Source organism: Scomber japonicus, chromosome 16 (genome assembly GCF_027409825.1).
Source record: "Scomber japonicus isolate fScoJap1 chromosome 16, fScoJap1.pri, whole genome shotgun sequence".
Lineage (NCBI taxonomy): Eukaryota > Metazoa > Chordata > Actinopteri > Scombriformes > Scombridae > Scomber > Scomber japonicus.
In genome coordinates, this window is record NC_070593.1 from 9068310 (window position 1) to 9192004 (window position 123695).

Consider the following 123695-nt stretch of genomic DNA (forward strand, 5'->3'; position numbering starts at 1 on the left):
GACCTTAATGTAAATTCTTTTCCTTCTGAAGGTGCATAACTGAAGTCTTGATAATATGGTGTTTCTGCTGCAGACCCTTCTTCATCATCTTCCCCCTTCTCCTCCTCGTCCTCCTCTCCTCTTCTTCCACTTACTGCAATATTGGAAGTACTGCTCAGTATACAAAGTTTAGGACAGAATTAAGGACAGTGTTTAGCAATCAACATGACATAGCTCTAGTTGACACCATTTACATTAGCAAACAACGTAGTAGGACTATTTGGAATAAAATAACCACACTTGGAGACGCCACAGCACTACAATATTTTGGTGATGTTAATTTGAGGGAGTTCTTGGTGCTATAAATAAGGAGATAGCAGGGAGTGGCTGCAGATGGAGCAGCATTAGTAGCCTCCCTTTGTTATCAGCACTACAGCAGGTGCTGAGTAAAAAGTAAAAACCCTGTGAGAGGAGATTGTGTAGTATCTTTATAGCCATTTTTTTTGCCATTTAAGAAAGAAGTAACCACAGTATTTTAAATATTGCCAAAATTTTTCTGCATTTAAATAAGTGGAAATAAGAGGATATACAGTGTAAAATATTAGGAACCATTGCTATAAGGGCAAAAATAAATCTACATCAGCAGAGTTTTTGTAGGAACACCAGGATGATTTTTTTTAATTTACATTTTTATGGCATTTTCAATGAATTTGTCTTCTCACTAAATTGACCATTTCAGAACAGAAATATTGTTCTTATTTATTGAATTCCTCCCCTTTACTTTGTTTTCCACATGTTAAGTGGGTCAGAGTTGTGTAAAAGCACTTTTTTTCCTTTTTTGTTTTGGGTGGTCTGTGTTCAACCTCGCTTACATGTTTGCCCCCTCAATCGGGTATTGATCAGACAAATGGACGAACGATGCCTGACATTGTGTCCACCGTTAGAGTTATTGAGGAGATCTACGCTGTTACGTCCAGATGAATTTAACTGACATTGATTTGAGGGAAATATTGAATCCCATTAGCTTTGCTTTTGATTTAACACAAACGTATTCTGCACAATCGTGCTTCCAAATATGATTTTTAGTAGCTTCACGTGGATGATTTAATGTTAAAACTACAGAAAAATGACTTGAAGCTTTGTTATTTTCTGCATTCATTTTGAGTAACACTCACTGCCAATACCCATACTTCATTTCTTCCTATTGCTCCTACAAAAAAAATGAGGACATCAAGTTGACATTGCCAGTTGTAATTCCAATTTCTCTCTTGGTTGTATCAGAGATGGTGCATGTAAATAAAGCTTAAAGAACCACTGAATATCTGGGTTTTTTTGATATACCTTTTTGATTTGTGTCCCTAGAGGAATTGCACAGCTGCAGACTTGACTCTGCAGGCACCGCCGAGGTGATTTGCTATTGGATAATCACATCATGAGCTAAGAACCAATCACACACTGTATCCAAGAAGAATGGACCCACTGAGATTAAGTCAAGGTTTGTGAATGCAGGATGCATGACTGTTGAGGTACGTGCAGCTCAAGGACTGATGCGCTGTGCATAATTTATCACTCACAAACTGTATATTACAATTGATAGTCTTTGTGGTAAGTATCTAAAAAGCCCAGCAGCGTTGACATCATATAATCCTGACGAAAGGAAGACTCCAGTGAAACGTTAGAGCCCTCTACAGATCAGACACGGACATTGTCTCCCTGTCCTCATGAGGGAGAGGAAATGGGCAGAGGAAGCCAGGCTGCTGGGTGTTCATCTCCATGGATACAACACAACAAGTCAGTAAGAGAGCAGAGATTTTGCAGGACTGAAGGAGTATTTTTTTTTTAATGTTTGAAATGTTGGAGACCTAACTTGAAGTGTTTTGGATTTCAGTTTATTGTTTTTTTTGTTTATCCTGAATGAAGAGAAGGTGTGCAATATGTGTGCTGCCTACAGAGTTTCCTCTTCTGTTAAAGTGGAGCAGATGGAGGCAGAGTTGCTGCGTCAGCTCTCATCACTCAGGGCGGAAATTGAGGAGAATGGATTTCCCCGGAGAGCAGTGCCCTCCAAATCTTACAGGTGTGGAAGCTTGGCTCATGGTACTCATTGTTTTATGTGCACTCTTGGGTCAGAACATAGCTGTGAATAATGTCAAGGTGTCTAGATTGCAAGGAAGGTGGAAGTTAAAGTGCTAATCCACTCAAAAATGTGACATTTGAGCTTCACTGTGCAGAGTTTGACACTAGAGGACTTTTTCACATTCATCTGCTGGAGGAAGAATGTTTATCTGAGTCTAAATAAAGTCTAATAGCATAATTTATGACATCACAACTACTATGGAAACTAATCCTAATCCAATATGAAACTTGCACATGTGAAAATTTGAAGCCTCCTGTGTGCACTGGGAATGAAGTAGGAGGAGGAAGTAGGATCTTGTCTTCAACAGCTAAACTTTTGAAATGTTCCCATATATATTGATGATTGATTTTTCAATTAAGAAATAGATGTACCATAATTTAAAGAGGAAATGGAAAAAAAGAGGAACAACTGTATCATATACTAATTATTATTCCAAACAGAGTGCAGGTCTGAAGGGAATTTTAATGTTAATGTGTAGATTGCCAGATAGATGGGACTTAAATCAGGCAAGTGATTCATTCCCAATAAAAATATGATGATGAAATATTTTTTGCTCCAGTTAGTCTTATCTGGCACCGATATGTCTGCAGATGTTTGTTTTTTTTACTTACTTATATGGATGTTAGCCCACCTCTTATTTCAGTCCAGACTTGAAAATATCTCAACAATGGATTGAAATGTGATTTTTGTGGATATGATCTCCTGACTGTTTATCTAGCACCACAATGAGGTTCTCCAAACTTCACTGATTGATTGACATTTGTAGTTTTGAGTGAAATATCTTTACAACATTAGATAAATTTACTGCAGATATTCAAGGTCCCTTTAAAGGATAAATGCCAATGATTTTGGTATCTTTAAAACTGTCTTTGTCAACCTGAGACCTCTAGCATTGTGAGAATGTTAACAGACTGATGTTAGCATTTAGCTTAAAGCATGTCAACAAACTTTATGAGCTTATGTCACTTTTTATTGCTTTTTAACGGTAACAATTTGACCAACATGAACATGAACATGAACAATGGCTAGACAGAAACAACAACAGAATTCCTGACGTAAAATATATAAATAAGAAAAAAAAAATACTACTTTCACAAGGTTAACATTTTCAGAATCTCTCTCTCGTCTCGGTCACTCTCACAGTTAGCACCTCACATCCTTATGTTATCAGACATTTGTCATATTTCAACAAACTTAAGCATTTCTTATGTCATATGTTTAGTTTTAATTTTTTAAGGAACAAATAACTAACTCTTTTCCTTAAAAATGAATTCATTTGCAATAAAATAACCCTTTATTGCTACATTCATTCACACCCTTTGTTACAGCTTTACTTGATAGTAGCTTTTGGCGGTTAACATTAGTTAATATCAGCAAACTATCGCTATACTTTGCTTTATAACTGACATTACTGAGTATGCTAACTCTTCTACTTGCAACTGTACACTATGATTTAGCATTTACTATTATTTGATGAATTGAATTTGTGGCCACATTAGGAGGTCATGTTTAAATACTGTTTTGGCCATATAAGTCTTTATTATTTATTATTATTTCAGTTCTGTTCCACTTCCAAAAGACATTTCTTTCTTCCGTTTGGAGAGGGAGCAGACTCTAAGAAGAGGACTTCAGGTGAGACTGAAATTATTATTATTTTTTATATCAAGGACAGTCTGGGGGCTATGGAAAATTAATTTGCCCGATTTCTAGGTCATGAAAACCTTTAGAGTCCACTCAGGATAACATGTAATGGTGATTTAAAACAGAACTCTGGACTTGATACCCTTCCCTGTGTTGCAGGTGGCTGAAACTTTACCTGTTCAGTCTCAGTCTGACGTCATGCACAGAGAGATGGACAGCTGCTTGAGTTCGGAGTACACACCTGATAGTCTGCCTCCTCTGCTGCACCAGGTGAGGACAGCACAAAGGCTCAGTCCAACAGAAGATAATAAAAAAGATTTCATATGTCGTAAAACAGAGCGGAAATGAAAGACTAAGGAGCGTGATTGAAACCAATTTTCCTCCCTGTATTTTTTTTTTCTGCAGTTCTACACAGACAGATCATATCATTTGGCTCAAATGAAATATCTGCTCATGCTGAGATGGAGGAGATTTTGCCACCACACCAGCATAATCGAGAAGCTTTATCCTCATTACAAGGTGACAACGTCTACATGAAAAGACGACCGAAGCCTAATTATAACAATACATCAAAAATGACGCATCAAAGCCCATTTAGACAGCAGGTTTTCACTTTCACCCTGAAGCTCATATTCTGCTACTGCAGGGGGGGGGTCAGATTTTCTGTGGAGACAGATGAAGGAAGAAAATATGACAAAGGCAGTGAGGAAACCTTAATGAAAATTGGTGAATTAGAAATAGAAAAAAAGAAGGTGCTTCTATGATAAATCTATGATGTGATAAGATTAAATATATGCATTTATTCTGCTTGAAGACAAGACAAAGAAACTGGCATAGCTTGACTTAAGACACACACAAATATACATAAACAGTAGCATAGCATTACATATGTTAAAACAATACCTTAATAATCCTAACACTGGAAAAAAAACACTTATTCTTAATTCTCTATGGATATGAAACTTCCTGTAATAAAAATAGGATTAACTGCAAGATATTAGCCTCCATATATGCTATTGATGTCAAGGAAACTGAACAAAACCTGTTAAAACAAAAGAAATCACCTCAACATGCTGTATTAAGCTTTCTTATCTCATCTGCAAATATGTTAATATATTAAAAACCCATGAAGAAACAAATCTTATGAAAGGGTTCCTTCTTTTGCAAATAATGAATGAAAAATGAATTGAAGTTATCATCTTTTTATTGTCCTCTCACATGTGATTTTCCAGCTGTCTCATCTTCACCTGATCATATTAGCGATTGTTTTCCTCAGGATCAGATGTCACGTTTGACGAGCGAGTACGAGGATGCTGTTCAGAGAGCTCGCAGGCTGTCGGCGAGCAGAGAGAAGATCCTGACCGGCAGAGGAAACCCCGACAGGCTGCTGATTCAGCATGATGCGGTCATTTACGTGCGGTGGCTCGTCTGCCATCTGCACTCTGTTCAAAACATTCACAACTTTCTGAGGGTAAAGGATTCATACTTGAGCTGTGCTGTAATGCATTAGGTTTTAATGTTTTAAATGTATGTTGTCATTATTGCATGTTTAAGTTGTTTTTAACAGGTGCTGCACTATATACCAACTTGTGAAAGGAAAAGCAAAGATTCCCAGCCAACCATCACAAAGGAGACTTTACATCAGACTCAACATGCTGACGGTAATAGAAAATAAAAAACATATGGTATGAAGATTGTTATAAAGGATTATTTCACCATTCTGTCCTTCTTTCCTTATTTCTTCTTTCCTTCTTGATGTCTTTAGTATCACGGTCAAAGGATGACAACAGTCTGGTGCTCATATGATCAGTGAAAGAGGTTTTCCTCTCTGTAATCATTCCTCCTGTTCATACTGACTATTAAAAGATCCCCTTAAAATGTGCTTTGAGTGTAAATGATGGGGGGCAAAATCCACAGCATGTCCACACAGTCTTTTAAAAGTAGATGTGAAGCAGTCTGAGTTAGTCATATCAAGTGGATATCTAACACATTTAAAGTCTTTTTAGTATCAAATTCTCTCTTTGTGTTTCCCTGTTGAGCTGTGGTGGAAGTATTGAAACAAAAAGAGGAACTTTGGCACTAAAAAAAACTGTAATGTTAAAGATATCTACTTGATTTGACTCATTTGGACGACTGAAGCTTTATATTGGCTTCAAATAAACTTTTAAATACATTTTTGCACAGAAGGACTGGATTATGATCTTCTAATGGTCAGTATGAACAGGAGGAATGATTACAGCAAGAAGAAAGCAAGAAGAACATGTTTCAAAAATGTGAATTTGTGCTCTTGACTGTTGTTTTAGGACAGAGTTGAGAAACTGTGAACCCGTACTTTAAGGTCACGATGTCGTCAAATCGAATAGAGTTTATTCCAATTGAAGCATGAATGTTCTCTGCAGATATCTTGGCAATCTGTTCATTATGTAATCAGATGATGGAATAATGACATTTTGGCCTGGAGGCTTCACAAAGTTGCTGAAAGGAAACAGTTTCAGTCGGTCTCTGGTGACCATGAATCTTCCATTTAGATTTTGATATTTCTTGTGTGCAAGGGGAAGTTTTGGCCTGATGTTTGTGCTAAAGGAAAGATCAGGACGTCACCAAACAAAAACCCCCTTGAGTCATCCCTCTGAATGAATATTCACAAATCATTTCTGGAAAGTCTTTTCATCTTTTTAAGAGAGCTTGTCTTGAAGCAAAAAAGACTGTCAAGCCAACATTTTTGCCTGACAGTGGTGAAAGATAAAAGGTCAGAGTAAAATAATTTGAAATGATCCTCCTACGTCCTACAAAAGTATTGGAAGGACACACTGAACAACTCTGAGCCCTGCTGCTGTTGGCAGAGCAAAAAGTAAAGAAAGAACTTGATGTGTCTACAAAAGCAGCCTGTTATGTAAAATATGAATATGTAAAAATGGGGGGAGTGTGGGGGGGCAAGACATGTTTCAACATAAGTAGAATACAGTGCACAGCTTTAAGAGCAGATAAACAGTCTATCATTGATTATATTTAACTGCAGGAGTGTCAGTGCCAGCTAAAGATGTCCCTCTGCACACTGTTCACCTGGAGGACTTTCTACCTGAACTTCAGTCCTTGATCACCTACTTCAACCTGTCATACGACGCCGGAAAAATCAGGACCACTGCAGATGAGATGGAGTTATTCAGCATTGTAATGTATTTATGCTTGTGATATTAAGGGTCAAGATATACACTTAGTTTTTAGCTCAAGGTTTGACTGAATCGTTGCTGCTGTCTGTGCAGGTGTGGAAGGAGTTCAGAACGATCTTCAGACAACAAGAGCAGATGAAAACCTTTCCTCAGTACGATGGCACGGATGTCAAAGAGAGCCAGTGGGGGAGGAAGAGTGCGAGTATGGCTCTGAAGAAAGAGGCCAGCTGGATTCCCTTTATTCAGGTTTGAGTTAATAAATTAAAAAAAAAAAAAAAACTGGGTCAAAAAGTCTCTCCACAAACTTTGTTTTATCATTTGTTTTATCAGTTTCCTCAAGGCCAGATGGTTCAGGTTTTAAGAGAGTAACTAAGTGCATCAGTGGCTCTTTATAATATAATCAGTGCTGCTCTGATGCTGCAAATCCCAATTATGTTTTCCTCCCTGGATGATAAACAAATTCTGTTCAAATTCTTCCCTCAAGTGCTTTTTAATTCTGGTCAAAGAACTTTTGAATCCATCCCATTTTTAAAGTGCTTTCTCAATCACTGTTTCTCATCTATTTCAAGTTGTATAAGCATGTCTTTGTAATATATGTGTGCAGCTTTTTTTTTTTAATGCATTCAAGGAATTTTTGGGCTGAGTGGGAAGATGGTGACTATTGATTGTTTGGATTCTGTCCTGTAGGTGAAGCCCAGACTGGATCCTTGTCAGCAGAAGCTCGTCACAAAACTGAAGGAAAAGAAAAGTGTAGATGAGTTGCTGAAAATGCACAGCAGGTTTCTTCAGGTAACAATGATTTAGCTCTGAATTTGAAATGTATCCTTTAGATTGTGAGTCAGACGGTTGTTTTTTTATTTCTGTTAGGAGTTTTAAAGTTTCCATGATATTGTACATTAATGTAAGTCAGAGAGTGTTGAAAACTAATTGCTTTAATGTGCTTCATTTATCAGATTAATGGAGCTAAATAGACAAAGCTGCATCAGTGAAATGATTACTGAAGACGTAATTTACATCATAATTTGTGTCTCACCAGGTTCCTGATTTGCTCCATGTGGCTGCGACTCTAAAAGAACATGCTGCTTATATCACCTACTTTCAATCTGCACCTTCATCATCGGTCTCACACGGCAGCGAAACAAAACAGCAAAAGATCTCAGACATCTGGAAGAGGATTTACAATGCTGACAGTCTCACTCAGGCACGTATCATCTTGTTTTGTGCTTAAAGAGGTGGGAAAAACTCACAGTGTTGCTTGTGTTGGAAGATATAACATTTAACATGACATTTTTGTGGTTAGGAAACCTACAATTATTCATCCAGAGACAGAGACAGAGACAGAAGAGGACAAGACAAAAAGAGTTTGAAGGGTCAAATCTCAGGCACGACAAATAAAAGGTGTGTAAGCAAAAAGAAAATATGATCATTTAGTAATCAACAACTGGATGGATGGCTAAAACATTTTACACTGATATTTACACTCCCTGAAGGATGAATCCGACAGACTTTGGTGATTTCCAGACTTTTCCTTGTGACCATGAAGTTGAAATTTGTGGTTCAGAATAAAATATCTCTACAACCATTTGAAGGATCACCGTGAAATGAACTACAGATGTGCAACTTTCCATTAGAATAAATTATAATAACTTTGTTGACCCCCTTACCTTTTCTTTAGTGCCAACAGCAGGTCAAAATGTCAACTTCTAGATGGATTACTTTGACATTTTGTACAGATATTCATAGTTAAGTTACAATATGTGCATTTTAAATCAAAAGGTAAATGAGCAGTTTTGCTTTTGGAGTCAGTCCTCAGATTTGGTGTTTGCTGAACTCTTGATTAAATTGTGAAAAAACTGACATCCGCCATTTTTCACTCACCTTTGATACTCACACTTACACACGTACACTGAGGTATCTCATAATGTTGCAGATGCCTCTGCTCCCTTTATGAAACACAGCTACTCTTTGGAGGACAGCCTGCAGCTCCTCGGTCTGAATGATGGTCCAGAGGAAGGAACGTCAGATCCCATCATAACCAGAGGAGCTTACCTGTCCCTGATTTACCTGCGTCATCTTAAGCTTAGACAGCTACAGGTGAGCTAAACAATGACATATTCTGATCTGGCTACCTCAATCAAAAAACCATCAGTAGAGAAAATGATTAATATGACTGCTGATCAGTGGTTAGGAATGTTCTCATCCTCTAAATATTTATCTTAATTTTTCCTCTCCACAGCGTTCCTCTCTTGGGATGCTAAACTACTTGCGCTCCGTGGAGAGGACTTTGACCTTTGACCTGGCTGGTCTGCAGCTGGAGGATCGAGAGCTGGGCAGCACAGCAGAGGAAACAGGCTGGATGAATGCAGCTAGAGGAGGAAGAGGGGAAACAGGAAGTCTCGGCTCTCTGCAATACAGCCACAACACTCCTGTTGACTACAAGGTACGGACAAGTCAAGCTGTATGGCAGCTAATTTATTTTATTTCATCCTCTTTGAATGTGCAAAAGCTTTTTAAAAACTTAAGAACATAAGGCTGTTTATGATCTTTCCTGTATGTATGTACTCTATCTATGACTTTTTAAATGTCCAGGTCCGTTGCTCAGAGTTCATGGAGTTTGCTGAGGTGGAAAATCTTCATGATTTCTACAGAACAGAGGAGCATTTCATCCACACTCAGGACCAGATAGGGTTTTACATCATGTATGACGCTGCACTGAGGGACCTGGAGGAGCTGGAGAACGAGCTTCTTCTAGTGGGCTCACATTTCATCCAGAGAAACAAGATAAAGCAAATGGGAATCGCTAAGAGAGACTCCACCTCGACACCTGATATCGATCGTGTTGCAATGCTTCTCGACTTATGGACATGTGAGACTGAATTTTTGGAGAGCAAAGTACAGGTACAGTGACAAAAATGAAGATTATAGATGTGATCATTTGCTTACTTACATTTCTTTACTTGCATTTGCCAGATAAAATGTTCAATACACACATAGATTGTGGTTTTATTGAATTTTAATATACCAAATCTGAGATAAATTCATTTTTCTTTTTTATTTATTCCTCCTTTTTACATTTCAAAGCCAGAAATCTCCATCCATCAATCTTTGCATTTTCTTGTTGTCCAGCTCTTGAACTGTTACTATGAGGCCTACCAGCATGCAGCAGGGGCTGAGGAGAGGTTTACGTTGGCTCGAGTTATCACTGACATCATGCACAGGCGGCCACATCTGGACCTGAACCAGGATTATTTTGTTCAGGCCTACAGAGCCGAGATTGGCTGTCTGCAAAGCCACCAACAGCTGATCAAAGACGTTCTAGACAATCAGGTAAAACATCTTAATAACTGCTGTTTTAGATTTTGATGTGTTGATCATTCTCTCAGTGTGGTGATACATGCTGTTGTTTGTCTCATTAGATTGAAAAACAGCGTCAGTACCTTCAACGCATCTGGAGAACCAACAGCAAAGACCCCGTTCATGACTATGGCCTTCCACCAAACTACGTTCCCAAACATCTGGTCTCACTTGGTGGCAGCAGGTAAGTAAATACATTTTGTGTGTAGCATCATTTTCTGTCCTTGAAATGTCTAATTTCTCCATATTTCCTTCCTTGTGTCCCATTTCTGTGTAGCCCTGCACTGATGAATGTATTCCTTCTGGAGGTTCATCCATCCCTCTGCCTGGTTTCTGCAGTCTATCACGGTTTAGTCCGGGCTCACAATGAGCTCTGTGAGCTGCACCGAGCCACCGGCGTCACTGACAAACTCATCCTGCGACAGAAGCTCCTGCAGCTGGCTCTGCAGAGCTGGAACAGCCTGGCTTCACCTGGAGACTCCTACAGCTCTCAAATACAGAAAGATGTAGGTTTGTTCTTTCTCATGCATACATATGAATTAATTTACCTAAAGAAAACTGAATTCTGGTTTCTTTTTTCTCCATTTTAAGCTGTTCTCAGATGTTTTCTTTGATGACCCGATTTTGGTCCAGAAGGTGGGCTTGTCATTAGTAAGATCTTCTGAAGAGAAGGACATGAAGCAGGGAAAAGAGAAACAATCGTACGCTGTGGAAACTTTTTCCAAGCTGCTGGAGCTCATAACCATCCGCCACCGTCTGCTGGAGTCAGCCTCGGAGACTGCACATCTAGCACTGTAAAGATAACACTCACATCAGAAGAATATTCAGCAAAGTGATTTTTTAATTAATCTTTATTTAACCAGAAAAATCTTGATGTTAAAAATCCCCTTTTACAAGAGTGACTTAGCCATGATACAGTCAAACACACGTAAAATAAATTAGACAAAATATGTCACAAATTAGACAGGAATGTAATTATGAAATCCATTCTGAATATGTATTACAATCAAATGAGGGATTTGACTCCTGATATAGTACCTTAAAACAACCCAAGAGCTGTAAGTGCTGATTTGTCAGCTCCAACTAACAACTTAGAATGAGCAGTAGCTTAAAATTGAATATGCTATCTGATCATTTTATTTCAATATGTTTAAATGATGAATAAATGTAGCAAAGTTTTAATAGGCTGGCAAATCCATTTTTAAAGAGACTTCTAAATCTTATTGTTGTTATTATATTTCCTAATGTCCATTCCTATTATATTCAGTTTCACCTTTGTCTACTGTCCCATGATTACAGTTTCCATTTTGTCCACAACTTAATTTAAAGACACGTGTTGCACTAAATGAGATCTAATGAGATCTAACCAACAGTGCGGTAACATGAACTCTCCCAGGCTGGCCGTCTCTTTCATTGCTGCGAGCTGAGATAATAAAAACCTGTCTAACCTCTCTCCACGTATTCACTGTAACTTTGAACCAAAAAATACTGAAACCACACAGCATCATCAGGAGAAGTGGATCTTTTGTTTATAATTGACTTCAGAAAAAAGTATCCAGGTGTCACAAACCTCACAAATTAATTTCAGATTGTCTCCCCATGTTGGTCTGGTAACATTACTGTACATTTGTTGAAATTCAAGATCAGCGTCATGTAACATGTAACATGTATCAATCACTCTTTGCAGGTTGTACAGAAATGTGGCTTCAGAGCTCGGCTTTGATGAGTTCCACCTTTACATGCGGCCGGTGCCGTTTGAGGTCGCTGAGCAGAAAGAGCGAGCAGAGCAGAGGCCTGTTTTTATCACAGCGCTACTGGAGGATGACAGCTCTGTAGACAGGTGAGTAACCGCAGCATATTTCTATTATTAAGCCCCAAAAAGTCCCTCAGTGTTACTGATGCTTGAAGAGGAAAGTTATTTTATCTTGTGAAGTTAAGCATCTTGCTACATAGTGATGACAACATTATTTGTAATATGATTAGGTGTTTCCCCCAATGATACAAGATAATAACAATTAATTAATATTGCAATTTATTAAAGTAAATCAATAACAATATTTACAGCATAGATTTAAATTATTAGGCTACAGTATACTGTGGTCATTTTAAATTAATAGAAAATAAATAAATGAATTTATCATTTTGTTGTATGCCATAGATCCATACCCTTTTTGATGTTTCCACCTTGCTCAAGAGCAGCAAGCATCAAAGCATTTCAAAATAAAATACAATAAAAGAATGAGAAGGAAGAAAAGGGCCTTATTCAACCACTTGGACCATCTTCACCACATTTTTTTAAACCGCACTGAGGCTGACCATCAAACAGTCATATCTGCAACACAATCTTCACTAATATAAAACAAATGTCAGGGTTTGTCTTACAGGCAAACATGTGCATGTGCCTTAACCATGTGTACTGTTTTATTCCTGCTTTTCTACAAGAGCATTGAAGTATGTTTGAGAGGGAATTAAAGTGCACTGTCTGCTGCAGGTTCACCCCGTCTCACCTGCCTCTGAGCATCCAGGAACTGGACGAGAACCAGATCGGGAGGTTTAGCTTCAGCTCAGAGGAGGCCGTTGTTCACGTATGTTATTTGACGATGAACAAATGAACAAATGAACTTGTAAATCACCCTACTTTTCACTGATTTTATTCCCTTTCTTATCCCTTTGTAGCTTCTAAGCAAACAGAGTATCGAGAACCTCCAGGTGGCTCTGGCCTGTCAGGTTACACAGAAGAATGCATTGATAAGTGCTGTGAAACTGGCTTGTCTTTGCTATTGGGCAGAAGAGGTGTGTACCATTACATGAGTGAACTGCTGGTCTAATATTGCAGTATGGTTATCTCATATTGTTTCTCATTCTCAGGGTGAAGAAAACTTTCATTTTGATGAACATATAAGAACAGGATTGGACTCCAAACCCAAAAGCGACGCTGAAAACCTGCAGGACAAATCTAACTCTTCACTCTCGAAAAGCTCCAAGAGGTAATTTTTCCGACTAAAGGACAAATTACACTGCCGATGATTAATAGTGCTTTTGTGCTGGCTCTTTAATAAACAGAGCCTTGTTTGTTACTGCAGGCTGATGGAAGCCTTTGTGTCCATCCAGCTGGAAAAAGTGGGTCTGCGTGACGAGATGCTGAATTCATTTATGAAGAAGAAACAGGCCGTGGGGGGTCTTATAAAAACCCCAGTGAGTTGCACACATTGGTAGGCTGAGCAGGATGATAAATGTGATTGGCTGCCCGTGAAGTCAAATTAATTTCTCTCTCACACTGCAGGATGAAGCAGCAAAGATCAAAAGGAGGCTCATAATCGACTTTCTCGAGAAGTATGATCCTAAAAAAACAACTGCATTCCTTTTGTTACAAGACAAGACAAACTGTTCTCCTCCAGTTTCAGTCGCTTTGTGGCCTTTAATATTCAAGGAAAAGACTGTTTCTGCCTATTTTTCCACAGATTCAGCACACAGATATCTCAGCATTGTGTGAGAGCGCAGATTGTCGCATATAACTACAGTCTAAACTCCCTTTTGGAAGACATACCATCCATTCGTCAATCCCACTTTATGAGAGGTCAAGTCAGCGATCCGAAAGGTATTCTGGATTCAGGAGCTGATCTTCGTCCAGACCCGAGGTAGAAACCGAGGTCTAATTTAATGGGTTATCATGCAGCATCAGGTTTAGGATATATTTTAGATAAAACATGGGCCAGAATCTTTAGAAAATAATTGAAATACTGTAGGATACAAAAGTCTGAGTGAATAGAAAGGGATGAACTTTGGACCGCACTGTATGTACTGTACTGTGTATTGCATGTGGATGTGATGTTATTTTACAGCTTTGGCAATATTTTTAAATTAAAGAAACTGAAGATTTAAGTAGAAGTCAAATGAAGGATAATACAGGGCAAGGAGAACCAAAAGTTTTTTTCCCCCGCTCTATGTAAAGTATCCTTGGCTTGCAGGAAAGGAGCTTAAAATTAAATGAAGTATTATTATTTTTTAAAAAAGTATTTGCATCCTTTACTGCACTGCATAGCTTTACCACATTGTAAATACTCCATTATGAGTTAAAGTCATGCATTCAATGCTATAAGGTTATTCTGTTCAGTCTATCTCATACTTTATTGAAGTCCTTACATCCTCTTCTCAGTCCTTTTCTCAGTGTGTATACATTTTTAATAAACTGGATAAATCTCAAGGCAGATGGAAACTTCATAAAGAAAAATGGACATGTTGCAAACTAAGTGACGTTGTACCAAAATTATTGTTATATGGACTGATGAGGTTAAAATAATATATAGAAGTTAAAGAAGGCCCCTGTGAATATCATGCCGTGATATATTATGGGTTTATTACTAGTGATGCATTCATGTGTAAGTTCATTTTACTGTTGTAGTGCATTGTCGGGTGATTTAATTTTATAAGCTTATTCTTTCTGTATTTCTGTAAAATCTTAATTCTTATATCGTGTTTTTCAACCAAGAGGCTAATCGAGCATTTCTCCCAAACAGGACCTTTCAACGTCGGCCGTGTCAGTTGTTGTCAGCAGACGGCAAAACTCTCCTCAACCTGTGGTACATCCCTCACTTCACTGAAGTGCTTCATATGTTCAAAACATTGGAGGTTTCGGTGAGAGACTTGAACACATCACTAAGACTATTGATACTGCAGTACAGCAGGGGTTAGACCATGAATAATGATAAAAGCAGTGGTTTAATGATGGTGGGGAAACTAGTTGGATTTATTGTCTATGATCTGTTGTAATGGTGTTTAGTGTCAATATGTTTAGTCTAGTTTTGTTATTCTGATTTCAGGCCTGTGCTGCAGCTCTCCATCAGACTCTGCGGATAGTCTCAGCCCTTCATGACATCATTTATTACCTGGTCAGTTTCTCAAGACTGGGAAACGCAGATCACACCAATAGCTGGAGGAGGAGAGGACAGGAAGCTGCAGGTTCACATCTCGCAGCTGACTGGGGAGGCACTGAAGGCATCGGTAGGCTGATCTTAACAAACGAAGCATCAAACCTGCTCATATGGAGATACTCGTCATGTTGGTGTGATGGAGAATAAATTAGATTTTTAAAATTCTAAATTTAACACAACCACTGACCTATGATTAAATCCTTGTCAAGACCCCAAAGTTTAGAAAGACACCAAATATGTCCAGCAGTATCACAGGAAATGATACACACAACAAAAGTTAAAGATGATTTGACTGATTGCATTTTTTCTTTTTAAACTTTTGCACAATTATCGCAATAATATCTTTATCATCAATTCTTCTGGCTTCAATAATTGTGTAGTAAAAATCTGATATTGTGACAGCTCTAGTTTGAACACTGATTCTACAGTTTGGAAAAGTATATACAAATAAAAATATGAAATACAGAGAAAACATGTTTGAACATTGAGCTCAGTTTGTTTTTCTGGCAGCTTTCATGGTGAGTAGAGATCTTGTGTTAAATCAAAGTTTGACAACACTCACCAGGAAATACTCACTATCTAATAAAACACTGATATAAACCGTATTTGGACAAATCAGTCACATTAATCTCACTACATGTGTGTCCTGTCCTCTCTGGTTGCTGAGCAGAAGCAGAGCTGCTGGAGATCCAGCGCCAGGTCGACCGCCTGTCGGATCCCAGCAGCCCAGAGTCTGTCGGTCGTCTTCTGCAGCTGCGTCGGCAGGTCGTCTTCCTGCAGTTTGATGCTGCTGTGAGGCACCTGATCAGGTGAGAGCTGGACAGCGTATCTGAGGAGAGGTAATACCAGTGCTGTTGCTTATCTGTCTCCTGGCTCCCTTTTGATGTGACTTTTTTCCACTTATCCTTCAAAAAGAGACATTTTTCTGAGCGCTAGTGCACAAAAAACAGTCTTAGTTAAAAAAAATGTAAAAGAAAGAGATTCATATGGGTCCAAAGTTAGTGATAATTTCATGTTGTCCCTTTTCCTTCTTGCTTAAAGAAACTTACCATCCTTTCCTTGACCTTTATACAAGGGAAAACAAAGTGGAGAGATCAACACTGGTTTGTTATATTTTAGTATAAGTTGTTAGGTTGTTAGTTTGGACAAATGAAAAACAGCTTAAACATTTGATATTGCATAAAATATTTAAAAAACGATCATATTTTCTTTTGCTCAGGGAGGCGTTCCTCTCCTCTGGTGACATCGCTTCTTACCAGACTGTGAGTGACAACATGGTCGCTGCCCTCCCTCTGCTGAGCGACAGCATCCAGACTGACGTGTTCAGTCTCACGCTGCCTGTTCCTCCACCTCTGGAGACTAAAGGCTGTCAGGTTGGTTTTGGTCCCATCCTGTCAGAAATGATCCTATCAGCGTTAAATGTGAGAAAGCGTCTGTCAACATGAGGGCAAATCACATCTCATCACATTTAATTTGGTCTCATGTTGTTTTTTCTCAGCAGGCACAGACGTTGTATCCATGGAGAAGTTTTATTATGTGTCACGGTTTGCTCCCGCTGCATATCTGGGACGTCCCACCCATCGAGCACTGCATGCAGGTTCACTGTCTATCTAATATGTTATTTAAAATGTTTGGTCAGTCTTCTTAAAATAATGGCAGCACCAAAGAGTGGTGATGCAACTCGGCCTTTTTGTTCCAAGACAGGAGATCTCTGCTGGCTCCACTAGTGTTAAATTTGCTTGTATACCAGAAGATGATTGTAAATTAATTTTTTGGGGCTCCGTAAACTAAAATCGCTGCTCGTATGCTACAAGTATCCCATAATGAGCATGTTGATTGTAATGAAATAAATACAAAATCATGCTCCCCAGAAGTTAGACCCTTTCTGTGTCTGATATTAGCACCACACTCAGGACAAATTGTCAACTTTGCACAAAAGATAAGTCATTACCTAAGAGAAAGATCCTGTGAAACTTGCTGAGCTTTTTCATCTTCTCAAGAGGATAATCTTTTTTTATTTTGAGTGCTCAATAACCTTTCTTTTTAGTGCTAACTCAAGGACCAACATTGCATTTTAAGCCTTGCTACTGACAAAGCTGAAACAACAGCAAAATCATCTGTATGTTTCATATTTTTTCATTATAGTCTTGTTTTATCACATTACTTCTTATTCTCAAACTGATTTCACACGTTCAGCTTCAAATTTAGTGTTACCTAAAACATGGACTTCATGTATTGGAAGTAGAGAGAAGAACACCTCGTACTAATCTTGTATAAAACTAGGATTTTTTGTTTAATGGAGACCATAAACAGATAATCGAGCAGAGTTGTGTGTGTTTTCTGCAGCTGTGTCTGAGCGGACTGAGTGATCGCAGCAGACTGCAGGCCAACGCAGCAATGCTCGGCGTTTCCCTGCTCATGGAGGACGTCCTGAACACTGGAAGAGAGGCAGAGCCTGTCCGTCTCCATGGCAACAGAGATGACCTTCCACATGATGGAAAACCTAATGAAGTAAAAAAAAAAAAAAAGAAAAGAAAAAAGGCTGTTTATACGTTGCAATGAATGCTTAAGTAGACAAACTAGACCACTAGTATCATCTGTAATACGTTATGTTAACCTCTGTATGTTTGTGTTTATTTCAGGGGCCTAAAAGCTGCTTAGAAGCTGAAGAAGAAGAAGAAGAAGAGAAGAAGAGGACTTCTGTTTCAGACTTCACAGACTCCTCTGCTCCTCTTCAGGATCCAATCAGAGTCCAGTCGGTGCTGAGAGGTTTCCTCCTGCTGACGAAGCAGCTTCAGGTCTTCAAGGAGAGCTGGGCTCGAAGACGTCTGGGTGTTGAGACGTTCAGTACGACCGGTCTGTACCAACAGTTTGTGAAACTCTACAGGTACTGTAAGCGGGTCGAAGACAGCCAGGATTTTATTACACTTGTTATTTGGCTTTTGTTGATAAATATTAAGTATATATAAAATATTAAATATAAGCCACTCAGTATTCTCCACAATCAGTTTAATTTACTTTATGTAGAAAACATACAGAGTAACTTTATTTACTTTTTTTTTTTTTTTGTCTCTGCTAAAGAATAAAATTGCTTAGGAAACATTGAATCAGTGACATTTTTTTGATGGAAAATAGTCACATTTTAAATGCAGTACACTACACTGCAATGATAAGTTGATTTGCTAATTGACAGAAAATGAATTGCCAACTATTTTGATAATCAGTTCATCATGTTGAGACACTTTTTAAGAAAAATTACCTATCTAAAAAATATTATCTTGTTCCAGCTCCTTAATGTAAATACTTCCTGATGTTCAGTGGTAGTAAATGAAATAAAATAAGACTTGGGGAAACAGTGATTGACATTTTTCCACATTCTTTAACATTTCATAGAGCGAACATCTAATCAATTAATGGAGAAAATAATCATCAGATTGATTGATAATGAAAATAATTGTTAGTTGCGTTCCTAGTACACTACCAGATAACACAATCTCACCACAAGGTCCATTAAGCAGCTGCTCTGGAGCTTTCAATCATACTATGTGATCTTCAGCAGCAGATGTAGCTTCTGGTTGTCATGGACTTTCTTTAATTTATTTTTTGTCTGAGCACTTTAAGGCCAAAAAAGGAAATCTACAATTCTACAATTTATGTTAATGATGTTTTCTCTTTTTTTATGAAAACACTTTCAAGTGCTTAGAAATAAATTCACACATTTTCTAGTTCATTACAACTGGACAAACTCTCAAAACCTGTTAATGAAGACCATATGATAGGACTTTTTGATTGACTATTTTCATCAAAAATGTGATTAATTAACATTTAATTTAGAAAAAAACACTGATTAAAATAAAATTGGTAAAGGAAAGGACCTTATGATGAGATTTATTTTTTCAAGAATTAACTCATCAGCACTGCTTTTATTTATAATTTGTTTTTTTTTTATTTGACAGAGCTGAAATCTTCTACCCGAGTATGAGAGCTCTGGCTTTAAAACTGGGTAAAGAGCGTGACTATGAGGTCTTAATTTCTGGGAGCCAGTCTCTCCTGCCCCCTCCTGGAGCTTCAGAGGTTGAAGTGAAAGCCTGGCAGGTACAGCGCACGCACTAACTGCACAAAATATTATCTTTTGTCATCATAAGAAGACTTTATTACCTTGAAAAGTACTTTATCTTTGTCTCAGCTTCACAGACTGCTGGAGAGCACCGAGTGTGACATGATCAGAGCGGTGCAGAGGAGGATCAGCAGAGAGATGACCCTGGTTGTTTCAGAGCGAACAAGACAAGACACAGGCCTCCCCACAGGTACACCAAATAAGAGTCTACCTTTAAACACTGGTTTAAAAAAGAAACTCACAATTTAAAAAATGATCCCTTCTGTGTTCAGAGCTGTGGAAAAAATCTCCAGTGAAGTTCAGTGTGTCTCCTGAGCGACCGCTGATTGTAGAGTCGTTTATTCAGCAGCTGATGGAAGGAGCTGAAGAAGCTGAGGGACAGGTGAGGAACAGACCTGAACCTGATCTATCTACAAATAACTCCCAGTAACATGAAACAAAAGGTTTCTGATTACAGATATTTGTAGAAAATTATAGAATTCATTCTGGAAAATTCTGGAAATACTTCAAATACTTCGATGGAGACAGATTATTTTTCCTTATTTTTTCACCCTTTCTTATCTTAATACCTCAAATATATATAAATGTAGAAAACACTGCTGTTGAAAGGATTAGACATGGACTACCTTTATGGTGAGGTAACTAATAACTGTAATAAAATGCATTTTTAAGGAAATCTGAGCATGCCTGTACACTTGCATTTTCTCCTGTTCTAGTTTAGCTCTGCTCAGTGTGACGGCCTCAGAGCGTGGTGCTTTTGGTCCTGTGGTGAAGGTTCGACCCTGTTTACACCTGACATTTAACTGAGACACATTGCCGTTCACAGCTATCTCTTTTAAACGTCTCCAGCTGATCACTTGTGTCCAGATTTCATTGCATTTCAGTTATAACATTTTATACATGTTTTTAGAGCTGAGAAATGTTACTAATGACTGAACTACGAGTTATTCCAGCAAGATGACTCCAGCTGTGTACATTTGTGCTCCTTTTTTCAACCATAGTGGTGTTTTTACCGACGCAACCGCATGGTCCTGCCTTGATGACATATTTTCTAGTTACCTCCTTTACATGTATTACAAAAATACATGGACCTGCTCTATGTTAAAAGTGCCTTGAGATGTCTTTTGTTGTGATTTGGAGCTATATAATTGAAGATTGATTGATTGATTGATTGATTGATTGATTGATCGATTGATTGATTGATTGATTCAACAAGTACCAGAACCCCTTGGAAAGTGTTTTGAGTAATAAAATCACAAAGCATCTTGGTGGTCATTCACACTTGTATTTAGCACTGTCCACTTGTGATTGGATCACTCGAGGACCTTTGGGTGCTGCAGGTCCTTGGACGGGTGGAGCTCAGGCTGATTCCACTTCTCTGATCTCTACCGAGCCTTGTTTGTTTTTTGTGTTACTCTTTTAGATTTTGTCTAACACTTTAAACCTCAAAACACACTTTCAAACATCACTGATACTAACTTTAACACCACACTGCACTCATTATTATTTACTTTAATAGACCTCAGTGACACTGAGGTCTATTAAAGTAAATAATAATGAGTGCAGTGTGTTACACCATCGCTGATATCAGGAAGGGAAAAAGAGCATCACTGTGTTTATATACACATGATTCAGATGTTTCCACACTGTGTTTGGTCTTTCAGCTGAGGGTCTCTGTGGATCATCTGCAGCAGTGTCTGACTCACCTCGGCTGTTCTGTGACGGAGCGAGAGCGTCGCAGCTTCCTGCTTTACTCACAGTTTTATGAACAGATCCTCCAGCAGCAGACTCAGCTTCTCTACCAGAGAGAACAGGTACACTTTCAGATTATCACAACATCACACAGTACAGAATGTTTTATTGGTCATTCATGGAGAGTTTATTTAAATGCTTTGGCAAAGTTTTTAAGCAAGTGTTCAACTACATTGCTTAATGTAGTCCAGGATGAGTCACCGGGTGTTTTTAGCAGCACATCTGAGTATTATAATAGATGTTTGGTTTCCAGCTGAATGATGACTTTACTCTTATTCAGTGTGTTGAATGATTTAATGTTCATCATCTGTTTTATTTTAATTTCAGGATTTAAAGAATTGTAACGACTCTCAGGCAAGCAACTCTCACAAAGAGGTAAATACTCATTTCAGCTTTATCACGCACTTTTTACACACCTTTTTTTGTTGGCCAGAGAGCAGCTCAACAGGAGTTCATGGCTCTAATGATGATAATGTCAGAGGGAGGTACAGGTATCTCATCAACTCTTGGATGGATAATCATCAAAGTCCCTAGAGCATGTATCATAATGAATATTATAACCTCCTGACTTTTCATTTCTTTACACCAACAAATCATTTTCCAACAGTTAAATCCATCGCCTCCCTATAAAATGTATCACTGTGCTGTGTGTCTGCTCCTCAGGTGGCTGTTTTATGTCGTGAGATGATTTTGGAGATCTCAGCGCTGCAGGCTCGAGTCGCTCAGCTGGAAGAAGAGAAGAGATCTCTAGAACAGAAACTCAGTCTCAAATTCAAAGAACGCTACGACTCTTTGGTCCGACAGCTCTTCTCCACCTGCATCCAGCTCAAGGTGCAAAATGTTACTTCATTTCTTATTTTAGTGACACTTTATTTTACAGGTCGCTCAATTTTAAACTTAAAATTTACTGTCAAGGAATTTTCTGATATTTAATCGTTAATTTTTAACACATTTTACAGAAAAGTGTGAAATTGGTTTAGTAGTTAAGTACCCACACATTGAAACTGAGTTCATATGTAGTTATTAATTAGCAAAAAATCTTAATAAATTAGGCTCTTAACAATTCTTTAATTGACAGGAAATATATGTACAGTATATGCAGTTTGACACACACACAACCACACACTGAAAATTATGAATTTTATGTAAGTTAAAAAAAAATGATTAAAAGCCTAATTTATTAAGCCTTTTTTCAAATTAGCATCCACATATGTACTCAAATAAATCTGCACGTACCAACAAACACTTAACTGTTTAAATACCTTCAAATTAATTAAATTAAATAGTTTTTCTTGCTTCAACATGTGAGTTCATACATTAAATAGCTGCAATGGTTAAATTTCTAGATGTATTTCCATTTTGAATGTGGAGCTAGTTCAAATTTTGATTTATGTTTGTATCTCAGGCCAAGCTTGACGAGCAGCACCGGCAGATGGAGCATGATGTGAGTGTGATGGTGAACAGCGTAAGAAGAGAAGGAGTGGACAGAATCATCAGGCTGAGGAAGAAGAACGGCTGCAACAAACACAACGATGAACTTGAACTCACACAGTTAAAGGTACAGAAAGAGATAATCTGGGTTAAGAAAGAAGACTGGCATCTGAGTTTGGCTTCAAAAGGAAATAATGCATTATTTATCTGCATTTGGGTATATTTAAGACTTACCATGTTCATACCTGTTTGTTAGACAGAAGAAGTCCACGAGTTGAACCTGGAGAACATCCGACTGACCGCTCTGCTCTGTAAACTGAAGGCTCTGAGCCGCTGGAGGCAGACGGTCGATGAGGGGAAACTTCACCGACAGCTGTGTCAAACTCAGCAGGTCAGCAGGAGAAGGAAGAAACGGTCAATGTTCAGAAATCAAATTGATCCCCTGCAGGAGGGCAGCGAGGGGAAAAGCAAATATGTTGAGTGACAGGAACCAGAAACTCATGTTTGGTCTCATGTTTAGTTTTAACCAATTTTATTTTGCTTTATCTGTGCTGTGAAGATCCAAATATCACTTATAGGTCAAATCTGATACACAAATGTAAAAGTGTTGCAGTTAAATATGTTGTATGTCAAAATATTCATCTTACACTCTGATTTATGTTTTTAAAGGATCTTTTTAACATTTTGACTCCTTTTCTTATTTTCTCTTTCCTACAGCACTTTAAATAATTTATGTAATTCACAGTTTATCTTACAACATTTTCTTTTTTCCTTGTTGCTTATATAATGATGAAAAGATGATTTTTGTTTTTAGCCTGCCTGTAAAAAAAAATATCCATTTTTTAATCAAATGAGTGGATGAAAAACAATATGTCAAGCATTGTTTTTGTCATTTCTATTGTCCTAATTATATAATATTGTAATTTAACTTGCTATTAATACATATTTCTGTTTTCAGTTGTACTTTTCACTCTATATTGTAGACATTATTTAGACACCATTTATCTTTTATGTCTAGAGGGAGATCTGCAGTCGCACTGAGGCCCTCAGAGTGAAGATGATGTCAGAGGAAGAAGTGCTTCACCTGCAGGAGGAGCTGGACGCCGCCCAGCAGGTGTTGACCTGCTGTCAGACCGAGTACAGCAACACCAAGAAGATGCTCAGTAGAAAGGTACATTCATTCATGTATGTATTGTAGAGCATGTATTTATTCACTGTACTCAAACTGACTGTGGAGAAATGTTTTTCTTGACTTTAAAGGTATAATCAGTTTATTGTATCTCAACTGTGAACTGTGTTACATTTTCAAACCTCTTAAAACAGCTGAAAGTAAAAAGTTGGATGGACAATTTAGAAAATATCTTATTAGATGCACCTGGTATTTTTTAAATACAGTTTTTATGCTATCTAATCATGCAGGCACAAACCTCTTTGTGTCCCTGCTGTTCAAAGCTATCAGTTTTAAATAATCCCTTATTCATGACCTTTTAAAAGCCCAGATTAAATGACTGATAAAGAAGATGCAAATCTACATTTTGGGGTACACTAATTTAAGGAGAGCCATTATTTCATGTTTACAGTCAGGAAAAAAAAGAGGCACTAAGAGACAAACTTGATCCTGAAAATCAGGTAAAATATTTTCCCTTAGCTACTCTGCTCAACATAACAGAAGCCACTTCATCACCTCTGATCACCAAAAGCAGAGGACAGAAGCGTCCTTAAGGCTGGACATGCAAGGAGACTGTATGAACACTTGCCAGCAGAGAAATTATCATTGAATTATAATTTTCCACTAAAAGGTGATGTCAGGAGAAACCATGATAGAAGAACTTGAATAGAGGTGAAGAAAAGCCTCCATGAAAATCTTCATACCTCTAGTTTACCTCACCCATGCTCCTTATACACTTCAAACATAACCTGAGGGTGTCAAAAGTGCAAAAATAAATGATGTACTTGAATAAATAATATGTTATGATCTTAAAATTAACATATTCAGTATTTTGGTGCAGTAATCACAGCTCAGCCAGAGTTGTAAACATGACTGTGTGCAATTGTCACATTAGTTTGGATTTTTTTTGGGGGCCTACTGAAGTCACAATGACATTTTAAATGGTCATAATGACAAAAACTGGAAGGTTTTAAATAATGATTAACCTGCCAAACACAGCCTGAGCATCTTCACCAAACACCCACTGACGTTTGCTCATAGACGGAGGAGCTCCAGGTGGTCCGGCATCAGTCTGCGCAGGCGGCCCACAGCAGGCAGGAGCTGGACAGCTATCGAGTGCAGAGCCTGGAACAAATGAGGGCCGACGTGGAGGACAGAGAGAGACAGCTCAAAGCGCTCAGCGGGCAGATGGACAGAGGCAGCAAGATGAACCAGTTACAGAGACAACGCAGCGCCAAAGAGATCCGACAGGTCTGTGGATGATCCTCAGTAGATTCATGTGCTACTGAACAACAGTTAGAGATCAATGTTCAGTACCAGTTCAAAGTTTGGACACACTTTCCCCTTCACTTCAATGAAAGAGTGTATCCATATTATTGACTGGTACTGTATCATACTTATCATCACTGCTGTATCTTAAAACTCAAATACCCTTTAATCAGAGCATCCTAGTGGTCTAACACTTAACCACAAGAGTCCTGGGTTTGATTCCACTTGGAGATCTTTGCTCTCTCCCCACATATTGTCTGTATCTTTACTCCAAATTGTCTAATAAAGGCAAAAATGAAACACTTAACCGTTTAATGAATTCAGCTTAGAGATGCACAGACTTTATGATCCTTGTCACATTCTTCATTCTGAAAATGTCCTTTCGGGTTTAGTCTTCCAAACTGTAGACTGAACAGTTATAAAAACTAATTTGTCCCATCAGCCATTAAGTTTTTAAACAGCAGAAGTTTAACACTATACAGCAATATTCTGATACAATGTGCAATATTATAATGTGTTTTTATATGGCTAGAAGGTGAGCCCAAGAAAAATGTCCCAATAAAGTATATTTTATCTTGTCTTAAATCACCAAAACTGAAGATCCTTAATTTTCCAAACTATGAATTTGAATCAAAAAACGTAAAACAAAAAATAGATTTTTTTTCTGTGTGGAATTACAAGGATGCTCATTAGTTTGGGTTTCTGCTCCCAAGACGGCCTTCAGCCAATGATAATAAAAGTTGATTTGTTTTTTTAATGACTTATTTAATAAGAACCTGTGGGGTTTCTACCATGTTCTCACTTTCATTAGGACACCAGACCACTTCAACTACAAAAAAGGGTCTTTGGAGCTTTAATTTAGAAAGCAAACTTTCTTTAAGGCCAAGTAATAAAAAGATAATCAGAACTTACTTGTACTGTTTGGATCCAGGTGAGGGGACAGCTGCAGCAGGAGCGTAGCCTCAAGCAGGAGGCCTTTCAGCAGGTGGATAAGCTGCAGAACCAGGTGAGCGACATGGGGGCAGCTTTCTCCAGGTGCACCTCTACGGCAGGTGAGAGTCTCGCACACACATCAACAGAAATGTGACAGAGCGTGCTCGTGCCTGTCTGGATACTTGAACCATCCACTGTGTCCCATCTGAGTTTCTCCATTTGCTTCAAATAACTGGACTTAACATTTCACTCCGAGGTCTATTTCTCTCTGTCTCTCTTTGTGTTTGATTACAGCGCAAAGCCGGACTTATTACACGCTGTCAGTCAGCAGATTGAGCACTAGGAGTCTCTCAGCAGGTACCGCAACCAACCACAGCGTCTCAGTCTTACCTTCATCTCAGAGCAGTGAAGTGATAATCTGAACAGAAATCACACACTTTGATTCATAGCTGCTCATGCGTTTCAGATGTTAAATCAAAGCTTCATCAGATTATCCAGATACTCCCAACTTTTCATGCTGACATTTTTTACATTCTACAGTTATAGATTGTATTCTCTATCCTCTACCCCCTCCACCTCCCCACCCTGGAGGTGCGGAGCAGTTAAATCTCTCTGTTCTATTTCTGTCTCAGGTCTACAAAGAGCCAGTCAGCAGCAGTCCGCCCTGCAGCTCGGCAGCCTCACAAGCGACGCCAAGCTTTGGGACTTTGCTGCAGAGCCAAGACACCGCAAAGCAGAAGCAGCCGGGAGCCGTTCTAATGCAAGGATGGACAGACCCAAAGTAACGAGAGAGCCCCCGAAAAGTACTACAGATAAAAACCAGGAAGAGGGTATCAAAAGACTCAAGGTATACAAGACACATGGCAATAGTGTGAATAAACTCTCTACTGGCTCTCTGCAAGTAGAGACCATATATTGACATAAAAGTGTTAAAATTGTGCTTTTCAATAATTTTGAACGCCTCTTTGTGTTTGGTATTCAGATCATCTAATTATCTCTTAATCATCCATTACTAATTTAACACAACAATCTCCCCATCTGGTCCATTTAGTCACTGTTCTGTTGCTTTCAGTCACATCACATGATTATCAGCTGATGAGTTGTCCGTGACCAGTTAACGAGGAAATCTCCCTTTTTTTTTTATTAGATTTTTCTTGAATTACATCCAAGAATTTGAACAGCTATAATTTCCATGACAACAGAGCAAACTCCTGCTGATGATAATCATGTGGAAATGATGGAAAGCCCCAGAAAAATGTACTAAATGGACCTTTTTGAGTGAGATCATTTTGTCATCAGCTTTTTCTGAGGTCAAGAATTCAATTTGATGCTTTAACAACATAACTGATGATTATTAAGATTACAGCTGGTGTGAAAATATTTTAAAAAGCACTATTAGTCACCTCTAAAATATTGTATACAAATTGTTACTGTGTGATCTGTGTGATAGATTTCAGGACTGACTTTTATCATTAAGCCATCCAGAAACACTAAGCAGCGCACACACACTACCTGTTCAAATAAAAACAACCTTATAATAATCTTGTATAAGATATAAACTGTATACATGTATCATACATCTTTAACAGAGTAAGTTACTCTGCTTTTGGATAAATATGTATTCAACCTTTTAAAAAAAAGTTTTTTTTGTTCTTTCAGAATTCGTCTCGTCCGCGTATTCTGACTGTTGAGACAACGTTACCGGACCTGTGAGAAGCACCCTGGGGGGGGGGGGTCTCTTCAGCATTTTGTGAAGTGACATCAGCTTGTTGAGCAAGTTTGACTGTTAGCTGCTGGCTCACATGCAGCGTGCTGTGTGGTGTAACTGCTGAGCTGATGTGCTGTCCAAGCTTCAATTCTACTGTGTGTTTTTTACAGCAGCGTGTAACCAAAGTCTTATTTATGATATTTCCAAAGTTGAGACATAAACTTGTGACAAACTTTTTTTTTTAAAAAACAAGTCATTTTATTGTCCAGTATATTCAGAGACTATTTTATAACATCATCAACCACTGTCATACACTGTACATGTGTAAACTCAGTGTAGCTCTGTTACACTGCTTTATTCATGCTCATATACAATGTGAATTCTTATTTCTATCCATTAATAATAAAAAGTTGTAAACTGGTCTTAAACACTGTCCTGGATTTGATCAAGAAATATTTTAAGGCCATTTCATATATTTAGGAAACCTCTACAAATTGCATAAGTATTATTTCAATGCCGACCATTTCCATCAACCTATTACAGGCTCTTAAATTGATAAATGCATTTCTCTCAACCGACGAGGAAATCATCGCTTCAGCATCAGTAAAGTGTGAAAATCAACAGACGCTTAAAACCTGTGTGACAAAGTAAAATCCATCATAGTCAACATTTAGCTTTTTGCCTTTCAGACACTTATGAGAAGCTCTGACATTTACAATTTGAGAGTTAACTGTCAAAAAGCCTCTTTACTGCAAACTGTGACTAAACTAACATTATGCTTTCCAAAATGTTGATGATTGCACATTAGAGTTTCTAACGATAAAAATCACAATACAGTACAGAGAGCTTCGATAGTCGAGTAGTTATAGTGCATGCCACATAATCGCAGCGTCTCTTGGTTAGACTCTGGAAGGGACCTTTGCTGCATGTCATCCCCCTTTCTCTCCCCCTGTTTCCTGTTGGCTCTATGCCAGCTACTTCTGAATAAAGGCAAAAAAATCCCCCCAAAAAATCACCAACATCTTTCAAGCGTAAATGTCCTGCTTGGTGAAGTTTTTTTTTCGGATTTAAGGGATCAAAGTTTAAAATGAATATTGGCCAATACATCACATTTTTGTAACTCTCCAAAAACATTATTGATTGTTGAGACACTTCTGCATATTATTTGTCCTCCTGGGTTTTTTTTTTTTTTTTTTTTTACCATAAACATGATTGTAATCGTGATTGTTCAGCAGGTGACTCCCAAAACTCAAGATGCCTGAAGCACAGAGCACAGACTTTTAAAATGACACCTTGAACATGAAAAGAAAGTCTCTGTGTTGACATAGTCAGTAGAAATGAGGAGATGATTGTGGCTGCCTTGAAAATGGTCGACAGAAAACTCAAATTTGCAGAATATTCAATAAATGACCTTTTATACTTGTTCCTTTAAAAAACATTCTCACTTGGTAATATTGGTCCATTACATCATTATATTATGTGTACTGTAGCAGCATTATCATTTTGGATTAAGCAGCATCAGACTTCAGTGAGCCGTCAGCTCTCCTGCGGCAGTCCGGTGGTGTACAGGTACGAGACGGTTCCCGCCTGGATCTGGAAGGCGTGACCCTGGATGTGGTGGCTGGAGATCTGCTCGCTGGTCTGGCTGATGGAGATGGGCTGGCTGCTCTGGCTGCTGATATGAATGGCCTGGCTGTGTTGCTCCCTGCCCGCCTGTCCCTGAGACGTGCCGGCCTCCTGAGTGACGGCCAGCTGCTGGATCGGCTGGTGCATCACCTGCAGCTGCTGGACGGGTCTCTGTGCGATCTGGAGGGGCTGCGGGGGACCGTGGTGGGCCTGTAGATGCTCCATGGCCTCTTTACTCAAAGTGATGACATGCATCTGCTCGGGCTGGTGTGTCATCTGTCCCTCCAACATACTGATAGTCTGAATCTGAGGGGTCTGGTCCACCACGTTGGCCTGAGTCACCAGAGCCACATTCTGCACGTGTCCTGCCGGCTGCGTGAGGAGCGTGAGTCTAGAGTGAGCCGATTCTGCCGGCTCTCCTTCTGTGGTGATGATGCTGATCTCCTGCTCCTGACCCGGGACGAAATTAATGTTGTCCACGTCTCCCGTCACCACCAGCTGGATCTCCTGTTCGGAGTTCGGGGGCAGCTGGTACTGCTGGAGCTGCAGGATGTTACGCACCTCCTCCTGAGGCGTTGCGGAGTCTGCGGCCGCTGCATCTGATGAGGCCTCTGATGTTGCGGCTCTCTCCTTGTTGTGGGTGTTGGTGTGTGTTTTCAGATTGTCCAGACGGGTGAACGAAAGGCTGCAGAAGGAGCAGGTGAAGGGTTTCTTCCCTGAGTGGGAGGCGACGTGCCTTCGTCTGGCGCTGGGGTCTGAGAAGGACTTGTTGCAGATGCTGCAGTCATATGGCTTCTCACCTCTGCAAAAGTAGAGTTATAATTTCATTGGATACAAGTTTAACAATCAATTTTCTGCTTTGATTAGCCTCTTTTAATACTTAATATTATATATGTGAAACACATTGTATTGCATCTTTTTGTATGAAATATGCTTTAAGAATAAAGTTTCAGTCTCTGCTCCACTGTTTTCTTTTTGAAGGTATGCACCCAAGAAATCTGTTGTGGTTTTCTTTCTTTTTTCATCCTCCCTTATTTTTAAAAAAATAAATAAAGTCCTATCTTTGTACTATAATCAGACATAAATATATTTCTCACCTGTGAATTCTGATGTGAGTCTGCAGCGTGCTTTTGGCTGTGAAACACTTTCCACAGATCTCACATGTAAAAGGCTTCTCACCTGTTAAAACATTATAGATAAAACATTAGACCTTCCTTACACAGTGATATTAAAAGTTTTAACACATCAGACATTATTCACAGAACTGCTGAAGCTGTTTTTACCTGTATGAGTCCTCAGGTGCTTTTTCAGCTGAGCCGTATCCATAAACTTGTGGTGACACTGAGCACATTCTGGTAATGATTTGCCTTAAAGAACACACACATTATTCAGCCTTTGCAGTGATTACATTAGAATGACATCGCTTTTCAAGTCATGTGGCTCTTACCTGTGTGAACTCTGTAATGACTTTTAAGTTGCCTCTTCTGAGTGAAGATCTTTTCACATTTATCACAGCTGAAGGATTTGTCTTCTGCAGGACGGAAGTAAAAGAAAAATGATTTTCAATAGAACAAAAGCAACAGAACACTGAAACTACAGACTTTTATGTGGATTAGTAGAGTTTAAAACATACAGCTTGTACAGTCTCATACAGTTTCTCAATGATATCCAAATATGACTGCACCGATTCAGCCTGCAAGATTTAACTTGAGGCCTTAGAGAAAATGTCCAAATTAAAGCTTAAAAAAATAAGAAGTGATCTAGAAAAAAGAATAATCCACTCATAATTTGCACATAGTGATCACTGCTAAAGCGAAGAGCAACATCAGCATCAACATGAGAAAACTGCCATATTTTTACCTTCATGCAGGTTCATGTGTTCTTGCAGGGAGTGTTTGGTGGCGAGAGCTTTGGAGCAGATGGTACAAACAAACGGCTTCTCTCCAGTGTGCATGCGCTGGTGAACCAGCAGAGTGTGTTTCTGGGTAAAACCCTTTCCACAGACCGGGCACCGGAAAGGCTTCTCTCCTGGAGGGAAATTAGGAAAGTATAATGGAGGTGTCACCTGTCTCATGAATGTCTCTTAACAGATTTAGATATCAGTGATGGACACTGTCTGTTTCTTAATTCAATCCTTGTCAGTCCTAATTGTTGAACATGTATGTCTTTATCCAACAAACCTTTAATCCTTCCTTCTCTTATCTCTAAGACACCACAGTAGATGATTACCTGTATGAGTCCTTCGGTGAATCTTTAAAAAGAGGTGGTTTTTGAATACTTTGCTGCAGTCCTCACATCTTGCTTCTGTGTTGGGATATTTCCTCTTCCTGCCTCTCTTCCCAGGTTCTTTCCTGTCTGCTGTGTCACTGCACACCTTGTAGCCTTTATATTTCAGCGGTGGTTTGATTTTGCGTTTGCTCTGCCGACTGGGGAGTGTGTTATCATCTGCATCGTCTATCGGTTGCAGCTCAGTGTCTCCATCATTGCAGTCCACGTCTCCAGACTGGCCGTCCTCTGTGCGCTCACATGCTGTACTTTTCCCCTCCGTCTCTGCTACAGCCACAGTCACATTTTTCTTTGGTCGTCCTCTTTTGCGTTTTGACTGATCTGGCACCTCGACTTTGTCTGTCTTTACCTCCTCGCCTGTAACTCTTGCAGCGGGATGTGTGAGTTCAGTGAGCACAATGACAAGCTCGCTGACCTGCATGAGCTGGGCAGTGGCTAGGAGCTGCTCCTTTGCGCTCTCCTCCACAGACACCTGGGCGCTGTAGATGAACTCCAGCACTGCCGCAAACATCTCAGCTGCCATACCGTTTAGCTGGTAGACAGACCGACTGATCTGATCTTTTGCTGTGAACATGAGGGAGAAGTACTCGCTGCTCGCTGCCAGCAGGGCTTTGTGTGCCTTGAAGTGCACGTCCTCCACAACAAGAGTGATGTCACACAACAAGTCCTTCTTCCTGAGCTTGTTGAATTTGCTCAGGATGCTCTGCTCGTGTGAATCTGAACGAAGGGCCATCAGTGATGAGGTTGTGGTTTTCTGAGACATCTTCCTCACAAAAAAAATCCTGTCAGTACCTGAAGGCAAAGAAAGACTTCATCAACACGCAAGACTGAGTGAGAAGAGCACAGGTACATATTTACAGTGCATATTTAATATGCACTGTCCTCACAGTGCATATTTAATTTTACAATTTACTTTCACTTAACTACCTAATCAATGTAGGGCTGCACCTAACTATTATTTTCAGTACTGATTATCTTTGCAATTAATCTCAATTAACGGATTTGCTGTGAAAAAAGGCCAATTACTGTTTCCCAAAACCCAAGGTGAAGCCCTGGGACTTTGAAAGTTGGAGAGACAAAACAAGCAATTTGAAGACATCACTGAGCTGTGAAATAGTGGATATCATCCCATTTCAGGTCGTTTAGTTGACTAAATGCCTAATTGAAAAAATAATCAGTAATAAAACCCCTGCTATATATAAAATGCCATAAAGATCCCGTTATAATTTTCAAATTCAACATGTTAAATTTCAATCAATCAAATAACTTTATTTATCCCCGCAGGGCAATTCAGTTTGCAGCTTCAAGTCACATAAAAACAACAACAAAAAGATAAGATACAAAATAAAATTAAAAAAAACACACATATCCCATAGCATCCACTCTGTCAGTACCACAGGTTGGCATGGGCAACCGGAGCTAGCAGCAAGTAACAATAATAGAAATAAATAATGAATAAATATACACATTAAGGTTCTCAGGTTTAACATGTTAAAAAAAGAAAAAAGAAATAAAAGGCCTTACAATGTAGATTGGAATTTAGATTTCTCCTTGATATATTACTTCAATAATTAAATCATGATCAAAACTGACGATCAGATAGTTTCAGCACTAATTTTATGCAGATAAACATCTTCCAGTACAAGTTAACCTGATGCGACTGTTTGTACTGAAAGGTGTCTGCACTTCAATTGTATGTTGTGATGTGAGCAACTAGCAAAAACGAGCTACATCGTCTCAAACAATGCTTCCGCCTCTAGCAAGAAACAGGCCACGACTAACAACAGCAGCAAAGCGTACCACTGAAATAATGCGTTAAACGAACTACATTTCAGAAGCATGTGTGTTAACTAACAGGACCCAAAGTGCCTGATAGTAATTTAAAACAGTACTGAGCTGTTAGGACCTTACTTACCTTTTCTACTGTGGCTGGACTCAGGACAAACAGTTTATCGCGAGAGGTGTGGTGCTGACGAGATTCACGTTCGGTTGGACTTGCTGCCTGGATTGGCTGCAGCCGGAGGCACGCTCTGCTGTGATTGGTTGTTACTCTCACTTAACGTTCTAGAACATAGAATATCTGACCGGACAGAACTTTAAAACATTTGATTTCATAGATTATTTTATACACAGCTGCCACGTGATCTTTTGGACCAATCGCAGTAGCATTCCGACACTTGGATATTCTGTGTTGGCCCTTTAATTACATGGAGCTGCTGATGATTTGTAGATCTACAATGCAAGAATCCTGCATGTACACGATCATCTGTAAACGAACGGCAAGAATGTGCCATATTTCTTTCAGTGGACTGTTGTTCTTATGTTGACATTGTTAAATCGGCCTTCTTTAGGACCTGCACGTCCTACACGCAGTGATAAACCACGGTGGGCAGAAGAAGTAAACAACTACTGTGTGTTTTGGCTTCTGGTAAATATTTATATTATATATTTAATATATTAATCTACAGCTGCAGCTCGACGTCCTCGATTGCAGACAGTCCCAGCACCGCAGTCCTGTGTACTGTTTTAATGCAGGGCAGTTTTCTGTCTGCAGTGTAGAGAAAGTAACTCTCATAACAGGTGGGTTGAACTGTTTTTCTTATCACTAGAAAACTACTGGGAAAATATGCAAATGTCTGGTAGATTTGCTTCATTTACCAGCCTAAACAATATTAATCTATTGGCTGGTGTAACTTGGAACATTCATTAGACATTTGGCTGCTGGACAAAAAAAAGTTAATTTTGCACTCTGCTCCTTTACAAGTAAAAGTCCTGCATGAAAAGCCTATTGCATAAGTGTGTTTGTATTGCAGTAAAAGTAGTGCATTGGTCTCTCTGACTGATATTATTGTATATAACATCATAGATTATTAATACTGATGCATCAGTGTTAGAGCAGCATGTTCCATGTTGTTGTAGCTGCTGGAGGTGGAGCTAGTTTACACTACTTTATATACAGTTAGCTAGTTTAGTCTAGTGGTTTCCAACTTAGGGGTCATGCCCCTCCAAAGGGTCAGCAGATAAATCTAAGAGGTTGTGAGGTGATTGAGAGAGGAAAGAAGAAAAAACAAAGTTCTGCTACACAAATCTGTTTTCAGTTTTTGAACTTTTACTCTTTAATTTTTGGTGAAATATTGGATCATTTGAACATTTATTGAAATGAGACAATGTGAGAAGTTTGGCGTGAAAAATCACTTTTTAGTGGAGCTGTTAACTTATAGACATCTGAAATGTGAGCCTGGCTACACACTGCTTTTTGTAAGAAGACAAAAGCCATAAAGTCTGAAAAACACTGGTTTCACCTTTAACACTGTGTTGTATCATTAAAGCATGTCATATTATCCATTGTGTCAGATCTTTATCTGAAAAGTAACTATAACTGTCATATAAATGTAGTGGAGTTGAAAGTACAATAATGCCCTTCCCCATTCACTTAAGGTAACATGGTCTAGATAAAAGTACTAAATTTAGCATAAAAGAAAATATCAAAGCACACAAGGTTTCATACGGCTGGTTGAATCTGTAATACATAATGACTTACATTTATGACACCTCCTTGGACTTACATGGGGCTTTGTATTGTTGATCTTTGGACTGTGTCATCAGTTAAGATGTTAAGACTACAGGTTGTGGATTAACTTTTTTTATCAAAGGTTGTCTTGCAGCAACTAACACAACTCTCCACTTCCAGTTGGAGACGCAGGCCTGTCCAGGATGAAAAGCGTCAGGGTTGTAGTGGTTGGAGCCGGGGTGATTGGCCTCTCCACCGCTGTCTGCATCGCAGAGGCTCTTCCTTTCTGCTCCGTTACTGTCCTCGCTGAGACGTTCAGCCCAAACACCACCAGTGATGGAGCTGCTGGGATCCTGTTTGCTGCAGAGTTTCCAGGTATGCAACTACCTCTACAAAAATGCATGACCTTAGCTAGCAGTGATTTTTGCAAATTCTGCCCTGTCTGTGCAGTTGTATCAGAATAAAAGTATGTAAATGCATAATCTAGTCCTACTCTTAATGCAAAAACACACATTTATTTTGCTTGTTCTAAATGACTGATTTTACTGTATTTCTCTGTCAGATATTCCCTTGGAAAGACAAAAACGCTGGTTCAAGGACAGCTTTGATCACCTTTTGGCCATTGCTGTGTCCGAACAATCACCAGATGCTGGAGTAATGCTGAGCTCAGGGTAACAGGTGTTATGAGACTTACTGCTATTCAGCCAGGTCACTGTTAAAATCTCTTTGCATCTTATGACTATCTTTTTTTCCTTTGCAGTTGCCAAATATTCAAGGAGGTTCCAGCCAAAAAGATGCCCTTCTGGTCAGAGTTTGTGATCGGTTTTCGATCCATGACTGACCGTGAACTGAAACGGTTTCCGGATCATAAGTTTGGCCAGGCGTTCACCACCATAAAATGTGAATGTGCCAGTTACCTGCCGTGGCTCGAGAAGAGGTTTGTCCTCTATATTAAACTCTTATTGTCATGTCAAAGGTGTTGGGTCATTGTTATTTCAGAAGACTAAAAATATTTACAGATCAATATGTGTTTAATTCACTGAGTGAGAGGTGAGTTGGATGTGCACTGTACAGTGTATAATATGAATGACAAATAAAATCTGTCTTATTTTATCTAAATTCAAACTGTTGTCACACCTTTTTTCTAAAGGTTCAGGAAAGCTGGAGGTAAAGTGGAGCAGAGGAAAGTCAACAATCTTCAGGAATTAAGCAACAGCTTTGATATAATTGTCAACTGCTCTGGTCTGGGCTCCAAAATGCTGGTGGGTGACACCGAAGTGTACTCAGTCAGAGGCCAGGTCCTCAAGGTGGAGGCTCCCTGGCTGCAGCACTTTATCCGAGATGGAGATGGAAAGACCTACATCTACCCCGGCACACAAAGCATCACTATAGGTGGCACGAGGCAGGAGGGGGACTGGCGACTACAGGTGGACGAAGGAGACACGAAGGGCATCCTGGAGCGCTGCAGCAGGCTGGAGCCGTCGCTCAGCAAAGGCAAAGTTGTCAGCACGTGGGTCGGTCTGAGGCCGAGCAGGAAGAACCCAAGGGTGGAGAGGGAGGTGGTTCAGCTGCACGGCCGCCGGGTGCCTGTGGTCCACAACTACGGCCATGGCGGCTGGGGGGTCACCCTGGCCTGGGGTACAGGCCTGGATGCTCTGGGGCTGGTCAGGCAGTGCCTTCATGAAATGCCTCCGCAGGCAAAGCTGTGAATAAATTCTGCCACTAAATCCTTTAAGTGGTGCTAATAACAATTTACTTTAAATAATAGTACAGAGGTGCAAATTAATGACTGAACACATCAAAACTACATAAACATAAAAGTAATTTATGCAAAGTCATTTTGAATTTCATGGTACTTCAATAAACTGCTAATGGTGGCAAACAATCTTTTAGGAGATAATGTCATAATAAATCCTGCTGTTTTTTTAAACATCTGGTGCCAATCACAGTTACCTTTTAACTACAGAGATCTACTGCTGGAGATATAAACTGAAAGTAGATGGGTAATCAACAGTCTTGTTAGCATATTTACAATGTATATAGAAAATATTTTTTTATTAATTAACACGAAAACACTGTACATTATTTAAATGTGAGACCATTTTAATTTACTGTTTTGAAACTGATTTGAAATAAACAGACAAAGCAACTGTAAAACTTTCTGTCAACTCTATACATAAAATGCACTGAGAAAAGAATATTGAGTTACAGTAAATGCAGCGATGAATAATGTATTAATAAAGGCTTTGTTTGATTTCAGATAAAGGAGCGCTCACTGCTGAACACTGCTGCTTGTGTAACTGTTGGACTGTGACCAGGTCTAGGGCAGAGACAGACTACAGACTATTTCAGCTGAATGGAGAATATCTGGACTGTTTCATAATGAACCAAACTTGACCAGGATTCAGTTGTGTGTACATAGATAGGTCAGTAATATATAAACATGATGGATCACTATATAAACTGAGGGTGACTTTCCTGAATTAGAATGAATCTTATTAGGCTGCTTGTTGAAATGAAGGTTTAGAAAGAAAAAATGAAGCTTTGTTCAGTGTAATTCACATGTGAAACTATTAAAAAAAAGACAGCACATGAAATTAAATATACATACATACATACATACATTTAAACCTATTTTATATATTATACTGCAACAGTAACTCCTCACATTGATGGCACACTACAGTATTTTGGAGTCTTTGAAAACCCATGGTTACATTTTCAGAAATCATTGGTTAAAAACAGTCAATATTTCAAAGATTATGAAAAAAGGATTAATTTAAGATGGTTATTATTCAACAGCAGCAATTAAAAACTGTACTGTGGCACTTTCCTGTAACTTTTAAGCCAATACCTTTTTCAGAAAATAGCTCCCTTGTGTCAGATCAATACTCTGCAGTCTTTATTCCTCCAGGGATCCCAGATCCACTGATTTAATGGACGTCTTCTTGTTTCTGCTCATTTTCAGCCGTCGGGCTTCCAAATTGGCTGAAATTGCACGACCGCTCTTCTCCCCAGAAGCGGTGTTGCCTGTACAGTTGTGCCTGCAGGCGGCTTCTGTCGTGAAGGGGTCTTTGTAGGAGTCTGATACAGAAAGTGTAGCTACAGGATGATTGGATCTTTCTGCTGGAAGTGTAGCGGGCAGCTTGACGTGTGTGCTTTGTGTTGTCTCAGCTTGTTTAAAGCTGCTTGCATCGCTCGTGTCTGTGTTCAAAGTGCTGCACACAGCATCTAGTGGTGCAGTGGAAGACTGACAGGACGTTAATGTGACGTCAAAATGTTTCTGTAGCTTTACTGGGTGCTGCTTTTTATCCTCGTTCTTGCCCCTGGCTGTGAGATTCCAGTCTTTAGGGTTGAGAGGTTTTCTGTTCTGCTCTTTGTGAAGGCCTGTCAGAGAGAAGCACCGCCTCTGCAGCCTCGGAGCTGAGTTTCTTCTCAACTCAGTGCAGCTCCGGCTTCTAGCAATACCGCTCCTGGGAAGATGACCTTTTGCTGGGCTTGAGAGATTTAAGCTGCTCTTAGGAGATCTTAGTGATGGTGGGATACAGGGGAGGAATCCTGGTTTACTGGGGTGTAAAGTCTTACTAGGTCTGGTGGAGGTGAGGGTCAGGGGGAGGGCAGGGTACTCTGGGGACGGGAGGTGGCTTGACTCGAAACCGGAGGAGGACCTGCTCATGGATGAAGATGTCTTTTTGTCCCTTCCTGAAATAAACAAGTGCAGTGTGTGCAGATCATGTAGATGCCAGTGAAGTTGGACATGTATTCCACTAAAACAGAGCAGCAGCGGCTGTAGCACCCCAAGAAGAGAAGAGGTTCGAAACAAAAAAAATGTGCAATAAAAATGAATGACGAATGAAAAGAAAAGAAGCAAGCAGTCAAGTCTGGTGAAGCATGGAGCAATTTATTCCTCACGCTCAACCATGACAGAAGCACACTTCAGAAAATGCTGAGACTTCAGACCTTAAACCTGCAACACTTCTGTCAGCGTTAAAATGAGTTTAACTTTCACCTTTAATCATGTTAAACCATCTTAAAAGGTTGTCCTACTGTAAGTCTGCATTTTAGTGCATTTACAATTATACAAAATTCAACTTCTTTTTTTTTTTTTTACAAGTATAATTATATTATTTAGTAAATATTTTAATTGTTCTGCATGAAGCAGTTTCAGGCACATAATAAAATATTGTGCAACATTATATTTTACTGGACTAAAAAAATATACACACAAAACAGCAAAATCTTAAGAGATACACTGTACAGGTGTGGCTGATCTGACATTTTCTTCTCTAACCACTTGACCTTTTGACATTCACAAGAGCCCTCATTTACAATAAGTACAACTCTTCACATTTGAACAATGTTTAGACTTCAGCCATACCAAATTATAACCACAATAAGAATGATATAGCTATGAATAAAGCAAGCATTCACAGTAAATATGTATTGCGAATACTGAGAACTATTTTAATCTAGAGTTTGTTTAAACACTCTTGTCACACATTGGTTTATAACAGTCACCATTTTCTGCAAACGCAAAAACCACCACACAACTCACAACGGCAGATCTATTTGTGAGTACACCTACAAGCGGCTCCACATATAGATTGTTCGTGTTTGTGAAAAACTTCTTTTTTTTTTTTTAATGTTGCTGCTCAGTTAAACATGATAGTAAGTGAACTTTCTAGTCCCACAAAAATAATAATAATAGTAGAGAACCTTGTGTTATCTCTCTCTTTTTTTCTTTTTTTTTAAACTACATTGAGAATCTGGTTAAGAAAGGCAATGTAATGTCAATTCTCAAAAGCACTAAACAGACAAAAAAAGTGACTGCAAAAATGTTTGAGTCAGTGATGCAGAAACAGAAGAAGGTATGACTTGAGGAAAAAAGATGCTTGGAGAAAAAAAAAAAAGAGAGCTTCAGAAGTAAATGAGACGAGTCTTTCCAGAAGAGCGTGAAAACTGAAATTTGGCGGCTTGGAATGCTCGAGCATCAAGGACTGAAGACCACATATGTCTTCCTAGTGAAGGATGAGGCAGCAGAGGGGCAGAAGAGGAGGAGGAGGAGGACAGTATTCACAGGTGACTCAGGCTCTCATTACCGTTCTCCAGGTTCTCGTTGCTCTCGTAGCAGCCTGAATCCCGCGGGGAGTCTCCCATAAGGCCACGCCTGTCCAGGAGCAGCTTCTCCTGTGAGCCTCCGGACTGACTGCTGCGCTCTGGGTCGCTGCTACCTGCAATGCACAATACCGCCAACGGGGGGCAGACTGTCACATACTTTGATCTCAAAAACAAGCACTGCTGGGGAACTCTGTGTGTAAGATGGATAGTGGTAAACATAAAGGAATTTGTAAAAAATTTAGTTTTTTTTTTTGGAAACTGATACCCCTATAAAGGCTCACCAGTCAAAATAAGTATTCATCATGTTATGAGAAGGCGTCTCAAAGACACAAGCGTCTGTGTGACCAACAGACAGTGTGTCTAACACCTGCACTGACCGAGAAACAGCAGCTGCAAGTGGAAACTACCACAGATATAAACAGCATATTGGTGGTTGAGCATATTGGTGGTTGACAGATTACGATAATTGGTTTCAACCTACAGTGACCTCGGTTGCAGGATTCATCTTTTCCATTACGTGTTTATTTTGACATTATATTTTCTTTATCCATATTTTTTTTAAACTACTACTGTTACTAAATCTGTCAGGTGCATCTCTGCATGTTCACTCGTATCTGAGAGTGTTTATGTGTTTCTTCTGTCTTGTGTAATGCTCTAACTCTCGGTTTACCCGACCCACCATCATACTCCTGCAGCAGCTCCACAGCGGTGAGCAGCACAGCCCTGTGTTGGGGGTCCCTGATGTTCAGCTCATCCAGGTCCTCCTCCTCTAGCAACTTGAATGTGTCCAGATCCTCATAGCCGTTAAAAAGGAAAGTGGGAAGATGCTCCTGTGGAGAGTCAAGGATGAGGATGGATAACACACAAACAGATCAGTGGTAATCCTTAATTTGACCATTCACACTTAAATTCAAAAGTAGTTTGAGGTGTAGATGATGAATAATCATAATATACTAATAACTATCCTAATCTGCTGCAGTTCAGATCTCAGATCTTTGCTATTATTATAATAATTATTATTATTATTAGTACTATATGTGTCAAAAATTAAAAAAAACATACAAACAAAAAAACATTTAAAAACACAGTACCATTAAAAAGTTGGTTGTTTTTCATCAATTTCATTCATTTTGCTGGTACTTTACATGTAAAGCTCACTGGTATTCTTGTACTGTATTTTTCATATCTACATTTCATGGAAAACATTCATGAAATAAAATGTTACCCTCTACAAATAAAGCTGGGATTTTCGTGTGGAAAGATATCGATCATGTTGTGAGTTTTATTACTTTGAGGTTGATGCGATCGAGAAGTTCCTCCACAGAGGTGGGTTTGGGTTGCCGGGCCTTCCTCCTCCTACGCGTCTTTTTGGGCTTCACCTCCTCTTCATTCAGGACGTCCACATAAATGAACTTGAAGGTGCCCACTTTACCTTTAAGCATGCCCATCCACGTACCCATCGGAGGCTTACTGATGATATCGATGACATCCCCACTCTGCAAAACACAACCAGTAATAATAAAGCTTGAGTTTCTTGGATGATAAACTGATTTTTAACATTTTGCGTGATAGCTTATCGTGGCCGTACCTTCAGTTTGAGGGAGTCTGTGTCATAAGGACTGGGGGTGAAGTCAGTGTGAACGAGGGCGCGTCCACAGAAAGGTCCACGGTAAGGCAGCTCGTCCTCTTCCCCGTCCTCAGACTTCACACTCTCTCTGTTGCTGTTGGAGGAGTCAGTGGTGCCCACCGTCTGACCACCTGCACAAACCACAGAAGAAGAATGAGCCACTTCAAGACTACACGGGTCTGTTAGCATTTGACAAATATTTTTGAACGTCTTTTAATCTGATTGAAGTTCCAGATGTTAGGCAGTTTTTGACAGAGTTGAACACAGTGAGACCAGAAAGTTTAGACTATCTGAAAGGCGTTTTATGATCCTTGAAACATTTGTCTGATAAACCCCACATCTGGTGTTCCAAGGCCGAGTTAAAATAAACACTGAGAGTTATTTGCAAGTACACCCAGATCTGGCACACATATGCTACAAACACAGACTTACTCATGGAACTTTGTCCGCTCAGGGAACTCCTCAGGCTTTCCACAGACCCTCCAGGTTTCAGCTTAGGTTTCTCCAAAGAGTCAGAGTCCGTGTGAGGTGAGTGAGGGCAGCTGGATATACGGTCTGGGCTCGACTAGGATGCAGAGGAAGAAAAAAAAAGATGCTTAAATACAGTATATTCAGCACAATGTACATCTGAAACATAGATTAATGTTTTTAAACATACCTGTTCAGAGAGAGAACAGTGGTATCTCTTGGATATGTGTTTTCTCATTGTTTCTCTCACAGATTTGACTTTTTTCCCGAGAGAAATACGAGATGTCTGTGGAGACTTAACAGGATTTCTCACACCGTCTCCATCTTTGTTCTAATTTACAAGCACAGAAAGAAAAAAAAGGGAAAAAAACGGAAGCAAATAAGTAAACAAGGACAGACTTTTTCTTTTGATTCAGTGCTGTGAAATTCAGAAGAAATGACAGTTACATACTGTGTTATCACTATCTGAGATGACTGGGTGCATTGGGCGGTTGGCCAGATCAAATCCTCCAAAGCTGCAGGCTCTCTGAAAACAAGAAAAAGGACATTAATAAGCAGCAACAGAGAAATGTCTATTATCAGGTATATCTTTGGATGTAAATACGTTTTTGTGGAGCATGCATTTAGCCATCATTTAATGAATTGCTCTCAACATTCAGCTGTAGCTCATCAGTGAAGCCAAGTGTCAGTTTTTGTTGAGGATATTTGGTGGTGAATGCAAACATTTTCTTAGAGTAGCTTGCAGAAAGCTGACTGGTACCAGTTTAAAAATAAATCACGGGCCAAACAACTGTCTTTATACAAAGGCTCCTCTGTTCTCACCCCATGGTGGCTGAGTGGGCTGAGGCTCCGGTGACGAAGTTCTCCATCCGTCACCGAACGAGCAAGTTTGGGTTCCTCATCATTGCAGCCGCCGTCTGTTTCAAAAAAGGAGGAGCCGCTGCCTTCGCCTGCCTCTCTCACCCCCGCCGCTACATTTGTCTCCTGGTGAACTGGGCTGGCACTCGACTTGTTAAAGGCATTGAAGATCTTCTGGCTGCTGCAGGTGTCCAGGCTGCTGGAGGAGGGGGAGGTGGTCAAGCTGTCAGAGTCCCTGTCGTAGGTAAGCTGCTCCTGCAGAGCTGAGGCCAGAGAGTCCACGGGGCAAAATGCTGGCTTCTTCTGCACATCGGAGTACAGCGAGCCGCTGGCATCTCCACAGTGAAGCCCATCTACACTCAGGCTCTCTGGGTGGGTAAATAGAAGGGAATGGAGGGAATGTTAACAGGTTAATGCAATGTCAAAAGAAAAAATATTAATTTAGACTTACATATGTTCAGCAATTATAGATATCATGAATAGATGCACAAACTGTAATCTACAGGCCAAACATTGAATACTACTTTTATGTTTGTCATGCAAACTGTCAAGTGTAATCACGCTGAAAAATATCAGCCAAACAAACAAAATCATACAGTATATTTGCACAGACTGTACAACTAGTGAAAACATATGTTAAATACTGTAATTCCCTTTTACATGCTTAGTCCAACTGTAATTAAATCTGTCAAAATGACAGACACAATGATATTCTCTCTAGACTCTACGTCACATTCAGCATTGTGCTGTCCCAGGTGCAACATTTTCTCCTGACACAGTAATGTGTTTGTTCATACTCTAAACACCTGCTGGTTTTTACACCTGGGCTGCAGATATAGTGAAATACCCATGAACTTGCCCCACACTTTTTATTTTTAACATCACATAGCAGACAGGGGGGACAGGGCAGGGTAGATATGGCTACAATGACTTTAAAAACTATGATTGCTGCCAAATGCACTTTGGCTTTTGAGATAAGGTCTGATAGTGCTTTAAGTACCATCTGCTCCGGGCCTCTTAGACTCGTCAATTTTGATCAGCTTCTTCTTCACCTTCCGGGTTGAATTGACCAGTTTATGGAGTCTCCTGAATGTCACAGATTCTTCTTGTTCATTGTCTGACAGGTCACAAGGCTGCTGGAAAGAAAGAAAGGAGGACAGGAAAGACAGAATAACATTTAGTTTTGCCACACAGCTTCACAGTTATGATAACATAACACAACAGCACCATTCATAGTATATTGGCAGCAGTTATATGACCTACACAGTATTGTTTTAGATATGACACGCTTTATTATGCAATACCGACTTATCTTTCAATAGTTTACCTACATTTCTACACTTTTAGACTCTGATTCAACAAGGTGTGCAAGTGGTGTACATGCTGCAGATGGTGCTGAGATAGAAACTGCATGTGGCTTTGATATGAATTTGTGGTTGGAAACCACAGTGATGATGCTAATGGCCAAGCAACCAGCTGCCCTATTATATTCTCTGCCTCACAGGTTAGACAAAGCTTTCTGAACGTGGGAACATGAAGAGTTAGCAGCTTGGAAATCACCTTAACCACTGATTGAAATGATGGTTACTGAAATGTCAGTGGTACTCAGGTTATAAATGTTGAAGTTTCCTTTCTGATCAAAACAGGGGCGGCCAGCATGCCCCAGAATAAACATCAAAAGCCAAAATGAAACCAATTAGCAGTAACAGAATACAAGGAAATTCAATGCGAGAGAGCTGGTCTATAATTAACAAAGAAACAAGAGGGGGGATGGGAGGGGGGGCAACAACCTTGCAATCATCACAGACATCACGCAAACTCTAAGAGAAAGAGAAAGTGAGAGGAGAACACACGCAGGGCAAAGAGAAATAGTCAGGCCATCCAGATGAATCTGAAAAATGTGCCCTGAACCTGAGCCCCCTAATCACCCCACCCATGCATAAAAGAGCTGCGGCCTGCATAACAGGGTCCTGTGCTGAATCCACCCGCTCACTACAGCACAATAGGGGGTTAGCGCTTTGACAGCAATGAATAGAAGTCCGCCCATTGCCCTGCAGTTGGGAGAGGGCCCTGAGCTGCAGGGCTTTAGAGGGGCCACGGTTCATTGCCGGGACAGGGACAGAGGGAAAGAGAGAGGCGCTGTCAACAGCTCAGCAGCCTTGGCACTGGCAGACCATAGACCCTCATGCACAACACGCTGCCTGAAGTAGTGATTCAGCATTAAAAAGAAACTAAGATGCCCTTCTTACCGGGAGCTCAAGAGACTTACATTGCAGTTGAACAACTCATTTTTGGGGGGACTGGAGGGGTCGGTCCACTCTGCCGGTTCGAACCTGCACGTGTGTTTGTTTTGTACCTCAAACTCCTTTAGCTGCAGAGAGTTTTAAAAGAAAGATGAGTCTGTTAAACATGATGCATAGCTAGAGGATACCTTTTGTTATCTACCAGCTGGTGTGTTTATTGAATGAGCAGGATAACACATATTACCTAAATTCTTCTGTCATTACTTTTCCATTGATTTAGATACATATACACAGATATTGATGCAACCACAAGAAACCTTTGTGCACACTGTTCAGAAATATTGCTTATGACGTTTCTGGTAAATTCCCTTAATTTCCTGATTAAAAATAATGAGCTTTTTTAAAAACCAGAACAACTTAATGGATCATATTTAATGTTCAAAGGTTAGTGTGTTGAACTCAAGTCAAGAAAAACAAGAAAAACCAGCAGTGACACGTAATAGGAGGATACATGATATCATACCCGTGCCAGGGCTTCCTCTATAGAGATCATGTTCTCCTTCACCATCATCATCAGCTGGATACGCTCTTCATCACTCATGGTAATTTCACTGGCCACAAAACCAACGTCATCACCTGTCAAAGGCAAACAGCAGACGTGTCAGCTGACTGGATGAAAAACACAACCGGCTGCTCTCGGCAGGTGCATTACAGACACATGGAAATATGTTGATGAGCAATCATCATGCACAGCTGGTTTTTGTATTTTTTGTGACTTAACGTACCCTTTGAAATCTGACGCATTCCTCCTTTCTGTGACTTTCGGAAACTCTGCCAAAAAGACTTGCCCTTTCTCTTTCCATCCCATTTTCCTACACAGTAACAAAGACTTTAATTTAGCACACAAATACAAAATCTAAACACACACATGCCACAGTTTTAAAACTACAACATCCACATTACAGATAAACTATAATACTGCATGCATTACTGGAATATTATGCCCTAAATCATTCTCAAAATATAATATTCAGTTTTCAAAAGGATGTCATTGCTATTAAAGGAATATAATGGATCAAACAAACCATGCACGTCAGCTCAAAACACTCCAAATACAAGCAATAACCATCCTTTTTATAGCTTGAGCAATTTTACATCAGTCTGATTCTACTTACTATAAAAACAAAACATGCATTTAATTAAGATTCATTTAAAAAAAAAAATCAACTTACCCCCTGATCCATCGTCAGAGCTAGATTTGTGCACAGGAAACCTAAAAATCAAACAAAGTATTTACTGCATTTGAAGGTTTCAAACGGAGAAAACAAAGAAAAAAACCTCCCTGAGCAGAACAGTACCTGTTTTCCAAACTTATTTTCTTCATTTTCCCTGCTATCCCACCATTTCCCTTAACATGTCTCTCTATCGTATCCTTTTATTGCGTCAGATTAAAAAAAAGGGAAGGAGAAAAAAAAAAAGAAGAACAAAGAAATCACCAAAGCGCACTGTGCCTCATGACACTAGCATCATAGTAAAGGCAAATCAAAGTAGTCAAAACAGATGAAAAAGACTGGCTGCTCTTGGCTGATGAACAGAGGTCAGAGCTCTATGGCCATCGCAGGAACAATAGAGCCTTTTTCATGTCCAGCCGGGGTTTTGCGGCAGCACCAGCGCTAATGTGGCCTCTGCATTCTCTGCACACTTTCATCCCTCCCTCTTTCTCTCTTTTTCTGTCTCTGTCTCTTCATCTCTCTCCACTGTTTGTTGTTTATGCCTCTATGTCTCTTTCTCAGTCGCTCAGTAGACATTTGTTGCTGCTGTCGGATCAGTGTTTCAGTTTTTTGACAACAGATAACGCAAAAATACTTTTTGTTTTGTGAATATCTAACATTCATTGAATTTTTTGTCAATTTTATTCATATAGCGCCAAATCACAACAAAGTTATCTCAAGGCACTACATTAGCAGCCACATTATCGACTGCTGAAGTGGCCACATTATGATCATGCATACAAATACATGATTCACGTGCATATTGTGTTATTGAATCATATCCTATCAAACTGTCAAAGTGTTTATAATCTATATAAAAAATGACTCTAGTTTCTATAAAGTTAGATTCAGTATTGAATATATTGTTTCAATCATCAAATCTCTAAAAACTACCAAAAACCCTTCTTTTTGAGTGTCAAAATATCTGCACTGGTTGTCAAACATTTTTGAAATTCCTTCCGAAGACCATGATGCAACAGGTTGAAGAGTAATACATTTGTATAAATACGACACAATTCATAAATGATATCAGATATTTGACCTGTGGATCATATTGTGTGTTATCCAGTGTGACATTAGCACCAATTTTCCCTCTTTGAAATTCTGCAGTTAAAAAACTGTTGGAGACAATAAATATTTGACATATTGTGGAATTAAAACGGATAACGTCAAATCACGTTTATTTGTGTTGCTCTTAAAATCTCAAAGGGCTTCATGTGCTCTTGTTTTTATCACAGTAAATAACATTAAAATACCTGAAAAGCTATGAGAAGAAAACTTTTCCCACAATAAACTCATTGGGAAAAGACAAATGGAAATGTGTGCTCACTGCGGCTAAATCTTGATTTAAAGCAATGTCATAAAGTTAAAAACAAACTAGTTTAAACATATTAGAGATCGGTAAAAAAAAAGAAAAGATTTTAGTCTCCAAGAAGGAAGTCTACGTGTTGCTGATGCTGGTAACCATCAGTTACCTCCAGCAGTACTATTACCCCACTAGAGGGCAGTGCACATTTCCTGTGAATACATAAATGATCTGCTATCAGCTGTGTTTCTTTCCAGCTTCTTAATAAACCCGGTCTGTTTCTAATGATTGCAAAATCCTTTGAAACATAGTTATTTCTCAGTTTTCACGATACGGTCGTAATAACATCCATATGTTCACAAGATCAATATGTTGCTTTTTCATTAGTCATCGTCTGAATTCCTTAATCATATTCAGCTTTCCAATGACAAAATATGACTTATCTTTGAAATCCTTCAAAAGACAACAATGGTAGGAAGGAAGGAAGTTTGGAGGTGACACACAGAAATGCTTCATGAAAAAAGGTGACTGGAGGGCATCAGGAAGCCGAGGAAACACACGTGCCAACAGTTCGACAAGGAGATGATACATGGAGGAGAAATCACGTCTCAAATCCCAGAAGTGATGACTCATATTTGTGATGACTTATATTTAATAATAATGTTGTCGGTAATACAAAACACTACACAGTATATCAGCACAATAATAGTCCTTATACAGTACCAGTCATCTTCATTGTTATCTATTATAACATCTACGTGTACTTATAATAGTACTTAGAATATAATAGTCCCTACAGTCCCCTAGGCTCTTGTTCTTACAGATGCTTCTCCTTCAGTGAAAATGAGGCTTTCTGATAACTGAACATACATAAAAATACTCAATAGTAGTGTGCAGTGTAGTGTAGTGTAATTCCCACCCTTTTAAAAAGAAAAAGGGCGGGTTATTTTTCTTACTTTCTCTCTGTCTCTGGAGTGGATGTGGTGCTGCTGAGTCCAAGAGATTCCTAGAAAGGATAGAAAAACTTATAACCATGAATATGTAAAACAGGCAATTGTCCAATTTACTGAGCTGTCCTTAAAAGTCAATTCTGAGTAACAGCATGAGGTTGTGTTAAAATCTTTGATAACCATTTAAAACAATGGGATATAAACTCCTTTAAACTACTGATGAATTTTAACTGTGTCACTTTCCTAGAGAGGACAGTGGGACAATTGTAAAGCTAATAAAATAACTAACTACAATTAAGGAAGAATTTCAGGTATTTACATGTTTTATTTAACTTTATATAAAACAAAATACCACATATTCTACTTGTAACCAGGTTTTAGGATGTTTTTCATCATCAGTTCTCTGCTTTAACAGTGGGTCAAATGATACCGTATGCCTCATCATGATAATCCCGAGCAAAAACCAACAGTACAAGGCAATTTCACGGCCCTCTTATCAGCATGTCTGCTGACACACAGAGCAGGAAGTTGCCTTCTCCTGGGGTCTGACGCACTGAAGAGCTGGACACTCACCTGGATCTGAGAGCGGAGCTGCAGTGATGTGGCCGCTGAGTCAACCTTTCCCTGAAACACACGGGCAGAGGAAATGGACTAGTAAATTATAGTGTCATCATAACACAGAAATAGAAATAATATTCAGCTGACTGAGCTGGCTGTGGCCACATTATGGAGTAACAGCGGTTAATTATGTGTTCACACGGTTTGTGATCTCCGCTGTTTCTAAACTATGATAAAAAAAAGGTGTTTGAACATAAAGCTGATTTTAAGAAGTTTTTTTTTTATTTTTGAAGATGTTATTTATTTGCCTTTTTGTGACATATACAAAATGTGCCATGTGACAAAAAGGTACTCTAGAGCCAAATTATACACTAATGTTAAAGGCAAACACTCACAATACAACATTAAGGCAGAGAGTTACTAACTTCTAACAGAGCAAGTCTTATTTCCTTGTTTTCAGTCTTTATGCTAATCTAAGATAACTGTCTGCTGATTATAACTTTATATTTAAAGGTCATATATGAGAATGGTTTCAATCTTATTCTCCCACTCTTCACAAGTAGGTGAATAAGCATGTTTCCATAAATGTTGTTCCTCATTGTGGTAAGTGTGGTTAATAGACATGCAGAAAGAACTTCAACAATGAAGTGCTGATACATTACATTTTTATCTCGATAAATCAAGTTCTTAACTGAGAAGAAAAAAAAACATTTACCATCTCTGCATCTTGCACTACTTTGCGTTTGCGTAGCTCCTCCATCCTTTCACTCACGTCGCTTAGGGAGGTGCCGTAATACTGAGAGTACTCCTGAGCCAGGTCATCAAGGTTCCCCAACGAGCCATCCTGAAAGAGATAAAGAGGCATTGAAACCCTTGCAAAGATATGACCGACAGAGAACAGAGGAGGACAACGACATCCCACAGAGGTTGAGCAAGATGCCAAACAGCAGACAAACACTGTAAACACTGACCGCTGTCGTGATAAGCCATTGTTTCAACATTTAGCACAGTCACCGACGACCCAAACAGCCGGGAAACCCAGATAAAGATAAGAGGAGATTAAAAGCATCAGAGACGTCCAGCTGTGATATTGCCTCTGTCTTCACCAGTTTGTTGTTGTCTTCCTGCCCACTGACCCTTTCCTTCTCCTCCTTCTCCTCCTCCTCTTCAAACCTGACCCCCTGGCCAGAGGAAGCACCATGTGACGCAGCTATGACTCCCTCTCTGCTCTCTTACAGGCATCAGGAGTCAGCTTGAGAGGCCACGGTTCAGTCTACCGTAAATCACAAGAGGCAGAACCGCTCAGGTCAGATGAGTCCCAACACGGAGAGCACTCGCTTCGGGTTTCCTACAATTGTGCTATACCTGAAGTTATGTGACTCTACAGTGTGGGAAGAAGACACATAAGAGATAAATCATATCAGAGAGAATCTGCTGAGTTTTAAGACCTGGTGACCTTTGAACCTGGTTTCCTTGTTCTTTTACTCTTTTGATTCAACCAAATTCTATTTATTGTTATCTAATCCAGCTTTTGAGGACTTTAAGAAACAAAAGAAGTAACTTTTTCAGACTTTTAGAAAATTTCTATTTTGGATTGTAGTGAAGTTGGTGCACTGTAATGTTATTTTTTAATCAGTCTTACTCTATTTTATCTTAATTTTAACACTTTTAATCATTTTAATATCCTTTTATTTTGCCACGTGCTGCTTTTATATCAATCAACCAATCAATCATCAGTCAAACGTTATCTGTATATCACTTTTCATACATCAAGATGTGCCTTACACAGTTAGAACAAAAACAAACAAACAAACAAACAAACAAACAAACAAAGAAAAAAATAATTAAAAATAGGAACTCATTAAAAAAAACAGGAATTCATTAAAAATAGGAACTCAGGGAACGCTGTGATTAACTTTCAAGAATCTGCAATGAGGAAACACCAGAGGTTGGATAAAAATGTTCTGTTTATCTTCGCTGATCAATACTTATGATTTATTAACTATTGTCTGCAGATATGTCCAAGACTAAAACACTACAGCAGACCATTCAGACGAACTAAAGATAATCCAACAAATGAAACACACAGCACAAAAAGAAGATCCTTTTGTTTGTGATACAACGTGTAGAGAGACAGTTCCTCATCATGTCTAGTCATGACTTGAGACTGTAGAGATTAACTCAAGCTGTATTTGATCTTAAGTAATTGCCATCCAGTATGTCCATAAAGTGTTTCATGCATTATTATCATCATCATTATTATTATACTTCACTCATGCCATACCCTGAAGGTATGCAAATGAGCCCCGCTGAAAACAGGCCTCTGCAGTGAAAAGTAATACTGTGGGCTCACTTGTCTCGTGGCATGATAGACTGTGACTGGCTCAACTGTCCAGAAAAGAGGGCCATTCATTTGGTAAATGACATGGCCTCGGGTTGAAAATGACTTGAAAAATCTGGCTGCTTTTCATACAGTCGAGAGAGAGAGAGAGAGAGGGGGAGAGAGCGCGAGAGAGAGAGAGAGCGAGAGAGCGAGAGAGCGAGAGAGCGAGAGAGCGAGAGAGCGAGACAGACAAGGCTGAAGCCCGAATAAGAAGCTGCATCCGCGCTGTGCCTGGATGCGGCCTCTCTTCTGTCTCAGACTGCCACTGATCCACATAAACAGCATATTGTAACACAGCCACATGATATCACATCGCCCTGAGTGCTTATTAGACACGGGTGCGTGTATACATCTTTGTTACACATGAACATAAACACAGCTTTAGCTTATGGAAAGAAAAAAAAAGAAAATGAGCATAACCTTGATATTCAACGCAAATAAACAACATGACTCTCACTTTTCTTGAAGACAATTCTTTTGGGAGTTTTTTGGGGGAAATATTCCAGTCTGCTTTATATTCCCCTCTGTCTCCAAATTAATGGTCTCGAAGCCAAAACTGCAGCATGAGACATCAACCACAGAGGCTTGAAAAGGAGAGTGTGGTGTCACATTTCTTAGGCAGAGCAGAGCATCTCATAGGCAGACAAAAGATCCACGTGCCCCCGGGGCCCAAAGTGTCTAATGATGGTTTTTACAGTTCCTCTGTGATGTCTCACCTATTTAGGCCAACCGGACCTAGATCACAAAGCATCAGCAAATAATCTGTATCACTTTAATCTGCTCTGGGAGGTTAAGTCAAGAGTATCAGACTGTTAAAGCAAGACCACAAACTTTCTATGCGTGACTTTTCTTATAATAAATGCCACGTAATTAACCCGTAAACTTCAAGTTAAATCCATTTTGACCAATATAGTTGGTTTGTGAGGAAAAATATGACAGATGAAACCACATCTGGGCTGATGTAGTAGAGCAGCACCAGATAAGACTTAAAAGCAAAACATATCCACCATAGAGTACAGTCCACATACAACATACAGTATCCTATTTGCAGTAATTAATTAAAAAAAAAGATGTAAAACAAGTAAACCTCATTAAACACATGTACCTGTTAATGCGTTGACACTCAGCTGTCATCCCATTTATCTTAATTTTAATCTAATGTCAGCAGAGAATGTGAGTTAAACAAAGATTATTAGGTTAAAACATCAGTGTCAGTGCCACCAGAGGCTATTGTGGATGTCTTAAACAGAGTATTGAGGGATGTAACAAAAGATCATGTGAGAACAAGCGCTGACTTGTTTTAGCTTTTTGTCCAAAATGAAAGCCTTTAAACAGACTAAAAACAGAACCTCCATAAGATAGGGTAAGCTTTAAATGTATATATATATTTTTAAAGAATTTAAATTGAATGTACAACCAAAATGAATGTACAGAAAATGACCAGCTGTAACCATTGGACCACATTCCAGTGCAAACATAAAAATACACTCACCACAAACAGGCATCTGGCTGCCAACAGTAGCTACCCAGCACTAGTTGCTCCTCAGTCCCACAGTCGCACTGCTGTAAGTGAAAGACTCCGTATAGAAAACTTAACTCAGCTCAGTGAGTGGAGAACAATACATCCTGAAGTGAAGGGGAGGGGAGGGGTGTCCGACATGCATAAATCAGAGGGAGTTTGGTGAAGGGGAGGTGGAGGAGGTGGAAGGGGGCGGAGGGGGTGTGTTGGGGGGGGGGGGGGGGGTATTTGCAACCACATATGACGCTGGCTGCTGCTGGGTGGGGCGCTCTTCTCTCTCTCTCTCTCTCTCTCTCTCTCTCCAGCTGCGGCCCACAGGGACTGGCTGACTCACATGTTCAAATAAACCACCACCTCTGCTGCGTCTAAAATGTGTGAGAGTGCGTCTGCGTGTGTGTTTATGTCTGCAGCGAGGTTAAAGCTATGTGTCAGGCTGAAGTTGGTTTTAAGAAAGAAATGTTGAATATTGGCCAGTTATGTCTCCCTCTGCTGATATGGAGGTTTTTTCTTTTTTTCCCCCCTCTCTCAGACCACAGTTATATAAAACCTGCAATTAACTTTTAATGTTTTTGCACATGTTGTTTAATCTTACACATGTGGAATCATGATTTTGGAAAGTTACCCTGAGTTTCCATGCAGATAAATAAAAGTTATTTTTACATATACTGTTTATCAAGATGCATTGTGTACAGTATATGCTCAAGGATAGTCAACAATCAGGCCTGTAATTTTTTGGCTTTTATTTATTTTGATAGCTGAATGAAAGAGACCGGAAACGTTATAGAGAGAGAGAGAGAGAGGTATGACATGCTGTGTAAGGCAGCTTCAAATGGCAGATGTTGCGGCTATGTGGTCTGCATCTTTACCAGAAGGCATCCAGAACGCCACGAGCTCAAACATTTAGAAAACATTTCTTCCTCATGACATGTTTGCCAAGCCAATTTTTTTAATATTTCAAAAATTGTGCACATTTTTAGATTATCTTGTAAGGCAGATGGATCAGGAGAGAATGCATCTAGTCAGGCTTCAAGTGATGCTTGCGTGTGTCTTTCTTTACCACAGGTGGTTCGGACTAATCTGGATAACATTGTTGTTGACTGCTGAGTGTTGTGGATTGTTTGATTGATGCTGATGTGTTGCTTTGCTCTTGTACTGCCTGAGTCTGTATGTTTCCTTGCTGTCTTTGTGTGAAGGTGACATTCAATTTCCCCTCTAAGGGATTAATAAAGTACTTCTTATCTATCTTATCTTATCTTATAGGTATTCTAATGTAATCTCACACAAAAAAGGTAAGAAGGTGATAGAAGGTGCTCTTTTCCAAACAGTTTTTAAGGACAACTTCAAACCATTTGGTCCTTCAAGTTAATCTCTACATCTATGACTGTGTCCGAAATCACTCCCTTATTCACTCATTCACTACTGTCAATACTAAATAGTTGACTCAATAGTGAGCAACAAATCAAGAAAAGAAAAAAAGAGAAAAGAAAAAGCCAACCTACTGTTCCATTAGTTTGCCACAACAGGTGTTAACTTAAAAATGAGGTATAATGTAATTTAAATGAGGCCTATTGACCATTGTGTAAAACCTGTGGTAATAACCTAAAAAGGTCTAACACAGAATGGGGTGATCATTTATACCTTATGCTTTATAATTTGCATGATCAATGGGAAGGAAGGAGGGTTAAAAATATGTCAATTGAGTTGATTATTGATGAGTGATTGATACTGAATTAGAAAAAAATTATAACAATATCTGATGAGCATACTAAAGAGCATCCAGACCAACATAAATACTAAAAACTGACAACTGGCAAGATATATTACACCTCTTTCCTACCTATCACTGATCTTTCCTGTCCATTTTTCATAAAAGCAGCAAATCAACATTAAAATTGAGTAAAATATTATAAATAAACATATCTATTATACATAATAATAATAATAATAATAATATAACCCAGTCCAAACAAACCCCCAAAGGGTTAAAAAGGCTAAGTACCACACAATCTCTCTGTACACTAGCGGTTTCTCCACCAGCAGATGGCAGCAAATAACTAAAGTAACTCTGCACCGACAGCTTTCAAGTACTCACTGATGTGCCAGTGATAGAGGGCTGAGGGCCAGTTTAAAGAATTTGAGTAAACTGGGTACATTTAAGAGGAAACTAAGTATTTCCCGTCAACCTAAAGAGAAAGTAGTGATGTGAAATTCTCAGTTTACTGAAGGACTTTTCAATATTAGTCAATTTACAATCAGAGCCTCAAAGTAGAAGTGAAGAAGAGGAAGTAGCAAGATTTCCCTCCTTTCCTTATCACTGTAGAGTCTACATGTTAACAAAAGCTATATTCACATCTCCTTTAGGTCATTAAATAAGGATCAGGGAGGTGACCTTGTTTGATTGTAATTTAAATGAGTGAGATTAAGCGTTGGTTTAAAAATCCTCTGTTTAATCGTAACCTTACTGTCTTTAATCTCAATAACTGACCACTGACCCCGGAGCAGCAGGACGGAGCAGGAGAAGCAGCAGGAGGTAACAATACCAGTGTCAGATCTATGGTGGGAGGCTACAGATTATGCTGAGCTGCAGATGGATGGGTGGAGATGGAGATGGTGGAGGTCTAACGTTCTGTGCGTGGTGCCAAAGGGCTGAGGCAGCCCAAGCCAGAAAGGGCAGTTTTCCGCCTGGCTACACAGCGGCGGGCTGCTCGTCACCTCAGTGCACACATTGAGGGAGGGGGTGTGTGGACGCTATTCCTCCCCTGTCAGCCAGCTCCTCTCCCATCACCGTCAATCCATTCGTCTGAGCTTTGATCCCTGCAGAGATCAATCTGTGCTCAGGAGAGTGACAGACACGGTTTTCATGTGTCTGTGGAGAGACTGGTGCGTATCAGTAGCTGCAGTATCACATCTCATGGAGAATTTAAACTATAATACATTTCATCTTGCCGGTTCTGAGGGAAAGTCTGTCATGACACCAGTATTTGATGATTGTGTGTTACAAAAAAATGGATTATTTGATAGAATAAGTGGATTAAAATCTAAAAAATGTTACTTTAGTTGTTAAAAAAGTTGTATTTCTAACTTTAACACTTTTATATATGTTATTATCTACACAGGTATATCACACATTAATATTATACTTACACAAAAATGACTATTTAAAATGTATGCTGATACTAAACTGCCTATAATCTAAACAAATGTATTGCAGGTTGAGTGTTAAGAGACCAAAAAATATAAAGAAAACTGATAAAGCATCTTTTTGCTTCATGATAATATATTTTTGACGGTCTCCAACTGGTTCTGAAATGATCTGATTAGCTGAAGTGCTGCAGAAACATCCAAACAAGTAAAACTATGAAAATCAGTGTGACGGGGCTACAATTGCTTCACGTGACAGCAGTGATATGTCATAAATCTAGTTTTTTTAAAGAGTGCGTGAGTGAGAGTGTGAGAGACTGCTGCTCCAGAGCACCCAAAGGCCCCCAAGTCAACGGATAGACAGACCCGAGACCCCCTTAAGAGAAAAAGAGGATCAGTGGAAGATTTTAACCATTCACGTCTAAGTGGATTTCGACACGTCCCATATGAGGATTTGATGAGAAGGGTCGCACTGTGACATGCACGCTGTCAGTCAGATACACACTGCATATAAAACCAGGTCTTGTTTGAACTGCATTAGCGAGGTCTGCAACACACACACACACATAGCTCGGCACCCGCTTCGCATCCCTTCAGTCAGAGTGAATATGTCACCGTTGACAGAAACAAAAGATTCCTCAAAGTCTCGTTGTGAATGGCAGGCAGACAGAAAAGAATTAAACAGGCTTCTCACACTGATAGTTAACTCACTCTGAGACAGGATTAGTGCTTAATGAGTTTTCTAAGGAGATACACAACAAACATGGAGATAGTTTCCAAAAAAAACAAATTAAAAAACATTATTACAGTCTTCTGGCATGCAACAAAAAAAAAAAAATGAAGATCATGCCACCAAAGGAAACCAAGCAGGGGTCCAGATTAAAAGAGCTGCGAGTGAAACTCTAAAGAAGATTAAGAGGGCAGACAGGAGGCACCTTTTGTCTACCGCACTTAATCTTGCAAATCTGATGAGGATTTTAAACATTAGCTCAAAACACATGGCCCAGATTTAGACATGGAAAACTATAGTCTCCATAAAGCCTTCAGCTAAAAAAGAAAAAAAAGAAAAAGAAATAATATACGTAATACGGAACAATTCAAAATTGGAAAGAAGTATAATCTATTATTGCAAAAGCACCCTGCAGCTTCTGGATTGTCCCTCATCCTTGGAGCTTGTTTAATTCAGCAGTGTGGGGATCAAATGGAGAATTGTCCCCTTTAAATTTCAGTTAAATTACATGCATGGAAATCCTGTGTGTATTATCCCTCTGGAAGGCAGTAGTGTGTGTTTTTTTGTGTGTGCTGGGGAGCTCTCTCATAGATTGTGCCTATTCTGTGGAGCATGTTTAATTCAGTGCCGCTGAAAACAAATACGGAGACTTCCCCCCTTTAACATTCTACACGATTCACACCTAGAAAGAGCGGTGTGTGTGTGTGTGTGTGTGTGTGTGTGTGTGTATTCCCTGAGTTGTAAAAGGCTGTTGTGAATAGTTGTGCGTTGGTACTCTGAGGCAGCCTGTGGATTGTTCCTATCCCCTGGACCATGTTTAATTCAGAGGTGCTGAAATCATTTCATCTGCCCCTCACCCCTGTAATTTCCCCTGTGTGACCGCACCGCCTCCCCCCCCCCCCCCCGCCCCCTGAGACACGGCAGCCAGCTCGCAACGTCTCCAAGCTAGATTATTGGCAAGTCACTCCTCACAAGGCCGAAAAACATCCACTGATCCTCATGACGCGGGGCAAGGGCAGCTGTCAATCATGGGACCCCCCCCCCCCCAAAAAAAACATGAGGTGATTCTACATAGTGTGGAAAATCATGTGAGATAGTCCTGTTAGGTAAAAAAACACCCTCTGGTCGAATCACTTGACTAGGAGAAACAGCACAGCGCAGCACAGCCATAAGTAAGAAACAGAGACGACCTTTGACCTGAAAAGGGACTCTGACAACCTCAGACATCCCGACAGAGCTGACGACGACAACATCTCCTGTCCGACTCGATTTGCCTCCTTCTTTCTTCCTCCTCTGCACTCTCAGAGATGTACCGTCTGCTCCTCTCATCATGTCAAGGACATCCACCTTACAGCCACTACATCCATTAATGGACGCTAACTACAGCTAGCCATGCATGCGCTGACATCATAAGAATTGCATGAGAATCTATAGCAAACCTGAAAGCCCGGTTAGAAAATAGTTCAGGATCCACGAGGAGGTCTCACTGTCAGCGTTGGACATCCTCCTCTATGACAGATCTGCATATTGTAGTGGAGCTATAAAACATTGATTGTTTATGATTTGATTTTTATGTATTTATTTAGAACAAGCAAACAAAACAAGAATAACAGTGTTTGAAAAGGAGAAGGAAGAAGTATTGAAGAAGTCGTATTTTTAATATCAGCACTTAAAAAAAAATATTCTGCACTATTTTTTGAGCCATTGCTGACATTTTGTTTGCATGTGTAATGTATAGTGTATAATCTGAATGACAAATGAAATCTATCTTATCTTATTGTATATTTTTTTAACTCCTGCTTTTGGGGTTAAAATGAACTACAGATAGGAAAAATCATGAATTTCTTAGTGCCACGATGCTTCAAAAGTCAATAAAACTGACAAGGAGATTAAATATGCATAATCACTCACTGGAATTGATCTCTTGCTCAATATCTGGCCCTTTTTCTCGAGGCAGACAGCTGGCCAAGTGTTTTAACATCCTCACAGCCACATTCTTCAATCAATGTGCCTTATTAAAGATTCATGCAAAGCAAATATAGCATTCTCTTGTAAAAAATCCTGCTGAGGTTTTTGGACAATGCGTTACACATGTACTCTGAAACTGGTGCAAGAGGATCAGAAATAGTGGAGCTGTCATTGAAATGTTAAAATAAGATACATTTAGAACTGTGTGTTTTAGATCAACAAAAATTGATGTTACGTTTGGTCGTTTTATCTCCACTTTTATGGAATAGTATTAGTCACTACACAGATGCCTCATCATTTAATATAATCACTGTTAAAAGCTCTATAAAACTGAGCCTTCACAGATGAAGCCAGAGGTCCGTTTAAGAAGATCTGAGTGGTCATGTTGTAAAAATATCATATAAACTTAAATAATGCAGAATGCTTAAACCATATTAAGTCAAGCATAAGCACATAAAAAAAATTTAATAATTAAATTCATGAATTATAAACCGTGTTCCTGCAATAGGGTTATACAATCTACAACATACATAGTGTCTTCTACTCTTGTAATTCAAATTAATTGGTGCAATAAATGAGTCTTCGCTGACTGCTTTAAGAACAAATGAAGTGCTCTGATTTCAGGATAAAGGACAAAATATTTGGGAGACAATGAAATGAATTATTATTATTTATTATTAACAAAACAAATAGTGATCTCTATCAGAACTTTGTCAGATTATCAACCTTTAGACACATAAAAACTGATGGAATTTATTCATTCAGTTCAATCTATTATCTTCTAGGTCACGTCAAAGTGGAGCAGACTGTCCCTGGTCAAAAGCTCTGGAGGAATGTCAAGCTTCAACGGCCCATAGATCGTTTCCTTGATTGAAAATCCCCCCCCCCCCCCCCCCCCCCCCCCCCCCCCACCACCACCACCACCACCACCACCACCACCACCACCAGTTCAGCCTTTTTGTCTACCCCCTTTCTTAAATCACCACTTCATCACACTGCCTGTCTTTAGCTCTGCTTATTCATCAGGGATGCAAACAGGTAAGGGTTAAAAAGGTGAGAAAATTGCATGGATAGAGAAAACCTGACACAGCTGGAGGAAGAGGAGGAGGAGGAGGAAGAGGAAGAGTGGATGGCAGGCTACCCATGGAGAAAATACTCTTAAGTATATTTGCATCTACCTGATAGCTAACTCTAAGAGCCATTATGAGGTAAAATAACATAAAATACTTCAATAGATGATATTATTGACACTTTTGCACTATCAGCTATGTAACTGGTAACACCGATTAAAAGCTTAAATTGAGTCTAAATGTATAAATACATATAACAAGGAACATAAATGCAAACGTTTAAACATTTGGCACACCTTACTATAATAAAACTATGAAGAAATAATGCTATTACCGAGGAGGAAACAATATAATATTCCTATAATACATCATTGAGTATTACGATACTCTGTTGTTCGTAACTGTGGTGCATCACTTCATCGTATTCTGTCCTGAGGTTTGAGGTAAACAGATGAAACCATGAAAATCACTGACTTAGCACTTGTAGAAATCGAAGCGTTTGTCATGTTGCTTGTTGTGTTTGTTGTTTTTTGCCGTTGTCATGGTCATGCACGAGATGCCCTTTAAAGACGCGCATTAGAGGTTCTCGGGGTTTCGTATAAGTAGAAGGCTCCAAACCACATAATTGGAAATCTGCGCTCCAAACCCAACGATTTACATTGCTGAAGTTAAAATTAAACAATTCTCCTTGGATCTACACGAGTCTCGTAGGTGACCCATTTTGACCTCAAGACGGCGAATTACGCCAAGAGGAGTTTGCATCTCTGAATCATAAACCTTAGTTTTCTTATCTCTTTTGTCCCACATTTCTCTTCTTCTTTGTTTGTCTTTCACTCTCTCTCTCCACATCATGTCTTTTTTCTTTTCTTTTCCATTATCTCCTCACAATCGTCACCCTGTCTGCCGACCACTTCGGAGTACAGTCAGCTGCCTCCATTTGCTTTGTGATGCATGAAAAGAGACATTATGTCACAGATCCTATTATCTGGCTTCTAAATTAAGACATGTGCATTTACTGAATGTGGATAATAAAATGAAATAAAAATAGGTGATTCATACACTGGCCGTTATTCTCCAGAGGTGAAACAAAGGCCATGACAAAGTGTAGCAGAGATGAGACGAGGCAGTAGCAAGGAGAAATGCTGAGTGGTCATAAAACTTGTAAAGGCGGGCAGTGGTTGATACTTTGCGGATGGGCGAGTTAGAAATAGAATTAAATAAATCAAAGTCCAATGTCAGGACTAATGCTTTTATCAAATAATTAAATTGATGATGTGAGACAGATATGAGGAGATAGTGAAAGTATCTGGCACAGGACGAGCTGGGACCCAACTGGCTTTTATCAATTAATTACGATGAAATTTCTTCCTGAATCGTGAAAATATTGTAATAGTGGGTTTTTTTTCTTAATTAAATATACCATCACCATAGTGGGAGCAGAACTTGCTGCACTGACCTATTTGTGACATTACCTTAAATATGTCAAACTACATTTCTTCTAAATCTTAATTGAATTACAGTATGAGACAAATGACACCAACTCATCCACTTGTCCCTGGTTGACTGTTCACTCCCCAAACTAAGACCTTAAAAAAGTGTCTAATTTTACACTAATTATTTCGCATTAATGAGATTGCAACTGTGCTAATAGTTTTCAGATATTCAAAAATCTGCCAAAGTAAAAAAAAAAAAAAAAAAAAAACCCAAAAAACTGTGGAACACTATTTTACAATCAGTCACTGTACCAGACAAAAAGGCTTGTTTAAATGCAGACTCAGCTGTGGTCCTTTGATCCTCTCGGATGCATTTGGCAGTGTAATTAGGTGGGGAGAGATCTAAATGACCCCGGTGGTTGAATCCGTTTGCTTACTGCCGAAATTGGCTGTGCACCGACTACAAGGGGTTTTTCTGGATCCTACTCATAATACCATATGCTGTTATACTCCCCACAGAAACACAACAAGCTCACACAGGAGAATGTATTTTCAGGTATATTCAGCTTTGACATGCAATCATATTTTAGCAGTGTAGTGTATAAAATGAATTTGATTATAGCATCAAGTGGGGAATGTGTATCAACAGAAATTTGAGTCTATATCATGTTTATTTGTCTTACTACTGTTTGCAACGTATGATTAATAAAACCCTCAAAGGAAGGTCAAATGTTAACTGTGGCTACAGCAGAGGTCATGAAAGGAAATTTTTTATTTGCTCTTTCCATCCTGCAGGCTTAGCAGATACAATACCTGTCACACAGCTTCCCGTCATTCCTCAGAGAAATGCACACTCTGCATTTCCTTACAGCTTTCCTATTCCAACTATAAACGCCCAAATCTTCCTTTTCATGTTCTTCTCTATACAAACAGGTAGGAGAGTTGATATGAAACTAAAGCTATCAAGAAGTCTGCAGAGGGTTTTTTTAATCAAACAGTCTCGCACCTGACTGAAAATAAGCTGAGTTTCTAAACAAAACAGGCAATATTAATTAAAAAATAAACCATGTGTCCTTCCATGGAGACATTGGCAGAAAATCTTTTGACCAGAGGAGGAAAAAAAAGCATTTTCTTGGCATCCTAAACTTAGAAAAGCAGTCTGGGTTTTTCATTAACACGGACCCCAACGGAGCACAGTTTATTTCCTTGTTTTTTCCTACCGGTTGTTCATGCATTTAATTTCACCTAAGCAGCTGAGGCTGGCTAATTATTGATCTGACTCAAGCCAAAGCAAGGGGACAGATGCCAAAAACAGACTGGCCAAATAAACTCAGCAGCTCAGGCCAGGATGGACACAATTGATTGTAGCTTGTACAGACGTGAATGAGCGGCAGTTTGTTTGTGCAACAAAACAAGCTGAAATGAATATATTAACACAAATCAATCGTCAAGGTGATTTTTTTTTTTTTAGGGGAGACGTTAAGAATAGCACAGATGTTCCTAATAATGAATTAATCGAGTACAACTAGATATACTGGCAAGAAAACTAAGACAAGTTTCAAACTATAACTAATAAAGTCTCATCTTTTTAAATAAACTAAAATGTACAATAGAGGACTTAGAGAAATAACCACTGGGTATGTCTCCCTATTTGTAAAGAAGACATTAAAAATATGGCAAGTGGTCAAAAATATGACTTTATAGGCATGAGTGCAACAAAACAAGCTTAAATTAATATATTAATACAAAACAATTATCAAGGTGAGACTTATATGAGTAGAGGTAGTTGTTAAGAATAGCACAGATGTTCCTAAATGGTTTTGATACAATAACTTGATGCACTGGCAAGAAACCAAAGTTTTTAAAGTAGAATTAAGACGGTTTAAAAATAAACTATAATCCAAAGAGAGGATTCAGAGAAATGATGCCACTGGGTATGTCTTCCTATTTGAAAAAAAAAGACATCAAAGATATGGCAAATGGTCATAAATATGACTCCTTTCTATGGAGTTCAGAACGGATTTCCATGGTTGGTTATTTGAAATCTGGCAAGCATGTGTGAGACTGACACGGATGCCAGATTTGCCAGCGAAGCCTAAAATAACTCACAGTGTATTTCACAGTGCACGCTCTCCACTGGGCATCATTAGCTCATACACAGTGAGGCTGAGTACCACAGATGCCGTTCAGATGTTAACATTAAGCTTATGCAGTGTGTAACTGATTTTATCAGCTGAACTGTCACTAATTGTCTCGGAGGGATTTGAGCAACAGTGCTGCATACAAGGTGGTTCAGGACGGAGACCTCGCTGCCATTGTTTCAACAGCAGTTTGACAGTAATTATATGTTGATGACACCATGAAAGTCAAACCTAATCGTAATTACAGAGCTGTATGAAAATTAAAGCTAAGTAGGAGAGCACATCCACTGCAGCAGTTTTCATCGGTGGCAAAGATCCAAAATGCTCCCCTTCGGGAAAAAGTGGGAAAAGGGGGCAAAATTAGGATTCGGTCTGTTGATCACAAAATGGAAAGTATTTGTACAGCAGCTGGGATTTCTACATTATTTATGCTGAGGTGTTCTGGGGACATGCTAGTGACCAAAATTGGAAGCAAGATAAATGCCTAAATATATTGGATAAATAAAATTCTTCTTACAGAAAATCAACTGTCTCACAACCTATTTTTTGGAAAATGAGATCATTGTTCCTTTAGGTGAGGTTTCAGCTCCTTTTTTGAAAGAGTTACTTCTGTGATTATAAAGTGAAACCACTCTAAAAAAAAATCAGATCTGTTCAGTAACAAGATGTCCCTAAAGAAATATACAGAACACACAAGATGGACACTGAGCATATTTTTTGGATGAGAGGTAAATAATGTGTCTTCCAGGAAGTTACCAAACAGATGACGGCAAAGATCTGCTAAAGTCGTCCCGGTGCAATCAAATGGAAAAGAGAAAGAGACGAGACAGATCCAAAAGAGAGAGAGAGAAAAAAAAAAGTTTCTTCATGCACTTCCAAGTCATTTTTGTCTTTCAGAGATTTGAATATTGATGAGATATTTCATTATGTCTCCTTACTAAATATACCATGTAGTTAACCATTAGGATATTTGAAATGCAGTGTTTTCACTCTTCTAGCGTGATAGAGGCTGAGGTGGATAAGTCGGTGTATCTGTGAAAGTGGAAGTGCAATGGAAACTGACTTAGCGAATAAATCATGACAGACAGCATGGACGATGAAGCGAGTGACTTAAAACATCCACTGAGGCTTCCACTCCACTGAAGAGAGATGATGAAAAACAGCAGCAGACGAAAAACATCTGATCTGTGTGCAGATGATGAGGAGACTGTGACATTCCACCAAAATAAGAATAGCAGATTTCAATCATGTTTTCTTCATTGTTTGAGGTTTTACTGACACTCTTAATTATGTCATCTTGATCTTACGCTCTATGATGGTTCACTGGCTCTCAACTGGAAAATTAGTCCCACCAGTGGTTTATCTCAGTGACCCAACTCCAAATATTTGCACAACGGCAGCAGATGGAAACACACATTTGGCGCTTTTCCACTATACAGTTCTAGCACTACTCGACGACTGGGTTTTTTTTGCGTTTCCATTCCACTGGTACTTTTTTAGTACCTGCTCTGTTGAGGTTCCAAGCGAGCCGAGCCGATACTAAATGTGATGTCAATAGACTGCCGGCCACTGATTAGTCAGAGAGTCACTGGAAGAGTCCTGAGACGTCCCACACAAGAATCAAACCCGGCATTTTTTAAAATACCGGCAACAGCGATACAGTCATTTGTTTCTCTTCTCTTGCTTTGTGTGTGACAGAAAGCCACACACAAAGCAAGTACACCACTGCCTCCATGACCTCCAATGTTTATGTGTTTGTGTTACGTATAAAACGAAGTCACGGCAGTTTCGCAGGGCTGTGCTATGACAACCCCACCCCCCCCCCCCCCCCCCACACACACACACACACACATTGAGTAGGTACTTTTTTGTACTAGAAAAGGTCGTTCCTGGAACCGTACCGAGTCGAGTCAAGCCGAATAGTGCTAGAACTGTATAGTGGAAAAGCGCCAATTCATTCTGATTGTCTTTTGCAGATACTAAAGCTACATTTGAATGAACATCTAACTACAGTAACACCCAATAAATTCCCAATAAAGGAATAAACCTCTCTGAAAACCACAGTGTCAACCCCAAGACCCTTTCTCATTTCTTATGACTGAACTGTGGGAATCTCTCAATAAAAAGTCAGGCAACACAGAGCCACACCTAAGAATAAAGCCGAGAAGCTATCTTTCACTTCTTGAAGGTTGGACCTGTGTGGGTCCGTCTGTGTCTCATGTCATCCATGTTAATTGTCTGGCACTTTGAATCAGTGTTTCTGGTCGGATGACTCTGGAGACGAACTTTAGCTGAAAGCTAAATGTCAGCGGTTCTGACCTCTTGCTTGTTTACTCCGAACGCTGTGTGCAGCTGATTTGAGGATCCTATAATGAATCTATTTCTTTTAGACTTTGAAGAATACGCGTTCAAGTTTCAATTACGTTTCAATTATGAGACCGAGATAAGATCCACATGTGCTCAGACGCTTCAGTGCATTAAAATAAAACATGAAAGCACATCTGAGTGATAAATATTCAACACTGGATCTGAGCCACAAATAGATGCAGCCTGCCTACAGGCGTACACTGGCTCACGGGGCACAAACAAGACTTCATCCAGGAATCACTGCAAACTCATGTCATGCGAGGCATTTGAGGAATCATAAACATAACAATGAGGACTGTGATACATACTGTGAGCTGATGAAGCCAAAAAATTCAAAACAGTAGTATTTTAGCCTTACATGTTGCTTCAGATTAAGTATTTTGAGTCTGGTTTGGTTAACTGGCTTAAATTGCACTAATGTATTTTGATTAAGGCGACTACTGCAGCATTATTCCAGCACTACTGCCGGTTTCCTCTAAAGACACGACCCCTTCACAGCCCTGTGGATAAAACCCATCCATCTGCTACAGTGAGGAGATTAACAAATGCTAACTATTTGCCAACAGTACTCGACCCAGGTCCTGCAGTCTATTACACTGTAATGGTTTTTCACACTGTTTTATTCAGTTTTCTTGTGAGATGGGAGTGAGAGCGATGTGGCAAAAATATGTTATCATGATTTTTTTCTCCGCGATATAATCAATTATTTTTCATGTTGGGTTTAAAGACTATTTTGAACAGTACTCAAGATTAACTTTGTCTATCACACGATGAGAGAAATTTGTTTTAGGTAAGGGGCTGACAAACAACATTAAAACATACAGACATGAAAGATATGAAGATATAAAATTACATGAAAATTCAAACGATTCCATAAATAAATGAGAGCAGGTGTGCAAAGTTAAAAGTAAAAGTAGTGACCGTCTATTTGGCCTCATTTAAAAGGGATACTGCAGCGTGAAACCAAACTAACAGTTCAACCAAACTAAATTCACAGCTGAAAAACAAACAGTTGACCTCAAAACGGCAGGAAAAAACAAACAAACAAAAAAAACAGGGAGAAAAAAAAAGGCACCAACACAGTAAAGCAGAGTTGACATCATGCTAGCTTGTAACATGACAGAGGTCAGCAGCTCTACCAGTTAGCAGGCAATGAGATGTGCAGCAGCTCTGAACTTCACAGCAGGACATTAAAACTGATTTAAATGTCTCCAGCAGATTTGACATGTGGTTCAAGGCACTCACCATGTCAGTGCTCTTACACCTCAAGCAAGTGTTCTAATATGGTCACACATCCCTGCTCTGTATTTGACTAAAATCATCACTCAGTTTTTACAGTTTATTCCCTCAGAGTGACATTTTCCCACCAAGGCAAGGACAATATGTTCACCTCCACACCATGTCACCATCCACAACCTTTCCTCTGAACTTGATTTTTAAATGCCAACATAAGCTTTGCTTGGTTTGTAACCATAACATATTGACTATGTGACATTTAAGAAACTTTCTGCAAGATATAAACTGTCTACTCTGATAATAGTCAAGAGGATGCGTACAGTAGGATGAAAATCAAGACTATAATGAGTCAGATCTCTCCATTTCCAAATTTATTATTTTATTATTCATTAGATGCATGACTGGAGGCACCACCACTCACTCTCTCTAGTGAATCATCCCAACTAGGACCCACCAGACATGGGGCCAGAGGTCCTGGTGCGGTGGTACGCTGGCCTCATTGTGCCATATGGAATTTTGTCTGCAGTAATCCCAGTGAGAGCGAAGCGTACGCCAGCAGACATGCCAACTTCTGAAACCTGCTAGTGGAAAGGTGAACCGCAGGCTTCAATATCTACCACAGCTGTCATGTCTGGCTGAATGACTGTGGGAGCCTGCAGCAGAGTGGGCAGCAAGACAGACCAGAGTTAGTCATGAATGTAATGGCTAATGGGCGTCCTGTCAGTCTGCCAGGCTAGACTCAGTGAGGTACTCAACCAACATCTTACCCACTCATTGAAGTCATTAAGTCAATAAGGAAATATGAGTCTCAGTGTGACACCCAACCTAACACCCTTTTTTTTTTTAAAACAATTAAACAGTTTTTAAAATACTGACACAGCATGTTAACAGACATACTGGTTCTGCAATACAGCTTTTTCACTGTTCTTCTCTCTATGAGCTGGATAGGACGCCGCAGCTCAGCCTATCAGCCGTTTTCCCCCTAATGGTCACTTGTGATATTGCAACAAAAAATGCCCCCTCTGGCCCAAAAAGCATTTTCCCCATAGACCACCATTGTAAAAGAGACTCTTTCTGTTATGAATGTTTGATCCCTGAAGGTTTTATGTGTAAAACAGGAACTTATATAAACATATTAATATATTCAGTGGGCCGCATAACACAGACGCAAACCCAGAAGATAGAAACTTTTTTTAAATTCACCAGCCAAACAATTGTCATAGGATTGAATGGGCACCATTTCTGGTCTGGTATCCAGCTCTTATAACACATCCATGGTGTGCACTAAGGGATCTGTGTGATACTCATGCCCCCAATATCACACATTGGCCCATGACTACTACAGGCCAAGGTCACTGTTTCATATTAAAAGCTTCCCATCAGCAAACCAGTCAAAGCAAATACCTAATGTTTGCATGTAGAGTAAAAACAGCTAGCTTTATACCTAACCCCTTTTTTTACTTTGTTAACAAGTGGTCAGTGTATCTGTGACTGTACTCCAGGCTTGAGGTAATGTTACCACTTTAAATTCTGCTCACGTTTAATAATCCCAGTTGTCTTGTGTTCGGCTGATGTGTTATGTTTGTAACAAGAGATTGCGGAAGGTTGTTATCTGAGCATGTAAATTATTTTTCTTCGCACATGCTATTTTTAGAGGCAAATGTGAGTGAAATACTTCCACTGTAGAGCCCTGACAAGATCTAAAAGCAAGATCTCTGCTGCTGCTGAAAATTAAACTGAATCCATCTGCATGCCTGGATACTAGAAACTATGACTAGCAAAATACCACTTTTTGTCTTTTCATCAATAAATGTCACATCTGTTTTAAGGTGATATCTTTAATTTGACCAATTTTCCTTACTGATGCAATTAAACATGTTCTCTTTACATTGTTTTCATGATGCTGATGCAATGTCACGTCAATGTACCGTACGCCTCTGTGCAGCTAGACAGGATCACTGCAGTGCCTCATCCCATCGTTCTTTACTGTACGACGGTATCAGATCTCACGTCAAGGTCAGACATTTGTATCGCAGTGCAGTCTCTCTGACACATATCCTCTGACATATGACCGCACACACTTTGTAATGGACACAAATCTGATTGGACTCCGGAGATTCTGATAGTAAAGCTTTTTTTTTGACCAAAATAGGTACTTAATTTGATTTAGACACACTAACTTTTTTCCACCATTGTCCTGGAAACGTCTGGAAAAAGCATTTTAATCATCCTTAAGTGAATGTAAACTGTCCTAAATGTTGTTTCTTTTCTTTGTAAAGTAAGCCAGGGTTTGTCTATGGGACCCAAATCACTGAATCCACCCCTGTTGATGTAAGAGTGTTTTTTTTAATGATTCACTTTAAAAGGTTAGATATACTACTTTCAGTTATTGTAAATGTTTCCACTGTGAGTGTTTTCAATATGGTTTGATGTTTCTTTCTCTTCTATGTACTATGAATGCTGCAGTCATGTATCTGCTCCTGATAACCCATGTGGTCTGGACAGATTGTGGCATGTTGAGTGCTTCAATTTCTCCAGCAGTCTGTCTTGTATAATTGTAGAAATAATTGTTATTAGTGCCTGTAAACGTCTTAGTATTCCCCACGATTAGTTTGATAAGTTGTGAATCAGAAGAAAATGCAGCTGGCCACCGCAGTGCAGCAGTGGACCACAACTCTACTCTGTTCTTATTTTAGAGAACGTAATTAATATTTTTCCTCAACAATGATGAATTATTTCACCATCCGCAACAAATGTGCTATTAATCACAATGTACATTTTTATGACCTGACCAGCTCCATCTGCAGATTAACCATGATGCCCGCAGATACAACTGCTATCTCCACGTACAAGCTCTGTTTAACAGTGTTTAAGGCTTAGATGATAACAAAAAACCCACAATAATACATTGAAATCATCTAAATGTCTGCTTCAGCTAAGCCAGGGTTTAGCCAGGGCAGCACTATATTTAGTTTAACCAGCGCCCTGCCAGCAACCTGTTTGTGAGTATAGATGGACCGGTAGCACTGCAACATTTGATGTCTCAGCAACTGTTTAAACAGCATGAGAGGTACGGCTGGGTATCGCTATCAACCAAAATAAATCGATACCAAGTTGAAACGTCTCCCGTCAAACGATACCTACAATCAATCCTTTTTGCACTCAGACCTAGAGAATATGACTATTTGTACTGTATGGACTTGTACGGCCAATCAATGCAAATGTTCTTCAATTAATAAACATTAATAGTTTGAAGATTTTCTAAATGTATTTGTGTCAAAATCAAATCATTTAGATATGGGGGCGATTGATGGCATTTTATACAATTCAATGCTTCTTCACATGATGGGTATCGAATGAAGTACTCAATTGGTATTGGTATCACTTCAAGAGTACTTGGACTGGTACTGGTATCGTCATTTTTTAAAATGAGACCCGGCCCTAATGAGAGGACGCGATCAGTTGTAGTCAGTGCTCACTTCAGTTCATCATTTGCCTCGTCATAGTTTGATCGTAAAATGTAAAAAGCTGCCCCACACATCGTCTCACTCACTGACAACTAAAATTTATATGTTTATTGAGTCACAATGTTTTAGCCTATCCGATCGAAACATTTCTGTCATAAGCTAAGTGATAGTTTAACATAAATAAATAAATAATAATGTATAAAATCCCTTTGGTCCCGGAAAAGATATCTGTTCTTTCAAAACTAATTTTCTACCGTGCCCGGGATGACGGGATGCCATTAGTCTGGAGGACTGGAAGGACATTATAATGGAAGTGAGTGCATGTACCAACATCAATCAAAGCTGGACTGTTTGACCTTTTAACCTTTTTCACACATATTACAGATATATTTTGTAACATTTGGGTCTAAAAGTTCATATTGTTCTGATAGCTACATCTCCCTGACATATGAAATTAAGCAATGTAGCGTTACAATTATATGAATATGTTTAACCTCTACTGATGTGATACCAGGCAAACTATTACATGTGACGTCCATGGTTTTGCTGCGTAGGCTAAATGAAATGAAGCCGTTTCAAATGTCCCGTTTTCATGTTGCAAACGTCAATAATTTGGGATGAGCCAAGTCATACACATGTAAATGTGGATTAACGCCTGGGAACACAGCCAAGCCTTTGCCAATTACAGCATGAATAATTAAAATAGCTGTTCATCCTGTTAAAAGGCATTGTATTTCAATAAACGATTATTTCGGAACTCATTATAAACAACAAATGCTACAGAAGCACAATCACTGAGGTAGAACAGATCCACATATTACATGATGTCTCAATGAAGAGGTACCTTTTTATACAAACAGATGATTTCCACTGCAGACACAAATCTGTCCAATAGTTAAAACAAACCACATGGGATTGATGTAAATGTGCCCGAGGGAGTTCCCTGATCAAATGGTGATTGATTGAATCATCAGGTTCATTCCACCTTTTCTTGACTATTGCTGCACTTTGGAAATGGATCCAGATCAAATGAAGAGTTTAAGTGGAGCCTCCAGATCCTGTTTATATCTACAATTAACCACTCATTTAAAATTAACTGACTATAGTAGTAACATATACTTCTGGATGTCATTAATTTCTCTAGTAGAGTAAAGGATGAGCTGTATAGATATAAGCAGTATAATATGACAGTGTTGGCAGTGGTGGGGATTGGGATTTAACTGAGCTACTGTATCATATTTGGCCCACTTGAGTGCTAAGCAGTATGGGTTGATTCTACTATAATACCTCTCATTAAACATCGCGCTAAGCCATTCGGCACGAACATCGGGGGATGTTTATAACATTGACAGCCTGTCTGGATCCCTCGCTACTGTGCATGCTTCCTTCTTTATCAAAACAGAGCTCCCAGTACACAACCTCGGAGGAATCTGCATCAACACGCAATGTTGTCACAATGTCACATTAAGTAAATAGCTGGAGATAACCCAAATGTAGAGCTAGTTTCATAGTCCTGTTACCATGGTAGCTTTTATAGTTTTATCTGCTTGGTAAACACATCACAGACACACTCAGGTCAACACAATAGCACTGCTGTCTATTTTCTTGACCACTTTCGAGATATCTGCCTCCCTCTTGGTTCTCTAATGTACTGCCTAAAGTGGACTGGATACATGATCCCTGGGTCAATGCAGGTATCGGAAAGACGGCTTTTAGTTTTTGTGCTTCAGGCTCGGAGAAACAACCTTCAATGCACTTAAATATTGATTCCCTGAACACTTACTACAGAAATATAATCTTAAATTTTTAATGTTTTTTGAATGTAACTTTTCAAAATAAGGAATTGATCTTTGTATATCTGCTTTTTGACTGATTTATTTATTTTTTTAACTTTTAAAATGTTTTTTTAATGTAACTGTTTTAATTAGCAATTGATTTCTGCTGTTTGCTTTGTTTTTATGTAATCTCGGCACCATTGAAAATAATGAAAATAAGAATCACTCCTCTCAATGTAACCCCTGAGAAAATAAATAAAGGAGGATGAGGAAAGTAGTTGGATGTTGAAGGTTAGAGGCATACAGCTCATGCGAATTGACAAAAATTTCTGTTGACCCTTTAAAAAAACTAACAAACGCCTTAACCATGTGTTTTACATTTGAGTAAAAACAAAAAGAAATGATAGGATAGGCTCTGGTTTGAGAATTACAATATGTTTAACTCCAACACAACTGGACAAGTCTAGTAATTAAATGGTAGTCAACTAAGGTGGTCTAGACTACATCACAAAACACTCTTTCAGGCAGTCATAACAATTGTGTGACACATCTACAATCCAAGATTTCAACGTCCAGTTCGGGTCTTGTTAAATGTTTATGGTGAGAACTTTCCTCTCACAACCATTTTTAAGAAAAGGTCATGTCTGTTTATCATATACTGTCATATTTGGGTTGCAGCCATCTGTTCTTGTAATAGTTTTATATAAACAACAAAAACACTTAATTCTAATCCAATTCAATGACAAAGCACTGCTGTCTGTTATATTTAAGATTAAGAGAGTAGTGAAATATATTCTAACTTTCTGTATGCAGAACTTGAACTTAAGTGATGCTTAAAACATACTTTTAAAACAGTGGTTTGGCTTATGTTTTAGTGTTTAAGTGACCTTTTCAGCCTTTAACATATTAATCTTTTACATTGCATTGACAGTTGGTGACCCCAACACACACACACACACACACACACACACACACACACACACACACACAGCTGTTCTTACTGTAAGATTAAAGACTAAGCATACCAACAGCAACGACCCTTTCACTAGGTCCTCGCGACAAAGACTCTACAGTAAACAGTGAGACATAAGAATGTAAATAAAGGACTATGAAACCCTCCAGCGTCGCCGTGACTACACAATTAAACCAGCAACCACAGAGGAGTAACCATCACAAACTTCACTGGTTCTCAGCAAATGCTTTGAGCCGATGTCTTCAGAGTCCTGAGACAAAAAAACCTGTGCGGATATATAAAAAAAAAAAAAAAAGTGAAAATCAATATTTCATAACGTGCATTACTTCTTATGCGGATATGCGGGATATGCGTAGCCTCGCAGAGTGCAATGATTGAGTTTGCCCTGATTCTTTCAGCTGATAACACAACACCCGCTCTAATGGTTTCAGAAATAAACATATGCAGCACTATCACTTTTCCCTTAGCTTTCTCTGTCCATGACATCAGTGAGACGGAATATATCTTACTAGTAAACTATTTAACTTGTCTTTTTTTAAATATTTGGCTCTTACACAGTAGTTGTGTCGTTAACTGGAGAGTTGTTTAATTGAACCAATGTTTGCTGTAACTCATTTAAACTTATTTTTTACTGAAGGTGCTGCTGTCACTGTGTGTGGGGCAACTGGCACAACAGAAAATATGCAAGTCATCACAATTTGGAATATTATATATAATTTGATATATACCTTTAATTAATTATTTCCACCTTTTATGTCTGGTTTCACTTCATCACATTCACTCTTATTTTTTTTATTATTTTATTTTCCTCTTATATTTTTATTATCATTTTAATACCCCTCCTCACATTTCTGGTTTTACCCACTTTATTTTATAGTGACTTTATTTTATTATATTTTTATAAATATTGTATTACCTTTTATTTTATTTGGGTAATCTTAATTCTAACATGTTAATCCTACCTCTTTCTCAGTTCCTGTTTTTATTGAGGAGTCATAACTATGTATGAAAAGTGCTACACAGATAAAGTTGGATTTTTTTATTATCATTTTGTTTTTGATTAGTAAGCTTTTTTTTAAAATATAAATTGCGTGACAATCCATTGTACTTCTACTGTGTACTGTGTACCTCTTTTATGAATTTGCAATGCATTTTTGATAAGGGGCAGCAGAGGTGAAACAATATATTGCCAACGTAGTATGAACCGGTTATTTGTGGCACATAACAGCCCTTTTCTGTAGCAGTCATCTGAGCATAAATCTCAATTTGACTTTTTCCTCCACCTTAATTTAACAGGAGTAGGTGCTCTCAGCCACTCCTGCTCTATTTAAAAACACAACATGTAGTATTATTATTGTTATGAGTAAAGTGCAGCAGCAGTGTAAAGCTGAAATGAAGCAGTGGTCTGTTTGAGTGAGTTAATATTTGCCTAATCCTGCAAACTGAAGGCAGGCGCAGGTGTTCCCTGGAAGGTAAGACTAAGGCAGTTCATGCTTTTCTATGCTTTCTGTGACACTTACATATTAATATAATCAGTCAGGTGGATATTTCTTGCATTTCCTGCTTGTACAACATTACTGGGTTGCTGATTTTGTTGTTGTTGTCAGGCTATGGTTTCAAATCTAGGCCCATGTGAAGGAGAGGATTGGACAAAATGTTATGTACAGAGATCGCTGGTCCATTCTCACATAAAACAATCATTACAATAAAATCAAGATTTAGCTCAAATGTACTATACAATAATGGTTGTAACAGAACTCTCATTTTATATTAAGTACAAATACAAAGATCTTGGAAATCTTTCCAGTGACCTGCAATAATCTAGCAACCACAACACTGTCTAAACCTTTCACATAAGAAATTAAAGACTACTAACGGTTCATATGAGATTATAATAATCCACTGAGACTGTAAAAAGGAGGCTAATGGTTCAACCTGAGGCAAAGCAAACAGAAAACACAGTATAAATGCTCCATTTCACTCGGATTTCTTTGAGTAAATACATTATGCATGCTGTCACTGTGACATTAGGCACATTATATATTCTCGGGAACTCCAAATGCAGGATAATGGGAATGAATTTAAGAATCGCATCCTCATAATTTCACATGGCAGCGAATACGAGAATTGCAATATTCTATGCAAATGGATCAGTTTACAGTTTGTTGTGGTTAAATTTATGCGATAGAGTCAGTCGACTTGTCATATGAAATTCATAAGGGAGGAGAATTGGCTGCTGTAGAGAGGCAGAAGAAAAGTGGGTCATAATCTGAAGACACAGTATTCTCTGCACTACAGGAGTGTGACCCTTAGCTGTTTCTCCTATATAAATGCCCATGGCCTCCCTGAAAGGTCAGGTACAATGTTGTTTTTGCGGTACGAAAGCTCACTTGCATGAGCAGATCTTGCACCGATCCAACCAATAGTACACAGCTGGATGGAGATCAAGCCGTGAAGTCCTGTACTGCGGACTGCCAGTGGATGGACGGGCAAACTGGAGCTTATATGTGACTGCTCCTCAGAATGTATAAAAGGTGTATTCCCACTGTGCTTTACACAGTAGGATTTATACTGGGAAAGGCCAAAATGCAGCAGCCTGTTTGAGAGCTTTTCAAAAATATTACTTCCTGTGACTGAACTCAACGGGAGAGCCAGCAAACATGCACCCCCCACTTTGACAAATACCACTACACTACTGCACTATGGTGACATCATTCTGACATGAAAATACAATAAAATATTACAAAGAAATGCCACAACATAAAACACAATTTTACCTTTCATTTAAAAATATTCATAAACAAGAAATATACAAATACAAGGTAGTAAAATGTTACAAAATAGTATGTCTGCAAAAAAATGATATAATAGATGATTTATGAGTAAATGCTGATTATGTCTCACTTAGCCCTTAAAGCAGACGGAGTAAAGGCCTCGACAGTAGACATCAGGTCACATTCAGCCTTTCTCTCTCTTTTTTTTTTTAAGCCTTCAATTTCAGTTTGGCTTGTTTTGTAAAAAAAAAAAAAAAAAAAAAAAGCACATACGTAGAGCAGAGACAACGTCAACCCTGACTTCGATGACATAAATGTCATGGCACACTGCACAAGCTGGAACAGTGGTGTTAGTCTAATCCATCGACCCTTCAGGGCCAAACCACTAATGGTCAAAACATCAAACAGATGGATTGGACGACTGAGATTTACTGTAAGCCACTAAAAGTCAAAACACTGAAGTCTCCCATTGACTGCATTGGAAATACAGCGTATGCACATTATGTACAGTAACATGAGAATGAACAAACGCAATACTTGATAATAAACGTGATAATGTGGATCTTGAAGGAATGGGGTCAAACGTGGATTGACATTCACATTTGACCCGATTGATAATAGAGTTGTCACATGTCACAGTGAGGCCAGTCTGCATCTGTTGTTCATTACACATCACTGCTATACAACAAAGTTACACAGAGTTACTGCATGTTACATAATTACACTCCTGCTCATCCACAAGCTCTCCATCTCTATATCTTTTTTTAGACTAGTCAGGTAGTAGATAGATGTTAATAATGTCATTTTGAAGTCAATAATGTAAAGAACGATTTCTGTAAGTTAAAATAATGCAACCTGTATTCAAGCTGCCTAAGGACAACTGTTGTAAAAGCAGATTAAAATAAGTATGCTGACACAATAAGATTGGCAGCAGATGTGAGTTTATCCCACAACACTGTGGTGCTTTGAATAGGTAATTACGCTGAGCTTCAGTGAGACGATGCTCGGGCTCCACGCCTGCAAATAAAACATAAGCACACTAAAAACGACTAAATATTTTCAAGACATGCAAAAACCTGATGAGACAAACTAAATGTTAGGCTCAATTCAAATTAAAAAACACGTCACTTTTTGTTGTCATTACTAAATAAAACCCCTCTCTCTCTCTCTCTCTCTCTCTGCAGTTGGCTGGTTAGTGAGGTTTCCACTGTAACTGCCAGGCTCATTCAGTTTCCAGAGGGTATTTCACACTAAAACTAGGTTCAAAAGGTTAAGTTAAGTCTTCTTTGAGCAAGTCAGAAAGCAAAAAACAGAACAAAAACAAACATCCTGTTTGATTTATGAATGTCTCAAAGAGAGATGCTCCGTGGAATTTAACATTAAAATTGAATGGGAAGTAGAGAGTTGTGACAGAAAGCAATGGTGTATTGTTCTACCTGAGAGACAAGATTTCTGCTCAATCATTTATGAAGCAAATCTGCTATTTGCTCATATTTGATTTGAGACCTTTTTCACTGCTCGCTGTCCAAAGACCACTTGGTAAGACTTCACATTTTTTTGTTTTTAAATTTAAATCTTTCCATAGTGTCTCATCCTTAATCTGACATGACCCTTCTACTTTTTTTTTTTTTTTTTTTTTTTTTTCTTAAGACTTTGACCGGGGAATAGTTGAAGCATTAGTGCCAAACGACCTGAGAGATGCATCAGGCTCACATCTGCCTGACAGACATGTTTTAGGAAAAAAGTATTCTAGTGCAACAAGATGTTAAGAGCTTATCTGACCCGAAAAAAGAAAAGGACATGAATCGAAATGAATTTTAAAGCCGACTGCCAAAAACCTGTAGAGATTTGACAGAGATGTGCAGGACTGAGTGTAGTTTCTTCTCATCCTTTTTGTATTTTGAATGGGGGGAGACTTGTAGTTATATGTGAGGACCGGGAGAGAAGAAATACATTTTTTTGGCTAGGACTATGGATTAGAAGATTCAATCAATATATGACCTACTTTAAAAATAAAAAAATACAGGACCCATAAATTATAATATCTCTACTATCGATAATGAATGAAAAATATTCTGGCAACAAATCATTGGCACCAAAAAATAGTGTTGCAGTTTTTCAGACATATAAGTGATGATGGATTAGTGTCGTTAGCCTAAGGGTGTCTAGACAGTTTTGTTAGGCTGAGGCTGGTATTAGGGTTGGTTTAATGAATATGAGGAGCAGACGTTAAAGTGGACGAATTAAACAATAAAGGAATGACTATGATTTTGGCTGTTAATGTATTTTACGAGGCCTCTCAGTGACACATATGCATATTAGCTAACATGAAGACTATATGCTATAAATGATTCATTTTAATTGACCCTTTTTCCATTGCAAATTGTTATGAATTGTTATGAATTGCTGCACATGAATTGGCTTTTAAGAAATAAAAAGCCATCAACTCTACCTTTAACCTTTGAGTTCTGGTATAAAAAACCTTTACAATGTACCAATACAATGAATCTAATCATGCAAAACGCTGAATCGTTCACATAAATAAATAACAAAAGAAACATAACTGCATTAGAGTAATGGTGCCTCTCTTTGAGGGAGAAGCCCTTTACCTCTAGCAAATGGGCTCCTCTGCTTGACTGACTGAAAATACTTGCTAACCCTGCTGAAATGGCCAATGTTGCACGTGCAGTAAAAATAGCCCCGCAGAGAGCGCGGTTATACCCTTGTAATGGAATGTGATCAAGGTCAATGTAGTGTGGCTTAAAGACCTCCCCGTGCTTGGTGATGATGCAACGCCCCGGTTAGGGCCAACGAGCCACTCAAGAACATATTTATACACAAAAATCTATAACGGATCAAAAGTCTGTGTTAAAGGATGTTAAGTTTTTTCATTTATCGTCTCAAATGAACAGAGAGATATAATCCTTATTAAAAAACACCAGTCATCATGGATGGGGAGATAAATAATCTTCTCACTGACTGCGGAAATCGTTTCCATTAAAATTCAATTCATATTTAATATTTCTTACTACCATGTGAGTATTTCTGACAGTCTGCATCATCTCACTGAAGCATGGAAAACACCATCATATGACATAAAAAAGTCATGTTGGATGGGATCCTTGAGCAAGTCTGATCAAGCCAACATGAAATACTAAATAATATGAGCCTGAAGATAAGAACTTCATTTTTTGAATAACACAAAACAAATTAAATGACCACCCAGTAGTACATCTTATACAGACTTAAATTAAACCTCTTCTCTCCATTCAGAAGCCTGCTGCACATCTTTCTCTTCCACACAGTGATTTAAATTCACAGAACACCACATAGTTTCAAAGACCTACTTAGCATTGTCATACAATAGCTGAAGCCACGGGGAGATAAAGGCTGGAAACTGAGGAGTGTGTCAATAGCTGGCAGTGCTTGAGGGAAATATTTACACAAAAACAACACAACAACTTTGTATATATTAGATAAAAACCAAAAAAAACAAAATGGAAATAAAATCCCTCCTTACTAGAGCTTATTGGGTGTAAACAGTGACAGAGTTCATGATGCACTTTGCTGTTTCTGTTTTTTTGTCCGGGGCAAGATGCTCTTTTGAATTATTTGTGTTTAAAGGCAATATGAGGACAGAGGAAATTGGACAACGGATATATACTGGATAGAAGAATCTAGACAGTACAATGAGCTATTAGCTAGGTTTTATCCTTAACCCCCCCCCCCCCCCTCCCGGCCCCCACCCATCCACTGACCATGGACTCTAATCTTAGAGTCACATATATAGGTCAGTGATTATGCCCTGCTTAACATTGGGGGTTTACATTATACATAGAGCAGTATTCCTCGTGTGAACAACATATAAAACATATCATCCCTAATATCACTCTCACGCTGATGTAATGTGCAGTGGCTGAGTACATGCTGGTACAATGACAGCTGCCCTTGTACGGTCCCTGTTTTTTTACTTCTTGCAACATCCTCAGGAGGAGAATACCAGATTGCTGCACAAGTAATAAGATGGACAGGAATTTACTGAATCTGAAACTGTAAGTGACAAGCATGTTCATGGCATGTTAAGCTTTTGAGTGCTCTGTGCAATACTATTCTACACCCCCCCCCTCTCTCCCTCCCTCCCTCTCAGCACCATCAGTGCAATAATCCAGCAATATTCCTGTAATGGCCCAGTGGGTTGACCTAATCTATTCTGACATTACATGGAGAAAGTCCATAAGTAGGCCTTGTACCCTTCAGTCAATAAGACAAGAAGACAGTAGTAATGGATAGAGGACATAACAATATTAAGGATCACACTACAGACACACAAGCAATATAATGTGAATATATGATTGCTATTCCACACTCTAGTCTAACATACATCATAAAGCTATGGAGCATGTTTGAACACAGTGGAAGTCACTCAGCTCATAATATCAGAGTCTCAGGGCAGTGTTTCCCTGGGGGTGACTGCTCAGGGGTGACAGCAGAGGGATGTGGAAGGGGGGGCGGGGAGGGGGGGGGGCAGCTGAGCCACACTTAAGAGAGAGAGAGACTCAGCAGCCAGACATTTCTCCATTTGCTGTTTATATTTCGTAGGAGCGACTGAGATTGACACTAGGCTAGCTCATTGCTGCTGACGTCTGAGATAACTCCCCTTCCAGCAGTTTGGGAAACAACAGATGAGTGTTTTCTTGGTCTTGATGACCTGAAGCATTTATTAACGGACACACTGTAGTCTGTATTGTACATTTAATGCCAGACTGACGACTTACAGTACTACTCTGCTTCATCCGCATTCACTTTTCTGCTGCTTGCTCTACTTGCTCAACCACACTTCCAAATAAAGTTTCATTTTATCAAATCTATCAAACCACACTGACAAGACGCCATTTCATTTTTTCACTGAATCTATGATCTCTTTTAGTTTTTACTTTTCCTTGATCTGTTTTTATCTCTTTCAAGTCCTTTTTTATGTTGCAATTATTTCATGATTTTCTACCATATGAAGCACTTTGTAACTTGGATTTTGAGAAGTGCTCCATAAGTAAACAAATAGTCAAATATTATTTCCACAGGCTGCTGTTTAAGTCAAATGAAGATCCTGCTGTATATATGTGTTGACCTTATTACTGTTTGATTGACCAGGGCTCCCAGTCTGCCTGTGAGCTACTGAGAGATTCCCCTCACTTGTCACAGCGGGCAGTGATAAAATCAATCAATCAATCAATAAAACAAACTGTGTTGGTTTCTCCCTGTGAAGCCAACATGAAAACTATAGGTTAGTAAATTGTTAAGCTGTCAGTCAGCCTGAAGGAGGCAGTTTGTCTTCTCGGCTCTCAGCTGCTGACAGATGGACAGAGACACTGGGTGCAGGTCAGTCAGCGTGGATTGAAATGATAAACCACTGCCGCTCATGTTTTCCTTACAATTAGTAAGTAAAAAATAAGTAAGTACAGTTAAATGACCAGTGTGTAGGATTTACTGGTATCTAGAAGGGAGGATGAAGATTGTAACTAACTAAATACCCTTCAATCTTCCCATCCAAGTATGTTGGGAAACTACTGTGAATGTGAAACTCGCATAAAACTCCCTATTGCCAGTTTTTGGTATGTCCATTCTGAGCTACTGTAGAAACATGGCCCGTGGCAGAGGACCTGCTCCCCATGTAGATGTAAAGGGCTCATTCTAAAGGTAACGACAACAGAAGCAAAATGCAATTTTCAGGTAATTATATCCTAATGAAAACATATATTTGCATATTATTTCTACCAACAGACCCCCCCCCCCCCCCCCCCCAAGTCTTACACTCTGGTCTTTGACATGTTCTTGACATTCTTTCAGAGAACAATTTGCAGGTCTTGTGTATTTTCGGGGGTTGGTAAACTTGTAATTCCTGTGCTGAGAATCAATTTTGAGAAAACCTGTTGAAACCAGATGCTGCCAACACACTCGCGATCATGAATAAGTGAAATATCAAATTATTCTGATTAAAATGTGGATGAGCATGCTGCAGTTATACCTTTAACACTTCCCACTAAAAGTGACTCGTTCCTTTTTCTTTTTCGGTAAGGTGTCAAACACAAGTTTTACTTCTGTATTAATTAAAATCTGTGAGGCTGCAAGTAAATGACCTACACGTGTTTATGTGTGTGGATGTAAGGGAAGGCCGTTGCTAAGGCTGTGCCACCAAAAGTTAAAAAGTTACCTTGCTGTTTGAAATATATATAACATACATCAATCGCTGAAGTAAACAGATAGATGAAGATAGATGACTGAAGACACCAAACATTAAACCACTATCAAACCATTTCTCTCATTCATTTACAGGTTCTTTCTGACCGCTACAATGCTGCACTGGTCCTCGCAGTGAAATCTGTGCTGGCGTTTTAAAACTCACAGCGTTCACAAAAACTGTTCTTTTCAGTCTCCATCTTAGAGTGACAAAGGCAGAGACAGCTGTCAGCTGCTGCAGTGCTTGTATTTTGCCAGGCTCTATTCATGCTGGCTTTTCTTCTGTCAAAAGGGGCCTGCTGGTTTTGCTTGTCCTCGGATACTCTGGCAGAGCAACACAGGGAAATCTTCTGAACAACTAAGATTTGTTCCCTATTCTAAGGCTGTTTTTCAGACCGGGCACCGCAATGAGGCCTTGTGGGGAGTTGAAGCTCATTGTGAAGACAGTTATAAATGGAGTCCTTCCCTGCAGGGCTCGGGTGAGAAACAATTTGCCCTATGCCTTGCAGGCAAATGACAAAAGTAATTATTTAATATAATTTTTGAAAGCTTTCTAATCATCTTGATGTGCCCTTGCTGAAGTTAAAGTCCAACTGAAACCACATTTAGTCGTTCCCTTTTGCGGTGAATACAATGACCGTTTTCTAAATTTTCTTCTAAACAAAAAATCCCCTGAAAAAACTCAAATGTATTCCAGCATTGAAAGGAGAGACAAAATAAACAAACTTGTGCTGCAGTTTACAAGCCACAGACCGACATCGTGTTGTTAGCAGTGGTACAATAAGGACCACATCTCAAGTGACTGAAGTGACATTTTGGAAGTTTATGTTGTCTCATTTGATGCAGCTGGCCGGCTTAATTAGTTATCTAGTGAGCAAAATGATGTTAGCATTGTCATTTTTCAAAGTGAATGTTTGTTTTGACGCTCGTTCAACAAGTTATGGTGCAAAATAAGATGTCTTCATGTTTTTAAGTCAGATGAGAAAGAGACTGATGGAGGAAAGTTAATGTGGGTTGTTTAAATGTTGGCTGTCAGCGCGGCAGACTATGACAGAACGATGAATTTACCGTAGGAAATATGGTTTAAAAAATAAGTGATTTGATTGGCTGAATGTTAAAAAGATGTTAAAAAGTTTTACATTTATGAATTTCCATCATGAACTCCAAAATATAAAAACATGAATTTCTCCCTTTTGGTTTGATTTTATTTCTCAAATAAAAACAAGACATGTGATATGTGGAGCAGATATATGTAGCAGACAATAAACATCCATTTTAACTTCAGCTAGACAAATGTTTGATATCATTTTAAGGCAATTTTTAAAAATCTTAGTCTACATTAAGTGGTGAGGCAGCAGCAAGAAAGAGCATCACATTTCTACCTACTGAAATTTTAATGTGAGAGTCAAAATCTGTTTACCTTTTAGTCCTGCGAGTTTAAATCAGGTTGGACAATATGTGAATTCTGTTTGCACTTTACAGTCTACTATAATATTTGTATGCAATGACATTTTGAAGATACTGCCAAACTAAAGGCGTCCTGCAGCATAGAACAGCTTTCATGCTTCAAGGTTTAGCAGCAAAAGACTAGACTGTAAATGATTCACGGCTCAGGAGAACGTCTTAATAATTGTGTTTAAAGTTGTATTTACTTCTCTAATGTGTTTGTCTAGAATTTATTACATATTTTGTGAAAATCTCCAATTAGCTTTCAGAGAAACGTTTGTCCAGATGTTTGTTTAGGTCATTTAAAGCTCAACCAGCCTTAATCGCATTACTGTTTTTCTCTCTTTCACTCAAAATCACTAATTTCACCCTCTCTCTCAAAGTCACTAATAGGTCCTGCAGGCCTTTGTGAACCAGTCATGCGTGCAGAATAGTCTGAAAATCACATTGCTCATTGGGAATTGATTGCACTACCAAACTCAGACAGAGACAGAGGCATAGTGAAAATACATCCAAAATGCAATTCCTGAACTGAACAGGATCTGGGGACACCCCATACTGTTTTTGTTTTTAATTATTTCACATTGATTACACATAAATAAGGTTCAAAATAAGGTCAATATTTGTTACACAAGTGCAAAAATAGAGTTTTATAATTTGTGAAACTATTATGTACAGTAATAATGCAATAGATAACTTTTAATTTATGTCTTTATTACTATGCATTGATTGTCGCTTTATGGCACTGGGGCCATTGATACAAAAAAACTAAACAAAAAAAACAACAACAGTGGTACATTAACCAAAATCTCAGACAGTATCCTGTTGACTTTATACTGATATATCGACCTGCTCAGCACACATTTATGGAAAGAAAAGAATTGCGGGCAGAGTGAAACTTGGCCTGAAGCTCCAGTATGCTATTTCTGTTGAGAAAATGGGCCGTACTGGCCTACATACCTGCATCCTGCAACCATTAAATGAACTAAATCTGATGAACCTGTAAGGCCAAACTGCTCCATAATGGTGGAATCACAAAATGCCAACCTGATTGTTGTGTTATTTTCTTTGCTGATGGGCTCAAACCGTTACTCAATATGCTGACTGTCATTAGGCGGGGTAAACCCATGCTCTTTCCAGCGACATTCCACTTCGCTCAGAAAGTTAGTATGGCCACCAAGACAAAATTTTCACCTGGGATAGGTAACCAATCACAGAACAGGAAGGCAGCCTCAAGGCGATGACGACCATAGAGCGACTCTGTTCACATCCAGCATTTACATCCACAATGAACGGCTCCTCGCCAGACCCTACCACAATTGAGGTAGGGTCTGGCGTTAGCCAGGCTAGACTGTCATTATACTCCATTGCTAAGCACACAGTGTAAGGCTTGAAACAAATGTTAAACCTAAAAGATTTGATAGTGACAGTCATTTGAACTTTGTAAAAGCTGCATCAGCATCCCATGCACTATTGTAAAATCTCTTCCAGGAACATCCTTAATAGGTTTTGGCCTGTGAATGAACCTAAAGCTCCAGCGTGGTTTTTGCTGACTACAGAAGCAATGGTGCTTTTAAGTCTGGAGAATTAACTAAAGTTTTCTGGGTGAATCTAACTGTGCCTGTATCAGTTGTAACCTACAAAAGGGCTGGAAGTGATTCACAAAGTGCCTCTGCACTTAGTAGTTTGCAGCATCTGAATCTTTCATGAACAGTACAGTACAGTGCATGTAGCAGTGGAGCAGACCGCCACCATACAATAAAGTAAGTACAGTGCAACTATTTTAAAGCTTATGACTTATGAAAATATGCCAAACATTGCTGCACTGCATGTTTTATGGGTAGACAGAGCTGCACAGGGCTTGTTTATAGGCACTCTAGTAAATCACGCTCAATATTTTGGTTTCTATTAACAAAAAGATCAGTTCGACCACACTGGAAAGCTGCGCTTTGCTCCACTGTCCCTCAGACCACATTCATTCATTGCTGTTGAGCAGCATTTAAAACTGTGCTGAAGAGAGATGAAACCAAGATGAGTATGAATGCAGGGATTGAAGCAATACAAGATATGAAAGTCTGAAAAGTTCCCCAGGAGGAAATATGGACTGATATGTATTGGATTGAGCATTATATGAATTTAAAACTGTTCAGTGTCTGACATCAGGCATGCTACCTGAGAACTTTAAGTGCTGTGAATGTGCATTAAAAGAATAACTTCTCTTTTGGCTGAGGGCCACTAAACTAATGCACCAGATGGATTTTTATACAGACCAATCTCAGAAGTCGTCCAGGGAAACAGTTTGGAAAAGGGCACTTTCAAGAAATACTTGGCAGGTGATTGGATGAACCATCTGTCTGTCTATCATCATCTATCACAGCAGGTGAGGCAAGGCAGCTGGATTTGCGACACAGATTGGCCCAAACAAATTGTGGTTCAGACACAAGCGTATAACTTGAAGCCATGGATGTAAAGCTGGATTCCAGACCAAAAATGGCGCCCATTCAGTCCTATAGAAATTGCTCAGCTCGTGCATACACCAAAAAAAGTTTCTAGTTTATGGATTTACTGTGTTAAGTGGCCAACTGAATATGCGCAGTAGTGTTTCCCCTGCTGGTTCCAATGACAAGTTAACTGTCTGCCCGTAGACTTTACATTGTGGCGACGCCATGGATTTTTTCGCTTTTCTCAGCTTGAGGACACTTGCACATCTAAAACCTCCATGGATCAAAAAACACCATATCCAGCTCTTTTCGTACATCCATGGTCTTATTTTGGATATGCAACGCTGACTGGTCTGAACAAACTGTGGTTCGGACACGAGAACGTAACTTGAGGCCTGATGAGATCGATTCTAGTGTGATCTTGCGAATCCAACTGCCTTACAAGGTAAGAGTGCTGAGAACACAAACTGTGCCTAAGGTTTGAAAATGCAAAGATTTTCAGGTTAAGTGTCCTACAGTGGTGTTTAGCAGGGATTCATTACAACAGTCTGTTAAAGTACATATGAAACAGACTCATACACCATACACTGCCCAATGGTAAATAATCATTTTCTGTGATATAAATCGAGAATCCGTCCATCACACCTTCCTCTGATAGTGACAGACTGTTGGAAATCAGCCAAATGCGCCACTCAGATTTCCAGCTGGCAGGCCTCAGACCATTCACTGAGTGTATTATGTTCTGAATGGATTTGGTTGAAGTCGAAATAGAAAAGCCATCCTCTGCAATTAATTAATTGCTGCAGACTCTGCAGCTGGCAGACTGGACAAGTTGTTAGAGAACAGAGCAGATCACCAGAAATAAAAGTGCCATGCTGCCAGTAAATGTGTCATCTGTGGAATAAACATTTGTCATCGTGGCAGATTGATCCATTGTCCCACTGCCTGACATCTGCCTGTGGAGGTCATTTTTAATCCCTGCTTGTTGGTTATGTGTAAACAGTGTAGTATATAGACTCCACTGATCATGGCAATCACAAACACCACCAAAGCGATCCTAGACAGACTGACACTTAAATACAGTGTAGATTTTGATTAATGAATTATTCAAAAATGCTAAAAATCACCTTCTGCTGTGTTATGCGATGGTAAATTTGAAGATATTACCTTTATGAAATTGGAATGGGCATTTTTCACTAATATCTGACATTTTATAGGCCCAATAAATAATCAAATGATCGAAATATATAAAGTATTTGATTAATTCTATGAGATCTAAAACTTTACGGTTTTTCACCAATATTGGCCTTAACCTACGGTGGCCGAGACCCGCCATAGCTACAAATAAAAGTAACGCTGCAAACAAAAACAAACGCTGCTGCAAATAAAATGAAACGCTGCTGCATATAAAAGAAACGGTGTGTCTTTTTATTTGCAGCGTTTCTTTTATATGCAGCAGCGTTTCTTTTTATTTGCAGCAGCGTTTGTTTTTGTTTGCAGCGTTACTTTTATTTGCAGCCATGGCGGGTCTCGGCCACCGTACTTAACAGACAAGAAACCAATGCAAATACACATTTATCTTAAATGGAAAAAAAATTCTTACGACACTGATTAACAAGTTCACCATGTCCACCATACAACTCAAGAGGTCATTCGGCAGACCTGATCTTACCTTCAAGTGTATAATCTGAACAACCTGAACATGTTGTTAGAACAGTAAAATAAAAACCATCAAAAGACCTAACTAACAAATGCCTCCAACATTGATTTACAATGATTAAAAGAGAGAAGATAAATCCTGACTAGCTCAATTATACTGTGAGATTTAAGATAACATTAAACAAATATACCAATGATAAAAGATTACTGAATCCTATTGAATGCTACTGAACATACAAATTGCTTCAGTTTCCACTAAGAGTCAATCTTGGCCACTAGCCAGAAATACCAAAGCATCATTGGACCAATAAGGAAGAATCACTGGCAGTCAGCACCATCAAAGAAATTAGACACACTCCTCATCACATACATACCAAAGTAAGCATGCTAAATTACAAGAGACAGCACTTGAAGAGCTGGCATTCATTATCACCTTGTTGTAAGGAAATAAAATGTTCCTACCTTATGGGTGTACGGTGATTCTCCGAGGTTGATTCCATCTTTTGCAAGTTTATCTCTTATCAGTACTTTGAGCTTCAGTTTGGGATAAGTCACAAAGTCATTACAGTCTGTCAGTATGGGGTTATGGTTTCCAGGACAGGAGGGCTGGTGTATTCCTGTGTGTGGCCTGAATGTCCTGAAGTTATCCTCTTTGTTTGAGTGTAAAGTACTGTGGTGGCAAGAAGAAGCATCCAGTGGCTCTAAGGTGAAATAGTAGCCAGATGATTTCCTTTTATCTTCCTCTTTCAGCTGCTGCACCGCTGTGAGGAGCCTGTGTCTGTGGTACTGAACTCGGACACCTATGGCATCAAGGTCTGGCTCCCCAATCTGTTTACAAACCTCCAAATCGTCGTACCCATTGTCAATGAATGACTCCACATACTGAGACAGATTGAGCTTTGACAACCAGTCCAGGACGAGGTCCAGCCCTTGGCTCATCTTAAGACAAAATATTACAGTAGGTTGGCCTACCTTAAGTGCAAACCATCACCCTCATCTCCAGTCACACTGCTGCTGCTGGGAGCTGTGGTCCACTTGACTCCAACCTTACACACAGTCCCCCAAGTTCAATTCTCCAAAGCAGACACATCTATTAGATATGGGCAGAGCATTAGAAAACACTGTGAATGTAAATTTGTGAAGAGCAGAGGGTTAATATTAGAGTAGAAACCCCTCTTTAATTTAATCAGGCCAATCCTGGTTGAAGCAATCTGCCCTGCTGTAGTACCTTTGAGCAAAAAACAGTGACAGCAAGACAGGTTCAGTCTCTCCTGTTGATCTCCTTTGACACCTCGTGTGTACACCCAAGTGTAAGTTAAAGGCTAAGTGAAAGGTGAAAAAAAAAATCCCACTCATGAAACAATTGGTTGGTTTTCGCCCAAATAGTCCGTATTTAACTTCTTTTAAGCGTATAAGTAGCTACTTTCTGTCGTCGACGGAGAAGTAAAGTTGGCGGGTGAGAAGAGCCGCGAGTAATCTTCGTTTCTATGAAGTTATCTTCTGTCAAAGATATAAGAGGATAATGTATTTTAAAGAAAAAAAGCACCGTAACATTAACAGTCGGCGTCTTCTCAGACTGCATCCATCCTCTTTGTTTCATTCATCGCGACGCTCAAGGTCCATCAAACATTTCAAATCCGGGAGCACAAAAAAATAAATAAAAAGGTTTGACGCTGCAGCTGAAGGCGATAGATAGATAGGTAGATAGATAGATAAACACTAACTATAACATGCTCGCTGAGAAGAAAACATGTCAAATAAAGTCTCTACATCTCTTCTGTGTGCACCGGTTTGCTGTGGCTTACTTTGTGCATGACTGGCTGCCTCCCGGATTCAACTTTGCTGTCCCTCCGCTTCCTCCGCCGTCTCAGTCAGTGTGAGGATGATGAGGATGATGATGATGATGCTCAGGCTTCAGTCGCTGCTGTAGTGTTAAAGCCCGCTGGACGACGGGCGACACCTGCAGGAAAATCTGGGAAATGCAGGACTCTAGAAATGTGTTAAATATTCCTGATTCTCTCCCTATAAGCAGAGTTGGGGAGGTTACTTATTATTACATTTAATTTATTACATTTGATTGTTTTTCTAATTTTCTAACAAAAGTTTTCAACTCATGGGGTAAGTGTACACATTAAGCCCACCAAAATCTAAGTTCAGGTGTTTTTCATGGTAAGGGAGATTGTTTCTTATAAAGCAAGATTTATCTCTCTGTTGAAAATGTATTTATTTGTTCATATAGTTTTTGGAGTATAAAAATTAAAGATATTTTATGAAAAAAGTCAAAAGTCTAGCATGGGTTTATTTGGTACTGTGACACCATTTAAGTCCGTGTGTGCTCCAAATAAGCCCACGTCATGATTTATTTACAAATATAAAAAAATAAATATTGATATCAAAGAATTAAAAACAGCAATATGCATGGCGTAACATGTTAAATATTACAAAATGAGGAAAAAACCTCCTGAGCAATATCTTAAAGGTCTGACTTCAGATGTAACCCCCTTTGCAATCATCAGTATTTTCATAATTAACTGTAATTTAATTACAATTTTTTTCTCATTTCCTGTAAGATTGCAGTTTTGCGATTCAATTACGTAAAGCCGTTATAGTGACTACCCAACACTGCCTACAAGACAGATTCACAATTTTTCCAAGTTCCCAAGTTAAAACAACAGTGAGGTGCCCAAATGAATACTGACATAGGTTTTTCTTGCTGTAATCGTTCCTCTTGTTCATACTGACAATCAAAAGATTCCTCCATGATGAACTTATAATGTAAGTGATGGGGGACAAAATCCACAAGCCTCCTTCTGTGAAAAAATGTATTTAAAAGTTTATCTGGAACAAATTTAAAGCTTCTGTCGTCCAAATGAGTGAAATCAGATAGATATCTTTCGATGTTACAGTCTTTTTAGTCCCTCTTTTTTGTTATTATACTTCCACCACAACTCAAACAATGTCCAAGGAAATAATAGCTTCAGATAAAGTTTTAAATGCATTTTTGCACAAAATGACTGTATGGACCCACTGTGGATTCTGTCCCCCATCACTTACATTGAAAGCAGATTTGAAGGGGATAGCCAGTAAAAAACAGGCAGAGTGATTACAGATTACAGGAAAACATCTTTCACTACAAAAATCTAATCCTTCAAATGTTCACTTCATCATTTTTAAATTCATACTTAAAAACCAAGATGCCATGTTTGATATGACCACATCATTCAATCAAACAGACATATTACTGATATTATGCATTATTCAATAATAAGGTTCCCACAACTTAGCCTGACATACATCTGGATTTCATAAACTGTGGAATGTCCACAGGAAACAATGCTTGGCCGTGTGCTATATGTGACTATTAGGAGAGTAAAAACATAAGGGTAAATGATATGTCACCAAATATTGAAAATAAAAATAACATTGTAACATCTATCTATCTATGTATCTATCTATCTATCTATCTATTTATTCTAATCTAATTTAATCTATATTAACAGTTACAATATGTTCTTCACAATTTGAAGTTGTGACCAAGTGAAAATAGGCAACAAAAAATAATGTTAGCCACAGCTCAAACAATGTCCAAGGACACATAGCCGCCTTTTCACATTTCATACATTTCATAAAATAGTACATGAATTTCATTGGTGACAAAATTATTTATATTATCAATCAGAAAGGCAGCATGTTGCCCATGATGATGATTTGGGTTCAAAGAAGGGTCGGACCATGCAGCAGTGTTTTTGGTCTGCAGCTGAAAATGACCTCTGACATGAGGGCGGATGTGTCTCATATAGGAACACGGTCAAGTATTCATGTTAAAATGATGCCAGTGAGCAAACAGGAAGAGATGACACAGAAAACACAAAGACAAAACAGATTATGATTGGTTTTACATTTATTTTCCATTGCACAATAATATCTATATATACTGTATCTACAGTCTAAATTGTTTGTGGCAGCAGATTAAGTCAGACATCCATGTGAAATTTATTTTAATAAAACTGTACAAAAATTGCCTACTATGAGAAAATACTGCAACTCCACAGATATTCATCCCAGAAGACAGATGGATGGATGGAAGAATGGTGACGGAGAAACCCTTTAGCTCTCCCGCACTGCGCAGTGATCCGAGCTTCGATTTCAATGCATTTCTACAGTGCAGGGAAAGCAAAGAGTTTTTTTCATGAAGCAAACAGTAACATAAACAGATGTACCAATAAAATAAATATAATCTCTCACACTTATACAATTGGCATGATCAAATGAAAATGGGACACGTCTCTGATGTGTGATGAAAGAACTTCAGTTTTGTTCAACATGGTGGTAAATACAAATGCCAAAACAGACAATCTCTAAGAGGGATAATACATGGTTGTTTCAAGTTTGTAAACACTTAATATCATGCATCCTTCAATGTGCAATAAGAGACCATTTAGGACATATATGTTGCAAACTGAAGCACTTTAAAGTCGAGGCCACACTTTGTAGAAAGACTCAGCGGCCCACCAAGAGGAGACGACCCTCCTGCAGTAGCAAAGCTTGAATCTGAGATGAGCTTGTTGAATATATAACCAGAAAATGTTTTATTGTCATGTTTGGATAATGTTTGGATTATGCACAACCATTGTTTGGACATTAATGTTGAGTTATTCTATCCCAAAATTACATTAAAGGTATTAATTTTTTTAATATATTATTGAAATTAAAAGTATATATATATTTGTTTTCAAATATATAAATATATCATAGTATCATTAACCTGACATTGAAAACAAATCTGAGAGTGAAGCAATCAGCATAATTGGCAAATGACATAGATAAGCATAGGTTCTGTCATGTTTTGGTCCTTTCAAAAACAAGAAAATGGGACAAAAAAAAGTACATTAAAAATCATACTAACAAAATTATTTAAAGTACAAAAAATAGTGCAAAACCCACATAACTGCTCTTTCGATTGGGTTTATCTCAGTAGTATACAGTAGAGTAGATTAAAATCAGCCAGCTAAAAGTGAAGGGTTTTATTCCAAAATGCTGTATATCCATCTTGGATAAAACGTTTTTGGTGTAATTGATAAGTCAAAATCTCTAAAGTATACATGATTCAATCCTCTAAAATCTATGTAAAGCTGTGTCTCTAACCTTTACTTTCCATGAGTCAATGGTATATGATTTGTTTCATTTTGGAATTAAACTCTTCAAATTCACTGTGTCTGTCTTCTGAACGCATGTACAGCAGTCTGGGAAAGTAATGAGGGTGGCATGGCCAGAAGAAGAAGCTAAAGCCAATCTACTTTCCCCCTTACACACAGTAGACTTCTGGACTCAAGAGTGCTGTTAAAAGTATCCAGATCGACTCTTACCATTTGGGAAAAATCAAGACAACTTTGTGAAATTAAGCTCTTTGGTGTCGGAAAAGAACATGGCCGCAAGCGTACGGTATGTCACGTTGCCTGAACCTGCACTGTCAGATTTGTGTCCAGCTGTCCCGTTATTTACAACATTTGGCAGCAATCTGGACTGACAAAGTCTTGTCTCTCTTTTCCAAATTAAAAGACCGACAGATAATGCTCCTACATTGACACAAATAGCAGCATATCCTTGCACCTCATGAAAAAGAAATCTAATTACAATAGAATTCTAGTTAATCACATTGAAAAACACTGTCAAGCAAAAACAAAAACCTCAAAAGACCTATTGTAATACGCTGTATCTATGTAGTATTATAAATATTGGCGCCCATACACATATCCCTGAATATATGTATGTTCACAAACACACAGATATACACATAGGTAGAGGTTAGCATATATGCGTCATGAGGCAAAGGCAGAAGAGAAAACAGTTTTATAAGTGGATGGTTTTGAGAGAGATGACCAGTCGCACGGTGTGGAACACTCTGCAGTGCTCGGTCATTTCTACTGGCAGCTACGAATACGAAGACGGCATTACAGATTCCATTGTGCTGTGAGAGACACATGCTTTTTTTCCCCTACACAGTGACAAACGAGACAAAAAATCAACTTCAGCTCTGATAGAATGCCAAAAATGAATTTGAATAATCATGTATAGATAGAATCTTTATCACAAAAAACTCAGAATTGTAACCAAAATATACATTTATGCAATCTAATTATACTAAGGACAATCTTTGTCTTGCCCTTCAACACCTTCAACATCTTTCACGTACGTGACTTCGCTACAGCCCCATGAAAGCTAGAAGTATATAAGACCTTCAGGGGTTTTTCCAGTGTATCAACTTTTTATCTTTCTCATAGATCAATGTAAACTCTTCATTGGGGGGTAAACATTTTCAGCACTTTTTGTGCATTTAATTGACAAAGGAAAAAAAAAAAATTAATGCCCAACATAGAAACTTCTTTTACTTTTTATCTATTATTCTGTTCCAATAAATAATCTAATTTAAAATAAAAACCAAAGTGACTTTCAGAAAACACATAATTAGTTTGCCTCACCTAAAAAAAAAACTCAGCGGGAAAATGCTGTAAAAGAAATGCTTGGTGATGAACTAGTGTACTACCAGCCCTTATTCGATGAGAGGCAATAGATTCATCATTTCACTGTCCATATTTCTACTGTTCTAAGTGCTTGAAAGGCCCTTTCTGGACACAAAATGACAAAAACAGACTGACAAAAGCATAGCAATCAAACTCTCAAAATAATTTAGACCAGAAAAACAAACAAACACGAGTCCTTCATTGATTCAATCATTCCTATAGAAACGTACATCATCATTGACTTGATTAGATTTGAAGGACAGGGAGGTCTTCAGACTTTTCTCCTCATTTAAGTCCACTGCGTTTGGCATAAAGGGCAGAGAAAGGAAAATAACAATTGCAATCAGGCCACCACAAGTACATGTTTTGCAGCATTGTCTTTCCTCTTTCACAACTAAATAGCAGGGTGTGTATGTATACATATATATGTATATATACGTATATATACATATATATATTTATAAATGACTGCATGACTGATGGATATGTAAGGTCCCGTCTCTCCTTTCCTGCGAAATGATGTTAAATGAATATCATCGCTCTCGGGTGAAATGGAAAGAGAGATTCCTAGGAGCTTCTCTTCTTCCATTTCTTTCCATTTTCGTTACGTCGGGTTGGCCAGTGTCTACTCTGCGGCAGTCCTCTGGTGACTGAGGTAATGCAGAGTATGTGATATTGTGCTGAGAATAAAAGCATGAGTCTGTTGAGCAGAACCCCCATGGAGAGAAACAGAGAAGAAGAGGGACCTGCAGCTCCTCAGAGATACTGGTGTGTGTGTATTTAGAGTCCGATGCTCCACACGCTGCCATCAGAGCTGGTACCACTTCTTGTCTTTGTACTTCAGCATCATCTGAGGGCAAAAAAAGGAATAAATGAGAGTCAAAAACAAAAGAAGTTAATGTGAAAACAACTTGCTTAAACAGATGCCAAATGCGTACATCATGAGCATGTTTGGAGAAGGAATCTGCGCTGGACATCATGGCAGCTGTTCTCTCCTCCAGCTCTCCCAGTTTCTGCCCTCTCTCATCCAAAGCTATCCGGGCACGGGCCAGATCTCCAACAACCCCCGAAGCTGCACCCTTCATGCCCTCCATGTTGCCGGTGCCAGGGATGTGCTGGGCCAGGCTTCGGGAAGCCTTACCAGAAGCTGTTTCACCGACTACCAGAGACAAAAACAGGAATCATGTGTTATCAACTCAAATGATACCTTGGTGGTTAAAGAAATTTAAAATCTGAAACGTCACCCATGCCATCCCCAAAATCCCCCTGATTAGTGGCTTTGATAAGAAACCAGTGGCATTGAAACTAACACACATGATGAACTAGAAGTCATAGCTGAGGCTTAAAACCCTCTGATGTAATGATTGTTCAGTACTCACAGAGGTCCTCACGATCCAGAGACTGAGCCCCTCCACCAAAAAGGCCTTTGAAGAAGCCTCTGTTAGGAGCCTCTGGTGTCTCCACGGGGGTAAATAACTCACTGAGCATCTCCTGGAGGAAACAGAAACACCAGCACATGTCCATTTTTTTGTCTTTTACTTGTAGACATATTGACTGACTTATAAAGCACTCAACTGTTTTCTTATTAACCTCTTTTTAATCCATGCCTTTCAAAGTGTTGATAGTGTTCATGCAACTATGCATTGTTCCATTTTTTAAGTCAAAATAACTCTCACTGGCATTTGAAATTGATGCTAATGAGTACGCTGTATTGGCCTTCTTGTGTGTTTTTATTTACTTCATGATAAACTTGATGTAATATCTGGACAAAGATCCCAGATTTTTACTTGCCAAAAAGGAATGCAGTAGCTGGTCTGGAGCCAAATGACAAAAAGATTAGAAGTCTAAAGATTTGTTATAAGCATGACATCCATAACATTCAAATGGCTCTACAGTCTATGCACAGAACAAGGTTGAGTGAGACAGGAAACATTAACAGCTGTGTGTTGTAACTAAATATATCTGCGTTCATCAAACACCAAAATCACCTCGAGGAAGGTTGTCTGCACCCACAAACTGTAATTAAATTTGATTCAGTCCAAATCTACTTGGCAGTATCTGGAAATGAAACACGAGTTCAAGATTTTCAAGGTCTAACCCATTCACTGATAACAGCTGACTGACCTGCAGGTTGTCGCAGGTTTCCTGGCTGTACGAGATCCTCTGGATCTCGGTGGGGGAGGTGAGGTACAAGGCCTGACCCAGGTTAGAGAAGCAGAACGTCCGGGCTATCCGCATGTCTGTAAGTGGTAGGTAGTTCACATCTAGCAGAGGCCGTAGACTGGGCAAACTGTCACAGAGAAGAGTTTGTAGACACATTGAAAATATGTTAAGAAATGTATTATACCCGTGTAGTTAGTAGAGTTTGATCAGAGATTTTCAAAACAAAAAAAAGATACGCAATTTATAGTTGTCTTATGATTGTGTAATGTTTTTTGTCTCGTCACTTGATATGCACCTTACATTATCACACACTTTATACTTGTCCATTCATGTGCAATGTCCCTTTTAAATAAATAAATAAATAATTACCAATTCCAATACTTTTTAGTGGATCTGCTCTAAGTCAATATCTTATCATGTATAGTTAGATTTTAAATAATAAACATACCACTAGTCCAGGATTTCATTATTAGTAGAGTTAATAGCATGGCACAAAGTGAGATTCATCACATCTATTCAATAGCAGGGAAATTATAAATCTATTTTGACATTCATATTTTACACCCCTACTCCCCCTAAAAAACATGATTAATAAATAATAATGATAAATAACATTACCTCAGAGTCATGATGTGTCCATTAGCACAGAAACAGGCGATGCAGTTAGTTCCGGCCATCTGCACGACATCAGCCCTCAACAGGAAGGAGGTCTCTGTGATGTTGTGTTTGTAGATGCGGGTTTGGGAGGGCAGGGCCACCACCTTGGCCTGTTTCTCTGAACACAGCACGGCGAACTGGGAGTCCTGGCCCTCTTGTGATGAGGGAGGGGAGGCTGGCCTGCGCCTCCTGCTCTTCTCCTTCTCTTCATCTGAGGCATTTGGGTCATACCACGACTCATAGGATGGGGGCAGCAGAGCTCCAGTGGAGTCCAGGAGGGCCATCGTCAAAATGCCTCCTTTGAGTCTGGCAAGGGTGCCTGGAAAAATGAGTGTGACCAATATATTTAAGTGTAAGGGGTTTTTTAACCGCATTTTTAAAATTTTGGACTGACTTTTTTCTGCTAACCATGCATGAGGTGCTGCTATGCTGCACTCATGGTTTGAATTAAGTATCTATTTTTATCTTATCTAAAAGGCACATGGCTGGTGTACAACCGGAACTATCAGGTTAAAGTTTAGTTCCATGTAGTCTCAATATACTTTGTGGGGCCATATAAACTCCATGTGACCATTGAGGCATTTGGTAATATTGTTATATATAGCTTTTGGCTTTTGGCTTAATTTTAAACAGTGCATGTGGGGAGTTTATATGCTTTCTAATGAATATACAATGCATGACTCAACTTTATAGGGAGATTTGTGGGACTGAACTTACATTTTGGCTAATGCACTGTTTTGGAAACAAAACCCTCTTACACTCTGACATTTCAAGTCACCACAATTTCCCTCGACCTCTCTCCTCCACCACTTCCTTCCTGAATTTAACTATTCACAGTGCCAAAGACCACAAAGACATTTCAGCCATGAAGGCCAGAGAACTTTCTTTTTTTGTTCCAAAGTAACTGACAAAACAAAATCATTATTATCTGCATTACACCGAATTTTAGTTTCTATCTTTAACACACATCTAATGCCTGCCTAACAGAATTGGCCCTCTCGTGTCTGTTGGGAATGTGAGATAAGGAGCTGGGAGTGATGACTGTGCTGTAAGAAATTACTGTGTCAGTTTTAACTATTGGTCAATAGAGGTCATTTAGGGTCACAGCTGACCCAGGGGACTTTCCAGAGTCACATGCAGATCAACACTTAAGGAATGATATCCAATTCAGTTCAGCCTCTTACCGCAGGAGGAGATCCCGACGGGTTGCTGCAGTCTTTGGTCCCCACCGGGCGGCAGGCTGAGGGCCACCATCATCACAGAGCCCTGCGTGGTACCCACCAACACACAGGGGCTGACCAGGCTGTCCGTCTTCCTGGGGAAGCTCTCACAGAAGTAGAAGGAGGAGATGGCCTCTCGAGATTCTCTGTCTATGCTGGTTACACTTGAACTACGTGAGCGGCTGAATGAGTTATCCTTGGCATCTGGATAACACAGTGAGCACAGAAATGAGATAATGAGGAAATGATTTGTGTGAAATGAAAGAGATAAGAGGTAAGAGATAAGGTTTATTTGAGGACTTCTCCACACAAACAAGAATTAGAGATGTTAATGAGACAAACCATCAGGTCAAAACCCAGTTAAGTTATTATGACTCTGTTTATTGCAAACAAATGCTTGATTGTTGTGCATCGTTTTGTGAAGTGGAACACATCCTCAAACACTTTTATTAAAGTAACCCAAGACGGAAAAAACCACAAACTCTTTCTTGAGTGTACACCAAAAAGCTTTTTGACATTGAGATGCTTTTGCTGTTCACATTGAAATTTTCATTTTTAAAAAGTTTCTTAGTTTACTTTTTCGTAATTAAAATTAGACAACAACAACAGTCTCAATGTGAAAAAATGTGTAAGATGTGCAGGTAGTAATACAGTGACTTCCAAGGAAGAACTGGTATTTAAAGAGCAGCAATTATTAATGCCTAATTACAGCACTGACAGCAGCTGAAACACAAGCTTTTACCCTCTTTAAAAAGCTAATGAGGGATCCCAGCACAAACACAAAAAGATTTGTGACACAGAGGGGAAGGCTAAACACTCCGCCCGATGTGTGTGTTCTTCACAAGGAAAAACTGTAAACAAGAAAAGAAAGAAACTTGGACACTGGGCGCAGTCAAGCCAGTGGAACTTCCTCAAAAAGAAGGAAACAGGTCATTGTGAGAGGATTAGTGTCATATGTCAATCAAATGGGAATTGAAGCCCCAGCAGTGTTGGGGATTAGTAACAGTTATCCCACTTCAGCCCAAGTCAGACCATGGCTGGTCCACTCACTGAAAACGGGAGCTGACTTAGTTCTATAGATGGACCCCTTCTGGCTCATCCTGGTTGCTGTCTTGCCTTCTTTCACACAACAAAAGCGCTTCCTAAATGTGAGAGAGTGCCAATTTTGGCGCTTGCCCTCTGCTCACAGTGCAAACAAAGATAAAGTGTTGGTCTCAGCGTACAATACTGCACAACACATCAACATGCAATCATACAGTAAGCAATACTCTCATAGAAGTCTTTTACAAAGCAGAAGATTCAAGTCACACACCTGTAAGAAAATGTAGAGATTAGAAACTTGAAGTCAGTAGTTTTGGCTTACCCTGGTCTGGCTTTTGCTCACTAGATGAACTAATTTTCCGTGACATCTTGGCTGTAAAAAGAAACAAATATCCCTATTTTATGAGGAAAGAATAATGGCCAAAATGGGAATGTTTGTAAAAAAATAAATAAAAAAGTTTTCAAATCAATTACAATTGATGATTCATCATTTCAGTCATTTGGGAAAGTTTTCAATGTAAAAACATAAGAGCACAATTATTTTGAAAAAATCATGATTTTCAGTCATACTTAAGAGTGGTGATACAGACTGTAGGAAAACTGTTGAGGATATACATGCTGCACATATATGCTGCACATGGGGAAACTGACTTTTGCATTACTTCAAGAGAAATGTGATGCTTCCAAAAACATTTTTAATTGATTTTGGTTATTTCTTCTTATTTTGTTGTTTACTACCAAGTGTGTTGCCAAATTGTGTAAAAATCCCAAAAGTCGCCTGTTACAGTCTATAACCACCCTCAAGAGAAACCCTGAGAATACGAATGAGGCTTAGAAGCATCACAGACAACCAAGGAGGCCTGTAATATCAAATAAAGCAAAGAGCAGTCAGGAAATAAGGTAATTATAATTCAGTGAACATATTTATGCAAAGAGGGAGAGGAGGAAAAAAAAATCAGTGGGTAGCCAAACAGTTAACACTGCACTGAAGCCCTGTGTGTACAGTCGAAGAGAAATAATTCACTTACACATTTAAGTGACATGGTTAGACATTAGTACTGTAAAGAATGAGGCATGAAGCAGATTTTCTATGCTTGAGTTAGTGAAAGTAACATTTGCCCATTTGGCATGATATTTTCAGTTTTGTAACAGCAGCCAACAGCATTTAGCCAAAAAATTCTGCATAGAAAATCTGAGGCCTGAAATTCTAAAGATTTCCTGTCATGCAATTGATAAAGAATCCTGATTAATATCATAAATCAACTGGGAGAGCCCCAAACCATATGATTAGCAAAAAACAAATTTTCCTTGAATGAGCTTCTTTTCTTTCATTGGCACAAGATGCACAGACTGACGTAGGATTAAGGCACAGTGTGGTTAGGACGCTGCCATTCAGAGAGAAAGAGTGAGTACTCAGAAGAAATACATTTGGATGATACACTACCAAAGTCATTGGCAACCGTCTTGGAAAAGCGCCTGCTTTTGAACTTCACTGAAAATAAGGTTCAAAAAGACAAATCAATAACTATAGCCATTTTATAAATACTTAAATTTAAGGGGATATGCAGCATCTGACAAACCAGTACCCTTTTGTATGAACTTCTGTTTACGTTCATCATCAGAATTGCAGGGTGAGGTAGATCCTACATGACAAACAGCAGCATTTGAATGAAATGTATTGTATTAAAATGATAAAAGTATTAGTTTGATGTGTAAGAAGCAGTGAGATTTCAGAGAGGGTTACCTGAAGTAGGTGATTTGCAGCGGTCCTCTGAGGTGTTGGACCCATCGTTGGTATCACAGAGTGCTGTGGGAGCCACAAAGTTTGTTATTAAACATAGTGGAATGAACTCTTACATTAGCAACTCATGCTAATTTTAAGCAATTCCTACAGAACACATGGATAAAAAATAAAAGGGTAGCGAATTTGAACAAAGGTAGAGGTAGCAGCACAAACAGTGTAGAAAAAAAGCCGCACTAATGCAAATTTGTTAAGTCAAGGTGTCAGTGTTTGTCTAGCAAAGCAAGAGACAGGGTTTAAATACACACTCCCTGATTTTGTTACAGCTCCCTCAAGTGTTCATTGTTGATGTTTTGAAACTAAACTGCAAATTTAAATGTTTTAAGAAAAAAAAAAAAAAAGAGGATGTAGGGATGCTGCATCAAAATCAAGGAGTGTACCTTCATTACAAAGAGGGAATACTTAGAGGAGAAAAATGATACAGTGGGAATAGAAATTCTCAGGCAACATGACTTACTGACTTGAGATGAACGTAGTTTTTTCATAGACTCAGAATATAAGTTAGAAAGTCTGGACATGCAAGACTTCACCTTCACAGGTGGAATGTCTTAACCAAATCACAGAAGAGAGACCAACAATAAAAAGAGTCAGACAGAAAAAATGAACAGAAATCATAAATGACAAAGTGGAGAAAACTTCGAGTCTCAGAGCCCTGCTGCTAAAATTCAAAAACTGAAATTAAACACTAAAATATATTTCTGCAGGTCGCACCAGTAAAAAAAAATGCTTTTCACTGAGGGGAGCTCAAAGACAAGCATTTTGAATCTAGCACCAGGCCACTGAGACTGAGTGAAAGAATGAATGCAAACAGTGAATGAAAGGATGTTAGAGAGAACACAGATGGAGAAAAACACAATAAAAGACAGAAACATGACAGAAACTAAAAAATAAACTAGTAATCAAGGCTCATGTATTGATTTATGATTAAAACAAATCAAAAGGTTATTCTATTAGAGCAGGGCAGCAAATGATACAGCTCAGAGCGCACAGATCACTAACATGCATGCTCCACTGTCCAATTGAACAGATGGAGAATCTGTGAGTGATGCCCCCTGTTGAGGGAGAGGAGTTACTGCAGGGGGCGACGCTCATGGTGTGAAGTCAAGGCGGATGCCAAATGTCAGCCCTGCCTCCCTAACCCACCTCTAAAAGCCAGAGTCAGGGCCATTCAGCTAACTGTATCAAAAGCTTTAGCAACACACAGGAATATGACATTAGTAAACAAAAAAAAAAGAGGGTTTATTTCAGGGATGTGTTAGCCAAAGTGGTCAGTTCAGGTACTTAGCTACAGTATGGGGAGTGACCGACAAATTGTTGGAGTGCTGCTCACCTCCAGAGGGCTGTCGTGCTTTGCGTGGGGAGTGAGGCTGCCTCTGGTACGGGTCAGATGGGCTGTACAGCTCCGATGTGCCCATGTTGAGAAGCAGAGTCTTCTGGAGGTAGTCCACCACAGCGAGGCCATTACTGTTCCCAAACACCACACTGCAACACAGCAGGGATGAGTGGATATTTTTATGTATTGTTCTTTACAGCTGTGTGACAGGATGCTATTAGGTATAACCACCACTGTCAGAACAAGTGTGTGCATATAGTTGATGTGATCAAAATATCAAGTGTTCTGCCCGTAGAGACTTACAGGCCGTATGATGAGTTTATAGCCAAGCTGGTGATTGGCTGAGGTGGCTCCCCGCTAACCCACACCAGCTGGATCACCAGCTCCACCTGGTAGCCTGGAGACTGCTTCAGCGGGGAGCTCCGCACCCTGCATCAAACACACAGTGGGATGAGACAGCAGGCTACATATTACTGAGTTCCCTGAAATAAATCATCACCTTGTGGGTAAGCTACAATGACAACATCATCACTCTTTATTAGTTGTTCCCGCTTTCCCCCTTTCTTACTGTCAAAACATCTTCATCATTCTTAACATTTTTATAAAGGGCATAATTTGCTCCGATGTAGAAATTCTGTAAATGATTTAATAGATGACTGGAAGAAATTAACGGATGACAATATCATTTACTGGAATTATCTTTTTGGCATCAGTTTTTGGTCTATTCAGTGACCCAATCTTATAAATGTCTGTGCACAATTCTACTTTTTTTGCAAAATGAAGAAGACAACGTAATTGTTCATACTGGAGGCATGGTATGTTGTCTCGTGGTCCATCAGTGGAATTGCTGCCTGTGGATGGATGAGTGGGAGGCTCCGTCTCCTGAGGGCTGGAGGAAGCTCCTGGCGTTGGCAGGTTGGGGGTCTGCTCCCCTCCTGGGTCGGGGGAGTCCACGTAGCTAAACTCACACTGCATCCGCACCTCCAAAAGCTTAACATAAGAAATAATGTGACATGTCAAAAACAAGTTAAGCTCTGAAGATGGCACACTGTTACTGAAACCTCAACATAAAGAGTTAAGGCAGCCTTTCATAACCATCAAAGTGCTCTTGCCTCTTTTTGAAAGTTTTTTGTGCTTGTTTGCTGCCTACAGTTATCATGACATCTTGTGCAGTAGAGCACACCTCCCTGAAGGTTTGAGCAAGGAAGCTTCACAATAGACTGACATAAAAAGGCTTGACATGTTTGACCTCCACTTCTCAAAATGCCTGTACACCCATCTCTCCTTTCTTGGATAAAATCATGCTAGAAACAACATTTTTCCCTATGCTGTCACAACCTGACCTGTCTTACTCTGCCAAAAAAGAAAGCGAAAGACTGAGCTCTTAAATAAAACATGTCAAGACTAAAACGTAATCTTATTTAAGGATTCATTTGTTATTCAGATATTTTGATAACACATTGTCAATGACTATTTACTCACTTGGACATCTTCAGTGGTGACTTCCTGTTTGCTGAATCTATAGATGATAACGTGGGCCGACACCCCAGCCACACAGAGCATCCTGCTCTCTGGGCACCAGGACAAAGTCTGGATCGCAAACGGGTCCTCCTCCACTATTTCTGTATTTGGCTTCTCCTCCTTACCCCGAGCCCTCTCAAACACCTTGGCAGTCTTTAGCTTGTACAGCACTTGAAGCATTACTATGAGGAAAGAAAAAAGGTTAGAACAAAATGATAATCTACTGCGTTTAGCTAATGTACCCAGGTTAGCAACCAGATCTGAATAGGACATAATGAAGTGTGTTTATGTAAACTATATTGTCCCAAGCAGCGTGTAGTCCACACTGGGTCAGCCACTAGGTTAAATACTTGTGAATTTGGCTATGCAGAACCAATCCAAACAGTATTATGTAGAGAACATATTAATGTATGCAGATGATACTGTTGTGTACATATATGCTAAAACAGAATATTTAGCTGCTTCAAAACTCACTATGGCTATAGGAAATGTCATATCTGCCAAAAATTAGCAGGGGTGGGAAGCAACGAAGTACTTCATTATTGTACTTAAGTAGATTTTCCAGGTATCTGTACTTTACTTGAGTATTTATTTTTCTGACGACCTTCTACTCCTTATATTGTCAAAATAGGCTCATTATTTGTTTCAACCTCGGTGACATCATAGAAAGAAGAGGATGCGCAAATAAGTGATAGAAAACTGAACTTTTTTTTTTGGTGTGTGCGCCCTGTGATGCCCTGTGTGGCTGCTCATATCAAAATCCTCCGACAAAGAAAGTCCCAACTGTGTGCAGTGATCTATAAGGAGCAGTCATTACATATTACGGTTCGTTTAGAAATATGCGTATGTGAAACCAAACCGTGCCAAAGTCTGTATGCTACATTGTAACAATTTATTGCCTGCTGCGGACCAAACAATCGAACTAGAGGTCTGAAAATGCCCTAAATGTCAGAACAACTCTTTGAATTGTGCCTCTCTAATATCTGAGAGGAACCACTTCAATCCAGTGTTTCAAATTCAAGAGGAAAGAATGACGTAAGTTTAAGAGGCATGTTGAAATGATGAGAATATATAGAATACAACTTTGTTAATTTTAAATTGCTGCCAAAATGTTACATACTTGACAAGACTGTTCCCTATTATCCTAACTTGGAACGAAGGTGCATAAAGGGCCATTACACCTATTATTCAGGCACTTCCAAAATCTGGATAAAAAGCCCAAGCAATATCATGACCATCATTTATTGTATCATTCTACTAAAGTAAATCTAAATCTTTGGTGCACAAAATATTTCTTTATGCACATGTTTATACAACACAGACAAAATAAGAAACTTAAACTACTCACATGCAGAGGCATCCCAAAATTTGATCGACCCATCAGCATGTCTATTTTGGAAAGGGAAAAGCATATTTTTGAAAAAGGAATACAAGCCAATTTGTTCACAGTGCAAGTAATTCAAGGTTGTGCATGAATGACACATTCAGTCATTCAATGATCATCAGTTACTAACCCAGTGATTATGATCTCTGGGTAACTCTGTGTGCCTTGGCCCCAGTTCCCCCCACTGATGGGCCACTCCTGTAAAAATGTAAAACATGTTAAGTTAATAAATGCACTAATATGAGGCTTCTTTCTTCATTGCTACCACTTTTTAAATGTACAAATGTCTCCTAAAGCCTACCTTCTTGCTGTAAACTTGTCTCTTTTGCCGGCTGCCAATGGAGTAAAGTGCAGGAATAAGTTCTGGAGGGCAGTCGGCAAAGTACTCACAGCAGGTCACTGGTGACTCGTGGATAGTCAGAGGGTACGGATTCTCAAATATCGGGTACCTGTCAAAGCAATGGAACATGCGATAAATATGAAAATATAGCACATCACCAATGTATCTCTCTGTCAACTTGATGCACGACAGCCTACTTACTGCCAGTCAACCATAAGTGAACCAACCACATTTAAATGTTACACTAACTGGTTGTGAGATTGTAATTTTATCATTAGTGAGTGAAATGGGAGGAAATAAGGTAATTGAGGGCACTGTTGAAAATAACAATTCAAACTAAATCAAGGACTCTGTATAAATTAAGTTGGTTGGGTTTCCCAAAATTGCTGCATTTATTGAGTGAAATCTTTATACACACTCACTGCCAGTTTTAGCTGTAACTGCATTAAAATGTCAATATTTCATCGGGGGAAGAAAGGCCGATATTTGCCCTTTTTTTAATATAATTGGCCTATGAGGATAAATATAGGCAAAGTATACTCAAGTAACAAAGAATAATTCATAACAATTACAAAGACAAACATAATCGTTGACAACAAATCAATTTCATTTGGGATAAGAAGCTGAGATTAAATTACACATTTAAACTCTTATCAGACATTTGAAATATAGGAGTAGGTCAAAAACAGACATAAGTGAATGTGACAGCTCATTTGTATTCTGTAAACATTCATTAGTACAGCTTCAAAGAGATGGATCATGACTTAGTCTTTTTTTTCCCATAAATGTATTAAAGTAAATCTATTTAAATTGGAAATGTCTACTTGGCTGACTAAAACGATCAATATAGTCAAAAATTAGCATTTCTCTTGCTGACCCATAGTGTTTATCTGTATGTTATACTTTCTTACATGCACACCACAAAATACTCAGACTAAACCATATTTAGAAAGCAAAATATTCACCCAATCTGTCCGAGGTCTATTAAAACTAAATCCCTCTCGAGAAGGACCACCACAGCATAAGGCTCTTGAAAGTCTGGCAAAAAAAAACAACAACAAAAAAACAGACATCACAAATTAACAGATATAATGATATAATGTCATTGGGCTAATACAGACTCCAACACAAATGATCAAATTCTGTCAGGAGTGAAATGCTGCAACTCACCATTTGGATAAGGAGTTTCACACAGCGTTAGGAAATCTACAATGGGGTAGTCCATCTCCAGGACGGTAGTGCTCTTTCCATGCATCACAGTCAGACAGGCTCTCCTCCCCAATGTATCGTAAGACAGACCTCCGGATAGGACCATGAATGGGTCCCTGAGTACAGGAAACACACACAAACATTTTAATTGCCTATTCAATAGTATTTTTGCTGTGAAAATGAAAAGCTACAAGGTTCAATCAATGATAAATAGCTAAAGAGGGACACTGAAATCTGACTTGTGTTTTCTCTGGAGATGATTTGGCCCCATTTCAAGAATGATGGGAGGAGCCTACTTTTTAATTATAATGACAAACCTAGATTAATCCCTGTCCCCTAATTCCAGTAGACTATGGCATAAAAAGGATAATTTATTCAGTTTCAGTGAAATAGTTTGTGCTTTCGTGGTCATGTCAACTCTACACAAAGCCATTTAATTTTGTTTTCACATAAAACATGAAAATTAATTGGCCACCAGAAGACAACAGATTTTTGTCTTTTTATTTTGTCCTCTTAACATAAAATGCTTGATCATAATTAATCATTTGCCACGGTCAAAAATCAGTTATCTCACAATCGCAGGTAAACAAAAACAGCCTATACAAATATCCACCTAATTTCCACCAGCATACGAAGAGTCCACCACAGGACTGGCCTTTTAAAATATATGCTGTTATGCTAGAATAACAGGAAAGGCTGCTTTCAGTACAGGATATGGATCCAAAACAGAGTTGGTAAGACACAGGATGGGTGGGGACTTGCTACCGTCCACCATCACACTTACCCAGCCCTTGTTGTTTTGTATTCCACCTTCAGGATAGGCTTGCATGGTTCTGGCTTTTTTCCATCCTTAGGCTGCTTTCCTAAAGAAGGTAATAAAAAGGGAAAAAAAGCACATCATTTAATTTTAATTAGCAGAAGTGAAGGAAAAGTGTGCACATTTTGTACAGAGTGGTCCACATGTTTCTGTACATGTGCGGAAATGCTGCCACCATCCATCTGTTTTGTAAATCTCTAAGACTGGACAGATTTTGAGCCACAATGTGTGCTTTTAAAGACAGGTGGTTTCCATTCAGTATGCCTGCATGTGTGTCTCTGTGTGTGTGTAAACAACTGTGTGTATTCAACAGCTCGTACCATGTGGTGTGATGATCTGTGCAGGCTTGGCCGGGGCTCGTACATTCCATGTGGTCAGAGTGCCATCAGAGTGGCTGCAAACAAACTGTTTACCCTCATGGTGCCAGGCAACTGAGTGGATCGCCTGGAAGACACACAGCAGCACATCATGAGTGTGTGTGACAGATGAAGTACATACACATTTTTACAGCTGGGCACTGATACATTTGTAGCAGCTTTGCGTGCAACCTACTTAAACTTTAATTCCCGTGATATTCTCTATTTTACTCACTGTCCAAAAATACACATGAAAAGACCAAAACCAAAAGTGTGTTAGACGCTTTTCAATATTTTCAGACTTCGCCGGTCTGTCTGTAGCTCTCAAAGTCCTTCTGAGTCTCCTGGAGACATACATCTTTAAAAACGGGTCATAATATATAGCTTCGTCTTTAAAAAGGACTCATTTGCTACCAAACTGGGCACTTTTACACCATTTCTCAGTATTTGATTGATACTAAGACAACCAAAACAGATCATCCTTGACAACACAGAGATCCCAAAAAAACACACAAAGGTTGCTCTCCAGGAATATATATATCTGCCTGAGGCAAAGCACCACTTCTTAAACGAACACAGTAAATTAAATTTTATCCGTGGTTCTGTATAGTCATTGTCTTTTATTTGAATGTAGTTTCTAAGCTTTCCTTCTGATGAATGTCCTTCTATTGTTCCTTGTAGATCTTTAATAGTTTTTGTTTGACTGTATTTATATGACACTGATTATTTCTAAAAAAATTAAATTAAAATCAGACAGAAAATATTGTAGTGGCCTCTCTTGAGCTGGGATAACTGTGTGCTTGATCTCAGTTAAAGATTGTTTTGGTCAGTCTTTCCTCTGGAAACTAAATAAGGAAGTCACCCTAACCCTCACCATTTCACTTGTCTGCTTTACAAGACAGGACTGCCATTCCTCCTTCAGTCTCCTGCATTAAAAAGGTATGCAATATACAATACTGGGGTAAGGGGCATCCTTAAAACCTCACACTCCTGCAGCATAAAGTGAAATTGGCCCTACCACTGAATCGCAAAGTTTAGCAAAGTTTAAAAAAACTAAGGTCAGGACACTATTTCATTTATTCATAACATACCTTAGTGCAGTGCTCTGTAAAGCATATTTTCATTAAAAACCAGACTAAGGTATGTATGAGAACTACAGTACTTTAGAGGCTTTAAACCAAACTTAATTATATGGCTGTCTGCCGTTCATGTTGCTTTGTAAAATGTATAATCTATAAAATGTATAATCTATAATCTAATCAACTCAAAATATTTAACAGGTTTGTACATTAATCTCGTTCACTGCAAACAACACAATATCATCAGCATAACAAAACACTTACATTCATATTATCAATCACTTTACCTACACCTAGATCTAACTGCAAACATGAAACTCAGGCTTTGTAGGTGTAAGTGTTTTTTGGGACTACTTTCAGACAGGAAATAAAACAACTTTAGTACATGCAACAACAGGAAGTATACACAAAATAAACTACAGTGCCCATGTTATTTGTAATAAAGGAACATATCACTCAGCACAACGGTGTCGCTCATTTATGTGTTTTTTAACAGTCTTTGGACAACAGTACAGCAATACTTCACATTTAGATAAGTTTAATTGTTGGTTTTGGTCTTTTCATAACATTTGTTGACAATAAGAAAAATTCAGAATATCACCAGACTAATCCTTTAATAGTGCTAAGACACTATTTTTCCATTTTTCTGCTTTTAAAATGCTTCTCATCTTATTTTAAAACAGAAGCGCGTAAATTTAAGAAGTTGGAGCAATAATCAAACAAACTTGTTCTTGTTTCTCTGGTATTTCTGGTTTCACAAGAGCTACATGTGACGAAAGGCGTAGATTAAGCAAAACATAACAAGAGTAAACATGTTGCTGAGACAATAGTGAAGAAACCTTTTAACAAAACAAACTAATACCTTCACAAGAATTGACTTGAAAGTAAATATTACTTTACCTCATCGTAATTGTAGCGGTAGTCTGCTTTTTTGCACTTCAAATCCCACAGCACCACCACCCCACACTCAAATCCAATCAGAAGCTGCAAATAACAAGACAACAAAGCAAAGCACATCTTAGCTGACTGCCATGAAAACACATTCTGCATAATTAACAGAGCCTGGAGGTAATCTGACTGTATGATTGCCGTCTCTCAAGTCCATGTTCAGGATGGATCTTCTTTAACAATATTTATACACTTCCTTGAATCATCATTTCCTTGAATGAACTATAATTTGGTACTAATTATAGAGAAAATAAACAATGTCCTTAGCCTAAACAAATAATATAGAGAGTACAAACTAACTTATGTGTACCAGAAAATTCTACAGTAGATGCATAGTTGATTACAAGAGGAATTTCCTTTCCTTAAAATAATTGCTAAAATCAATTACAATGGATCCAATTGAGAACCATTGAATACTGGAATATTAGAAAACCACATTTCCAATATTTATTGACTTGAATGCCTCCCTGCATGTCATTTACAACTTTACACGGACTCTAGATTATGATGGTAAATGAATGCCATGAATTATTTGGAAGGCTGCTATTTAATTTTTCATATAACTTAAGAAATGACAGTAACATGTATATAAGAGGCTTTCAACGAAATTACAGGGAAACTATGGAACCTGTAAAAATAAGTTTTAACCAATAAATTAAAGTAATAATCTAAAAACTAACCAGTAATGATAAATACTCTGTGATATTATATTCAGACAAAAACCTTTAAATAAGCAGCATTAACTTGTTGTGTTCAATATAGTTGAGTAGATTGTGACCACTGGGGCATGCCAACAGTCAAACCCACATCCTTAGTTCACAGTAAAATACAACCTATGAAGAAACCTCTGCTCTTTGATTTTGACACCAAAATCTGATGTTTGCCATTGACGTTTTAATTAGCTGTGAATGTTTAGCTATCAGTCTCCATTGTAGCTGCACAAAGTGTATTGACATTGTGTCTTTTGTAATAGGCCAGTGATCCACAGAAAAAGTAAACCGCCACATGACAAACAAACAAAAAAAGGTACGATTTTGTGTGTCAGGTTTTTAGGGTAAAAATGTGTTTCTGCTCCATTATCAGTTACCTTTCCTTCATCCATGGGGTTATCACTGATGTGCACAACAGGCCCTGGGTGTGTCTTGGTGGATCTGTGTAAGTTTAAAGAAGAAAAGAGGCAGAAAAAAACAGAGAAAGAGTGTGTAAATGTAAGAATATTTTCATATTGTGGATAAACACGATCTATACCTGCTCAGTAAAATGTAAATGACTCTTATTTAAAATATACTGTGTAGTTTTTAGAGGGAGAGGATGATAAGGAACCATTGAGGGAAGTAAATGTGGTAAAAAAGTAGAAATGTTGGGTCATGCACAAAGAAAAACAACAAGTTTATTAGACAAAAATGTGCATCAGTGCAACAGAGACAACAGACATATGAGAGAGACAAACAGAGAGACACAGAGCAGGGTCACATGAGGGTCTATGAGAGATTATAGTGTGTAGAGACAGCATCACCGTGGCAACAGAGCAAGGGGCACGGAGGAAGTGAAGGTCTGGCCTAAAGAAAGTGTTGCTGCCTCTGAATGTGGTCTGGCTCCAGTGGCTAATGATCTCATTGCTGCTGATGAGTCGATACAGTCAGAGATGTAGCAGTGAATAAAAAGGCAAGGACAGACTGGAATACAAACTCCAGTCAGTACTCACCACACTGCGATACACCACTTTATTATAAATAAATACTAAGAAGAATAATGCTAATAAATATATGTGGATATATATGTTTACAGTCAGACTATTATTAGAGTGAAATCTTCTATATGGAATAGAACTGGATTAAAATATAAACAGTATTTTACACTGCAGCACTAAATAAATATGATCATAAGGACCATGAACTGTTTCTGTCCACTGCAGAATAACCTGGAGTGTGAATCCTCTGAAAGCTGTGAGGCAGAAAGTCTGTTAAAAAGATATTTCCATCAGAGATTGTTCTGCAAAGAAACCACTGAACATCATGCTTTAAACGTCATACTATTTTTCTTTATTCATGCCATCCACATCCCCGCAGTCAGACAGCCACAATCATTTCCCATCTGTACTGTCTGCTTTTGAGACATTTATCTTAGCTGATGGCATACTTTGGTGCCCTGACACTTTCAACTGCCAGATCTAAAACAGCAATTTATCAGATTCCACCACCAGCCTCACACACGTCTTGATACACTACTTCCAATTTTAGCTGCCAGTCACTGTCTAAAGTTTTTTGGGGTTTTTTTTTAGCTTGGTGGTAGCTGCTAGAAAAAAATGACAAGGAAAGAAAAACTTCTACTGGCTTAAGTTTTTCATTTTTTTGTCATAGTACCCGTTTGCAGTGCCAATCCTTGCACAGACTCAGGTTCTGCACAACTAATATAACAAGACATGGCAATGGTTGCTGTTCAGAACATTAGGTGACGCAGATTTTACCCACAACAATCTAATTTTACCTGCATAGACTGCTTGCCAAGTTATATATGTCGTACAACATTCAGCAAGTGCACAGGACGTGATGTGTGGTGTGATACTCCCCGTGATCCTTACAGTGGGTGTTTACACGGGGGAGTGGGTGACACAGGATAAGTCACTGGGGTTATTAAGTGGGCACTTCCTATCACAGATGTTCCTGTTAAATCAGGCAGCAAACTCCTCCGGAGGTCTCCACGGCAAGTTCTGGCGTAACAAAAAATCACCACCTCCAAACCGCCTTCAGACTGATCAGGACTACAGTATTCTGGTCTTGCAGGACACACTGTCTCTGCCAACACATTCCTTCAAGTTTCAGAGTTTCCTGGTTGATTGTCAACTGCACAAGTGCACCAAGAAGATACGCTAATGGCCAGTAAGTAAAAAAAGAGGGAGGGGTGTGGGTGACAGTTGTGAAATACAAACTCACAGTTCGATGGCTTTGTTCCACATGATGACGTAGCCTGAGAGAGTGAAGGACTCCACGTTGACGATGTGGATGTTTCCTCTTTCTGTGCCGATGTAAAGCCATTTGCTCTGGAAGGGCAGGTGGCAGTATGTGATTCTGTAAGGGGGAGATCAGGATGCATCATAACCAGGCTTTTCATTATCTCATGACTCAATCCCATCAAAGAGTCACCCTTGTCCCTAATCATGCTGGTCCAACTGGAAGGAGAAGCAAGTGACTAAGATTTAATTACAAAGGCCTTGCTCTGTGTCACACTAATGAAGGCAGACTATATATAGATCAGTGGGGAGGAATAAGCAGAGTAAATACTGCTGTCTTTTCTCGAGAGGAAGGAAGAAACATTTAGTCATACACACCACATTTATAGCGTCAAAAGGACAGATCAGGACTGATATTAGCTATTAAGTGTCTGTTTATCTGTCCAGATGTCATACATGATTCCTCAGCTGGCATCACACGTGATTTTCATTGAAAAGGGAACTTAGGAGTAAACACGGAGGGCCGATATAGACTTACATTGTTTTTCTATCTTTGAAAAAAATACACTGACTTAACTGTAAGAGAGGGGGAAAATATCACTACAAAGAGTTTTTATAGCAAACATCTTTTTCACACATCCTGAAACATTAGCATTGATTTGATGTCATGTTTTCTGTCCGCTTGATGGATCCACAGGTCTATAAGTCCAATATTCACTAGTCTTTAGCTTCTGGAGCAACATAGAGAAACACATCTGGAACTGCTAGTTGCTCATTTTGTCTGTCTACTGCTTGGTGATAGGGAGGCAGTGTATAGCAGATTTATCAAAGCTTAAATAGGGATGACAAGAGCAGAAATTTAAAGATCAAAAAAATAAAACAGTGAGCTAAAAAAAGGGGATAAAAAGCTCTAAGAAAGCTGTGGAGTTAGTTAACAGTTCTCTGTGGGTTTATCACAATGAGCTTCACTTTTACCTTACCAATAGAGTAGCTAGTTGATTCATTATTAACATCAAAAAATATCAGTAAATGCAGCTTTAAAGCTTGACATTTTAAACTTGACACAAATCTGGTGCTGACTGGCCCAAGAGCTATTCCTCTAAAATGTGTGGAAGGGTTTTTTCCGCTTAATTTGACCAGGGTAAAAAGACTCATTGAGATTAAAATCTGTTTTCTAAAGAGACATAAGACCTATACATTATGGACGGTAGATAGATACCTTGATAATTTAGTAGGAGACAAAACTATTACATTGTCTGATGTTTCATTTTCATAAGTTAATCTAGTGGTAATCTTTCTATGTTGTTAAACAGGAAAACATGAGCTGTTGCGACACCACTAGAAATAATGCATTATTTTATTTTAAGATCTGATGGCAACGAAACAGCTAATTATGCGCCGAGAAGCATGCGGCCAGCTGTGAGGGCTGTTTCCAAATTTTGTTCACACTTCACAGAGCGACAGATGCGTCCTCTCTGCAAACAGAGAAGCAGAGAGAGGAGGAAAAAAAACATAACTGTACCTCTCCCTGTTGAACTTGAGAGAATGCAGGATAGCAGGGATTTTTTGCCGCAGGTTCCACAGGTGGATGCTGTCATCAGCTAAGGCACTCACCAGCGCCCCCTGTAGGCAGGGTCAGAAACGGGCAATTACTACATCATTAGAATACATTAAACATCGTGTGGCATGGATCAGCAGTTAGATATGGTTGAATGATGAGTACACGACTACATGAGCATTACAAGAAGGCAGGTAGGTTAAACTAACATGACTATTTAATTAACATGTTTGCTAAAAGCACAGATCACACAACTAGTAGTGATTCATGATCTATACATGTTAAACAATCCCCAAGTGTCTACAGTAGCATGCACGTGTGGATATAGGAGATATTAGACAGACAGAGAGTGAGGAGGAGGAGGAGGAGGAGGAGGAGAGGAGAAAAACCAAATAAGGAAACCAAACCTCGTTGATCAGGAACTGGAGCTGGATGACAGCAGCTCCGCTCTCATGCTGACAGTAGCACTCCACGCCCGCACGGCCAAAGCTGAAAGTCATCTCAGTCAAAGAAAAGTGGACGGCTGCCAGTAGATTGTTTCTTTTATGCAGAAGTGAAAGGGAAAACCCCTGTTCCCCATGTGATAGTAGCGAAAAATGTGTGTTGAGCTTCACAATTCATAAAAAAGGGTCTGCTTTGCATTTTTATCCGAGTATTACTTTGCATTCTTGAACAGACACTGACAAAAACAGGAAACAAATCAAACAGTTGAGTTATAAATAAAATCAGCTGGTCCTGCCTGCCTTTTCTTTCTTTCTTTTTTTTTTTTTTTTTTTTTTACATGTGGCGGCCAGAACAACGGGAGCATGATTAACTTAACCCTCACCACTCTCTATTTGACTCTTTAAAGTTCAGGGAATTAAATCTACCCATTTAACAACAGCCAGGCCACCCATTCAACTAACAACAGCTGTCAGGCCTCAATTTGAACTGCTTGTGAAATAAAAGAGGGAAAGAACTGAGGCCATAGCGGAGAATTGCCACATAGGCAACTAGGACTGTAATGTATCCCACAGAATTAAAAAAAAAAAAAAAAAAAAAAAAGGAAAAAAGAATACTTCCACAAACCACACAAAAATGAGAAGCACAGAGAGGAAAAGCTATGCTATTACAACCAGCCTGTAATCACTCTTAAAGAGATAGTATGTGCACTGACTCATGCAAGGCAGCACAAAAGAAGAAGGAAGCAGCACAAGATCTAATCATGAAGAAAACCTCCAGACAGGAGGATTGGACAGTAAAATAAAAAGGTGCACTGCTTCTCATAGTGAGCAAAAACTCTGCAGATAGACAGTTGTGTGTCGCTATCTGAGTCCACTTTAAGCTGACACAGCATAGTATGTCTGAACAGGATTAACACAGCTGTGATCAAACAATCCCTCAGTGCCTTGAACAAACTAAGGTGGGGTTGCAGGAGAGCGTATTAGGACAGACTCAACAGTGGACATCACTTCTGCAGAGGGATGGAGGCAAACACAGACTTTAAGACTTCCAGCTGGCGCCAGTGGAAGGCCGTTGGCTAAATGAACTCAAATTCAACCCGTGACCTTTCTGTCCAGTTTTAGCTCCAGGCCCAGCAGGTTCTGTATAACATTTGTCAGAATTATTAATGAATATCATGTCTCCACAGGTCTGAGATGGATTTTGAGGAGTCATTAAGTCTGTCTCATAGCTTCTGGTGGTGCATGAATAAAAACAGAGCAATGGTCTAAAGAGCAAAAATGCTCACATGTGACACTGCTATTTACCCATATTGCTAATACAGCAGCAGCATCACTTCAGCAGCTTTACTACTGTTGACACACATATTGTTGCTTCCTCTTAAACAGGCTGCGTGGATCCACTCATCAGTGTACTACAATGTTAAAATGTCTTGTGTCTGAACTGATTCTCATGCAATGTAGGTTAATGGCGTTGCTGAGCCAAGCTACTTTCTAGGCGAGCAGGAAATTACTAAGACGAACCTCAAAACAAGATTTTATCACCGTGGTGAGTTGGTGGAGCTTTCTGTTGGGAACTTCCTTCCACGTAGAGAAGTGTGATCATGATCTAAGCCTTTACATTGACGATGGGAGACACAGATACAAACTATGATCTGTCAACTGAGACTTGGTTCCCTAGACTATGTTTCTAATGCTGCCTCATTAGTAGAACATATGCTTCAAGGATTGAATGAGCACAGTAAGCGTCCTAGTCAACTCTGACTGTGCATAAAAGAAAATCGCTATAATGGAAAGTAATGTGGTTGGATTGAGATTATTTGCAATATTTCATGATTAAAAAAATGTACAATCTATTTATAATAAATAAAACACAAAAGTGCCAAATTTTTCAGATACATTTTGATTTTTCTTTTAAAAAGCTTTTATAAAGGATTTCTTCTTTTCTCTCAAGAGTAAATGATGGTACACTTTAAAGTCACAACTCTTTGTATATCATAACTTCTGCATTTGGTAAACCAACTGTGGTTCACCACAGCATTTCAACATCAGCAGGTTTTCTCAAGTAGTCAGCTGATAGTCATCACTGCAGGAAGTCTTAAACTTGCACGGTCACAAATGAAAAAAAGAGATAATGTTCTTTGTAAATGTATATGTTAGACTAGTTATAGTACAAAGAGGAGGAAGCCACAGACTCGTGGGATGTTTATTTAACACTATTTCTGCAATCCAGCCAGCATGAGCAATCAACTGCAAAGATATATTGAAATAAACTGTAAAATTGTGTAATATTTCATCCATTTTGCACATTTTAGGCTGAATGACAACAGCAAATTACAGTTTGTAGGGCAGAAACAAGAAGTTGAGTTTTTTAAAAAGTGTCGAAATATTAACGGACACCTTATTTTTCTACTGGGTCCTATTTTTTTTTTTTTTTTAACTTTCACTTCGCCTCTAACTCAAAAAAACACAGCGAAAGTTTATATTTTGTTTTGGCACGCATCAGAAGGAGCAGTGAAGTGTCTACAGTAACACACTAATTAAAACATTGTAGTAGAGACAGATCTTTTAAAAGCAGACATTTATTGCTTGTAGACACCTCATTGAGCTTATGTCTACTGAGCTGTGGCAGCGTTTCCAAACTCCAGGGGCAATGAGGTGGATCAATACAGCCTGTCTTTTGATAAATGGACCAATTGCCTGAATGACAGTAATCCCATCAGCTCCACCTTGCACATTAGGACAACATGGAAGCAAATGCGTGTGTGTGTTCGCTGGGAGTCGCTCCGTAAACACACAATGCTCTCTTAATCTGGAGAGTGGATAAAGACGAAGATGGAGCAACTTCTAATGAATATCTAAATTAAGCCGACCCTAACCACGAAGGGAAACCCTGAGTAGTTACACTAATAGGTCAACCCTGAGGCCATGTTGTAAACAGAATAACCTGGATGTGACCAAACCAGCACATGCAGCGTTTAATAGTCTGTAATCCGGGGGCAATTTTGTTGTTGTGACTCATTGAAGTTGTTGGTCAAGCTCTAAAAACAAATTTCATATCTCTAGCATACAAACAAATACAAAACTGACTCCCAACTGCCCAAGGAGCCTTACACAGCACTGTAGCAGCTTGACTGTGTGTGTGTGTGTATGTGTGTGTTGTGCAAGCCCAGTGATGTTTACAGCACATATGAAGTGGCATCCTGGCACAGGCTGGGCAGCACAGTTGATGAGGTTGGCTCCTCGGCATATGGCAGAGGAGCTGTTCATGCTACTGCAGAGATACCGCTAATGAGCCCGGGTGCTCCAGGAGAAGGAGGCTGTCGACTTGGAGAGAAACAACAACCTTACCCTAGCTAGCGTCTACCTCTGAGCTCCTTCCACTTCCTTTCGTGTAGTTTGGATTTGCTTTTTGTTGCGTTTGATGACACGAGGTGAGAGAAAAAACAAGAAGAAGAAAAAAAAGGTCACTCACTGTGCAAATTCCCCAGAACTTGAGGAATGTTGATAGGCAGCTTGATCATATGTCATTTGTGGATAGGGTGTCACGAAGTTAGACATGGATCTGCTCTGTGTCTGTGTGTGTGTGTGTGTGTGTTAGAAGGATGTAGACAGAAATTCACTGGAATCATCCAAGATTTACTTTCCTTGTGTGGCTCTTGTCATTCCCACACGAACAAAATACATTTAAGAAAAAGAAAAAAAAGAAAAAAGAAAGAAAGGATACAGCCTCAAAGCTCCACTCTGAGTCCCCACAGCCAAGATTTTCTGCACGGGGTCAAAAGCCATTGAGGATGGTTGATATGGGAAGCCATGACGTACAGTCTGTAGAAGAAAGAAAAAAAGGGCAGAATTGATATCAGTGATATTGAGCCTGCGAATCAATCACCCGCTACACAGTCAAGCTGGCATCATTGGAGAAAAAACATTATCATAATCTCCAAGAAATGTAATCCATCAATGTGGAAAATTAGCCTCATTATCAAAATAAATTAGATAAAGCATAAACATTAGTGCAAAGGAAGGGATGGAATAATTCCTGATCTGCCTGACATGTGTGTGGGCTGAAGCCTGTAAAGCATCAGTAATAAATTCACTTGATCCATCTTAAGGCTCATATTTGCAGCCTCAGAGTGCACTTTATTGCCAGGATCTTGCAGCGCCACAGCCACCAAAATGTTACCGTAATAATCAAGCATCATCTATACACCTCAGTTGCTTCAGGTTGGAAAACCTTGCCCAGCCATGCATGAGCTCTGTATGGCTTTCAGCAGAATTATATAACAGGTAAAGCCATGGCCCCGTAACCTGGGGACCTGACCTATTCTGCTCCCAGCTGGGGAGGACGCTGGTGGGCTGGCGCTACAAGATGTTCAACACATTACACGCACACACACACACACTATTACTCACTAGAACTGACCCTGAATGGATTGCTTAATAACACATTTTAATATAAGGTATATAGGACAGATTAAACTGTCCTTGTTCAGTGTAAAAATGCATTCAAAAGTTTAGTCTCAGCTCATAAGACTTCAGCAGTCTGATTTAGATCAATTAAATGGTTATCTAACTGGGCTCAAAATTAACTTTTTTTGTCCATCGGCCAAATGTCTGGTGGATGTTCAACTAAATAGATTAACATTGTTTTTTTGGCTGGTGAGTGAAGCAAATCTACCCGGCTACTTGCATATTTCACCAGTATTTGGCTGGTGCCTGGTGTTAATTTTGAGCCAAACTAAACTGAGGGGCCTTTTTGCAACCAAATTCACATTTTCTTACTTTTCTTCCACCTCAGATCAGTAAGTTTAACCGCATGCAAGGAAATATTTTTTTTTAGCTTCAGCTTGAACCAGAGTGGCCAAAAACTGTGAATGTTATATTAAAGGACAGGTTCACAATTTTAGACAACAGTCAGGTGCACATATAAACACTGCTGGCTGTTTATAGATCCTCTTCAAATGTGCTTTCAATTTAAATGGGGGGGGGGGGGGGGGGGGGGGGGCAAAATCAAGTAATATTGCACAAAAATTGCATTAAAAGTTGCTCATTAAGCTTGTATGAGCCATCACCAGCCTGCATTAGTGATATCAAGTGGATATCTGCCACATTCACAGTCTCTATAGCATCAAATTCCTTCTGCATTTCCTCATAGCGTTTCCCTGTTGAGCTGTGCTGAGAGTATAGTAAGAAAAAGAGGGACTTTATCACTGTAAAGCTGATAGATATTGAATATAGAGTACTGAGCTGGATTTTTGCACAGGAGGAATGGTTACAGCAAGAAAAACCTGTTTCACCATTCATTTGGGCAATTGACTGTTAATTTAAAACACACTTGGAAAAAAAAAATGTGAGCACACCCTTTAAGTAAAAATGTGTTTTGCCCTCTAAGTGTAACTGCAGTGAGCTGATTAGCTTAGCCAGCTGACTTACAGTAATGAAGGAAAACAGTGACTGGAGGCGACGATTCAGTGCAATGCAAACAGCCGTGATGGTGCTTTGAAAGCCTGGGATACAACCACAGTACACAACACTCCCTGCTTCCAAAAAAAAGGGGCAGTCAATCATTCAGATTTCTGCTGTAACTTGCAACTGTGCATAATGGAAGTATCACTAAGCCTATATCAGTGTTTTAACTCGGTGACACTCAAGTTATTTCCATCCCAATGAGCAGTGCTTATTATAGAGATGAAAACAACGCCAGTGTTTGGTCACGCTGCTGTCATCTGACTGTCAGTGTGCAAAAAAAACAATCCTGTTAGCTGCTTATTAACGTATTAAAGAGGAGGGGAGGAGGGAAAAAAACCCACCTTGCAAAGCTGAAAATGTTCCGACTGGAGAGTCTCCGGGACAACATCGTTTTCTCTGGGAGTACCCGGCTGGGCATTTGCAGAGGAGGAAGACGCTGTCAAGCCATCCAACACCTTCCTAATGTTAAACTTCTTCATTTTCCTCCGGTGCAGACACGACGGGTGAAAAAACAGATCAGGCGCGCTACCATAAATTGGATAGAGAGAGAGAGAGTGTGTGTGTGTGTGTGTGTGTGTGTGTGTGTTGAGGAAAGGAGGAGGAGGGGAAGGAAAGAGAGAGAGAGAGAAAGAGAGAGAGAGGTAGCTGCTAGCTAGTTAGCCGAAATAACGCACAGTTAATATGTTTCTGTATCCATCTCACATGTTACGCAGGGTGTTTGCCAAGGCGCACTCCAAACGCACCCGAGCCACGGACATTGATTGAGCGCGTCTCCTCCGATATCGGCGTTAATCCACCATTTATGTGCTCAGCATTTGGCGTTATTTCGATCGGGATCAATCGTTTCCGTGAGCTGGTTTACCCCCCACTACACAACACACACAGCAGCAGCAGCAGCAGCCAGGGCTCAGCGGGTAGCAGACTGGCTACGGAAACGCAGTGATCTGCAGCGGGGAGTGAGTCTGCGCTCTGCGGTCACCCGGATGCAGCGCTTTAGGTGTTACAGAGTATTATGTGACCCTTCGCATTCAGTGACCTGCTCAGCTGCAGCTATCTATCGTCCACTGCAAACGTGTCTAACCATGGCTGTAATCTGTATTTTGTTTTGTTTTTTATAGCTGTGACTTCATGAGCCACGCATTTTGATAGTACTTTAATGTGAGGTGTCTCAATCCGTCAGGTGGGAGATATCTATCAAACAGATGGGTGACAAATTAAAGGAGAAATGAATGCTTGAGCACTACAGTGACTAGGTGGTTCTGTTATGCAGTAGGGGGCATTTTGCTGGCATTCTCTAGGTCTACTTGTCCCCCTTAGAGGAAAGTGTCACTGCAAATCAATACAAGATTGTTCCGAGTGATCACCTTTATCTGGCTGTGAGGAAGCTGAACTCTGCTCCCATGAAAACTTGACCCCAACTAACTGTCTCCCCTGTGTAAATACACTGGTGTACCCTCCCAAACTGAACTGGTCTGTCTACGTCACCATGGGTCTGAGAGAAACACAATTTCAATCCTCTACATGTCCTGTACATGTAGCTAGAGGATTGACAATAAAGAACTGTCTTGAACTTTGAACTTGAATCACTATCATGAAGGGAGTAGTCTCATCCAGGATGATGATGCCCCCATCCAAAAGGTACAAGGGGTCCCTCAATGGTTTGATGAGTATATGCTCCTCACCAACATCATCAGAACACCAAATTGAGGGAATATATTTTGGAAAGAAGGTGTTCATCCCTCCAGTAGAGTTCAGAGACTTGTAGCATCAGTGCCAAGGCGCATTGAAGCTGTAGTATAACATTAAAAAAAATGAGAAATGGTGTAACTGAAACAATGACTAATTACACAGTGTCATTCCTGTTTAAAAGTGCAAATACAAAAAAAGCACCACACACCCATGTCATATGATACTTTTGAGAAACCTTCCTTCATTTTGTCATGGTATCACAATCACCATTTTTGCTGTAACACTATAACAGATCTGTTTCAAAATATCCTAATAGGGACCGCACAAGAAAAAGTCCACGTCATATTTTCTGTCTGTTTTGTGGCCCCCTGCTGGCGGAGTGTTTCTGAGCAGCCACTAATGCCTCAACTGGGAGATTAAGAAAAGCTGCCCCTGTGTGAGCTGTCAAAACGTAACAAAAAAAATAAAAAAAAGAATACTGCAGTAGTGAAAAAACCCAAAAACAACCCAAAGTGTGGAGCCATTAAAACTTATACATTTGAATCTTCTTTTTGTCTCCTCACCAAAGATCTGTCCCACAGAAATTTGATAGGAGGGCAGCCCCTTTGCAGGATCCAATCTATTGTGTGTGCATGAAAAATAGGCCGTATTTCCTCCTTTCTCTTGTCCCCTGAGGAGGAAAAACGAGGTTATTTTATCTCCACGGAGGATAACAAAACTAGAAAATCTGGTTAGATGAAAACCAGAAAACCTGGTTAATTGATGACCTTTGTGATCTTGTCTTTTCTATTTAGATAGCCCATATTTTTATTGGCTGACATTCCTTTACAGATCCTGTCATTTAGCTGGCACACTGTGCTCCTTAAGTAAGAATATTGAAACATGGATACAGATAGGATGACTTTAGGCTATGAGGTGAATCCCAACATTGTTTTATAATGAAGTAAAGCAGATGTAGATTGGTTGCACTGAGAGTGTTTGTGCCTCATAGATTTTAGTGGACAAACGCAGGCTATATTTTGTGAGAGTTAGT

At 39.1% G+C, this 123695-nt stretch overlaps 5 protein-coding genes across 6 annotated transcripts; 2 read left to right on the top strand and 3 right to left on the bottom strand.

Annotated features, from left to right (window-relative positions):
• Positions 1 to 1913: 1913 nt before the first annotated feature.
• si:ch73-242m19.1 (uncharacterized) lies at positions 1914 to 27592 on the top strand. Its single transcript, XM_053336268.1, has 43 exons — positions 1914 to 2053; positions 3673 to 3745; positions 3914 to 4024; positions 5031 to 5225; positions 5322 to 5415; positions 6774 to 6925; positions 7018 to 7170; positions 7612 to 7713; positions 7961 to 8129; positions 8855 to 9018; positions 9161 to 9364; positions 9514 to 9822; positions 10051 to 10251; positions 10341 to 10462; positions 10556 to 10784; positions 10870 to 11072; positions 11966 to 12118; positions 12770 to 12863; positions 12955 to 13035; positions 13147 to 13265; positions 13362 to 13473; positions 13562 to 13611; positions 13740 to 13916; positions 14796 to 14913; positions 15099 to 15279; positions 15880 to 16018; positions 16429 to 16582; positions 16711 to 16806; positions 17556 to 17720; positions 17852 to 18096; positions 19166 to 19304; positions 19396 to 19516; positions 19599 to 19708; positions 20991 to 21140; positions 21742 to 21909; positions 22484 to 22636; positions 22766 to 22900; positions 23528 to 23680; positions 24719 to 24928; positions 25878 to 25998; positions 26174 to 26236; positions 26512 to 26726; positions 27539 to 27592. Exons 1-43 carry the CDS (start codon positions 1914 to 1916, stop codon positions 27590 to 27592), a joined length of 6297 nt encoding a protein of 2098 aa, XP_053192243.1.
• A 1486-nt stretch (positions 27593 to 29078) lies between these two features.
• Positions 29079 to 32262, bottom strand: zbtb24 (zinc finger and BTB domain containing 24). Its single transcript, XM_053336269.1, has 6 exons — positions 31443 to 32262; positions 31074 to 31241; positions 30661 to 30744; positions 30497 to 30580; positions 30311 to 30392; positions 29079 to 30015 (listed from the first exon to the last, which is right to left on the bottom strand). Exons 1-6 carry the CDS (start codon positions 32260 to 32262, stop codon positions 29124 to 29126), a joined length of 2130 nt encoding a protein of 709 aa, XP_053192244.1. The 3' UTR covers positions 29079 to 29123.
• Positions 32263 to 33936: 1674 nt separating this feature from the next.
• Positions 33937 to 37461, top strand: ddo (D-aspartate oxidase). The gene is made up of 5 exons (XM_053335820.1): positions 33937 to 34079; positions 35191 to 35385; positions 35573 to 35681; positions 35771 to 35947; positions 36161 to 37461. The coding sequence occupies exons 2-5, from the start codon at positions 35214 to 35216 to the stop codon at positions 36717 to 36719; spliced, it is 1017 nt and encodes a 338-aa protein (XP_053191795.1). The 5' UTR covers positions 33937 to 34079; positions 35191 to 35213; the 3' UTR covers positions 36720 to 37461.
• Positions 37462 to 37515: 54 nt separating this feature from the next.
• Positions 37516 to 89105, bottom strand: sash1b (SAM and SH3 domain containing 1b). Of its 2 annotated transcripts, none has more exons than XM_053335818.1 (18): positions 88629 to 89105; positions 50125 to 50253; positions 49425 to 49475; positions 48858 to 48907; positions 46557 to 46597; positions 46110 to 46196; positions 45848 to 45960; positions 45351 to 45452; positions 44082 to 44217; positions 43046 to 43449; positions 42675 to 42749; positions 42414 to 42554; positions 42188 to 42320; positions 41717 to 41886; positions 41418 to 41624; positions 40808 to 40958; positions 40110 to 40241; positions 37516 to 38712 (listed from the first exon to the last, which is right to left on the bottom strand). In XM_053335818.1, exons 1-18 carry the CDS (start codon positions 89103 to 89105, stop codon positions 37913 to 37915), a joined length of 3399 nt encoding a protein of 1132 aa, XP_053191793.1. In that variant the 3' UTR covers positions 37516 to 37912. The 2 variants fall into 2 exon arrangements, with proteins under 2 accessions (XP_053191793.1, XP_053191794.1); XM_053335819.1 differs by lacking the exon at positions 88629 to 89105 and adding an exon at positions 53285 to 53366.
• Positions 89106 to 94236: 5131 nt separating this feature from the next.
• stxbp5b (syntaxin binding protein 5b (tomosyn)) lies at positions 94237 to 121516 on the bottom strand. The gene is made up of 28 exons (XM_053335380.1): positions 121315 to 121516; positions 119232 to 119329; positions 115472 to 115553; positions 115029 to 115129; positions 113490 to 113624; positions 111644 to 111707; positions 110509 to 110592; positions 108494 to 108617; positions 108141 to 108219; positions 107318 to 107472; positions 107113 to 107185; positions 106109 to 106256; positions 105938 to 106005; positions 105772 to 105812; positions 104385 to 104605; positions 103708 to 103892; positions 103206 to 103331; positions 102900 to 103051; positions 101513 to 101575; positions 101355 to 101411; positions 101213 to 101260; positions 100091 to 100141; positions 98692 to 98931; positions 97469 to 97826; positions 96812 to 96977; positions 96067 to 96178; positions 95626 to 95846; positions 94237 to 95537 (listed from the first exon to the last, which is right to left on the bottom strand). Exons 1-28 carry the CDS (start codon positions 121450 to 121452, stop codon positions 95496 to 95498), a joined length of 3432 nt encoding a protein of 1143 aa, XP_053191355.1. The 5' UTR covers positions 121453 to 121516; the 3' UTR covers positions 94237 to 95495.
• Between the last annotated feature and the right edge of the window lie 2179 nt (positions 121517 to 123695).

What these genes read in the sequence shown, in the direction of transcription:
- si:ch73-242m19.1 (XM_053336268.1), top strand. Translation starts at nt 1,914, where the DNA reads ATGTGTGCTGCCTACAGAGTTTCCTCTTCTGTTAAAGTGGAGCAGATG. An exon ending in TGACAGTCTCACTCAGGCAC is followed by an intron (nt 8,130 to 8,854) that starts GTATCATCTTGT and finishes ATAATGTTGCAG; the next exon opens with ATGCCTCTGCTCCCTTTATG. An exon ending in AGAAGATGCTCAGTAGAAAG is followed by an intron (nt 23,681 to 24,718) that starts GTACATTCATTC and finishes GTTTGCTCATAG; the next exon opens with ACGGAGGAGCTCCAGGTGGT.
- zbtb24 (XM_053336269.1), bottom strand. Translation starts at nt 32,262, where the DNA reads ATGTCTCAGAAAACCACAACCTCATCACTGATGGCCCTTCGTTCAGAT. An exon ending in GCACCTGAGGACTCATACAG is followed by an intron (nt 30,393 to 30,496) that starts GTAAAAACAGCT and finishes ATGTTTTAACAG; the next exon opens with GTGAGAAGCCTTTTACATGT. An exon ending in ACTCACATCAGAATTCACAG is followed by an intron (nt 30,016 to 30,310) that starts GTGAGAAATATA and finishes CTACTTTTGCAG; the next exon opens with AGGTGAGAAGCCATATGACT.
- ddo (XM_053335820.1), top strand. Translation starts at nt 35,214, where the DNA reads ATGAAAAGCGTCAGGGTTGTAGTGGTTGGAGCCGGGGTGATTGGCCTC. An exon ending in GTTTGCTGCAGAGTTTCCAG is followed by an intron (nt 35,386 to 35,572) that starts GTATGCAACTAC and finishes TTTCTCTGTCAG; the next exon opens with ATATTCCCTTGGAAAGACAA. An exon ending in GGAGTAATGCTGAGCTCAGG is followed by an intron (nt 35,682 to 35,770) that starts GTAACAGGTGTT and finishes TTTCCTTTGCAG; the next exon opens with TTGCCAAATATTCAAGGAGG.
- sash1b (XM_053335818.1), bottom strand. Translation starts at nt 89,105, where the DNA reads ATGAGCCAAGGGCTGGACCTCGTCCTGGACTGGTTGTCAAAGCTCAAT. An exon ending in ACTCCAGAGACAGAGAGAAA is followed by an intron (nt 46,598 to 48,857) that starts GTAAGAAAAATA and finishes TTTGATTTTTAG; the next exon opens with GTTTCCTGTGCACAAATCTA. An exon ending in ATGAGTTGTTCAACTGCAAT is followed by an intron (nt 44,218 to 45,350) that starts GTAAGTCTCTTG and finishes CTTTCTTTCCAG; the next exon opens with CAGCCTTGTGACCTGTCAGA.
- stxbp5b (XM_053335380.1), bottom strand. Translation starts at nt 121,452, where the DNA reads ATGAAGAAGTTTAACATTAGGAAGGTGTTGGATGGCTTGACAGCGTCT. An exon ending in TGAGCAAAAGCCAGACCAGG is followed by an intron (nt 98,932 to 100,090) that starts GTAAGCCAAAAC and finishes TGTGTTATCCAG; the next exon opens with ATGCCAAGGATAACTCATTC. An exon ending in GGACACATCATGACTCTGAG is followed by an intron (nt 96,978 to 97,468) that starts GTAATGTTATTT and finishes TCTCTGTGACAG; the next exon opens with TTTGCCCAGTCTACGGCCTC.